The sequence below is a fragment of the Scyliorhinus torazame genome, chromosome 16 (assembly GCF_047496885.1).
Source record: "Scyliorhinus torazame isolate Kashiwa2021f chromosome 16, sScyTor2.1, whole genome shotgun sequence".
Classification (NCBI taxonomy): Eukaryota; Metazoa; Chordata; class Chondrichthyes; order Carcharhiniformes; family Scyliorhinidae; genus Scyliorhinus; species Scyliorhinus torazame.
The window spans coordinates 44,624,970-44,769,148 of NC_092722.1; the positions used below are offsets into that span (position 1 = coordinate 44,624,970).

General features: G+C 49.3%; 1 protein-coding gene across 5 annotated transcripts; it reads right to left on the reverse strand.

The window, feature by feature from the left end:
- Positions 1–313: 313 nt before the first annotated feature.
- Positions 314–85,616, reverse strand: LOC140392788 (N-acetyllactosaminide alpha-1,3-galactosyltransferase-like). Of its 5 annotated transcripts, XM_072478423.1 has the most exons (6): positions 85,358–85,613; positions 65,984–66,097; positions 40,980–41,063; positions 23,914–24,009; positions 10,112–10,249; positions 314–3,944 (listed from the first exon to the last, which is right to left on the reverse strand). In XM_072478423.1, exons 3-6 carry the CDS (start codon positions 40,997–40,999, stop codon positions 3,242–3,244), a joined length of 957 nt encoding a protein of 318 aa, XP_072334524.1. In that variant the 5' UTR covers positions 41,000–41,063; positions 65,984–66,097; positions 85,358–85,613; the 3' UTR covers positions 314–3,241. The 5 variants fall into 5 exon arrangements, with proteins under 5 accessions (XP_072334524.1, XP_072334522.1, XP_072334526.1 ...); XM_072478421.1 differs by lacking the exon at positions 65,984–66,097 and having other exon boundaries at positions 85,358–85,614; XM_072478425.1 differs by lacking the exon at positions 40,980–41,063 and having other exon boundaries at positions 85,358–85,614.
- Between the last annotated feature and the right edge of the window lie 58,563 nt (positions 85,617–144,179).

Below are 144,179 nucleotides of genomic sequence, written 5' to 3' on the forward strand. Positions count from 1 at the left end.
TCTGGCTATCCATTGAAAAATGTTACTGAGAATCCGATTGTAATCCTCATCACACCCAGCTGAAATTCTCAGGATATCAAATTGCCTTGAAGGGAGGCCTGTTTTTTCTACCAGGCTATTAACTGTTACCTGTAAAATACCAATGTCTTTATATTTCTGGCATTGCTGAACCATTGCCCGTCTGAGATTTTCTACCAGTATTATAATATTCACAGTCCAGCATTATAATCCTGACCATTGCGAGCCCGTTTCTGACACCACTGTAATATTTGGTCTGAGAGTCACTCACTACCCAAAAAAGGGAATCAAGATCTCAAGTGGCGTAAATAACTTTATTAAAAACAATAGTTTAGATACGAGCTAAATCGACAATAGACATATAACTCTCAACACATGAGAACAGTTTACCAGTCCAGAATTAGACAGATGGAGCAAAGTGAACTCAACTGGCAGTGACAGTCTCTTCTGCTCTGTCTTCTTGACCCAAGCTAGGTCAAAGACAGCAGGAAACCACCTCCTTTTTACCTTGTCTGACATACCTTCCCCTTGAGTGCCTGTTTATATACCCTCCCTGTGGAGTGCCTGTTTATATACCCTACATTTAAGGGACTCAACCTTCCCAAATTCCAGCCCCCAGCCCATGAGATCATCCTTCTGCTTATCTCTTGAGAGCACATTCAATCTTATCAGGAAAGGATTGTGCCAGGACCTGCGTGAGAGTCATGTCTTTAAGTAGATGACAGCCCTTACAAAACAAATCTATCTCAAGGGCAAGATCACTATCAGGGAAATCACCAGGGCAAGAGAGCACTTGCATGATAGAGAGACCACAAGAACCAAAGAATCACAGCATACCTTTTTTTTTCTAAAAACAAATTCCATTTCTAGTAATTCTACTGTATTCACGGAACTATCATTTTTTAGTGTGGAAGAGGTAAGTGTTATCCAGCATTGCTTGTGGGCCAGGAGGAAGAGTGCTACCCCCAGTCCAACCAATGTGCTTGCCTCCTCATGTTTGAACTCTCCACCAACAATTTCGATTCATTTTGCACTTTTAACCAAGGCACTGATAACATGAGGGTTACCAATCAATTTTTAACATAAGAGCCAAAATAGGGGATGTCAAGATAGAAGACGTGATGGGCCAAATGATCTCTTGCCGTGCTATAAAAACTCTATGACCAACTTTTCGGTCAATGTATTGGGTTTTAAGGAGTGTCTTAAAAAAAGAAGGGTGAAGAGAGGAAGAGAGGCTTGGGGGGGGGGGGGGGGGGGGGGCAGCGGTGCCCACTTCTTCTGCCAACCTCAACTCCCATCATTCCCCCCCCCCCCACCACCCTCTCCTGTGACATACTGCTCAGCTCTCTGGGCCTACCTGCTCCTTGGCTGTAGCTTCTTCCGATGGGAAAGTCAAACCTGTCAATCAGACTGGATTCTGGGCAGGGGATCTACTGGAAATTGGAAATGCATGCCATCAAGCTCAGAGAGACACCTTTCCCCTCCACACGCCTGGTTTGAAAAACCCACCCCAGTAAACATGGAAATATAGAAAATAGCAATATTCAGCTCCTCGAGCCTGCTTTCCCATTCATTATGGTCCTGGCTGATCATCCAAATCAGTAACCTGTTCCTGCTTTCCCCCCATATCCTTTGATCCCTTTAGCCCCAAGTGTTATATCTTGAAAATATACAAAGTATTGGTCGCAACTGCTTTCTGTTGCAGAGAATTCCACAGGCTCCCCACTCTCTGGGTGAAGAAACTTCTTATCTCAGTCCTAAATGCTTTACTCCATATCCTCCCCCAGCCATCAGGAACATCTTTCCTGCATTTACCGTCTAGTCCTGCTAGAATTTTATAAGTTTCTATGAAATCCACCCCCCCAACCCTTCATTCTTCTAAACTCCAGCAAATATAATCCTAACCGACTCCATCTCTCCTCATACATCAGTCTCGCCATCCCAGGAATCAGTCTGGCAAACCTTTGCTGCACTGCCTCTACAGCAAGAACATCCAATAAAGACACCAAAACTGCACACAATATTCCAGGTGTGGTCTCACCAAGGCCCTGTATAATTGCAGCAAGACATCTGTTTCAGTACTGGAATCCTCTCGCTATGAAGGCCACATACCATTTACCTTTCACCGCCTGCTGCATACTTACCTTCTGTGAAGGTGTACAAGGACGCCCAGGTCTCGTTGCGCATTCCCCTCTCTCAATCTATAGTCATTCAGATAATAACCTGCCTTCCTGTTTTTGCTACCAAACCTCACATTTATCCAAATTATCCTGGCATTTGCCATTCATTTGCCCACTCACTCAACTTGTCCAAATCACACTGAAGTATCTCCGCACCACTCTCTCAGCTCACCCTCCCACACAGCTTTATGTCATCCACAAATTTGGAGATGTTACATTTAGTTCCCTATCTAAATCATTAATATATATTGTGAATAGACCAGAGATTGGGGCAAAATGACTAGCCAGGTGAGGGAAAGAAGGGTGGAAATAATCAAAAATTATTCAAAAACAAAAACCTTGGGCAGAAATAAAAATTTATTCATCTCTTGAGCCAAATATATGGTATTCGCCATCCTCCAAATATAGAGTTATTTGTACACCACAGTCAATGATATTGAAATAGCGTAGGCAGTTTATCCCCGAAGGTCAGTGCTGGCCTCAATGGCCTGTGTAAACATAATTCACAAAACAAGTTTAAAAGGCTGCATATACTTCATCGAATCCCCTCACTTTTAATCCAGACACTTCATTTATATTAGTTTGCTCGACTCGAAGTCAGGGTTTAAAAAACATTCTTTCACACAACACTGATTTTTTTTTTCTTTAAAAATTTTTTTTTAGAGTACCCAATTATTTGTTTTTTCCATTAAGGGGCAATTTAGCATGGCCAATTCACCTAGCCTGCACATCCTTGGGTTGTGGGGGTGAAACCCACGCAGACATGGGGAGAATGTGCAAACTCCACACGGACAGTGCTAAGCACTGTGCCACATGCTGCCCTCACACAACACTGATGATCTGAGTTTGTGTGTGGTGGTGGTGGTGGGGTAGGGCGGGGGGGGGGGGGGGGGGGTAGGGGGGTAGAGGATTAAGGCACAGTGCGCAATCTGCTATGCCACACACCTAACCCAGTTGTACCTGTTTGGGAGTGAAGAAGAATGGGAAAATACACCTCACTTCAAGGGACATAGTGTTAAAATCAATAGAAAATTTCTAAATGCTTAGTTGGTTTGTCGACTGATGTCGTACTGCTTCTTAGCCCACAACAGTCTGATCACACGGATGTCTCTTCGCCATCCAATCATCGGGTCCCAGCAGTATTCTGGCGAGAGAACTTTGGTGGGCTTGTGCAACCAGAAATACTTGTTGAGGTGGCTCTCATCATGCCAAACAGCCTCCACATTCTCCTGCTTGTCCTGCGTGATGCCCCGGTCGCAGGTCTCGGTCAGGTTCTGGACCCTCTGCCAAATCCCACCAAACACGGCGGCATGATAGTAGTAGTCCCCCTCAGATTCCAGGTAAGCTGCAGAGAGGGGGTTATGGTCGTAGGTGTACATGAACTTTGGCCGTCTGTAGAACCAGGCGTGCAGGAGAGCCACCGACTCGCTCAATGTCTCCGTGCCAAAGCGGCCTTGGAATCTCTGATCCACGTCAAAGCAGAACACGTAGTTGGCTTCGTGCTTGACATGGTCCTCAATCAGTCTGCTGATTTTCCTCATACGGAACATAGAAATGTCTTGCCATCGCTTATGCCTTTCAACTTGGAACTCCTTGACCTTTCGTCTTGCTCTCGGCCTTAGCCTCAGCCTCAGCCTTTCAAGCTTCAGCAGGTCATCAACAAATACATAGTAGATAACCGGGAACCCCGGCATGAAGTATTCATCAGCGGATACCAGGAAATTCTCCAAATACATGTCCAGATACCTGAAATATGCAAACAAATGCATTCTCTCAGAAACAGTTGCCACACAAACACACCCACACACTATTCCTCCCCGCAATTTTCCAACTCAGTTTAACCTTTCCTCCAGGTGCTAGCTCATTTTGGAGGGCATAACTCCTGATCTTGGTGCACAAGCTCGTGTTAATATGTGAGGAATAATGCAGCCATCAACCCAGGCACTAGATATTTTAATACTGGGGCTGCAAGATCCTCTCAAGATCAGAGTTCACTGCCGGAAGCACTCTCGCAAAGGCATATTTTTGGTCAAATCAGTGTGTTCCAATTTTCCATTAACCAGGAAGCCTACCCAACAGTCACCCTGAGTGAATGTATTTTTAACACATATCTGTGGACAAGGAGCAAGCTGGCACTCTATGCTCAGTTTATTAAAATGGCACCTAATACTCTCATTACTATGACAACTGAAAGTGCATCTTAAACCTACCCTACATATTTTCCTACTCTAGCATTGTAAAGAAGACACATCCAAATTATGGTCCTTCAATGACAAGTGAACCCTACACAACCCCCCCCCCCCCCCCAAAATATCCGACCCACGCCCATCCCCTGCATCTACACATACGGCTAGATTTAACATAGCGCCATGATCCATACAACTACCATCCCCACCAACACAAACTAAAAAGTCGACCGAGAAGCCTCTCCCATAATCCCGACAACTGCCCTGCAGCAATTCATCACTGGAGAAGCATACGGTAAGACTTCTACCCTCCGTCGGTAGGAAGTCCCACTTTAAGATGGCAGGCAGCTCTAGTCCCAGCAATGACACCAGGGCTGATGACCACTGTTGGGTTTACAGGCAGTCCCACAGTTCTGAGAAGCCTATCGGCAAGTCCAGGGCCGGAGACTCGCCGAATCCTGCAAACCTTGCCCCGGTGAGGAGGACAAGGTTCTCTGGGTTTAAAAGGCTTGGGTGGAGAATGACCTGAGGGGAAGTGCCTCCAATGGGTTCAGGGAGGTTTGTCCCTTATCAGCTGAAGTTGCCGAGCTCATTTGGATCTCATCCTGCTGTGGGTAAAATACCAGCATGAGTGGATGAATTCCTTAAGAAGCCATTAATTGGCCACTCAGTAGGCCCAAGGTCAGGCGGGATGCTCAATGCCTCCACCAACCTGCATAGAATTTCAGACAAGTTGTGGGCAGGCAATAAGAGGTGGGAAGGCGACTTGATGGTGGTAGTGCAAAATCCAGCCCACAGATGAGCTTGTTCTGAAACTTTGGAAAAGGTAGTTTAGTGCTCCCTAAAGCCTAAATCAGAAAGCCAAGTCGGCTGTGTCAGCAGCTCGACAGGAACAAAACAGCAAAAACTGGAGGTTATGGGCAGGATTTTCCAAACTGCCCATTTGGGACCAGAAATTCCCACCAGACCTTTTAATGGTCCACAGCGGGTGGGATTGGAAAATTTACCCCCATGTTTTCCCCGATATGACCCGTACCGGATATTTGGTGTTCTCAACAGGCTCTACACTCTGAAGGGTACCATAACTCTGCTCAATCTCGCCCCCTCACACTCCAACGTTAACTTTCTAATACCCCAATAAAGGAGAGGTGGTGACATAGCGGTAATGTTACTAGGCTAGTAATCCAGGGGCCCAGGCTTATGCTCTGCGAACATGGGCTCAAACCTAGGCACAGCAGCTGGGGGGAATTTAAATTCAAATAATTAACAAATTCAATTAATAGAAAAAAAAATCTGGAATTGAAAGCTCGTCTCCGTAATCGTGACCATGATACCACTACCGAATACCATAAAAACCCATCTGGCTCAGTCATGTCTTTTAGGGAAGGAAATCTGCCATTTTTACCGGGTCTGGCCTACATGTGACTCCAGACACCCACAGCAATGTGGCTGACTCTTAACTGCCCTCTGAAATGGCCTAGGAAACTACTCAGGTGCAGCAATTAGTGACAGGCAGAAAATGCTGGCCTTGCCAGCAAGTCCTACAGCCCATGAATTAATATAAAACACTGTAGCCCTGTTTTTGAGTTGTACTCTCAGCTGAGAACCCAAGATCATTAATCCTCTCGTGTCTCCTGTCATTTGCGCCAGCGTGTCCCAGACATTTCTCACCTTTTGCAAGGTATGAAGTTCCTTCTTGTGTCTGACTTAGCTTTATATTTGACTGGTTTAAATTTGACATATGGTATTGGGAACATATTTACATAATATTCACAATTTACCTCAACAAACCCATAGTTATTTTATATACCAGCCAACGTTTTTTTAAAAAAAATGTCCATTTTTCTCCCAAGCAGCTGGCCAAAGCTTTACAGAGGTGGAATATTTCCTCCCTCGTATTTAGCTTTACCCATTTTTGAAGGAAAACCGGACATCAGAGGCCTTGGTCACAGGCAGCCCAGTTAGTCTTACTAGAACGTGATTTACTACCTGGCAAAGTTCCATTCCTATAAGGAATTACATTACCATGGAAGGTTTCAACGTTGCTGAAAGGCATCGGCTTGTTTAGTTTGGCAGTCAGGCATTCGTGTCACAAAAAGAAACTTAGAACTCTGCTGATTTGTCCTGGATTGCGCTTATTCTGATTATTGGAGGGGGAGGGGGGGGGGGGGGGGATTGCTGCAAATGGTTCAGATTTCTAGAAATACCACTGTGCATGGAAACAATTTTCCAAAAATAAGGTTCTCCTGAGAGCCTCTTTTCAGAACACTCCAGGCTCTTGGCAAAAGTTGAGACGATTTATATTGTGCTCACTCCAAATTCATTCTTGCACAAAGGGAGTTCTGAAAAGCATGTGTGATGCAGAAACCCAGTTGAATTGGTAGATTTGAAAACCCTGGGCAGATTTTCAGAGGTAAATTAATAAACAAGTATCTTGTTCAACATGCCAAGTTTCTCACAGGACAGTAAGCATCTCTTCAGTAAGAGCTTCATTTTCATTGCAGCTGCCAGTTAATGCAATGCCACTGAACCTGGCACTTCAGGGGTATGTAAAGGAACAGGCTTTAAAAGAATATTAAGAGGTAGCATTGCCGCATTCTGCTTCAATAACATCTCAACTAACCCCACCAAAAGCAGATAGGAATGTGAGACTTGAGCATGAGTAGTTCTTCGATCCTGCTCCACCATTTAATAGTGCCTAGTCCAGCTGTGTCTCAACTCTGTCTGTGCCCGGGGCAGCATGGTGGCGCAGTGGGTTAGCCCTGATGCCTCACGGCGCCGAGGTCCCAGGTTTGATCCCGGCTCTGGGTCACTGTCTGTGTGGAGTTTGCACATTCTCCCCGTGTTTGCGTGGGTTTCGCCCCCACAACCCAAAGATGTGCAGGGGAGGTGGATTGGCCACGCTAAATTGCCCCTTAATTGGAAAAAAATGAATTGGGATTTATTTATTTTTAAAAGAATTAAAAAAAAACTCTGTCTGTGCCCCTTGACTCCTTTGTCTATCAAAATCTGTCTATCTCTGCCTTGAATAAATTCAGTGACCCAGCGTTGCACTGCTTTGGGGAGAAGAGAATGCCACACACTAACCACCCTTTGAGAGAAAAGAATTTGCCTCCTTTATGTCTTAAAACAGTAGACCCCTTATTCTTAAACTGTGTCCCCTGGTTCTGGTCTCCCCCACAAGAGGAAACATCCACCTGGTATCCACCCTATCAAATCCCCTCAGGAGATATATGATTCAATGGCATCACCTCTTATTTTTCTAAACTCCAATGGATATAGGTCCAACCTTTCTTCACAAGAGAAGCCCTCATCCCAAGGATGAGTCGAGTAAATCTTCTCTGAACTGCTTTGAATGAAATTCTATATATACTTTCAAATAAGGAGATCAAAGCTCTACACAGTATTCCAGATGTGGTCTCACCGAGGCCCTGTACAGCTGCAGTAAAACTTCCCCTACTTTTATATTCCATTCCCCTTGCAATAAATGGCTGCATTTCATTTGCCTTCCAAATCACTTGCAGTACCTGCATACTAACATTTTTGTGATTCATGTATCAGGACACCCAGATCCCTCTGTACCACTGAGTTCCATAATCTCTCTCCATTTAAATAGTAATTCATTGTAGTGATAAATGGTGATTCATTGGTCAATCATTTCAGTTGCTCTTTGTCAGACTTTGTCAGGTGCAGACCGATGGCTATGTTTGACTACAAGAGGACACTTCAATAAAGGAAGAACTTTGTTGGATTTGTAGACCTCGATTCTTCCCGAGGAATGTGAACGGCACAACACAAATGCAACTGGTTTTCTTCTTCAGCTTGCTATCCTGAGGTTAGAGTTCTGGCCTGTTACTCTCTGACAGTAGCGCCTACCGTACAGATTTATTTCAGCCTTTGCTTTCCCAACATTCCAAACCGTTCGTGCCTTCACTTGGAATGTCATACATGAAGTCCACTCATTTGCACTTCCTTGTACATGGCTGTATCCTACTGAAAATGCATTGTACCCTCTCTAAAGCTTCAATATGCTCCCTATTGTGTAGAGCCCAATATAGCAAACAGTACTCTAATTGAAATATCATTAATGTGGTAGTGCGGCCATTTAAGGGGCTGTTTTTGACTGACCACGAGACCGACTCAGGGCCAATCACGTGAATCCCGGCCAATAGGGAATTTGTGCGATGCCCTGAGAGCAGGACCCAGGACCAAAGTCTGGTTATATTGTGTTCTGTGCCTGTATTATTACCAGCTTTTGTCCTTCATCAATAAACCCCTTGGCCGGTGGAGGAATCCTCTAGCCAACACCCCTACTGGGGTGTTGTCTCGAGCCGACCCACAATTGACATTTTATGTAGCCTCATAGCTTTCAGAACTCTTTACCCCTTGGAATTCTAAGTTGTATAAAATTAATACAAAATTAAACAACTTCAGGTGCTGTCTTAAATGTCCTGTGAATGCCTCTTGCTCAGAATGCAAAATCTTCTCTTCCAAAGAGTCAAAGTGAGAACTATAGACATTACAGCAGAGGAGATGATGTATATGTGACAATGCTAGGTCCATTAATAATAAGTCTGTAAGCAATCCATCTTGTGCAATAGGTCATACAGATCACCAAAGGTCCCAAATTCAAATCTGAATCCATCTACCCAAATCCCACTTGTCTGTCTTTGCCTCACTTCCCATCAAGTTCTTATTTTCAAATACTCATCCCATTTCTTTTTCCAGATTCAGGCAAATTTAGAAAACAAGCAGCATAGAGGAACATCACCGTTGTGCTCAGGCTGAAATATAATTGTGGCCTTAATTGCTATCTCAGCTGACAGTGGGGAACTTCCAGCCTTATAGAAGAGGCCATTCGGCCCATCGAGTCTGCACCGACTCACTTAAGCCCTCACTTCCACCCTATCCCCGTAACCCAATAACCCCTCCTAACCTTTTTGGTCATTGGGCAATTTTTCATAGCCAACCCACCTAACCTGCATGTCTTTGGAGTGACAGAGGAAACCAGAGCACCCAGAGGAAACCCACGCAGACACGGGGAGAATGTGCAGACTCCGCACAGACAATGACCCAGCTATCCACTGGTGCTACCGTGCTGCCCATTATGATGAGTAGACTGTGCAGGTGGTTTGGTCAGTAAGGGTCGAATTATATATCGTTAGCCTGTTCAAACATTTGGCAATTAAGTCAAAATTTGAAACCAGAATGTAGCTGACGTTGGAGACACTCTGCAGGTCAAGCTGCGATTCTGGAAAGAGAAGAGACGGAGTCAGTGGGTAGGATTCTCCGTACAACCCCGATGCGTATTTCGCTGCAGCGAAGGCAACACGCCATTGGCCGGTGGAGGAATCCTCTAGCCAATAGGGTTTCCTGTTGAATGCACCTCTCGCCGTCGGGAAACCCACGGTAGGGGTGCACCATCGGTGGGACCAGAGGATCCCACCGGTGTGAGTGGCTGAAAGATTCTGACCGGTATTTCAGAGTTTAATGTTTTGGGTTAATGATGGTCATCAGAAAATTGAAACTCGTATTTTGCTGTACTGAAGTCTGCCCAGTGAAATAAATGGGGTGGGTTCCCCTGCACAGGATCTTCATTATAACCAGGTCTCCTTTTACTAGCAGCTATTCGGTAAGATAAAAGGGCTGAGACTGTAAAAAAAAATCTCACAGCGGATGTGGAGTTCGATAATGACACTCTGCACTGCATAAATTGCACCAACATACTTGCCAACTGCAAAGACCGTGAGACCAATCACGATATTTTTTTTCTTGTACATCGCATCATACTGCTCAGGGTTGAAGGTTCCATCCCAAATGATTGGGGCTTTCCAATTTGTACAAGTCTGCACATCAGTTCTGCTCCTAAAGAGAAAATAAAAACACCTGTGAGGAAGACCATTCTCCTTCCCCAGTTCTTGCCTCAAATGTCGCATGCTGGAGTATGGCTTGCCCTGGCTACCTCCATCCAACTGTCCCACGTTCATCAAATGATTGCTGGTAGGATAATTGAATGTGAAAGGCATCCGAGCCAGGCCAAATTTTAATATATCAGCACTTTCTGGCAGAGCTAAGAGCACAGCTATCAGGAACCATCCCACTTTGAGGCACACTTCTGGTTGTGCAGCTCGCTTCCTAGAATTACACTGCATTGAACAATCTTGAAATAGCCCATTCAGCTCAACTGGTTTGTACTGGTGTTTGTACTCCACATGAGTTTACAGCAATTCCATCCATTTCCTCTCAGCCTTTCAGGATATCTTACCCTTTACTCTCATATTGATCCAACTTCCTTTATTTAAAAAATATAAATACTTCTATTAAAAGCTTTTTCAGTAGAACATAACATAATACAAAAACAGATGCTTCAAGTAACGATATAGAAGAACACAATCAATGAACAAGAAGATATCCAATCTTCCCCTCAATATTGAAATTATCTACTTGGAAAATTCAGAATAAACAATAAGAAAATGGGTCTAGTTATGTTGACCAAATGGAATGTGCGATGAGGAAAGCTGTTGGTGTGAAAGACAACCCAGAATTTACAAGTAAAAAGAAAAATATTCTGGAAGGTTTTCTGCACACCTCTTAAGCTAATTAAACATGATTAAGTAGTGGGTGTTGCATATTTTATATCTCGGGTCAATGCAGAGATGACATTACTTTTTACGTGTGCAGGTTCTTGGTTTAGGCTTTTATACAATGATATAAAATTTTTACTTTCTTAAGTTCATAACTTATAGTAGCTTCCATGCTTTATGCTTATCTTTAGTCAACATCACAACTTAACCAATCAAGTACAGTGAGCATAGATCAGGTACCAGACTGTCACAGTCAAACAGAACAACTGAACACTACCATAGCCGTATTTGCCCTTTATGGACAAAAGAGTTTGAAGGGACGAAAAAATTGTTTAAGCATTAAGAGGACATTAAGCTTCTTCAAGGTGGCATTAATAATGGAGATAGGGGTATTCCGTTGGTAATCAGCAGATGGTGTGAGGTCAAAAATATTAATAGATAAAGGACAATGGAAAAGCCATTAAAAGTCAAGAGCTGTGGGTTAGATTTAGAAGCGACCAGATAATTGAAGAATTGAAAGTGTCACGATTTTCTTTGGTCTGAATAACTTGAAGGAGAGGTTGACATTATAGAATTTAAAGGAAGTTTTTTTAATATAAACTTAGAGTACCCAATTATTTTTTTTCCCCAATTAAGGGGCAATTTAGCGTGACCAATCCACCTAACCTGCACATCTTTGGGGTGTGGGGGTGAAACCCACGTAGGAGAATGTGCAAACTCCACACAGACAGTGACCCGGGGCCGGGATCGAACCCGGGTCCTCAGCGACATAGGCAGCAGTGCTAACCACTGTGCTACATGCCGCCCAAATTTAAAGGAAGTTAATGAATGTGGAGTGTGATTAGCAACAATACAGTAGATAGGGTTGAATCAGGGAAGGATATTATTGAAATTAAGGAACAGAGAAGGGGAGATTCAGATTCTTGGGCTACTCTCAGGTTCTACACGGGTGATCTGTTGTTAAACTAGTGTTGCTCTGTTTCTCGGTCAATATGGTCGCCTTCCTTAATCCTAATTATGTTTGCTTTAGAGTCGCCAGGTATCTCTCGATACCGCCACAAGGTTCAAACCCGAAAACTGATCAAAGAGCCAATACACCAGTTAGTTAGTTCAAAGTCAATGTCTGGGTATATTCCTTTTTCCTGTAGAGGACAGGTCCTTATGTACGAATATATGTAGCTTCTAGCAAATGCAAGAGAGCCACACCGCAAGCCCGGTGGCAATCTTAAATTGGCTTAAAGTGCAATTCTGCGTCCAATTCTTAACACACTTAGCATTCTTTAAATGCTGTCCAATTAGGAAACCACATCTTAAATTAGACATTGAAAGTTGTTGATACCAATACAATGATCTACAAATTTAGGGTTTGGATTCCGCATGATCTCCTCGATGAAGCAATGATCAACATCATGATCATACATCGGAAAAGGAATGCATCCTCATAATCGCTGTCTACAAAGCATCCTGGGCGTCATTCTCCGACCCCCCAGAGGGTCGGAGAATGCCCGTTGGCCGCCGTGAATCCCGCCCCCGCCGAAGTCTCCGAAGGGAGAAAAGTTGGCGGGGCGTTAATGGCGCCGCTGCCGCGGAGAATGTCACGGGTCTGCGCAAGGCAGCCGATTGTCGGCCTGCCGATATTCTCCCTTCCGGATGGGCCGAAGTCCCGTCGACGTGATGACCGTTCACGTCGACGTGAATCAAACCTCCTTTTCATCGGCGTGACCCAGTGCTCCAGGCTCACGCCGACCAGCGAGGAGGTGAGTGACGGCCTGGGGGGTTGGCTCTGGGCAGGAAATGGCGTGGCCGCAGACTGATTGCGTGAGGAGAGGTGTGTCTCGGCTTGTGTGTGTGTGTGTGCGGCTGGGGGGGGGTGGTTAGAGTAGGCTGGGCTCCGGGGGAGTGCCGGGAGGGGGTCCGTGCTGGGGTGGAGGTTGTGGAGGGGGTCCGTGCTGGGGTGGAGGTTGGGGGTTGGAGGGGGTCCGTGCCGGGGTGGAGGTTGGGGGGGGGGGGGTCCGTGCTGGGGTGGAGGTTGGGGAGGGGGTCCGTGCTGGGGTGGAGGTTGGGGGTTGGAGGGGGTCCGTGCCGGGGTGGAGGTTGGGGGGGGGGTCAGTGCTGGGGTGGAGGTTGGGGGTTGGAGGGGGTCCGTGCCGGGGTGGAGGTTGGGGGGGGGTCCGTACTGGGGTGGAGGTTGGGGAGGGGGTCCGTGCTGGGGTGGAGGTTGGGGAGGGGGTCCATGCTGGGGTGGAGGTTGGGGTTTGGAGGGGGTCCGTGCCGGGGTGGAGGTTGGGGGGGGGGGTCCGTGCTGGGGTGGTGGTTGGGGGTTGGAGGGGGTCCGTGCCGGGGTGGAGGTTGGGGGGGGGTCCGTGCTGGGGTGGAGGCTGTGGAGGGGGTCCGTGCTGGGGTTGAGGTTGGGGGTTGGAGGGGGTCCGTGCCGGGGTGGAGGTTGGGGGGGGGGTCCGTGCTGGGGTGGAGGTTGGGGGTTGGAGGGGGTCCATGCCGGGGTGGAGGTTGGGGGGGGGGGGGGTCCGTGCTGGGGTGGAGGTTGGGGAGGGGGTCCGTGCTGGGGTGGAGGTTGGGGAGGGGGTCCGTGCTGGGGTGGAGGTTGGGGTTTGGAGGGGGTCCGTGCCGGGGTGGAGGTGGGGGGGGGGGGTCCGTGCTGGGGTGGAGGTTGGGGGTTGGAGGGGGTCCGTGCCGGGGTGGAGGTTGGGGGGGGGGGTCCGTGCTGGGGTGGAGGTTGGGGGGGGGGGGTCCGTGCTGGGGTGGAGGTTGGGGAGGGGGTCCGTGCCGAGGAGGGTGATGGGAGGGCAAATGAGTTGGTCCACCTGGCCAGGTGCCAGCCTCCAACAGTTGGACCCATGCGGTCCATGCCACCTGGCTGGGGGGAGGAGGGGAAATGGGCAATGATGATATGTCGTCGTTCCCCTCCCCCCCCAACCAGGCCGTCATGTTTTCAGATCATCCAGCGATGTTGGCCGCCGTGGTGGCAGCCGCTCATGTCTTTGCTGCCCTGGATGAGGAGGAGGAGGAGGAGGAGGAGCGTGCCAGAGAGGCGGCGCAGGCTGCCGCAGAGGGGCAGGCGGCAGCCACCCAGGCTGGAGGGACACCTGACCGACAGGATGAGGAGGGGGAGGAGGACGTCGCGGCCCCACGGCAACGGAGGCACCCGAGGGCGCCCCGTGTGAACCGGCCCCGCCAGTCATACCAGGACCTTACGGACCGGGAATGCAGGAGGAGACTCCGGATGAGCCGGGAAACCGTGGCACACATCTGCCACCTGCTGGCACACCTGTCACCGCGTGGCACTGGCGGGGCTCACCCTCTCCCCGTGTCCGTCAAGGTTACGGTGGCCCTGAACTTTTATGCAACGGGGTCATTCCAGGCACTGAGTGGGGACCTGTCCGGCATATCGCAGACATCGGTGCACCGGTGCATCCGGGCAGTGACAGATGCCCTTTATGCCATGGCGCACCGCTACATCCGCTTCCCCGTGGACCGGGCCAGCCAAGATGCCCGGGCCGTGGGCTTCTCTGCCGTGGCCGGGTTCCCCATGGTCCAGGGCGCGATCGATGGGATGCACGTCGCCGTGTGGCCACCTGCAGATAACAGGGCCGTGTTCACTAATAGGAATACTAATAGGAAGGGGACCTATTCGATGAACGTACAGGTGGTCTGCGACCACCGCATGATGATCCTGCACGTCTGCACCCGTCACCCAGGCAGTGTACATGACTCATTCGTGTTGTCGCGGTCATCCATCCCCGGCATGTACGAGGGACGCCATCCCCGGCTGAGGGGCTGGTTGCTGGGCGACAGGGGCTACCCATTGCGATCGTGGCTGATGACGCCTATACGGAGGCCACGCAATGAGGCGGAGAACCGCTACAATGATGCCCATGTAGGGGCGATGTGCCGCAGGCAGAGGAGGGCGGAGTGGAGGAGCAGCAGGAAGAGGCACAGTCCTCCCCAGATGAGGGGGATGGGGGCAATGGTCAGGGCAGACGGGGTAGACACAGGCGGGTGGCTGTCCACCGTTACCGGCTGGCCCAGCGGGCACGGGACAGACTGATAGCCGCCCGCTTCACTGACTAGATGGGCGTGGGAATCGGGTAGTATGGCCACAGACCGCACACCATGGCAACAGCCGACCACCCACACCCCCCACCCATCCACCCACCCAGCACCCTCACCCCCCTCCCCAACCCCACACACCCCACCCGCATGCACCCCCCCCCCCCCCCCCATTGCCGATCCACCGGCGGCACAACGGGCCGGGCTCACCCAGTTGCGGGTGGACGCGTGTCTATCGCAGGCCATGGAGGATGATGACAACCCGCCCTGCGGTGAGCTCCTGGCTCTACATCGTTGGACTATGTCTGACCCATGGCCACAGTACCACCATCCACCCGGACCATCCCTGCATGCGGCTGTGACATTGCAGCGCACGGTCCCGTCCTCTGCCCGGGGGATGTTGATGGCGGCCCAGGGGGAAGGGGGAAAACTCACCTCGGGCTGAGGTGAGACCACCCCTCACACACACACTTGCGCTCAACGTACATGACACGCCCGCACACTTTGGACAGAGCACAAAGGCAGCTTCGGTAGGTGTAACATTGACTTTAATAACCAAAGGAGTTCATGCACGTGCCCTAGCCCCTAAAACTCATCTGTGCCCTGCACCCATGCCAACTTACTCAGTGTCTAATTGTTTGGCCTTACGGGCCCTTTGACTACGTCTACCTGGTTCCCCAGTCGGTACAGCAGAACTGGAGGTGGACTCCTGTGATTCCTGCCCTCTGACACTGGATCCCTTTGGCGGCCGTTTCCTGGGGCGTCCTGGCCTAGATGGGCCAGGCTGCGGCCCGGGCGACTGGGATGGCGAGCTGCCAGCCTGTCCTGCCCGTTGCCCACCCGATGCACCTGGGACGGAAGGGGGGGGGGGGGGGGAGTCCGAGGTGTCGCGGTGTACCGGGACCTCCCCTACAGAGGGAGCCGGGACGGACCACACCACCTCCTCCTCCCTCGGGGTGCCCGATGGCCCCCAGGCCTCTACATGGGTGGGGGATGCGAACGGACTGGCCATCCGACGCCCCCCCGACATCTGGCGCTGCCAGTCCTGGAGGCCCGTGCTGGTATCGACAGGGGTCTGCAGGTTTGCAGCCATGGAGCCCAGGGTGTTGTCAAACCCTGTCTGTGACAGTGCGACGCCGGCTCGCACATGGCCACTGGCGCCGATGCCCTCAGCGATGGCCTGCTGAGACTGGGCCATGGCCTGCAGAGACTGGGCCATGGCCTGCAGAGACTGGGCTATGGCCTGCTGAGACTGGGCCATGGCCTGCTGAGACTGGGCTATGGCGTTGAGCGCCTCTGCCATCTGGCACTGGCTCATGGCCTCCTGTGAGAGGGCAGCCATTTCCTGGGCCACAGACGCCGCCTGCACGGAAGGCCCCAGGCCTCGCAAACCGTTCCCCATGTCTGACACCGTCGCACCCATTGCCTCCACCGCGGACGCCACCCGTGCGGTGTCAGCCTGGGTGGCACGCATGACCGGGACCACTCCCAGCTCCTGGACACGGGTGGACCCCTCCACCTGCGACCGCAGCCGCCGCAAGCCACCCGTCACCCTCTTCGCTCGTCTCCGGGTCGGTGGTTGCATCGGATCTATGTGTGGGTGTGGTAACTGCAGGAACCCGGGATCCATCTGGGCGGCAGATGTTCGCTTGGCCTGGGCTGCCCTCCGACCGCCCGGTCCCTCTGCTGCTCCTACCTCCACCTGCTGTACCGGGACGGCTGTGTTGTGCGCACCAGTGAGTGTACCAGACGCCTCATCACTAAAGTGCCCAACCGTAGTGAGTGTTTCTGCGATGGTGGAGGGTGTTGGTGACAGCAGTGGCGTTGTGTCGTGCTCTTCGTCCCACTCTGACTCCATGGCACTTTGGGGTGGGGGTTCGTCTCCACCCATCCACTCTGAGTCACTGTCCGGTATTTCGTCTTCCCGGGTAGGGGTGTCCTGGGTAGTGCTGTCCCGGGTAGGGGTGTCCTGGGTAGTGCTGTCCCGGGTAGTGCTGTCCCGGGTAGGGGTGTCCTGGGTAGTGCTGTCCCGGGTAGGGGTGTCCTGGATAGTGGTGTCCTGGGTCGTGGTGTCCTGGGTAGTGGTGTCCTGGGTAGTGGTGTCCTGGCTCGGATGTGACGGGGGCCTGTGGCTGCCCCCCTCATCGCTGGGTGGTCGCTCCCGCACGTGACGGGGGTGTCGTCTCCCTGTTGCTCCAGGTCTCTCCGTCTCCCGTGGTGTGCGAGGGGCATCCTGCGGGCGTCGCATGCTGGAGGGTCCGGGTCTCTCCGTCTCCCATGGTCTCCGAGGGGCATCCTGCGGGCGTCGCATGCTGGAGGGTCCGGGTCTCTCCGTCTTCCGTGGTCTCCGAGGGGCATCCTGCGGGCGTCGCATGCTGGAGGGTCCGGGTCCCTCCGTCTCCCGTGGTCTCCGAGGGGCATCCTGCGGGCGTCGCATGCTGGAGGGTGCGGGTCTCTCCATCTCCTGTGGTCTCCGAGGGGCATCCTGCGGGCGGTGTGCATCTGCGGGGATGGGTGCCTGGACGTTTGGTCCTGCGATACACAATGAAGCATGCATGGTTAGACATCAGGCAGTGATCAGGTGATACGGGGAGGGGGATATAGGGGAGGGGGGATATGGGGACAGGCTGTCGGTGGCTCACTTGCTGGTGGGCCCCCGACCTCTATATCAGCAACCTCCCGGTCCTCAGGTCCGCCAGCCAGTTCCAGGGCCCTTTCCTCGTGTACGGTCAGTGGCCTCTCATCAGCAGGCCCTCCTCCAGTCCTCACATGCTCCCTATTGTTGTGTGCGCGCTTCTCCTGTGGGCGGGGGGGTGGTGGCAGGGGTAAAAGGCAACAGTGTTAGGCAGGTATATGAATGCACGCCATCGGTTGCGCGTGCATTGCAGAGGTTAAGGTTAGGGCTGGATTCACTTGGGGATATGGGGGATATGGGGGAGGGGGGATATGGGGAGGGGGGGATATGGGGGATATGGGGGAGGGGGGATATGGGGGAGGGGGGATATGGGGGAGGGGGGATATGGGGGAGGGGGGATATGGGGGATATGGGGGAGGGGGGATATGGGGGAGGGGGGATATGGGGGATATGCGGGAGGGGGGATATGGGGGAGGGGGGATATGGGGGAGGGGGATATGGGGGAGGGGGGGTTATGGGGGATATGGGGGAGGTGAGATATGGGGGAGGGGGGATATGGGGGAGGGGGGATGGGGGAGGGGGGATATGGGGGAGGGGGGATATGGGGGAGGGGGGATATGGGGGAGGGGGGATATGGGGGAGGTGGGATATGGGGGAGGGGGGATATGGGGGAGGGGGGATATGGGGGAGGGGGGATATGGGGGAGGGGGGATATGGGGGAGGGGGGATATGGGGGAGGGGGGATATGGGGGATATGGGGATATGGGGGATATGGGGGAGGGGGGATATGGGGAGGGGGGATATGGGGGAGGGGGGATATGGGGGATATGGGGGAGGGGGGATATGGGGAGGGGGGGATATGGGGGAGGCTCACCCTGTCTGCTCTGACGAGGTCGTTCACCTTCTTGTGGCACTGGGTGCCTGTCCATGGTGTCAGGGCCACAGCGGTGACGGCCTCTGCCACTTCCCTCCACAGACGCCGGCTGTGGCGTGGGGCAACTCTGCGGCCGTGCCCAGGATACAGGGCATCCCTCCTCTACTCCACCGCGTCCAGGAGCGCCTCCACATCGCGTGACTCGAACCTCGGGGCTGAGCGACGGCCAGCCATCCAGTCGGGTGTTGCGGTCGGGTGTTCCGGTCGGTTGGGGGGGGAGCTGCGCGGCCTTATGAGCCGTCACGCTGTGCAGCGCGTATTACGCTGCACGGCGTGAACCACTGCGCAAGCGCGGATCCCGTTACGTCGCTGCTAGCCCATTTCGGGCCGGAGACTATCGTCCCATTTTAATGACGTGACGCAAGTGGGATTTGCGCCGTTTTTTGCGCCGATCGGCGGACTTTCCGCCGATAACGGAGAATTTCGCCCCCTGTGTTCCACATTTGTTGTCATCCAACAGGTTTAAGTGTTGGTATCAAGCAACTGCTTAATCTGTTGGTTGGATTCACATCAATTGCGTATATTCACTTGTTGAAGCATACTTTTTCTTTACCTAGTCATTTTGTGATTTATTGTGTTTTTACTCAGATATTCTCATTGTTTGAGGGCAACGGCTTAAGAATGGTCAAGGGCACGCAAACGTTATGATTGATCTTAAGATCGGCTGATATCTTTCTAGTCAGAGTGTGGGTTGGATCACTGTGTGCTAAATTGGGTCTGAACAGATTGTTCAAATGGTTTCCCCTCTGACTTTCTATCAGAGATACATATGTGAATGTTCCCGTGTTAGATGCAGGTTAGTGCTTCCTGTTCTCCAGTAGAATATCTACATTCAGCTTCTGACAAAGCGCTTGTTGTGCGAGTGATTGGTCATTCACTTCCTTCATTATACAGAGAGAGTACCAGCTCCTATCCCATTTCCTGTCACATTGATGCACCATCAATTACGCACTAGGCAAGTTGTAGGAAACAAAGTAATGGTTTTAATACTCTAAGATGTAGCCTGTCTGCTGCTGAACCCAGACTGGAGATAAGGCACAGATCAGTCAACTATATACAACACCCAGTGGGGCAGAGTCATGGAAGAACAAAGAACAATATATAACGCAGTGAGTAACAATGGAACAAACAGTGACAGAGAATATATACAGCGCTGTAACAGCGGAACAACAATAACAGTGGTTCACCACACACATCTATCGTGACAGAGGTTTCTGCATGTGGGGTGAAATGCGCAAGGACTGGCAGCGATGCAGAGGTGCTGCCTTTGCCTTTAAGATGTCAAACACGGTTAGTTGTGCACTTGTCCATTTTGCACAGTAGTTTTTGAAGAGGCCCCATGGTCTCTCCTCACTTAGGACCAAATTGTTAGTGCTGAGGGACGATGCCAGTGCTGAGGGACGATGCCAACTCTTTGATGTTAATCAGGATTGGAAGCACATGAATGGCTTTGACATTCTCATGTGTAGGCTTTACCCTAGTTAACACCACTCTGTACCCTAAAAAGGTCAATCTCGGGGGCCACGATGCATATTTGTCCGTGTCGAATGCCAAATTGCGTTGTGCGAGACGAGTGGGAGCACTGCTGATAATCACTGATCATGTTCCCCTTTGTCCCTTCCATGGGCAAACAGCATTATCTAGTAGGTTGTGAATCTACTCAACATCTGACAAAATTGACTAATCAATCTTCTGGAATGCGCTAGATGACGAACCTGGTCCATAGAGCATTCTGTGCTACTGAAACACACCTTTGTGAGTAACAAAAGCTGTACAAAGCTGGCTTTGCTCCAGTAGGGGTATTTGAAGATGCTACAAGACTTTGCCGTTCTGAAATTATGCTGATAATTCTTGGATTGTAGGAAGTGGATGTTCATCTAGAATGACTGCTTTGTTCTTGTTTTAAACTGTTTTTCGTTTTATACAAAACAAAGATGAAAGTGAACGTACACAGAAACTGTATACATCGGTTACAATTCTATGAGGTACTGGGGGCAGCACGATAGCACAGTGGTTAGCACAGTTGCTTCAAAGCTCCAGGGTCCCAGGTTAGATTCCTGGCTGGGTCACTGTCTGTGCGGAGTCTGCACATTCTCCCCGTGTCTATGTGGGTTTCCTCCGGGTGTTCCGGTTTCCTTTAACAATCCAAAGATGTGCAGGTTAGGTGGATTGGCCATGATAAATTGTCATTAGGTTAGGTGGGGTTACTGATTGACGGGGATAGGGTGGAGATGTCGGCTTAAGTGGGATGCTCTTTCCAAGAGCCGGTGCAGACTCGATGGGCCGAATGGTCTCCTTCTGCACCGTAAATTCTATGATTCTATGATTCCGTTCAACTCTGGCGAAGGTCTTTTCCGCATGCATGGAGATAATCACGTCTAGTATTCTCACCCTGGATGGGGTCATCACCTGATGTTCGACGTTAGCTGCCTATCCTTAACAAAAGCCATCTGGTCCTTTGCAACCACCTCTGGTACACAGTTCTCCAGTTGCCTTGCTAGGATTTTGGCCAGTATTTTTGTGTTTACATTGAGCAGCGAAATGGGCCATTCGGTTTACTTTCTGGGTATCAGCGAGATTGAGGCTCATCTCGGCATAGGCAGCAGGGTGTCCTTTGCCAGCAAGTCAGTGAACATCTCCTGCAGGTGCGGGGCCAGTGCCATCACAGTTTGTTGTACAAGTCCGCCAGAAATCCATCAGGTCCTGCCTCCTTCCCCACCTGCATGGAATTGATGCTCTCCAGGACTTCTCCCAGTTCTAATGGTGCTTCCAGCCCCAATTTCATATCTTCCCCAACAACTGGCATGTCTAGTCCATCGAGGAGTTGCTTTAACCCCAAGTCCACTTCGGGGGCTCGGAGGTGTACAGCACCCGGTAGAAGGCCTCAAATGCGTTGTTCACCTTTTCCGGCCCCGCTACTAGTTTGCCCCTGCTGACTCTGATCTGGGCTATTTCCCTCATGGCTGCCTGCTTTCTCAGCTGGTGAGCCAGCAGGCGGCTGGCTTTGTCTCCGTGCTCGTACAGAGTCCCCTGTGCATGGCGGAATTTTTCTCATGGAGAGCAGGGCAAAGTCCATTTGTAGTTTTTTCTCCTCAGCCAGGAGCTCTACAGTCAGGGCCACGGAGAATTGCCGGTTTACTTCCAATATGAAGTTGAGTAGCTGTTGCCTAGCTGCCCTCTCTTCCCTGTCTTTTCATGCTTTGTATGCAATAATTTCATCCTTGATCACAGCCTTCAGCTCCTCCCAGAGTGTGGAGGGTGAGACCTCTCCATTCCGGTTGTCTGTCCCATCCAGTCCTTCCTCACCTGTAGATGGCCCTTCTTCCTCAGGCAAGTCTCCTTGAGGAAGACTATTTTGGCTTTCATACCTTTCAGGTGGGTGAAGACTCTGGATCTTTTCACTGGGCCGTTAAGTCCCCCGATGTTCCAGATGACTATCCTGATGGGGAATTTTGTCCCCCCACTCCTACGGGATCAACCATACTTACCTTATGGATGCGCCTCTGCACTCTGGGGTTTCGTTTTGTTAGGGGGCCATCCAAAGTGGCCATGGCCACCGTACTCACCGTGAGGCCGGGCCTCTGCGCTCTGGGGTTTCCCTTTGTCCAAGGGCCATCCAACATGTCCGCCAACTATGTGTGCACAATGTGGGTGAGCCCCTGCACTCCGGGGTTTCCCTTTCTTCAGGGACTCTCCAAAGTGGCTGCTTGTGGTGCCATTGTGTTCCAAGGGGCCACGTATGGCCTGTTGTAGCCAGCTGAGAACCATTACCATCCTTGTCCCTATGCTTCACCTATGATCCTTTCCCTGTCTTCTCCCCTCCTCCTATTATTGTCCCTCCGCGCTACTCTCCTTCCCCCATTAACCTCCCTAGCTGTCCCCCCACTTGTACTATTTACCACCCCCCCCCCCCAGGCCTCTTCCTCTGTAGGAGATGCACCACAGCCCACCCTCACTCATACCTCCTGGCGCTAGCTTTCCCACTAGTGTGGTGGACCCCACCTGCGGTCGATTCTGAGCCTACCCTTCGCCTGCTATATGGTTTCCCCTCTTGTTATCCTCCTCACCCTCTCCTGTGTGCCGCTGCCCTTGTTCCTTCCTTTCGAAGTTTTGGTTCCCGTATTCAGAGCGATGCAGTGTCTCTCAGGTTAATTCAGTCCCTTTGGGCGATCCTTTCACCGCTGTCTTTGCTGCTGTTTATTGAAAAGGGTTTATCCCATAAGGGACTTTTGGCCATGTAAAATGGGAACGTTTGTGTGGCACAATGGAACCATGAGCACTTCCAAAACCTGAATGATCAAGCCATAAACTCGAAGAGCGTCTGCCGTAGGAATGAGCAAAACCTGTCTAACATAATGATGGTAGACTTTGTCGCTCAATGTAAATACTCACACAACACTGATGAGGTGCAGCACGGGGATGAAAATGACCTAGCTCTTTACTTTTTGTGATGGTGTACCCTTAATGGATTTCTCTCTTGGGAAGACTCCTACAGATATTAAATCAATGAAATCCTCTGCTTTGTAAAGTGATTCCAATTGAAGCACGAGTTATACTTTTTCCCTCAAGCTGGACATGTTGTAGTGAATGGGTGGATGCCTCTACAATTTGCGCATGTATTTGAAGATACCAGACCTTGATGAGCTCTCTAGCAGGATATATATCGATCAATCATCATACTTTTCTTTGGCCCAATGTATTTTTCAAGAGTACTTACCGTATAAAACATAGACATGTCAACTGTGATCTGCTCGAATGTTCGCTAGCCTTCTGCTTCAAGACACAAATATGACTTCTTGCAAGTAGCTGATACATCTGGACTGTCCATCCCTGTAGTGAGCAAGTCGGACTTTTGCCCTGAAATGTATCAATCTCCATGATGGGTAGATCTCCCAGCAAAGGAAAGAAAGATTCTGAAGCTGGTAAATTTTCGCCATCATCCACACCTTGGAGATCTGCAGAGATGATACACCAGCTTGTGTGTGTGCAGGACCTTCTAAAACTTTTGCTTTCATGTTTCTGGCTTTCAATTTAGTTTCATTCTCTCATTCACCACATCCAAGCTTGGCTAACAGCACAGAGAGCAGAATAGTCCACAGAAAGATATAATAAAACATGAAACAATTGAACACTGCAGGGATCAATTAAGTGAAGAATTGTTGGGACCCAGTGAGCTATACCCAGTGTGAGTTGGTGCTTTCAAGCAACGGGAGAGTAACGTATTTGAGAACATTTCTGTTTAATACAATGTAAACAGCAAACAGAACCTAAATGGTTTAACGATGAACCAGAGTTTTAAAAAAAGTACCAATAATCCAGGTAATTATCCACATGGTTTCCAGGTTTTGATTTAAATCCTTTAGGATAATGGCACACATCCATGGGAATAAGTCCTTCCATAAATCTGAAAGCAGATGATTGAATACAGAGTTAGGATTAAATTGTTGGAGTAACTGATCATTAGATGTGGCTGAAATATTTGAAAGCTACGTCGCAGATGGACCACTTTCCTAGCCGAGCTCCTGCAGTGCAGCTAATAACATGCGCTTGTTTGCTATTTCTAGCAAATGCAAGGCCCTGCCCAAGAGTTGTGCCCTGCTCACAAAATCTAACTGGACCGGTCTATTAGTTTCCGCTCGATTAGAACCAAATTGATTTCAGAAAGTGCCAGGTGAATTACTAAGTTAGCCAATCTTTTCTGATATATACTCCCAGAGAAGGAACGTCTGTCCATCAAACTACTCATGGGACAACTGACCCTAACCAATTAAACATTTTATCAGGAGTGTTGACCATTTGGGGCAGTGAGTAGGGTCCCCTGGGTGCAACCAGTGATTTGCCTCCAAACATTACTGCAACTTTAGTCTGAGCTAACAACAGCTTTACATCAATGCCAAAGTTCCGTGACTAATCCACCTTAAATAGCACCCCAAGTCAATTTTTCTCTCGCTCAGTCACTCTTACTTTTAGGTCTGTTTCTCCTGCCCTTTATGTGTATCCTCCCCTCTTCCCACTTTCAGTTCCATTTCCCTTAATTGTTTCTTACTTTAGTTTGACCTCGTCTCACTCGCTTGCTTGCTGCTTCTGCGACTGAGGGTACCGAGAGGCAGTAGCCTTGGGACTCGAGGGAGTTGCCAAGTTACAGGAAGCAGCAGCTGGCATAGCCTCTGGCTACTGTATCCGGTGCACTGGCATGGGATGTTAATGGTGCTGCTGTTGTGGGGTTATGAAAGTCCCTTGGCTAGAAGCTACCTGATACACGACAATTAGGAAGTAGTATTGGCATCTTCAGATTCCACTTTTGCTCGCTGATCTACATTTACTCCATCCATCGGACAGTAGTTCTATTTTAAAATTATCACTTCAAAAAAAAAAAAACCTGCAAAACCTCCTCTAGCTCCACAACCAACCCAATCAATTTTACTGTACCCAATCCTGGCCTCTTGTGCATCATTGATTTTAACTGTCCCACCGTTGCCAGCTGTGCCTTCAGCTGCAGAGGCCAAAGGTTCTGGAATTACTCCCTTTTTGATAATAGTTTAAGGGGTTTTGTAGAGGGCGAACTAACGTTTGTGAACTGTTTAAGTTAGCCACTTTTAACATGGTCAGATGGAATTTCTGTTGGTCAGATGGAATTAATAGCCAAGATAGCTGGGCAACAAGAAAGCAGTTATTTTTGAAGAAACAAACTTGTTCTATTGTTTTATGATGGCGCACCATTGAGTTTCGAGCTGGAGCTGTCTTGATGGCGACAATAAAATTATATATTTGCTTTTAAATCCATTTCAAGGAATATCTAAAATTAACCTGATACTATGTTTAAATAAACCATGCATTGCTTTGATTGATCTGTACCAGACAGGAAAACTTTATTCACTGATAATATTATGATAGGAAGCAGTTTTAACTGTTGATTTTAAGCAGCTTTAGTGTGCTTGGGTTAAGATGTGTTGACGGGAGAATGGGGCTTTATTTATGGGTTCCCGGTATTTGGAAGGAAATGTGCATTTCTCTGTGATGGAATGTAAACTTCTGGAGTCTACGACTCAAAGCAGGGGTTGTTGCAAAGGTGGGGAGACACAAGATAATTGGCATCCTTTAGCCAATAGGATGAGTTAATTGGGAAAATCTCAAAAATAGGAAAGTGGAGGGGGAGACTGAGGGAGTTGAGAAATCGTAATCCTTATTAGCACAGTGATACCATGGTTTCTGGAGTATGACTCTTAATTCAACATCACTTCAAAGACAGGGGATGAGATTTTCCACCACCCCACCATGGCATGATTTCTGACAGTGCAGGTGGCTTGCCACTGGCTGGCAGCAGGATCTTCTGGTCCAGCCAGCATCAATGCTTTTTTGTGCCACTCATCAGCCACACTGCCATAACCCGCCACATGGGGATCGCCATCGGCAGGACTGGAAAATCCCACCGGTAAGAAGGGCCGGAAAAACCAGCCCCAAAAAGAGAGACATCAGTTGCGCTGACAACACCAAAAGCTCCTGGGATCTTGAGAGATGAGAAACCTCAAAGTTGCCGTTACTGTTTCTTGTTAAGTATATGCAAAATCTTGCTTCATAAATACAGATTATTCGTACCTTATAGGACAAGTACCATTGAGGGCCCTAGAGTTAGAAATTAAAAATTTGAATCTTGGAGTTTGTTTTAATTACAAAAAGGTTTTATAGCTCAAAATCCTAAACCTTGCATCCCTAAACAAGTCCGTTGCTATCTCCTGCAACATATTCCGTAACACCCCGTTTGACCAGGCTTTTGGTCTTCTATCCTAACATTTTCTTATCCGGCTTGTGATTACATTTTATTTGATCATGCTCAGGGTACCCTGGGATCTTTTCCCACACGGTTATAGATGTGAGCTTGCTGCTTCAGGGTGAGCTATCTGTCATGCCATTTCTGCTTCCAATTGCAGAATAAGTCATTTGACGCGAATATTTTTTGGGGGCAGTTTGCCCAACTTTATTTAACCACATTTACAAATCTGTTGCATTTCACCATTAACTATGTAGCAGACAGGCAATATTTTCAATGTGCCATTTCAGTCTTCCCCAATATTTAGTTGGGAGAACATTTCTGCTCATCCAGCGCTGACTATTGGGCAAGCGATCGGACAATTTAAAGACAGTGGAGGGGTTGAGAGGGGTGGGGGTGAGGCAGAGCTGGGTATCGTCAGTGCACACATGGAACCCTAAAGCTGTGTTTTCACATGACATTGCTGAGCAGTAGCATATAGGTGAAAATATGAGGTCAAAGATAGATCCCTGCAAGAAACTCAAGTGTTGACAATGGGCAAGTGGGAAGAGAAGCCATTGCAAGTCATTCTTATGTTATGGTTGAACAAGAGTAGAACCACAAGTGCAATCCCACCGATGCGGCCATCGGAGGAGAGACATTGGAGAAGGAGGATGGCGTGGTCAACCAAGTCAAGGGCCACAGAGATACCAAATTGAGATTGACAATGGTCATAGAATGTCATTCACACATCATGCAAACTTAAGCACTTGACCATGAACACGCCTGGTGAGTAATTCAATTTAAAAGCAACTCGGCAGCAAAGCTTTTACTTAAGCAGGACAATGTGAGTTTATTTCACATTATTGCTCTGGATATTACCCAAGGACAAACACATAAGTGTACAAATGATTAGTTACAAATGAAGATACAAAATGTATACTTATAAATATGAAATAAGTTTTGTCCATATTCGGTGCAAACCTGTTTAGTTAAAGATGACATGTTTTAGTTGTATAAAGTGAAGGTCTTGAGGTTAGGGGCTTTTCACAGTAACTTCATTGCAGTGTTAATGTAAGCCTACTTGTGACAATAAAGATTATTATTATAGAGTTGTCTCTGTAGCTATCATGGCTTCCGACTGTTGCTTTAACAGGTGAGCTTAGCTGGTGGAATCAGGCTTATAGGTAAGAGAGAATATTCTTTGTGCTGGATTCTTCCGCCCCACCTGCCGCAAGAATGCCACGGGTGAGACGCCAACAATGGAAGAATCCGGGCGAACATGGCCGGAGAATCCTGCAGTTTGTTTTGGTTTGTGTAGGCGTAACACTTTTAAATGCCCAGTTACTTACAGCAAAACATTAGCTGTTTCTGGATGTTTCTCTTCTTCAAGATGGATCTCAAACTACAGTTTGAATTTTCCTGCTTTATCTGTAGCAGAGAGCAAAATTGTTCACTGTATCATGTGATCCAGACAAAATGTCAAGTCATTTTCCAAATAAGGCATGTGGTAATCCCAAAGTCTTCTCATCATCTGCAGTGTTCAAAAAGGCCAAAGTTTTTCACACCTTCAGACAAAGCCATCATCTGTTTGGAGGTTCATGGAATTTCAAAAGTATTTTCATCCCTGGGTATATCTGCTTGCACGTCTTCTGGAAGCTTGAAAAATTGAAGTTGCAAAATCAGGTGACCTATGGCAGCCACCTTGAAGATCAACAGTGTCCCTTTTAAAGAGGATGTACAGGTTTTAAGGACGTGCAATGTTCTCATATCAGTTCCACATGACATGACTTTGACAAGGGCGTTCAGTACAGTGTTAGGGCCTGATTGGAGAGATTGAAATATGGAATTCTGGGAAAGGCGGCCACAGATTTGGAAGCTAGGGGTGGAGAGTACAAGGGAGGTTGGAGATGTGGAGGTGGCTTACAAGAAGGTTTTATTTGAGCCGAGGGGTGATAATGGTAAATTTGAAGGCGAGGGGGAACGTACCCAAGGTGATAGAACCCGTATCACCATCAGTCAACATGGGACCTAGGAGGGAGAAGTTGGGTGATTAGCAATTTGGTGTAAATAGAGGATCGAGTGAGCAGGAAGTGGGTCTCATGGACAAGATGAACTTGGGAGTGGGAACGACTGAAATAGGGAGAAACTAGAGAAAGTCAAGGACTGGACGGTGGCGGGAGCTTTAGAGGAAGTTGAGTTGGCCAGATGGCTAGCATGTGGATAAGACAACATTGCCCCAGTTCAATCCCTTAAGTTAAAAAAAACATGGCCTTTTACCATGCTTTGATGAACAATCGCCAATGAGCTGCTTTTGGATAGAGAATGAGAAGTGAGCAATAAAGGCTGTTTTATATATTTTCCTAAATTTTTCTTCAGAACCAGTTCAAGATGATAGAATTTGGCACAACTTTATGAAATAATAATCAGCCTCACAGATTTTAATAGGCAGTAACTGGTTGAAATGTGGCGTTCGAGGTGGGGAGCTTTGTGACAGATCTGGAAGGGAGGTTCGTGATGGTGAGTGGGAAATGGAGGTCCTGGTAAACGTTTTACGCCCCAAATTGGGATGATGTAGATTTCATTGGATTGGATTTGATTTGTTTATTGTCACGTGTACCGAGGTACAGTGAAAAGTATTTCTCTGCGAGCAGCTCAACAGATCATTAAGTACATGAGAAGAAAAGGGAATAAAAGAAAATACATAATAGGGCAACACAACATATACAATGTAACTACATAAGCACTGGCATCGGATGAAGCATGCAGGGTGTAGTGTTAATGAAATCAGTCCATAAGAGGGTCATTTAGGAGTCTGGTGACAGTGGGGAAGAAGCTGTTTTTGAGTCTGTTCGTGCGTGTTTTCAGACTTCTGTATCTCCTGCCCGATGGAAGAAGTTGGAAGAGTGAGTAAGCCGGGTGGGAGGGATCTTTGATTATACTGCCCGCTTTCCCCAGGCAGCGGGAGGTGTAGATGGAGTCAATGGATGGGAGGCAGGTTTGTGTGATGGACTGGGCGGTGTTCATGACTCTCTGAAGTTTCTTGCGGTCCTGGGCCGAGCAGTTGCCATACCAGGCTGTGATGTAGCCTGATAGGATGCTTTCTATGGTGCATCTGTAAAAGTTGGTAAGAGTCAATGTGGACATGCCGAATTTCCTTAGTTTCCTGAGGAAGTATAGGCGCTGTTGTGCTTTCTTGGTGGTAGCGTCGACGTGGGTGGACCAGGACAGATTTTTGGAGATGTGCACCCCTAGGAATTTGAAACTGCTAACCATCTCCACCTCGGCCCCGTTGATGCTGACAGGGGTGTGTACAGTACTTTGCTTCCTGAAGTCAATTACCAGCTCTTTAGTTTTGCTGGCATTGAGGGAGAGATTGTTGTCGCTACATCACTCCACTAGGTTCTCTATCTCCCTCCTGTATTCGGACTCATCGTTATTCGAGATCCGGCCCACTATGGTCGTATCGTCAGCAAACTTGTAGATGGAGTTGGAACCAAGTTTTGCCACGCAGTCGTGTGTGTACAGGGAGTAGAGTAGGGGGCTAAGTACGCAGCCTTGCGGGGCGCCGGTGTTGAGGACTATTGTGGAGGAGGTGTTGTTGTTCATTCTTACTGATTGTGGTCTGTTGGTCAGAAAATCGAGAATTCACCATGAGGCAGGTGCTGGGGAAGATTCCTGATCTGGACTCGCACCAGTTGATCCTGGAGGGGATCAAGTAGCACAAGTGGATAGCACTGTGGCTTCACAGCGCCAGGGTCCCAGGTTTGATTCCCCGCTGGGTCACTGTCTGTGCAGAGTCTGCACGTTCTCCCTGTGTCTGCGTGGGTTTCTTCCGGGTGTTCCGGTTTCCTCCCACAGTTCAAAGACGTGCATTGGCCATGCTAAATGGCCCTTAGTGTCCAAAAAAGGTAGAAGTGAGGGCTTAAGTGGGTCGGTGCAGACTTGATGGGCCCAATGGCCTCCTTCTGCACTGTATGTTCTATGTTCTAATACAGTTTTAGAACCAAGCTTGGGCCGGTTGAGCCCGGGTTGGGAAAGGTGTTGGCAGTAGCAAAGGACCTGAAGGGCTTTACGGAGTGTATGGGAAGTGTAGACCCATCGAGGTTTGGGAGGCCGAGGGTGAGTGAATTTTCATATTTTTTCCATGCTGCTTCGGGTGTACTCCCAGATTGACTTTTTTTGTGGTGGACAGGGCATTATTGGCGGGGCTGGTCGATTGGGAGATTGTGATCTCTGGCCACACGCAGCACTGGGTGGATTTGAGAGTGGACCAGGGTGGGGGTGGGGTGGGGGATGGCAGCACCCGCAGTAGAGGCTGGATGTGGGATTGTTGGCGGATGAGGTAGTGTGCACGTAGGGCAGCCAGCCGGGGGAATTTGGAGCTCAATGGCACGATGGGAGGTCATGGAAGCACTCAAGACGGTAGTTCAGGGAGGGGAGTTTATCTCAATTGGGGCACATAGGGAGGAGACGGAATGGGCAGAGATGGCAATGTTGGTGGAAGAGGTCCTGAGGGTGGACAGGAGGTATTCGGAGGCTCCGGAGGCGGGACTGCTGAAGAAGAGACAAGAGGCCCCAGATGGAGTTCAGATTGGTGTCCATGGGGAAGGCGGTGGGGCAGTTGTGGAGGGCCAGTAAATGAGTACGGTGAGAAGGCGGGTAGGACGCTGTCCCACCAGCCGAGGAAGCAGGAAGTGGGGAGGGAGATTGGTAGAGTAAAGGACGAGACGGGAAATGTGGTGTTTGACCCGGTGGGGGTGAATGGGATGGTTCAGGCTTTTTACAGGAGATTTTATGAGTCGGAGCCTCCGGCCCAGGGGAGGGGAAGGAAGAGATGCAGCGGTTCCTGGATGGGTTGGAGTTTCCCAGGGTGAACGAGGAGTTGGTTGGGAGATCGGGTTCAGAGAGGGGATGCAGAGTATGGGGTTGATGCAGGCAGGGAAGGCCTTAAGCCCGGATGGGTTCCCGGTGGAGTTTTATGAAAAGGTTTTGGGGGGGGACCTGGGGCTACTGCTGGTGAGGGCATACAATGATGCTAAGGAGAGGGAGGAACCCCCCCTACACTATCCCAGGCAACCATCTCTCTGATATTGAAAAAGGACAAGGATCCGGGGCAGTGTGGATTGTACCGTCCGATATTGCTATTGAATGTGAATGCCAAGTTGCTGGGGATGGTTTTGGCTTTGTAAATTGAGGACTGCGTCCCGGGGGCGATAGGTGAGGACCAAACGGGGCTTGTGAAAGGGAAACAGTTGTCGGCAAATGTGAGAAGGCTGCTTAATGTGATTATAATGCCTCCGGAGGGCCAAGAGGTGGAGATGGGCGCAGAGAAGGCGTTCGACTGGGTGGAGTGGGAATATCTGTGGGAGGTGCTGTGGCGGTTCGGTTTCAGGCAGGGGTGTGTGGACTGGGTCCAGTTGCTGTACAAGGCACTGATCGCAGATGTGCGGACGAACCAGGTGAGTTCAGGATATTTCGGCCTGCATCGAAGGACGAGGCAGGGTGCCCGTTTTCTTCATTGCTTTTTGCTTTGGTTATAGAGCCATTTTCGGACCATTGGGAGTACTGTGGGGATTTTTGGAGGACTTTGGCTGGTTCTCCAAGTGCAAGTTGAGCATGGGAACGAGCGAGGTGTTCCCGATTGAGACCAGGGGGTGTTGCCGTTTAAGGTAGTCAGGCCGAGTTTTAGATACGTGCACAGTCAGATGACGCGGGGCTGGGTGCAGCTGCACAAGTTAAATTTGACTCAGGTGGTGAAGCAGATGAAGGGGGACTTCAAGGAGGTGGGATCTGCTGCCACTGTCGTTGGCGGGATGGGTGCAGATAGTGAAGATGCTGCTGCTGCAAAGTTTCCTGCTCATATGTCCAAACCACCCAATCTTCGTTCCAAAGTTGTTCTTTAAAATGGTTAACTGATCTCTGGGTTTGTATGGGTGGGGAACATCCTGTGGGTCAAAAAGGGCTTTTTTGAAGTGGGGATGAGGAAGGGGGAGGTTGGCTTTGCTGAATATAGTGAACTACTACTGGGCAACGAACAGCGCCCTGGTAGGGAAATGGGTAGTGGGGGAGAGGCCGGCACAGGGGCCGCTTTTTGTAGGGGAGCGATCTTAAGGGCATTGTTAACATCACATCTGCTGTTCTTGCCAGCCAGGTACTCTGTGAGCCCAGTGGTGGTGTCGGCCATGAGGATATGGGGGCAGCGAGGCAGCATTTGGGACTGGAGGGTGCCTCGGTGTGGATACCAATCTGTGACAATCATAGGTTTGCACCGTGTGGGTTAGATGCACCGTGTGGGTTAGATGCAAAGTTTCGGGGGTGGCAGCAGGCAGGGATTGAGCGATTTGGAGGAAATTGTGAAATTGGAGGATCTGGAGGAAGTGTATGCATTACCCAGGGGAACGGTTTCAGCTATCTGCATTTTGGGATTTTGTGAAGAGAGAGGTTACCGCCCTTGGGGGTTGCAAGACAAGGTACTGTCGAAGGGGGAGATGGGATGGGGAAGATGTCCCGAGGTCTACAAGGAGCTGATGGACTGGGAGTGGGCCCCGGTGGGGGATATAAATCATAAATGGGAGGAGCAGGGAGGGGAGGTGGAGGCTGAGATGTGGGCTGAGGCCCTGCAGGGGGTGACTGCGTCCTTGACATGGGCGAGGCTAAGCCTCATTTAATTTAAAGTAATTCACAGGGCACAGATGATGGTTGCGTGGATGAGTAGGTTTCTCGAAGGGTTGGAGGACAGGTGCGGGCGGTGTACAGGAAGGCCTGCAAATCACGTCCACATGTTTTGGGCATATCCAAAGCTGCAGGGGTTTGTGGATGCAATGTCCGAGGTGTTGGGGGTGAAGGTGGCCTTGACTCGAGACAGCGATATTTGGGGTGTCGGAAGACCTCGGACATTTTGGGGGGGGGGGGGGGCGGGGTAGGCCAATGTCTTGGCCTTTGCCTTCCTGATTACCTGGAGACGAATATTGCTTCGATGGAGGGTCTCAGAGCCACCGAATGCAGGGCTGTGGGTGAGCGAACTGGCAGAATTCCTGAGGCTGGAGAAGGTCAAGTTCGTCCTGAGGGGGGGTCGGTTAATGGGTTTGCTCCGAGGCGGAAGCCGTTCTTTGACTTCTTTAAGGAGGATTGAGGTGTCAGCAAAAGGGGAGGGTGGGGGAGGGGGTGGAAGTGGGCGTTGGTTATTTATAATGTATAATTTTGCTTCTGCCTCGGTTTGTTTTTATGAAAATGCCTGACTAAAATTTTTTTATTTTTTTTTAAAAGGGAGTATGTGAGACTAAGTCCCATAAAGGGCTAAAAGTGATGTCACAGAATTAAGTGACACAGTCGTGCAATCAATGAAAGACTAGGAGAAAGCAGCATGGAAGGAAAGAAGCTCGTGTGCGGAGTGCTTGCAGCTGGCATTCTTCGGGAGTTATTGAAAAGTACTCAGCCCAGCAACACAATAATATAGGGGTCATACTTAGAATATGGCATCTCATCCATCCCAGGCACAACACGACAAAGAATGTTTTCGAATAAATGTAATGGACAGATTTTTAATCAGTAAGGGAATCAAGAATTATGGGGATAAGGCAGCAAAGTGTGGAGTTGAGGATTATCATATTACATCAGTCATGATCTCATTGAATGGCGGAGCAAATTCGATGGGCCGAATGGCCTACCTCTGCTCCTACGTCTTATGGATACCGGAGCGTGGCATAACACATTGGGGTTACGATAACATAATTGAGCTGAAGTATGGAGACACTGATATCAGATGAAGTTGCTGAGATCCACCCCATAGTTCGGCAGCGAAATGCCAGCCCCAACTCTGTTGCAACAGAACACAGAGCAGTTTACAAAAGGAGAACAGTGGGAGCCACGAGTCTCTGTTCAGACAAAACGTTCTCTGCTCAGACAAAACGTTCTCTGCTCCTGGAAACCCATGCTTCAGCCGCCTAGTCATTCTGAGCATTTCAGTGGTTCAAAGTCTCGGCAGAAATATAGGCTGGGACTTTGCGCTCCCGTTTGCATCAGGCGGGAGTGACATCGGGAGTGCAAACTCTCACCAGTGGTCCAAAACTCATCATGCTTCGGCTGGATGTCCCGCCGTGATTGTCCCCACATCCTCCCACCAGCGAGTGATTCCCGATGTTCTCAGCATCTTTTTACCTCTTGCCACCATTTGTTATTGTGGGTCGGAGTAGTTTCAATAGTGTGATGAATGTAGAAATTGTTAGATATTATATTTCATATTTGTGGCAATAACATTATTAAAATCGCTGGTTTAAAATACATACAGGCAGTTTGTCTACTAAAGCTGTAATAAATCCGTAAAAGGGGAGATAATCAGTGTTTCTAAGCATTTACTTGTTTACATATAGATGGTTAATGGGATCTTGTTTTGATCGCTGGAAATGTCCTCGGGTGTAGGTAATTTACGAGGAAGTGGTGATTACTCCTATCTAAGCAGGTTAAGAGACAACTTAGTGGGATACAGATGATGTAATTAATGGGAGCAGCCAGGTCTGTCTGTAGTTTTGCAGTCTGCTCAAAAGATTTTAAATTGAACAGCGGTTTGCCATAGGATTCTAATTTCCTTTTAGATTTTTGAACAAAAATTCCAATTGAGGAGCAATTTTAGCATGGCCAATCCACCTACCCTGCACATCTTCGGGCTGTGGAGAGGAGACCCATGCAGACACAGGGAGAATGTGCAAACTCCACACGGACAGTGACCTGGAGCCGGTATCGTACCCTGGTCCTCTGCGCCGTGAGGCAGCAGTGCTAACCATTGCACCACTGTGCCACCCCATAGGATTCTAATCTGACGAGACAGAAGGATTTTCAGGTTGTTCCTGAAAGGGTCAGCATAGATAAGCAAGTAACCCTGATTGTTAACTTTATTTAAAAGTAGCATTTGAACTGTATAGGTCTGCTTAATTGAAATATAGTGGCACATGTAGATAGTAAGTTAAAATTTTCCTTTTATTTAAGAACTGTTAATTGTAAAGCAATTTTTATTATGTTAATGTTAATTCTGTGTTTAAATTAAAGTTTGTTTTAATATAAAAGACATCTATTGGTCAGAGTTATCATTCCTGGGGTGAAGTATCCTTTCCTCACAGTTTTACCAATTGAAAACTGTTTGGGGTTTCTCGTCCAGTTTCCTCTCAATAATTGGGAGCTCCTTATTGGGTTTAAAAGGTATAATTCCTTGTTTGGCTTGGGATTATCAAATTTAAAGACAGCCAGTGTGAAGGGCTGGTACTTTGTTCCAGGTATTGACACTCTTGTCAGTTTAAATAGGGAGTGACAGGTGAAATAGCTCCTTCAAGAGTTTCCTGGGTGTGGAAGAGGTCACTCTGGGTGGACTACAAAGGGTGGTTAAAACAAAGCTTTTCGATTTGGTGGACAAGCTGCAGTTGGCTTTACCTGAAGGGGTGAGGAAGGTGGAGATAATTCAAGCGATACCTCAGCATGTGAATTTATCAGAGACACAGTTTGAATAATTGGAATTAGCTAAAATTCAATGACAAATTGAATTGGGCAGCACGGTAGCACAAGTGGATAGCACGGTGGCTTCACAGCGCCAGGGCCCCAGGTTCGATTCCCTGCTGAGTCACTGTCTGTGCGGAGTCTGCACGTTCTCCCCGTGTCTACATGGGTTTCCTCTGGGTGCTCCATCTCCTCCCACAGTCCAAAGATGTGCAGGTTAGGTGGATTGGCCATGATAAATTGCCCTTCAAAAACGTTTGGTGGGGTTATTGGGTTACGGGCTTAGGGTGGAAGTGAGGGCTTAAGTGGGTCGGTGCAGACTCGATGGGCCGAATGGCCTCCTTCTGCACTGTATGTTCTATGTTCTAAATGAAACAGTTGCAACATGATAAGAAATGAGGCAGCTTAGAAATTTCACAGAAATTTCATAGAATTTACAGTGCAGAAGGAGGCCATTTGGCCTACTGAGTCTGCACCAGCTCTTGGAAAGAGCACCCTACCAAGCCCACCCCCCCACCCCTATCCCCATAACACAAAAACCCCACTGAACAACTGAGGGCAATTTTGGACATCAAGGGCAATTTAGCATGAGCAATCCACCTAACCTGCACATCTTTGGACTGTGGGAGGAAACCCACGCAGACACGGGGAGAACGTGCAGACTCCGCACTGACAGTGACCCAAGCCGGAAATCGAACCTGGGACACTGGAGCTGTGAAGCAATTGTGCTTACCACTATGCTACCATGCTGCCCAAATTGGAATTAAAAGGAAAAGTTAGAGAGTGGCAATGGCAGAAAGAAAGAGGGAAAAAAGGAGAGAGAGAGAGAGAGGCAATGACAGAAGCAAAAGAAAAAAAAGATAATTTGCCCATCAGAAAATGGAATTACAAAAAGATCAACTTGAAAGGTTACAGTTAAATTCAGAGGTAAATTGAGAAAAGTCTAGAGGGTGGAGTTATCCCCCTCAACTAGCCAAAAGCATAGTGGGGATATGTTTAAATATATTCAAGCACTGCCAAGGTTTGACGATAAAGATGTGGAAGCCTTTTGTTTTAAATCTCATTTGAGAAAGTAGCTAAACAATTGATTGGCTAAAACCCTCTGGGTAGTGTTGGTATTTAGGTTGTTCCTGAAAGAGTCTCTCTCCGATAAGCAAGTAACCTTGATTGTTAACTTCATTTATAGAACTGGCACTTGAACTGTATTGGGTTACTTAATTCGTAAACAGTGGCATGCGTAGATCGTAAGTTGTTTTTCCTTTTATTTAAGAACTGTTAACTGCTAGTTGTAAAGCTATTTCTTTGATGTTAATGTGGTTAATTCTGTGTTTAAATTAAAGTTTGTTTTAACATAACTGATACCTATTGGGCAGAGCCCGGGGGTGAAGTATCCTTTCCTCACAGTTTTGCAAATTGCAAATTGTTTGGGGGTTCTCATCCAATATCCTAACAAAAGTTGGGGTCTGGTCCGGTCTCCTAACAATAACTCCTGAAAACTGTAAGCAAAAAAATAAGTTTTATAACATATTTAAGGTTCTGAGAACACACTTTTCTTTTCAAGCAGAAAAGTGACTTCATCGTTAGTGCTGTGACAAATGCAGAATTTTAGATATATTGGATTATAAACATTTGGAAAGTTAAGGGTTAAAAGCCTGGGTTAGAGAGTATTGACTACAGTAGTTATGCTTTAAAATAATCTTGTTTTGCAAAACTAGAAAGCTTTTAGGAGCCATAGGTGAAATATTGACCATCGTAAAAGCCGAGGCTGATATACTGTTGTATGACAAAGGGGAGTTAATGGGTTTTCAGCCTGGGGAGTTTTTTGTTTTCAGCTTGGGAAATTATGTCATTGCTGGTGGAGCTACGGTATTCAGAAATTTTGAGAAAGCCTTTGAGTTGAGTTCTGATTTAGCTAACAATGAGTCCATAAGTAAGGTCTTTTGCTCTCACTGCGGGATAGTTAAAAAAAAGATAAATAGTATTTAAAGCAGTCCGGACTTGTCTGAGGACAAAGCAAGGCTGAAGCCAGCCAGTTGAAAAAGCTTTTTAAAGACATCCAGCCAGAGTCTACAGGCGTTCTAACAGGAGTTAAATCTGTTCCGGAAAGCAAGAATTACTCTGTGCCATTGGGATGTAGAATAGATTAAGAGTTGTATGTTTTTTTCTTTCTTGTTGTTTAATCGGGAAGAGAGATAGTAATTAAGGGCATTGTATTTACTGTCTTAAGTAGTATTGTTTAAGGAGTAATTATAAGCTATTTTCGGGTGAGATGTTAAATACTTTAATATTGTGTTAATAATAAATTTTTGTTTTAAAATACAAAATCCCTATTTCTTTGTCCAATCACTCCTGGTGCAATGTATTCTTCCCGCACAGTCTTACAAAATAAACTAAATATTGGGGTTTTGGTCTAGTATTCTAGTCACTGTGGGGTCTGGTGCGGGAACGTAATAGTGCCAATGGAGGAAGAGATATGTAAAAACAATTTATGAAATGAGTAAAAAGAAAATGATAATCATAGGAGATTTCAGGTACTCCAAAATAGACTGGCAAGAGGGTATCTGGAAAGGGGAAGAGGGAATGTTTCTTTTAGAGTTTATTCAGGACACGTTCCTGACACCGTACTTAAGAAACCCACTGTCTAATCTAGGAATGGGAAATAAACTCGAGTAAGCAAGCGAAGAAAGCATCGGGGAATACCTTTGGTTCAGATAATAATGATGAAATAGGTATGTGAAACAAAGACCAAATTAGATTGTATAAATGATACTGTACAGTTAACATCCACAATGCTGCCTTTGTGCCCTTAGCAAATTTAGATGTGTGGCTTTCTAGGTGAGCAGAGGGCCCAACCCAGATGGCACAAATGTTACTTGCCACTTATCAGCCCAAGCCTGAAAGTTACCCAGGTCTTGCTGCATATGGACACGGACTGCTTCAGTACCCGAGGAGTTGCGAATGGTACTGAACATTGTTCACTGATAATTGCACTTCACCCCTTCTGACCTTATGATGGAGGGAAGGTCATTGGTGAGGCAGCTGAACATGGTTGGGCCTCAGATACACTGCTCTGGGGAACGCATGCAGCTTCACGGGATTGAGATTAGTTGCCTCCAATAACACAAACCATCTTCCTTTGCGCTAGGTATGACTCCAATTGGGGGATAGATAACATGGGCAGGATTTTGAGTGGGGTCAAATATGAATTCCCAGTCCACACTGCACCTGAAGCAATGACCCGGTAATAATTTTGCCTGAATTGGCAATTACTGGCTAGAGGGAACGTTGATCATCCAATTAAGAACAATGGGCAGACCCTCAAAAGGTGGGGGTATCAATAAGATGCCCTCCAGCACATTAGGAGATTAATCTTACCATTGCAGGTGGAGAAGATAGTAGAGTAGCTCATCTTGAGGCAACCTCTCAGCACCTCTAAAACATCTGTATTAAAAAAATGGCCACAGCTGTTGCCAGGTAGATTTCAAAGTGTGCCTGGAGTGCTGGCACCCTGGTCTGCTGCCAAGAGGCTGCCACGGAGCTGGCATGTTCCCAATGCCACTGATAACTGGCTTTTTACTCACCCAAACTGGCTATTCACCACAAGAAAGAGGACAGCCGTTCTTCCCCGAATCCTACCTTGGCGTGATGGCAGCAAACTGGGGCCAAATTATGCCCCGCCTGCTCACCTCCATCCCTGCCCCCATGAGGGGGAGAAAATTCAGCCCCATATCTCTGCAGTTGGTACCAGGAGTCCGGGAAGTCATGTTACCGACCTGGTGCAAGGGTAATCTTGGGGTAACTGAAGAGGAACGTGGGAAGAGGGAAATAGTAAACTCAGTTACCATGATCCATATTTGGACCAACAACACAGGGGGGGGAACGATCCTACGAAGGGAATATCAGAGGTTAGGAGTTAAATTTTAAAAAGAACAGACTTAGTGAGTGCCAATCTCAGGATTAATCCGAGTCATGTGTTAACTGGCATTGGGACAGACAGATAAATGTGTGGCTGAAAAACTGGCGGGAAGTAAAGGTGTGAGTATTCTGGATGCTGCTGTTCATGTATATTTCAGAGTAGATGCACACAAATGATTCTCTTATCTGTGCTCTTACCCATTGCTCTGGAATCCACCATGCCATATTAAAAGGCAATATTACACAATTGGAAAAGGTCTGTGATGTATATGGAGTACTGGACTGTCTGAAGTCAAGGTCAGGCTCGTTCTTTGGAGAGACATGCCTTCAATTAACATTAACAAATTAGTCAAGCGCAATCCAATATGTCTTTATACCCCTTTCACCTCCGGAGTGGGAGAAAAAAAGCTCCGAATCAATGGTGACTTTGCAGCATGCCCCTTAACTCCAGTTGTGACATTAGCTCCGTGATGTTGCGGCTCAGTGATCAGTAGATGCCCACAGTCCTACTTTGGCCCACGCTAACGACTGCCGTTTTCCTGCTCACTGCTGATCTGAAATGCTTTGTATGTTAACATTACAGCATAACAACCACAGCACAAAGAACAGTATCAAGCAGCAGGACAGGCATCTGGGCTATTCACAGACTTCTCCATATCTAATTTATTACCGTCTTTCTGCAGTAGATTTCTTGCAACTCGTCATACTGGAAGGCCAATGAGTTTCAGGTGGACCAAAGGGTGTCAGTCTCCAGTTTACAGAATGATTCAATTGCTGCATGATCCACAATAACCATTTGCTTGCTTACCTAATTGGCCATTATATCAATTATCTAATTTACTGTGGAGAACACCGTAGCTGACACCAGTCCATACCCACATGAATACATTCCATAAGACACGAATTAGGCCATTCGGCCCATCAAGTCTGCTCCGCCATTCAATCATGGCTGATATATTTCTCAGTCCCATTCTGCTGCCTTCTTTCCATAGCCTCTGATCCCCTTTCAGGACACATCATTCAATCAATGATTAGGAAGAGGAAACACCCACCCAACAGGTGGTCCGCAATGATTTTCACGGAAGGTGGCACCGGAAGATTTAGGCCAAAGTTGCACTAACCCAGGAATGTCAAGGCCCAGGAACAGCACCTCTACATACCGCCACCCAGGCTGAAAATCAAAGTTGCCTTGTAACTCCGCGGGCAGAGAAAGAGGAACAGCCTACCTGAAGAAAGCGAGGCCCATCACAGAATAGATGACGATGATTGCGAGGATTAGCGAGACACATTTATGTTTCGTCACAAAGTACCTGAATAAATAAAACAGCCAGAGAGTCAGACGCCCAGCTGAATCATAGAATGTCACTGCACTGGAATGGATCCTTCACCCCATCCAGTCACCACTGCTGCTTTTCTTCACAAGCCACACTGGTCTAAATCTAATCACTTCAGGTATTGTTTAATATTCCACCTTTGAAATCAACCCAATTCCCTTTAAGAGAATGACATTTCTGCTTCATCACTCATTTTGCTGCAAGAATTCCACTCTCCATAGAAAGTTGCTTCTTCTGACCTTACCCTTCACCATTATCTTAATCCCCCCACCCCGTTCTTTCTCATCTGACTATTGGATGAACAAGAATGGATCATTCCTAATGTTCTTTTTATAAATTTAAGAGAACCCAATTCACCTACCTGCACATCTTTGGGTTGTGGGGGTGAAACCCACGCAAGCAGGGGGAGAATGTGCAAACTCCACACGGACAGTAACCCAGGGTCGAGATCGAACCTGGGACCTCGGCGCCGTGAGGCAGCAGTGCTAACCGCTGCATCACCATGCTGCCTGATTATTCCCAATGTTAATCCTTCAGAATATTGAAGGCCTCTTCTTATCAGAAATCTAATGTCGCTTAGTACATTTCAGATGTTTCGCCGCTGGTAACATCCTTTTAAAACCAACAGAACAGGTGCAGTGAATGATTTATATCTTTTTTTGACCAGAGAAGAAAAAAGGACCCAAAATAAATTTACAGGCAGCAACTTCCTCAGAGCCGTCCCAGCACGAATGTGACTTCAGCAGATATGTGATGGAAACCCTGTCTGTGTGGGGAAAGGAGTTTCCTCTGAACTTGTAACTTTGTGTTCAAGGCGAGCGACATTAAGACCAGGCGAGAGGCATTAAGGCCAGGAAATGAAACATGTTCCACTGACGGCCCTCACTACAGCCCATATTAGTTATAGAACAGGTTAGATTCAGCTTTTCCATTCCCTAAAGTACTAATATCAGGCAGCCAAACAGGGTGTAAAGCTGACAGGGTTCCGAAAACAGGCTGCGAGGCAGACTCGTTTCTAAAATGGGACTTGTGAGAATGGAGAGGCTCAAAGGTTCATGGTGCCATTGGTAGATGTTCAGTACTACCTCAAAGCAGCTACACTGCCTCAATGTAGCAATTTTACGATTTTCAGATATCTTATAGCCTCTCTAAACAAGACTAGAATTTAACCTAGAGCTTTCACAGAATCATAGAATCTACAGTGCAGGAGGCCGTTCGGCCCCAGAGTCTGCACAGGCGTTTGGAAAGAGCACCCCATCTAAGCCCACACCTCCACCCTATTCCAGTAACCCAGTAACCCCACCCAACCTTTTTTGGACACTAAGGGCAATTTAGCATGGCCAATCCACCTAACCCGCACATCTTTGGGCCATGAGAGGAAACCGGAGCACCCGGAGGAAACCCACGCAGACACGGGAAGAACGTGCAGACTCCGCACAGACAGCGACCCAAGCAGGGAATTGAAGCTGGGACTCTGGAGCTGTGAAGCAACTGTGCTAACCACTGTGTTTCTTGCTGCCCACTGTGCTACCGTGCTGCCCACATGCTGTGAGGAACTAGAAATTGGACTGAGGCGAGACGATTAAAAAAAATTTCCCATCTCTAGTTGCCGTCGAGTGTCAGGCTTTCTTGAAACACTACGGCGAAGGAGCTTCCCCAATCCTTTTAGGCACAATATTCTAGGAGTCTGACCCAGCTCTGATGCAACAAGAACAGTTACGTCTAATTAAGGATGGCGAGATATTTGGGTGGGGAAGTTGCAAGCAATGGCGTTCCCATAACTCTGCTGCTTTTGGCCCTCCTTGGTGCCAGAGGCCACAGGTCTGAAAGATGCTGCTCAAGAGGCCTCGGTGAGTTGGTAGAGTGCATCCTGGAGTTAACACACACACACACTGTAGACCCTGTGCATTGCTGAAGGAGGATGTGGATTAAGCCACATGAATAGGATGCTGATCAAACAGACTGCTTTGCCCGGAATTGACCCATCCAGGCAAGTGAACAATATTCTATCACTCTCCTGACTGGGGTCGTGTAGGGTGATGAGAAGTCTTGAAAGTCAAGAGTAGAGTGTCTTGTCACAGAATACCCAGATGCTGATCTCCTGTAGCTGATTTGCTTTTGAGGTATTGGCCCCCAGACTGTTGATGAATGAGGATTCGACAATGGTAATGGCACTGATTGTCAAAAGGAGGTGGTTAAACAAGTACCTGACACTGTGCTACAAGTGTTCCGTGTCACTGATCAGCCTAAGCATGGATGTCTTTCATGTCTTGAACAACTGAGGAACTGTGAATCGAGATGAACATCATCAGTGAACAGCCTCACTTCTAGCCTTACTATGGAAGGAAGGTAGCTTTCGAGGCAGCAAACAATAGTTGGGCCGCGGACACAGCCCACTGAACCCCTGCAGAAATATTCTCGGTTATAGATGATTGATCTTCTTTGGGCCAGAGACACTAGAAAGACTTCCCCATTCACCACTCTCTTCAGTTATAGTAGGGCACATTGGCATGACACTTGGCTGAACATTGCCTTGCTGTCAAAGGTAATCATTCTGGGCTCGCTACCTGCCATGCAACTCAGTTGTAACAATATTTGGGGCTGAGACATACTGGTGGAACTTCCACTGAGCATCAATGAGCAGGTTATTGTTGGGTAAGTAAGTGCCGCTTGATAGCACTGTCAACGTCTTTCATCACTTTTATGATGGTGGCAAGTAAATGGATGGGCCGATAATTGGCTGAATGCGAATGACCTTTTTGTGAACAGGGCGCACCCTGAACAGTTTCCATGCGCAAGTAGCTGCAATCAGTGTTGGAGATGGACATGAACAGGTTGGCTGAGAATGGAGGAGGCTGTCTCTGGAGTAAATGTGGATAGCACTACAAAACCAGGATTTTAATCGAGGTGCATACAGCCTTCAGCTGTTTCTCAGTATCTTACATAGAATAAACTAAAGTGGTTCAAAACTTGGGAGGTGGTGGTAGGGTGGGATCACCCACTTAGCACATCTGGCTAAAGATGGCTGCAAACACCTTGGCATGTGGTGGGTTCCATCATCAATGAGAACAGGGATATTTGTGAAGTCTCCTCCTCCTGTTAGCTTTTCAGTTGAGAACCATTGCTTACAACAGGACGTGGCAAGGCCACACAACTTTGACCTGCTGCAATTTCTTTCAACTAGTGCTCTTATGTAGGTTTGGTTTATCTGAAAATGTAGCATAAAATTGCTCAGACTGATTTACTCTAAAGATTTGACAGTATTGTTAACAGGTAAGGAAAGTTGCAACCTCTTCACACAACATGCTGCTAGTTAAGTTGAAAGCTCCTCAAAACAAAGTCTGCTGGTCAGAAGATTTACATCCTGGCTATCTATTCATTAGCAAATGCTCTCTTTTAAAAAAATATTTTTATTCTCCTCCTTTTCCCCAAATTTACACCCACCACCAATAAACAATAATCAGTAACGAATGCAATGTTAATCCCCATATCAACAACAATCACATCCTCCCACCAAACCCCCAAACAGCAGCCCGCATGTTAACATAAACAAATAACAAAAAGGAATCAGGAATCACCCATAGTCACCATTAATACATAGAGTCCCCCTCCCCCCAAATGTTCGATGTAATCCAATTTTCAAAAGTGCATAATGAATGATGCCCATGAATTGTAGAACCCCTCCATCCTTCCCCTCAGATCAAATTTGACTTTCTCAAGAGTCAAGAATTCCAGCAGGTCCCCCCGCCACGCCAGGGCAGAGTGTGCAGAGGTTGATCTCCATCCCAACAGGATCCTACTTCGGGCGATCAACGAGGCAAAGACTACTACATCTGTCTCCGCACCCGTTTCCAATTCCACCTGGTCCGACACCCTGAATATGGCCTCCCGAGGACCAGGGTCCAGGTTAACGTGCACCACTTTAGAGATTACCCTCAACACCTCCTTCCAGTAATCCTCCAGCTTTGGACAGGACCAACGCCTCCCCCCCCCCCCCAACATTCACACACATCTTCAAAGAGGCGACTCATCCTTGCCCTTGTGAGGTGCGCTCTATATACCACCTTCAGCTGTATCAGCCCCAACCTCGCGCACGAGGTGGAGGCATTCACTCTCCGCACCACCTCACACCAGAACCCCTCCTCCATATCCTCTCCCAACTCTTCCTCCCACTTTGCTTTGATGCCTTCTAGCGGTGCATCCCAATATAGCCCTGTAAACCGTCCACACTAACCCCTTCTCCAGTCTCCCTGTCGTCAGCACCTCCTCCAGCAATGTGGAGGCCGGGTCCACAGGGAAGCTCTGTATCTCCTTTTTGGCGAAGTCTCGAACCTGCATGTATCTAAATATTTCCCCCTGCTCCAGCCCATACTTCGTTCCCAGCTCCTTCAATCCTGCAAACTGACCTCCAAGAAACAAATCTTTTAGTGTCCTAATTCCTTTCTCCTCCCATCTCCGAAAATTTCCATCCCACTTCTCTGGCTCAAATCTGTGGTTCCCTCGAAGCGGCATTTCCCTGACCCTGCCCCCAACCTGAAGTGCTGGCGAAACTGCCTCCAAATTCTCAAAGAAGCTATTACTACCAGACTCCCTGAGTAGAACATAGAATACCGTGCAGAAGGAGGACATTCTGCCCATCGAGTCTGCACCAACCTACTTAAGCCCTCACTTCCATCCTATCCCCGTAACCCAATAACCCGTCCTAACCATTTTGGTCACTAAGGGCAATTTATCATGGCCAATCTACCTAACCTGCACATCTTTGGACTGTGGGAGGAAACCGGAGCACCCGGAAGAAACCCACACAGACACGGGGAGAACGTGCAAACTCCGCACAGACAGTGATCCAGCGGGGAATGAACCTGGGAACAAGGTGCTGTGAAGCCACAGTGCTATCCACTTGTGCTACCATATTTCGGGACCGTCGGGAGCGGCGCTGTTGCTAGAGCCTTCAATCCCAACCCCTTTCACAAACTCTCCTCCATTGTGACCCACTGGGAGTCAACCCCTCTGACCCAGCTTCGTACCTTCCCCACATAGCAAATGCTCTCTTAAAGCATTTTCACAACAGAGGGTGGGCGAGATGACGTTCCTCATTTCTCAAAGGAGGGATCTGTAGTCACCAGGATTCCCAGACCCCAGTTGGGTTCAGAGTGGCTGAACTGTATATGGATTCCTCAGATCAAGGCGAGTAAAGTGCAGGACCAGTGCAAGGACTTCCAAGAGGAAGTTACCAGTCAAGCAGCGAGAAACACAGTCAGTGCTTGAACACCAGCCTCTCACCTAGACAGTGCTGCAGATAGACAGTTTCATTCTTTGAGTGCTTCCCAGCCTGCCAGTTTTGCGTAAGGAGTACACCAAGCTTGTGCTCTCACCTGGTCAATTCTGGCGAGTTCCACGCAGTTCAAGAAACTCGTGTAATGGTTGTTAAATCCAGAATGCTGGATACGTCCCAAGTCAACAGGAGATTTAAATATCATAATTAAATACTTACTTAAACATTCTGCTTGTCTGTGAATCCACCTGGGTTAAACCCGGGAGTGGGCATGGTCATGTTGGGTCTATGAGCAGGTGCTTTAACCTCTTTCCCTGTTGCACCTTGCCTCATCTCTTGGGGTTAACATCCTGCCCATTGAACCAATAGGCTAAAACCCTTAGAACTGCTCAAGTGGAGGGTTTGCCAGCCGGTTTTAAAAGAGCAAATGAGAAGATAGTCAAAATGTATTGACGACATTCAAACTCCAACGTTTAACTTTCCAAGAAAGACTAAAGCAGACCAATGAGCGCTATCACCTCTCACTTTACACTGATAAAGCAGCTTTTCTCCTTCCCACCCCTTGTCAAAAGCTAGTCGAAGGGTTTATTTCAAACAAATGACCAGTCCATTGATAAGAATTGAGAAAACCAACAGCTGGTTTGTCATGATATTCAAACACACACATCATGATAGACACACCAACAGACAAATCAGAACACACAACACCACAACCAATCACAGAAAGATATAAAAGCACAGACACGACCCCCGGTGGTCAGTATTAGCTGCAGAGGAGAACCAGGACACATCTGTTACCAAACACACTCAGGGAGACAGCACGTGCAGAGTATCCAGAACGAACTGTATTATAAGAGTTATAATAAAATAGAGTTGTACCACATACAACTGTGTTGGCTCATCTGTGCACCAGAGCACCCAACACCACATGGTACAGGAGTGGATCGATACCTGCCGGCATACCTCCGTGTACACAGACAACCAGCAGTGCCCAGGCAAAATGATAGAGCTCCCGGTTCCGCAGCCGCTCCAGTGCCACGGCGATCTCCGCGAAAACTGGCGGCGATTCCGGCAAGTGTTCGAATTGTTCCTGGTGGCAGCTGAACTCCAAGACCTGGATGATAGCGAAAAAATTGAATTTCTCCTCACCATCGCCGGTGCAAGGGCAAGAGAAATATTCACAAGGTTCAGGTTCTTCAGGAGGCAGCAAAGGTACGATTACCAGGCAGTCCTGGACAAATTCTCCAAGTACTATGAAGAAAACGCAATCCAATCGGCAAGTAAAGGTAAGAAAAGCGGCAGTACTCACCTCGTGGCCGGGATCCCGGAGCCCGAATTCCCAGAGGCCGAAATCCCGGGCCTGAGAGAGGGCTGGGTCGAGGTCGGCGGCCATCTTGCTAAAGGTATCACGCTAGCACAGTTGCGCGAGCAGTGCGCAGAACCGGAAGTTTCGTTTGCGCATGCGCGAGATGCTGCGCATGCGCAGTCAAGAAAACGGCCATCGGTAAAGGAACAGCGATCTGTGCATGCGCAGTCGCTTCCTACGTGCTACATACCGAGCGTCAGGATGTCAGAGGCCCCAGACCGCACCAATTTAAAGGGGAAACGTCCCAAATCCAATTTAAAAGGGAAACGTCCCAAATCAAAAAAACAAAAATCTGTTAAAGCTGTAAAACAACCTTCCCTCACCTGGAATGACAGCACATTGCCGCAAATTGACCCAGGAGATGAATTTGACCTCCGAAGAACCCTCCGACAAGCAGTTACCTACGCACAAGCCGATGATTCCGACCTCGAATACTTCGATGATGATCTTTACAGTGTTTCCGGACCTCGCGAGCCCAATGATAGCTCCGTGGTCCTATACGACTATGACTCGGACGAACCTTTCGTGTTGCACATTGGCGGCCCCCACATTGAATCCGACGCAGATGCGGATTCATTTTTCGGGTTTGAAGATCTTCAACCCAGCAGATATGACATCCCAACTTATCAGTGCCGGATGATGCTGCAGCCTGACATTAACAGACAGGGAGCGGTGCAAGCACACAGGAGAGTGCCCTGCTGCCACACAGAGCATGGTCCACATCCCGCTCAGCGTTCCCGACTCTATGAAAGAAGACATGCAAGACTCCAGAGCACAGTCCTTGCATGAACCAGAAGTGACTCCAGAGTCACAAGCCTCCACAGAGAGCTCGTGGAAAGACTCCACAATTGCAGAAACGCAAGACTCCAGCGCGCAGTCCTTGCATGAACAAGAAGTGACTCCACAGTCACAAGCCTCCACAGCAAGCTCGTGGACAGACTCCACAATTGCAGAAACGCAAGACTCCAGAGCGCAGTCCTTGCACGAACAAGAAGTGACTCCAGTGTCACAAGCCTCCACAGCAAGCCCGTGGACAGACTCCACAATTGCAGAAACGCAAGACTCCAGAGCGCAGTCCTTGCACGAACAAGACGTGACTCCAGTGTCACAAGCCTCCACAGAGAGCTCGTGGACAGCCTCCACGATAGAAGAAACGCTTGACTCCGATGCGCAGTCCTTGCAGGAACAAGACCATGAGGGTCTAGCAACCTCTCCTGACCAACCAGCGGCAGATGATGCAAGTCTGCCATGCTCACGTGAACAGCACGAAGGCTATGACAGCCTACCATGCTCCACTGCACAGCAGCATGACCATGACGGTCTCTCATGCTACAATGAAGGGCACAGCGCTGATGACTGTTCAAGCCCAACTGACAAGCCAAATGAATCTCCTCTTCCAAGCCCGAAGGAAAAAGGTTCATGCGCTGACCTTCAGAATCATTGTAGCCGAACAGAGATTAATAATGCTGCACGGTCACAGAAGGATACTGAGGATTTGCTAAAGAAATTACCTGTATGTTTAACCACACTAACCCCAGTGATTAAGCAGTTATGTATGGGGAGTATAATGTGGGCAATTGAGAACAGTAAAAGAGAGACTGTGACCATGCCAGTCCCAGCAAAATCAGACCCAGAGACCATGAAGGCATGTACATTAGACAAAGATACATATGAGGTACCTGAGAAGAAAAGTGAAACGGAATGTTCTTTGGAAAATAGTACAATGTCGACAGAAACATTGGATCCTATATTCGAGACCATACATATGGGAGAATTTGGGGGTAATAAACAAGGTTCTGCAATGTCTGGGGGAAGATTTAAAATTCCAAAGAAGAAAAGCCCAAATGAAGGACAACTTCAAGACAATGACAGTCCACCGACATGGTGTGCACCACCAGATGAAAACTCTGACAATTTACCCAACCCTAGTGAACAGCAAGCTGCTAATGAGGATCTATCCACGGGATGTGAGACGAGTGACGACAGCATCCCACTTCCCATGCGAAAGGTGCAAGGTGACAGACCTCACCTAGTGCGTACTGAGGCACTCGACGATCACGGTGGGACCACTGATGACTGCGGTGGCAGCGCACCGCTTCCACCCTCGATGGCTCGAGCCTCTCCACTGGTCGGTGCATTCCTGCATGTTCCGACTCCAGAAGTGCAGCTTCAGGGAATCTCGGCTGCCTCCAGTGAACCTGTTGGGACTCCGGACGGGGAGCATCGACGGAAGACAGACCGGACTCCAGATGGGGAGCAGCCAAGCGCCGACTCTGATTCGCGCACGCCAGACCTTGCTCCGGACGGGCGGTGTCGCGGCCTCGGTGATGGCACGCTCAGGGTGACGGCGGATGCCACGGCGACAGGGAATGGATCGCGTGGCAGTCCCACTGGGTCGGCAGTGGCGACCAGCACCGGCGGTCCAAGACGGACACACCAATTCGCGCCATCGCCAGACGTTGATGCGAGCAACAATTCTCTCTCCAAGGCGACATGCTACGACGTTTCTCTGCGGAGTCGCCCTTCCGGCACAGCAGGTGGCCGGAACCAGCGTGCACGGTCTCGGCCAACTTCCACATCTGGCACAGTCATCGCCTTGCATGATATTAGTGATGGTGCTTCTTCGATGGCAACGACCCATCGGCTACAAGATGCCGTCCACCACAAACATAAAAAGAAAAAAGACTCCACCTTGTTCCTGGCATGCAGGGCGGATGGATTGGGGCGTAGGCGCAATCAGCGAGCTTTGCGCCGCCTTCCACGCTCGCAACTGAACCGTACGCACACGCCGGATCCTCCACTGGTTCCCAAGGATGACTTCGTGGAGATGCCACGGATCATGCCCCTTCCATCGCCACCCGTGACCAGGCCACAGCAGCTAAAATCCTCCCCATGCAGAAGATAAGGCTGTTTCTGGGACCTTGCCGCCTGTCAAATCCAGAGCAAACTTTATTGAAGCAGACAAGTATTTTCTCCCTTTTGAGTTGGCATGCCAGTCGAAATGTCCCCGCATAGTCAGCACATCATCTGACTGTTTACAGAAATTAATTGATAGAATTATAGAGACAATATGTGGTTGTTCTCAAGGACCACAAACCGACGAAGGTGTTCAGTTGCAGATAATTAAGGCCTTACTAACTACAGTAACATCTCAGCACATAGAAATACACGAAGGAACTGTGTTACAGGCTGTTAGAACGCGCCACAATATACACCTGGCCAGCAAAAAAACTTAGTAAACCAAACCACAGCCAAGGCAACACTAACAAAGATGTTGAATGTTATATTTGCACGAATGAAAAACCAAGCACTGCACGAAGTACAACAAATGGAAAAGTAGAGACTTCGGCAACAGCATCACCTCCAACAGTCCAAGGTGATCCAGTGTGAACCCAGATCTCCACAGCTGAACCGGCTTGAGGACCAGCCTATTCTTGAGGCGGTCACCCATTAGACTGGACTTATAACGCTGGTCATACGTTCAAAAAGTCAAACACTTCTGTATTATAACCTGTTGTTGTTTATCGTTCCAGATATCGTCTGACCGGACCACTGTTCAAATTGTTTTTTTTTCTCGCATTCATGTTTTGTTATGGTACAACCTTGTTAGTGTGACGCACCCGACATCGCCCCATGTAAATAGTTACGTCATATACACACGCTGTACACAACACACACACACACACTCTTAGATGCACTCACGACACGATCATATTTATAACCACGTAGGCACATATCTTTGTAAAAAGGGGGAATGTCATGATATTCAAACACACACATCACGATAGACACACCAACAGACAAATCAGAACACACAACACCACAACCAATCACAGAAAGATATAAAAGCACAAACACGACACCGTGTGGTCAGTATTGGCTGGAGACAAGGACAAGGACAGACCTGCTACACGACACACTCAGGGAGACAGCACGTACAGAGTATCCAGAACGAACTGTATACAAGAGTTAAAATAAAATAGAGTTGTACCACATACAACTGTGCTGGCTCATCTGTGCACCAGAGCACCCAACACCACATGGTTAACACATGGTGATTTGAACTTGCTTTCACATCAACTAAAATGGCAGATTAAACCAAATAAGGGCATTTTGAACCTCCCCGACATATTTAAATAGTACACCACGAGATTGGGATGCCAATCTGATTGGTCTTCTTGTTAAAGGAAGGAGTGGCTTGATTGAATCATAGGAATCCCGAGGGGACTGGACAGGGTGGATGTGCAAAGGATGTTTCCTCTCGTAGGAGAGTCTAGAACTAGGGGATCACTGTTTAAAAATATGGGCTTGACCATTTAAGACAGAGTTGAGCAGAAATGTTTTCTCTGTGGGTCATGAGACTTTGGAACTCTTCCTCAATAGGCAGTGGAGGCAGAATCTTTGAATATTTTTAAGGCAGAGATTGATAGATTCTTGATTACGTGTTGCAATTAACAAATCACATCATAGTTCGATATTATAGCTCACATGGTTTCATAGAATCCCTACAGTACAGAAGGAGGCTATTCAGCCCATTGAGTTTCCACGGACCCTTCGAAAGAGTACTATACTCATGTCCGCTCCCCCGTTCACCCCGCTCTATCCCCATAACTTGATCTACCCATCCCTGGACACCAAGGGGCAATTTAGCTTGGCCAATCCACCTAACCTGCACATCTTTGGACTATGGGAGGAAAATGGTGCACCCGGAGGAATCCCACAGACATGGGGTAAACATACAAACTCCACAGATAGCCACCCAAGGCCTGAATTGAGCCTGAGTCCCTGGTGCTGTGAGGCAGCAGTGCTAACCGTGTCACCCAGAGGTTTAAAGGTTAGCTGGGAGCTACAGACCTGTAAGGAGTAATACACTTACTGAGGTTGTGTTGACAGGAGCTTCAGACATGGAATGACCAACACAACTAACGAGGTCACACTGATTAAGCACATCAGACAATCCAGCTTTAATCATGGAACTGAGTCCAATGATAGGTATAGCAATCTAAGTATGCAAGCACAGCCATGGGGAGGCCAGGCAAGAGCTCTGTAATCCAAGGCAACAGATAAAAATTAGGATGATAAGATGGTGGTTGCAGATCGATAACTTGAGATAAAGTAAAAAGGTAGTCTGTGCTGAAAACACACTCTGCCATCTCCATTCTTGTAGATATTGATAACCCAATAATGTAATAATGGAAGGGATTCACATGTGTAACTTGCAAATAAATGAGAACTCATTCTGGCGAAAGACCGTGTGGATTCTCCCAACACTGGTGCAATAAAGATCGATTGAGCACTGCTTCAGAGGTTCCTCAAAGTTATTGGAACTCCCAATGGAGAAGGGGTTACCAGAGTAAGCAGGAAAATGGAGTAGGGGTTAAAAATCAGCCACAATCCTACTGAATGGTGGAACAGGCTTGAAGGGCCGAATGGCCTACTCCTGCTCCAAATCCGTATGTTCATGAGAGTGGGCAAGTTCCTGGCTTCATTTCTTTGAAAATTTAAAGTACCCAATTCTTTTTTCTCCAAATTAAGGGTCAATTTAGCATGGCCAATCCACCAACCCTGCACATCTTTGGGTTTGTGAGGTGAGACCCACGGGGAGAATGTGCAAACTCCACACAGATAGTGACCAGAGATCGAACCTGGGGCCTCGGCGACGCGAGTTGTCAGTGCTAACCACTGCGCCAAAAGGGCCACTGATTGCTGAGTAAGCAGAAAGGACAGAATTCCAATAGAACTGCTCAAGCACAGAAAGTCCCACTTCCACATATTCATGACCTTCTCTTCCTTCCCTATTGGAAGGTGGGATGCATTCCATAGGGCATGCATGAAGCAAAAACAAACAAACAACGTAATTGCAAAAGCAAAGTTGCCAAAAGAGATTATAGAAATGATCGAGGCCAGCTTAAAAAACTCCATTCTGCTGTGGACAAGGAGTATATCCAGAAGCACAGTGTGGTTCGCCTGCTGGCAGATCTACGGTGAGCATGGTCTTCTCCATTCACCAGTTACAAGAGAAGTGTAAGGAAGAGGATATACCTTACTTTTTAGGTCCCACATAGGCATTCAACATCAGCAGGGCAGGATTCTACAAGGTTGAGGAAAACTGGTTGCCCAAAAGGTCCTTTGTCTCATCCAGTTATTCCACAACATGAACTATACAGAACTGTTTGACTGCACCACGTTGAACAGTATCAGGGTTAAGAATGGGGTGATACAGGGCTGTGCCCTGCATCCCACTTTGTTTGGTATCTTCTTCTCCATGCTCCTGACCTCGCCATCCCGCAGATAAAAAAAAGTTTTACCTTGGCCGGAATTTTCCAGCCCCTCACACTGGTGGTACCTTCAGGTCCCATTGATGTGAAGGGCTGGAAAACTCCTGCTCTGCATACTACAGATCTACAATACTACAATCGCTCCAGGCTAAAAGCAAATACAGAAATCTGATCACACTGATGAGGCCATGTGAGTTACTCACACGGAAACACAAGCTAAAAAAAGCTCATGGATCCTTGATGCAGAACTTGGGCTCTGGTCTACTTACAAAACATGCATGGAGTAATAATCAAGCTGACTCTTAGGTTCTTCCCCGAGATGGATGGCAAGTGCGAATAGTGCCAAGGAGGCCTGGGCGCGCCGTGTTCTGGTCTTGCCCCAGACTTGATGGTTTTTTTTTTTATTCGTTCCTGGGACGTGGCATCGAAGGCTTTGTCAGCATTTATTGCCCATCCCTAATTGCCCTTAAAGAGACAGTTAAGAGTCAACCACATTGTGGTGGATCTGGAGTCACATGTAGGCCAGACCAGACAAGGGTGGCAGAATTCCTTGCCTAAAGGATATTAGTGAACCAGGCGAGCTTTTACAACAACCGACAATAGTTTCATGGTCATCATTACACTTTTTTAGATTCCAGATTTTTATTGCATTCAAATGTAACCATCTGCAGAGGCAGGATTTGAACTTTGGTCCCCAGAGCATTACTCTTGGTATTTGGTTTACCAGTCCAGTGACAATGCCACTACGCCACCACCTCCTTCGAGGTATTGGACAGCCTTTTTTGAGGCAATGTCCAAAGTGGTGGGGGTGAGGGTGGAGCCATGCCCAAGAGTGGCAGTCTTCAGGATATCAGAACAGCCAGATCTCTTCATGGCGTGGGAGGGGCTGACGCCCTTGCCTTTGCCTCCCTGATCTCCCGCCGGCGAATCCTGCTCGGCTGGCGGTCAGAAGCACCACCCAAAGCTGCAGACTGACTGTCCGACCTATTGGAATTTCTCCAATAGGAGAAAATTAAATTTGCCACCCGAGGGTCGGAGGAGGGCTTCCACAAAACGTGGGAGCCATTCACTCGGTTGTTCCAAGATCTGTTTGTATCCAACAACTAAGAAGTCAAAGAACAGGACTGCCGGTGATGGGGTCGTGCTGAGAAGTCGCACATCAGGTTGCTCTCCTCCCGCGAACCTGCAAAATAGGCACTTTTTGATCAAAAACGCCCATAAACTATATAAATCATCCCCACACCACTAACAAAACGGAGAAAGACGGAAAGATGGCGAACAACAGCTAGTCCAGAAGACAAGTGGAGACCAGGAGTGGAAACGCCTGGACAAACAACAATCGGCTGAACCGACCGATACACGAGGCGGCGAAACTCGGACTTCGCCAGAACGAGAGGAACTGACCCGCCGCACGAGAAGCCCCCGCACACCACGGGATGGGTGGAGGATGTTCCTCTCAAGAGAGAGTTGAAGGAACACCAAGAGGAAACAAAATCGGGGACACAAGCTGCGGTGAAGGATGCGGTGTCTGAAGCTCTGGTGAACATGCAGGTGGCCATGGACAAAGCCGGAAAATGACTGGAGACACAGGAGGCAACGATTAAAGATCTGGAGAGGGCTGCCATGGACTAGAGCGACTGGATCGTCACCCTGGAAAAGGAGATGGCAAGGCTGGTCACGACACAAGTCAACCTGAGAGGAAAGGTTGAGGATCAGGAGAACTGGTAGAGGAGGCAGAACCTGCGAATCGTGGGCCTACTTGAGGGGATCGAAGGTAGGAACCCCACAGACTATGTGGCCCAAATGGTGGGCAACCTGGTGGGAAGGGACAGCTTCCCCAACACACCAGAAAATCGACAGAGCATACTGGTCGCTTCGACCAAAGTCCAAAATTGGGGAACAACCGAGGGCGATAATTGCTAAAATGCATCGGTACCAGGACTGGGTAAGAATCCTGAGCTGGGCCAGGCAGTCCAAAAACTGCAGCTGGGAAGGTCACAAGATCCGGACCTGTCCAAGCACCGGGCCAAATTTAACAAGGTGAAGACTGCGCTGTCCAATAACGGTGAGAGATTCGGAATGCGTACCCAGCCAAGCTCTGGGTCATGCATCAAGACAGGGAACACTTTTTCATAGTCCTGCGGAAGCAGACAGGTTTGTCGCAGAGAACGGACTGGAGAAGCGGCAGCAGGGGCAGCGATTAAAAGCCCGCAGAATGAGACTCTCTTACAATGTAATGTTTTAACAAATAAAGTTCTCTCCCTTTTACAGTCTAAATCCCCAGAGCGCAGGGGCCCGACCTCAAGGGGAGAAGAGTGACCGTGCCATTTTGGATGGTCCCCTAACAAAGGGGTCCCATAGGAATGGGGGGGTGGGGGAGGGGGGCAGGGGATTCCCCATCAGAATGGTCACCTGGAATATCAGGAGACTTAACGTCCTAATGAAAAGATCCAGAGCCTTCATCCACCTGAAAACCCTGAGGGCTACCGTAATCTTCCTCCAAGAGACACACCTGAGGGAGAAGCGAGGGCTGGGTGGGACAGACCTACCATTCCTGCTATGGGACGAAGGCCGGGGGTGGGTTGCCAATTTGCTAAATAAGAGGGTGATCTTCACGGCGGCAAAGTTGGTTATGGACCCAGGGGACGGTACGTCATGGTCAGCGGGGTGTCCTAGACTGGCCACCGGTAGTCCTCATTAACGTGTATGCTCCCAACTGGGTCGACATGGAGTTTCTAAACTTGACCATGGCGGAAACCCCAACATAGACACGCACCAACTGATCATAGGAGGACTTTAACTGTATACAGGACCCACGAACAGACAGGTGAAGACCAAAACAGGAAAGACCTCCAACATGGCACAGATGGGGCGGAGGGCCCACCCAGGGGAGAAGGAGATCTCCTTCTCCCAAATACATAATGTCTATTCACGGATTGACTTCTTTGTTGTGTGGAAATTGGTGCTTCGGGTTGGTCAGGGCGGAATACTCCGCAGTCGTAATCTCCAACCACACTCCACGTTACATGGATGTGAGCTTGGAGACGGGCCGTACCCAACGCCCCCAATGGAGGTTGGACATAGCCCTCTTGGCCCACAAGACTTTTTGAGAGAAAATATCACAGGCGTTAGATGAGGATATTACTAATAACGAGAACAGGGAGGTCTCACCCTCCACGTTCTGGGAGGCGCTGAAGGCTGTGATCAGGGGTGAGGTTATCGCTTGTAAAGCACAAAGAGATAGAGAAGAGAGGGCGGCGAGAAACAGCTAGTCGACTCCATACTGGAAGTAGACCGGCGATACTCCAAGGCCCTGACCGTAGAATTCTTGGTGGAGACGATAAAGTTACAAATGGACTTTGACCTGCTCTCCACGAGGAAAGCAGTGCACCAACTCCTGTACGAGCACGGAAACAAGGGGGGGGGGTGGAACGGGACAGAAAACAGCGTCTTGAAGCACCACTAGAACTGGGAGAAGGCATGGAGAGTATTAGCTCCATGTAGGCAGGGAAGGTGCCAGAACCAGACGGTTTCCCGGCGGACTTCTACAAAAGAATCGTGACAGCACTGGCCCCGCACCTGCTGGAGGACTGGGTAACAGAGGATCAAACGGGGAGAGAACATCAGAGGTGATCATCTCCCTGGACGCAGAAAAAGCCTTCGACAGAGTCAAATGGAAGTACTGGAGGTACCGGAACTGTTCAGGCTAGGAACAGGGTTCACCATCTGGGTTAAACCCCTGTACTTCGCTCCCACGGTGAGTGTATGGACAAATACCACCAGCTCCAAGTACTTCCAGCTGCATAGAGGCACAAGGCAGGGATGCCCATATCCCCACTGCTGTTCACCCGCGATCGAACTATTCGTGGTTAGGGCGGTAAAGAATTGGTAAGGGATCCGGAGAGGAAACAGAGAGCACAGAGACTCGCTCTATGCGGATGACCTGCCCCTCTACATCTCGGACCCGTGACGCAGCATGGCAGGAATCATGGCATGGCGCTCTTGAAAGAGTTTGGGACCTACTCGGGCTACAAACTTAACTTGAGCAAAAGTGGGATCTTCCCGGTGAAACCGTAAAGGGGAGGGGCAGAGCTGGTGGGGCTGCCATTTAAACAGGCCCATCACAAATTCCATTACCTGGGGATCCAAATCGCTCATGAATGGCCAGGGATCCACAAGTGGAACTGACCAGCCTGACGGAGGAAATTAAGGAGGACCTGCAGAGATGGAATACACTGCCGCTCTCCCTGGCGGGGACTCTCACTGGCGGGGAGGGTGCCGACGATCAAAATGAACGTACTGTCCAGGGTTTCTCTTCATGTTTAGATCCAGCCCGACCTACATCCCCATGGCCTTTTTCAACTCATGAGTCAAACTGATGGCATTTGTATGGGGGCGGGGGTAGAAATGCAAGGATTCCAAAGAGTGCTAGAGAACGAGATCCATGGGTGGCCTAATCCTTCCTTTTAAAAAAAAATATATATATTTATTAAAGTTTTTCAACAAAACAAGTTTTTTTCCCCTTACAAACAATAACCCCCCCAACCCCCGTAACAAAATAGCACAAAATCGCCCTGAGCAAGGTATATACATGGTAAGATGATATATTTACATAGCTTTATACACTGGCTCTCGCCCATTCGTGCCAGTTTCCCCCACCCTCCATGTTATCCCACGCTCCTCCGTCCCCTCAAGCAATCTCTCGTTCCCCCCCCCCCCGCCCCCCCCCCCAGGGTTGCTGCTGCTGCTGACTGACCTTCCTCTAACGCTCCGCGAGGCAGTCTAGGAACGGTTGCCACCGCCTGTAGAACCCCTGCGCAGACCCCCTTAAGGCAAACTTAATCCTCTCCAACTTTATGAACCCAGTCATGTCGTTTGTCCAGGCCACCACGCTAGGGGGCTTCGCCTCCTTCCACATTAGCAAGATCCTACGCCGGGCTACCAGGGACGCAAAGGCCAGAATGCCGGCCTCTTTCGCCTCCTGCACTCCCGGCTCATCCACTACTCCAAATATTGCTAGCCCCCAGCTTGGCTTGACCCGGACTTTCACCACCTGAGATATTGCTCCCGCCACTGCTCTCCAGAACCCCTCCAGTGCCGGACATGTCCAGAACATGTGGTCATGGTTCACCGGGCTCCCTGAACATCTTCCGCATCTGTCCTCCACCCCAAAGAACCTACTCAACCTCGCCCCCGTCAGGTGCGCTCTGTGAACCACCTTAAATTGTATATAGGCTGAGCCTGGCACATGAGGAGGAGGAATTAACCCTACCCAGGGCGTCAGCCCACAAACCTTCCTCGATCTCCTCCCCCAGCTCCTCCTCCCATTTACCCTTCAACTCTTCTGCTAGCGCTTCCCCCTCTTCTTTCATCTCTTGGTGTATTGCCGAAACCTTGCCCTCCCCGACCCATACACCTGAGATCACCCTATCTTGAATTTCCTGTGTCGGGAGCAGCGGGAATTCCCTGACCTGTCGCCTCACAAAGGCCCTCACCTGCATATATCTAAATGCATTTCCCGGGGGTAGCTCAAACTTCTCCTCCAGTGCCCCTAGGCTCGCAAATGTCCCGTCGATGAACAGGTCCCCCATTCTTCTAATCCCCGCCCGGTGCCAGCCCTGGAACCCCCCGTCCACCTTCCCCAGGACAAACCGGTGGTTACCCCTGATCGGGGACCACACCGAGGCTCCCACTGCACCCCTATGCCGTCTCCACTGGCCCCTGATCCTTAACGTTGCCGCCACCACCGGGCTCGTGGTGTACTTTGATGGCGAGAGCGGCAGCAGTGCCGTCACCAGCGCCCCCAAGCTCGTTCCTTTGCAGGACGCCTTCTCCATCCTCTTCCATGCCACCCCCTCTCCCTCCATAACCCACTTACGGATCATCGCCACGTTTGCTACCCAGTAGTAGCTCCCTAGGTTTGGCAGCGCCAGCCCTCCTCGGTCCCTACTGCGCTCCAGGAACCCTCTCCTTACCCTCGGGGTTTTGTTCGCCCACACAAACCCCATAATACTCCTACCTACTCTCTTGAAAAAGCCCTTGGTGATCACGGTGGGAAGGCACTGAAACACAAACAAAAACCTCGGAAGGACCACCATTTTGACCGACTGCACTCTACCGGCCAACGAGAGCGGCAACATGTCCCATCTTTTGAAGTCCACCTCCATTTGGTCCACCAACCTCGTCAGATTCAATTTGTGTAGGGCCCCCCAACGCCTGGCTATCTGGATCCCCAGATACCGAAAACTCCCCACCGCCCTCCTCAGCGGTAGGTCCCCTATCCCTCTTTCTTGGTCCCCTGCCTGTAGTACAAAAAGCTCGCTCTTCCCTACATTGAGCTTATAGCCCGAGAACTCCCCAAACTCCCGCAAAGTCTGCATGACCTCCACCATCCCCTCCATTGGGTCCGCCACGTACATAAGCAGGTTGTCCGCATATAGCGACACCCGATGCTCTTCTCCCCCGCGGACCATCCCCCTCCATTTATTAGACTCCCTCAGTGATATGGCCAAGGGTTCGATCGCCAATGCAAACAACAGGGGGGACAGAGGGCACCCCTGCCTCGTTCCTCGGTACAGCCGAAAGTAATCCGACCTCCGCCGGTTCGTCACCACACTTGCCACCGGAGCGCTGTAAAGGAGCTTAACCCAGCTAATAAACCCTCCCCCGAACCCAAACCTACGCAACACCTCCCAGAGGTACTCCCACTCTACTCGGTCAAAGGCCTCTTCCGCGTCCATGGCTGCCACTATCTCCGCCTCTCCCTCCTCCGATGGCATCATTATCCCCGCCGCACATTCGTATTTAATTGCCGGCCCTTTACAAATCCCGTCTGGTCCTCATGTATCACCCCCAGGACACAGTCCTCAATCCTCGTGGCCAGCACTTTTGCCAGTAGCTTAGCGTCCACATTGAGGAGCGAAATCGGCCTGTACGATCCACATTACAGTGGGTCCTTGTCTCACTTCAGAATCAAGGAAATTGTTGCCTCCGACATTGTCGGGGGCAGGGTCCCCTCCTCGCTTGCCTCATTGAAGGTCCCCACTAGTAGCGGGGCCAACAGGTCCGCATACTTTCTATAGAACTCCACCGGGAACCCGTCCGGCCCCAGGGCCTTCCCCGCCTGCATGCTCCCAAAACCCTTACGCAGCTCCTCCAACCCGATTGGCGCCCCCAAACCAGCCACCTCTTGCTCCTCCACCCTCGGGAACCGCAGTTGGTCCAGGAATCTTCTCATCCCCTCTTCCCCCCCTGGGGGCTGGGATCTATGCAGCTCTTCGTAGAAGGCCTTGAATACCTTGTTTATTTCCATTGCACTCTGGGTCATGGCTCCCCCACCATCTTTGACTCCCCGTATTTCCCTCGCCGCTGCCCTCTTACGGAGCTGGTGTGCCAGCATCCGACTGGCCTTTTCCCCGCACTCGTAGGTCGCCCCCTGCGCCTTCCTCCACTGTGCCTCCGCCTTCCCCGTGGTCAACAGGTCAAACTCCGTCTGGAGCTGTCGCCTTTCCCCAAGTAATCTTTCCTCCGGGGCCTCTGCGTATCTCCTGTCCACTCGCAAAATCTCCCCCACTAACCTCTCCCTTTCCCTGCCCTCTGTCTTCTCCCTATGAGCCCTGATGGAGATTAGCTCTCCCCTGATCACCGCCTTCAACGCCTCCAATACCACCCCCACTCGCACCTCCCCGTTGTCGTTGGCCTCCAAGTACCTTTCAATACACCCCCTTACCTTCCCACACACCACCTCATCTGCCAGCAGTCCCACATCCAACCGCCACAGCGGGCGTTGGTCCCTCTCCTCTCCCAGCCCCATTTCCACCCAGTGCGGGGCATGGTCCGAAACGGCTATGGACGAATTCTCTGTCCCCTCCACCCTCGGGATGAGCGCCCTGCCCAGCACAAATAAGTCTATCCGGGAGTATGCCTTGTGCACGTGGGAAAAGAAAGAAAATTCCCTGGCCTGCGGTCTTGCAAACCTCCATGGGTCCACTCTCCCCATCTGGTCCATAAACCCCGAGCATCCTGGCCGCCGCCGGCCTCTTTCCCGTCCTTGATTTGGAGCGGTCTAGTGCTGGATCCAACACTGTATTAAAGTCCCCTCCCATTATCAGTCCTCCTACCTCCAGGTCCGGGATGCGCCCCAACATGCGCTTCATGAATCCAGCATCATCCCAGTTCGGGGCGTATACATTTACCAACACCACCTACATCCCTTGCAACCTACCACTCACCATCATGTATCTCCCTCCATTGTCCGCTACGATAGTCTTGGCCTCAAATGACACATGCTTTCCCACCAGAATTGCCACCCCTCTATTTTTCGCATCCAGTCCCGAGTGAAATACCTGTCCTACCCATCCCCTTCTTAACCTAACCTGGTCCGCCCCCTTCAGGTGTGTCTCTTGGAGCATGGCCATGTCCGCCTTCAGTCCCTTCAAGTGCGCGAACACTCGAGCCCTCTTCACCGGTCCGTTCAGGCCCCCCCCCCCCCCCCCGCCGACTAGCCATCTCCTTTTCTGGGCCAGTCCCATGTCCGCGTCTCCCTGACCCTCCAGGCCCCCAACCAGGGGACCTCCGTCCCGGCCACCTCTTGTGTGTCCCATTCCCTTTCGGCCAGTGCAGCAGCAACCCTGTTTCCCCCCCCCTTCCCTCCCCCCCGCTAGATCCCAGTCTAGCTTTTTTGCTCCCCCCATATCACTCCCGTAAGTCAGCTGATGCCTGCTGACCCTGGCTTCCCCCGCCATCCCTTTGACCCCCCCAGTGTAGGAATCTCCCCATCAGTAGACGTTCCTACGTTCCCCCTCCCACCTTTCTTCCCGCGCGCGGGAGAAAAACCCCGCGCTTTCCAGAGCCTGCCCCGCCCCCCGACGCAGCTTCTGCTGCGGCCTGGTCTCTCGTCCCCAGCCCATATAACATTCCCTGCGCGTGCTTGCCCCCCTATATACAACCGCCATCATACTTCAACCCTTAAATACCCCCCACCCTCAATTAGAGTCCAACATTTCAGTTAATATAAAGTTCCACGCCTCTTTGGGCGTTTCGAAGTAGTGGCGTTGGCCATTATGTGTAACCCACAGTCGCGCTGGCTGCAACATTCCAAATTTCACTCCTTTCCGGTGCAGCACCGCTTTGGCCCGGTTGAAACCCGCTCTCCGCTTAGCGACCTCCGTGCTCCAGTCCGGGTATATTCTGATCTCAGCGTTGTCCCACTTGCTGCTCCGTTCCTTCTTGGCCCATTTCAGGACCCTCTCTCTGTCTGTGAACCGGTGAAATCTCACCACCATCGCCCTTGGCGGCTCGATTGCCTTGGGCTTCCTCGCCAGCACCCTGTGCGCCCCTTCCAGCTCCAGCAACCCCGGGGGGCCTCCGCGCCCATCAGCGCCCCGATCATTGTGCCCGCATATGCCGCGGCGTCGGCCCCCTCCACTCCTTCAGGGAGACCCAGGATCCGCAGATTCTTTCTCCTCGACCTGTTCTCCAGGTCTTCGAGTCTTCCCGCCCACCTCTTGTGTAGCGCCTCGTGCTGCTCCACTCTCACCGCCAGGCCCAAGAGCTCGTCCTCGTTCTGGCTGACTCTTTTCTCTACCTCCTGGATCTTAATCTCGTGGGCCTTCTGGGTGATCCAGAGTCCTTCAATTGCCGAAAGCATAGGCGCCAGCATCTCCTTGCGCATCTCCTCGCGCTGCTCTTCGCGCTGCTCTTCGAAGCAGCGCTTGATGAACTCCTGCAGCTCCCCTTTGTCCCTGGCTGCCGCCATTTTGTTTTTTTTACCCTGCTTCTCCCGTTGCTCCAGTGCCACTCTTCTGGCCGTTGCACTTCGGGTCTGTTTCATAGGCATTGGAGGGGGACCTTCTCTTCCCTTCCCCACGGGTTTTTGTCGAAAAAAGTTCAGTTGGGGCTCCTCTAGCGAGCTCGAATGTCTGTGGTAGCGGGAGCTGCCGACTCGTGCAGCTTAGCTCCGCATCGCCGCACCCGGAAGCCGGCCTAATTCTTCCTAACCTGCAATATTACCACTGGGCAGCGACCGCAGTGAGAGTGAAGGGGTGGATAAAGGAGCCAGAAAGAGTGGGTGCTTATGGAGGAAGGTTCCTGCAGAAGGACCTGCCTCCGGGCCCGAGCACTGGCGGCATTCCCATTCTCACCTAACAAGTATTCAATGAGCCCAGTGGTGGTAACAACACTCCGGTCATGGAACCAACTGTGACAACATTTTGGGCTAACTGAGATGTCCGACAAAGCCCCCATCTGCCACAACCACAGATTCACACCGGCGACTATGGACACCACCTTCAAAAGATGGAGACTACATAGATCAACATAGAATTTACAGTGCAGAAGGAGGCCATTCGGCCCATCGAGACTGCACCGGCTCTTGGAAAGAGCACCCTTCCCAAGGTCAACACCTCCACCCGACCTCCATAACCCAGTAACCCCACCCAACACTAAGGGCACTTTTGGACACTAAAGGCAATTTATCATGGCCAATCCACCTAACCTGCACATCTTTGGACTGTGGGAGGAAACCGGAGCACCCGGAGGAAACCCACGCAGACACGGGGAGGATGTGCAGACTCCGCACAGACAGTGACCCAAGCCAGAATCGAACTTGGGACCCTGGAGCTGTGAAGCAATTGTGCTAACCACAATGCTACCGTGCTGCCGGGGCGGGCCACTGACAGTGAGGGATTTCTACACCAACAACAGGTTAACAAGGCTTGAAGAGCTGACAGAAAGATTCCAGCAGACGGGGGAAAGGAACTTGGGTAACTACAACTCAAAAACTTCTACGAAGGGAAACAAGGATGTGCCCACGACCACCACGACAATCACTGCTAGAAGACCTGTTGAATACGCACATCTTGGGAAATTGCGGTGACATGTACGGGTGAGTGCTAAGGGGGGCCAACACACAACTGGACGAGACAAGAGAAGTGGGAAGAGGACCTGGGGTTTGAAATAGGGTGGGGACTCTGGAGCGAAGCACTGCACAGGGTCAACTCTACCTCCACACGTGTAATGCAGTTAAAAGTTGTACACAGAGTCCACTGATCCAGAACCCGAATGAGGTTCTTCCCGGAGGTGGAGGAAAGATCCGAACGGCTCAAGGAGGCCCAGTCAACCACGCCGACATGTTCTGGTCGTGTCCCAGACTCGCTGTATTCTGGGCAGCCTTCTGTTTGTTCATATTTATTTTGGATACCAAACAATAAAAATCATTTAAAATAAAAAGTCAAAGAACAGGAGAGGGTAGCCACCACACAGCAAAGAAGGGGGAGTGGGGAGGGAGTCATGGAACCCAACCTTGCCCAACAAAGGAAGCATGAGAAACAGTGTCACACCAACATAACAGGGTATAAGTACAGATGAGAGAAGAAGGCAAAATAAATGACTCAGTTTAGGGGGCAGGGGAGAGCAGGGGAAGTTGCCAGAACCAAAAACATAATGGGAATCGAAAAACAGGAAATCGTACCCATCACTGTAAATAATGCAAGAAGAACGACAATGTATGTATGTAAATAATTAAAACAGACATGTGTAAATATGTTTCTTTACCCTCGAGTCTCCTCCTGTTTGTCCACGTTTATCCTTGTTTTGTATACCACAAAAAACTCAATAAAAACATTTAAAAAAGATCATGCTAACTCCTAGGATTAACATACTAGTTTATAATACCTATGTTCTCAGAATCTGCTCGTATGGCTAGGGAGCCTGGACAGTTTGACAGCTACCAAGAAACTTCAACAACTTTCATCTTGCTGTTTGCGCCACACTCCAGGCACATTATTGAAGGACAAAAATAACAGATATTGCAGTCCTCTCACAAAGGCCAAACAGTCCCGTTTATGTTGGCGCTCATCAGATGGACACGGCTTGGGAATGCTCGCGGAATGGCAGATGGTCGCACACTTAACCATTTTCTGTGGTACATTCCAGCCACCTGAAATTGAAGTGCTGCTGAGCTACATTTTTCACTCACCCTACCACACCTGCCAAGAGCTGTCGCCCGAGTTACACACGGTTCTGAAATTTTGCTTGCAGTCGTTTCAATAACGTACGGAAATGTGCAACCGATAAGTTTAAGCATGGCGACCTATGAATAGAATGGTATTCCATTAGTCAGAAGTGGAGTGTAAAGAGGTCTGAGATATTTAGAATGTTCAAGTACTGCCAGAGCAGCAGATTAAAAATGTCAATCAAACCTAACTATTCTCTTAATCTCCCCCATCCAGATTCTCCTCCTCACCTCCCCACCCAGGTTAATTTGGCAATTGTCTTAAATGATGCTGAGGACAAGGTGGTTTAGGGCGAGAAATCCAAACTCGTGGTTGGGGCTGAAGTCGAGAGGCCCACATCCTGGGAAATCAACCTTCCTGAAATCATTGTATCTCCCCCCGCCAGGTGAGTACACTGCCAATTATTGAGTGACGGATGTACAGTTTATTGCAATCAGATGAGGAACTTCGGCCATCTGAATTTCATTGTCTGTTCTTGGAGGACAGATATTAATAGATGTGACAAGAGGGGTCGGGGTGGTCTGGATGGGGTGGATAAGAAGAAACTGTCCCCAATGGCAGACCAGGATGGACACCAATTTAAAAAAGGTAATTGGCAAAAGACGCAGTAGTGCCGCAATGCAGCAAGTATTTAGAATCCGGAATGCTGGATGTGTGATGGAGGCAGATTCAATTGAATTATTCGCTGAAGAGAGAATTTTGCAGGCTAGGGGTGGATGGAGAAAAGTGGGTGAGTAGGACTAGACAAGTTGAGGCAGCACAGATACGACAGGCAGAGCGGGCTTCTTCTGCACCGCAACAGTCACGACCAATTCAAAAGGAGGTTATATTTATACTGTGCAAGTGCCCTGGTCTGTGTAAGCTCTCTTCATCGACAGTCATGCTGCAGAGGTAATTATGATGAATAACAGTTCTGAACAGCCATCAAGCAGACCACAACAACAAGAGACTCTAGCTGGTATTATTTCCTACCTTACAACAATGATGACACTTCAAAAAAAAAAAAAAAGTATTTTTGGTTGGTTGCGGACCACTTGTTAACCTGAAATCTAAGCCTTGGACTCAATACGTTTAAAATGAAAGCCATCGTCACTGTTTCTGATAACATATCTTTTGTTTTAATGCAGGCTATATATAGCCTGATGGGTGATTGAGTACATACACATTACTTAGGTCTGATATTGTTGAGCAAGAGGTTGGCCCACCTTTATTTCAGTCCATATTTATGAACAGTCTTTCATTGAGGTTAATTCGTTCAACACTAGGCGTGTGAAATACTGAATGTTTTTTGAGCGTGTCAGGAGATGCAAGGTGGTCACTGCAGATTAAGCTACAAGGCCGACCAAATCTTAAGAGGTTCCAAATCTGTTCAGGGGGATCAAACTCATCTGCTTGGAAGATACAGGTTAAAATCGACATCAGTTGTGAATTTGAGGCCTCTTCAAAAGCAACTTGCCAGTATGGAAAGGTTTCTCAGATCAGAGCTGTTGAGGAGTTGATGGGACCAAAGATAATTTCCGAGAGTTTCTTCATCTCCATAGTAGCAAGACAGAGGGGTGCACGTCTGCTTAAAAAGATCCAAAGAATGACTTTAAAAAGGACGGAGAGTCAAGAGAATATTTTGGTTTTAGCAAACAGTCTAAAGCACTTACTCTGCGGATTTAACTTGCATATATAACTTGTATATATAACCTTCTCAGAATGAATGTGGTTGGTTTAGCACGAGCATCACTGTCTGTCAGTTTGGTGCTTTTCACTGACTGGATAGGTGCACAGTGGGACCCTCACATTGTCAGTGTTAAGCTCAAGTGACATGAAGGTGAAATGATTAAATCTTGCTGAATGCTTTCCAATCACTTCATTATTTAAAAAGTTAATTCACGGCACACACGGTGCCTAGGTTAGCAGTTAACACTCATCCCCCATTGCCCAAGAAAAGCGGCAGTAAGCTACCTGTTTAAACCGCTGTAGTCCATGATGGGAATGTTAGGGAACGAGTTTCAGTACTTTGACCTAGTGACAATGAAGGAACAGTGATATAGTTCCAAGCCAAGATGAAATGTGACGTGGAAATTTGCAGGTGGTGATGTTCCCATGTTCCTGTTCCCCTTGATCTTTTAGGTGGTAGAGCTCACAGTTTGGAAGATGCCATCAAAGAAACTTTAGGGAGTTGAGCAGTGCATTTCGCAGCTTGTACAAATTGAACCAAACTGCGCCGGGGATATTTAAGAAGACCTCAGTGTGCTTTTACCGCGTTTTACATGAAGGTACGTCTTAATGGTGCAGTTCTGTAACAACAGCGCTGTCCTAACATTGTATTGTTTCCAGAGATTGCTGCATTTTAAAATGCTAACTACCACTTCTGAATGATCCAAGGTAGCACAGCAGTTAGCACTATAGCTTCACAGCGCCAGGGTCCCAAGTTAATTCCCAGCTTGGGTCACTGTCTGTGCGGAGTCTGCACCTTCTTCCCGTGTCTGCGTGGGTTTCCTCCGGGTGCTCCGGTTTCCTCCCACAAGTCCCCAAAGAAGTGCTGTTAGGTGAATTGGACATTCTGAATTCTCCCTCTGTGTACCTGAACAGGCGCCGGAATGTGGTGACTAGGGGCTTTTCACAGTAACTTCATTGCAGTGCTAATGTAAGCCTACTTGTGATAATAAAGATTATTATTACTGCCTTAACTGTAGAATCAAAAGATGTACAACTCGCTACAAAAAACACCAGTTTTTCAGGTAATCATTTGAGTCAGAAAGAATCATTGTGTTTCAGAATAATTATGCATTTATACAAGATTGCTTGTGTATATTACCCAGCGGAACATATTTCAAAACTAAGTGGCGGATCAGTTTATCATCCATCTCCATGGGCCATTAGACTGCAAGTGGCATATATAAGATACATCAGACAGCGCAACATTCCACTGACATCAAAAAACATCCAAAACAACAACTTGCACTTCTCCAGTCTCCATAAACCTAGCAATACAAATGTGTTAAGAGGTGCATTTATGTAGCACCTTCACAGTCTCAGGGTGTTCCCAAAGCACTTGGCAAATAACAGTACCACTCACAAAGGGAGGGAGAGAAAAAAAGTGAAAATTACAAAGCAGTTAGCCTGACATCAGTAGCGGGGAAGATGCTCAGGTCTATTATAAAAGGCGTGATAACAACATTTAGAAAGCATCAACAGGATTGAAAGGTAAATCATGCTCAAAAAATCTACTGCAGTTTTTAAAGTATGGAACGAGTAGAGTAATAAGGGAGAACCAGTGGATGTGGTGCATTTGGACTTTCAGATGGTGTTTGATGAGGTGCCTCATAAGAGGTTAGTGGGCATGTGGGATGGGGGTAATGGCTTGGATCGAGAATTGGTTGACTGACAGGAAACAGAGAGTGAAAATAAATGGGTCCTTTTCCAAGTGACAGGCAGTGGCTAGTGTGGTACCGCAGGGATCAGTACTTGGGCCTCAGCTGTTCACACTACATATAAATTACCTGAATGAGGGAACCAAATGTAACATTTCCAAGTTTACTGACAGCACAAAACTGGGTGGAATTGTGAGGAGGATGCAAGGAGGCTTCAAGGTGATTTAGCAGAGTTGAGTGAGTGGGCAAAGACATGGCAGATGCAGCACAATGTGCTAAATGTGAAGTTATGCACTTTGGTGTGAAAAGCAGAAAGGAAGAGAACAGAAAGGAAGAGTAATTTAAATATATTGGGAAGCATGGATGTACAAAGGGATCTGGGTGTTCTTGTACACCAGTCAATGAATGTCGAGAGGCAAGAGCAGCAAGCAATTAGGACGGTAAATGGGGTTTATGGATCAGATGGGGGGAGTGGACCCATGGCGGTTTGCAAGGCCGCAGGCCAGGGAATTTTCTTTCTTCTCCCATGTACACAAAGCCTACTCCCGGATAGATTTCTTTGTTCTGGGTAGGGCGCTCATCCCAAGGGTGGAGGGGACGGAGTATTCGGCTTTTGCCGTTTCGGACCATGCCCCGCACTGGGTGGAACTGGAGCTGGGAGAGGAGAGGGACCAACGCCCGTTGTGGCGGCTGGATGTGGGACTGCTGGCGGACGAGGTGGTGTGTGGGAAGGTGAGGGGGTGTATCGAAAGGTACTTGGAGGCCAACGACAACGGGGAGGTGCGGGTGGGGGTGGTATGGGAGGCGTTGAAGGCGGTGATCAGGGGAGAGCTAATTTCCATTAGGGCTCATAGGGAGAAGACAGAGGGTACGGAAAGGGAGAGGTTAGTGGGGGAGATTTTGAGAGTGGACAGGAGATACGCAGAGGCCCCGGAGGAAAGATTACTTGGGGAAAGACGACGGCTCCAGACGGAGTTTGACCTGTTGACCACAGGGAAGGCGGAGACACAGTGGAGGAAAGCGCAGGGGGCGACCTACGAGTATGGGGAAAAGGCTAGTCGGATGCTGGCACACCAGCTCCGTAAGAGGATGGCAGCGAGGGAAATAGGGGGTGTCAAAGATGGAAGGGGAGCCACGGTTCGGAGTGCGACGAAAATAAATGAGGTATTCAAGGTCTTTTATGAAGAGCTGTACAGATCCCAGCCCCCAGCGGGGGAAGTGGGGATGAGACGATTCCTAGATCAGCTGAGATTCCCGAGGGTGGAGGAGCAAGAGGTGGCTGGTTTGGGGGCACCAATTGGGTTGGAGGAGCTGAGCAAGGGTTTGGAGAGCATGCAGGCGGGGAAGGCCCCGGGACCGGACGGATTCCCGGTGGAGTTCTACAGGAAGTACGCAGACCTGTTGGCCCCGCTACTGGTGAGGACCTTTAATGAGGCAAGAGAGGAGGGGACCCTGTCCCCGACAATGTCGGAAGCGACAATTTCTTTGATCCTAAAGCGGGACAAGGACCCACTGCAATGTTGATCGTACAGGCCGATCTCGCTCCTCAATGTGGATGCAAAGTTGCTGGCAAAAGTGCTGGCCACGAGGATCGAGGACTGTGTCCCGGGGGTGATCCACGAGGACCAGACGGGATTTGTAAAGGGCAGGCAACTAAACACCAATGTGCGGCGGCTCTTAAACGTGATAATGATGCCATCGGAGGAGGGAGAGGCGGAGATAGTGGCAGCTATGGACACGGAGAAGGCCTTTGACCAAGTAGAGTGGGCGTACCTCTGGGAGGTGCTGCGTAGGTTTGGGTTCGGGGTAGGGTTTATCAATTGGGTTAAGCTCCTTTACAGAGCCCCGATGGCGAGTGTAGTGACGAACCGGCGGAGGTCGGAGTACTACCCTTGAAGTCCATGCTCAGTCGATCAAAGGGCCCCGAGGCCTTCTACCTTGTCTGGCCGGTAGAAGTGCGGTTTGCACTCCGCACAGATCTGACAGGCCCTGGTCATGGCCTTGACCTCCTTGGTTGAGTAAGGTAGGTTGCGGGACTTGATAAAGTGGATGAGCCGGGTAACCCCCGGGTGGAAGAGGTCATTGTGGATGGCTTGCAGGCGGTCCTCCTGCACGTTGGCGCACGTACCGTGGGACAGGGCATCTGGGGGCTCGTTGAGCTCCCCGGACGATACTTGATATCGTACGTGTAGGTGGAGAGTTCGATTCTCCACCTCAAAATGTTATTGTTTTTTATTTTGCCCCGTTGCGTTTATCGAACATATAGGCGACCGACCGTTGGTCGGTGACGAGGGTGAACCTCCTACCGGCTAGGTATTGCCTCCAGTGCCATACAGCCTCCACAATGGCTTGTGCCTCCTTCTCGACTGCAGAGTGTCGAACCTCGGAGGCGGTGAGGGTTCGAGAGAAGAACGCTACTGGTCTGCCTGCCTGATTGAGGGTAGCAGCCAGGGCGATGTCTGACGCATCGCTCTTGAAGTAGGCCATTTTCCAAGACCATATTTTTATCTCATCTCATCAAACATTCTTCATTTATTGGACTGTTTTATTGGACTGATTGGCACCGTTTATAATATAATATGCCCACAATGCAGAAGGGGACACTCGGATGGACATTCGTTTAAATCCCCTTCTGCACTGATGGAAGACACTTGTTCTGCCCAGCAATAACATGAAGCTGCATCTTAAAACGGCCCCATGGCCAGGAGATCGGGATATCTGCGAGTCAAGACCCTGGCAGTGGGATATATGGCACAAATGTATTGCAAAGACTTATGAAAGAATGAAATAATATATTAATAAAATGGCCAAGGCAGGCAAAGAAACCAGAATAGGAGGAATAAAAGAAATGTATAGATTAGATTAGCGTCCCCCACACACACAGCAGGACAAAGATGACATTAACGCCTCATCTAGCAAACACAGAAACAAAAGCATAGCACAGCCACAGACATCGGAGGTCGATTTAGTTAAGGAGGCACATCAGGGAGATAATGGGAAACATTAAAGAAGGGAAGGACACTCGGAACAAGCACAGATAATCTCATCAACACGAACACACTCCATACAGATGCAAATTGACAAAGATGCATATTCTCAGTTTAAACCTGTCTGAGAGATCTAAATCAAAACTACCCTTTAACTATTATGTATGAGCAAATGTTCCCGCTTGAATTTGGATTCCTATAAAAATCCAGAGCGAATGTCCAATTGTTGAGATCAACGTGGGCCAAGCCACTGTTTCTGAGCTGGCTGCGTGGGTCTCCCTGAAGGCTTCAGTAATTGTACAATAAAGAACAAGGCTTTGAACCTTGCCTTGAGACTCGGCCTCTTGACTGCACTGGTACAAGGGATTTTTCCCTACAACACTCTCTACCTGGAAGGGGATAGTTTCGTCCACCGCGCGCATAGCGGCCTTGATGATATCGGCCTTGATGCGGTTGAAGGCCAATCGAGCCTCAGCCGAGGGGGGAAATATGGTGGTCTTTATGAGTGGGTGGGCTTTGTCCGCATATTTGGGGACCCACTGGGCGTAGTAGGAGAAGAGCCCCAAGCACCGTTTGAGGGCCTCGAGGCTGCGGGGGAGGGGAAGTTCCTTTAGGGGGCGCATGCAGTCGGGGTTGGGACCTAGGACCCCGTTTTCCACGACATAGCCGAGGATGGCTAGCCGGGTTGTGTGGGAAACGCATTTTTCCTCATTATAGGTCAGGTTAAGGACTCGGGCGGTCTGGAGGAACTTTGAGGTTTGCGTCATGGTCCTGCTGGTCATGGCCGCAGATGGTGACATTGTCCAAGTACGGGTATGTAGCCCACAAACCGTACGGGTACACCATTTGATCCATCGCCCTTTGAAAGACGGAGACCCCATTTATGACGCCGAAGGGGACCCTGAGGAAGTGGAAGAGCCGGTCGGCTGCTTCAAAGGCAGTATTGGGGCGGTCTTTTGGTCGGATGGGGAGCTGGTGGTAGGCGGAATTGAGGTCGTCTGTGGAAAATACTCGGTATTGGCCGATCCGATTGACCATTTCTGCTATGCGAGGAAGGGGATACGCATCAAGCTGCGCGAAGCGTTTTATGGTCTGGCTATAATCCACGACCATCCGTTTCTTAGCCCCGGACCGGACTACCACCACTTGTGCTCTCCAAGGGCTGTTGCTAGCCTCGTTGACCCCCTCTCCCAGTAAATGCTGGACCTCTGACTTGATAAAAGTCATGTCTTGGGCACTGTACCGCCGGCTCCTGGTGGCAACGGGCTTACAGTCGGGAGTGAGGTTCGCGAATAGCGAGGGGGCTGCGACTTTCAGTGTCGCAAGGCTGCATACCGTGAGGGGGGGCAAGCGTCCGCCGAACTTCAGTGTCAGGCTTTGGTGGCTGCACTGGAAATCCAGTCCGAGCAGCAGGGGGCGCGCAGAGGTGGGGAAGGATATAAAATTTGAAACGGGTGTACTCGGCGTCCTGGATCGAGAGATCCGCGATACAGTGCCCCTTGATTTGTACCAAGTGGGACCCGGATGCGAGGTCTATGGTTTGGGACGCGGGATGGGTGCGCAAGGAGCAGCGCCTTACCGTTTCTGGATGGATAAAGCTCTCTCTGCTGCCAGAGTCGAAGAGGCATGCCTTGTCGCGCCCGTTGACTTGGACCTTCATCATCGAGTTTTGCAGATGTTTCGGCCGAGTTTGGTCGAGGGTGATCGCTCCCACTCGCGGGTAGTCCGAGTCCTCAGCCGAGTCAGACTCGTAAAATGGCCGCTGCCGTCGGTTGCACATGTCGGGTCGAGAAGATGGCCATCGACAAGATGGCCGCTCCCATGATTCGCACGAGGCTGATGACGTGTCAGAAAGGGGCATGTCAGGTTGCATTGCTAGGCCTGCGGGCCTGAGAGCCTGATTTTCGGGCCTGCTGTTCTTTGTTCTTCTGGCCCCTGGGCCTGGCCAGGCAGACACTCGCAAAATGCCCCTTCTTCCCGCAGTCGCTGCAGACTGCGGAGTGGGCTGGGAAGCGTGGGCGTGGATGCTGGCCATGCCCGCAGAAGTAGCACGGTGTGCCCCCAGGATGAGCGGGTCGCCGCGCGGCGCAGGCCCGCAACGTGGCTGAGTCTGAGGAAGGCTTGCAGAGTCCGCGGCGTACGTACCCAAATTATGTCGGGCCACCTCCAGCGAGGAGGCGAGCGTTAGCGTGTCCTGGAGGTCTTTTGCCCAGTTTTCGAGCAGCCGCTGCCGGATGTAGGTCGAGCGGATGCCGGACACGAAAGCGTCTCGGATGTGCAGGTTCATATGGACTTCCCCTGTCACATCCTGGTGGTCACAGTCCCTGGCAAGCGCAGGGAGTTTTTCGACGGATTCGTCTCACGATTCCCCCGAGCGCTGCCATCAGGTAGAGAGCAGATGCCTGGTGTGTACCTCATTGATGGGTGTGACGAACCGCTTGCGGAGTAGCTCGACCGCCTCTTCAAGAGTCGTCACCTTTTCGAGCGTGGCGGAGATTCTGTGACTCACCCGGGCGTGGAGTAGGCGCAGCTTGCGTGGCCCCAGGATGGGAGTCTCTGAGGAGTCCAGGTAGGCCTCGAAGCATCGGAGCCAGCATTTAACAATTTCCTTTGCCTCCGGTGTCCGTGCTTCCAGGTTGAGTTTCTCTGGTTTTAGGCCTGCGTCCGTCCTGATGTCGTTTAGCTTCTTAAATTGTGATACCCTCAATAACAACGCTTAGAGTGTAAACGGTAAAGAAGGCTTTAATAAGCTAAGAACTAGCCTGGTGCCGAGACGTGTGCTATCAGTGGTACCGCCCACAAGGCTCCCAGGTGGGCGGAGTCCCCCAGGGTTCCAAGCCCGATCTTAAAGGGGACATCACCAACCGTTCATCACAGTAATGGAAGGGGTGGGGGCGGCGTGGAAGAGGCTAGAGAAGGCGTCCTGTGTGGGCACGAGTCGGATGGCGCTGGTGACGGCACCGTTGCTGCTCCCGCCGACAAGGTACACCATGAGTCCAGTGGTGGTGGCGACTCTGAAGATTTGGGGGCAGTGGAGGCGTCATAGGGGTGAGGTGGGGGCCTCGGTTTGGTCCCCGATTCGAGAGAACCATCGGTTCATCCCGGGAAGGATGGATGGGGGGTTTCTGAGCTGGCATCGGGCAGGGATTAAAAGAATGGGAGACCTGTTCATTGATGGGATGTTTGCGAGCCTAGGGGCGCTGGAGGAGAAGTTTGGGCTACCCCCGGGAAACGCTTTCAGGTACATGCAAGTGAGGGCATTCGTGAGGCGGCAGGTGATGGAATTCCTGCTGCTTCCAGCACGCAGGATTCAGGACAGGGTGATCTCGGGGGTTTGGATTAGAGAAGGCAAGGTCTCGGCGATTTATCAGGAGCTGCAAGAAGAGGAGGAGACCTCGGTGGAGGAGCTAAAGGGCAAATGGGAGGAGGAGCTCGGGGAGGAGATAGATGAGGGTCTGTGGGCTGATGCCCTGAGTAGGGTTAATTCTTCCTCCTCTTGCGCCAGGCTCAGCCTGATACAGTTTAAAGTTGTTCATTGAGCGCATATGACAGGGGCGAGGTTGAGTAGGTTCTTTGGGGTGGAGGACAGATGTGTGAGGTGCTCGGGAAGCCCGGCGAATCACGCCCATATGTTCTGGACGTGCCCGGCACTGGATGGGTTTTGGAGGGGCATTGCGAGGACTATGTCCAAGGTGGTGAACGCCCGGGTCAAGCCGAGCTGGGGGGTAGCATTATTTGGGGTAATCGGACGAGCCGTGAATGCAGGAGGCGAAAGAGGCCAGTATTCTGGCCTTTGCGTCCCTGGTAGCCCGGCGAAGGATTTTGTTACTATGGAAAGATGCAAAAGCCCCCTCGTGTGGAAGCTTGGATCAATGACATGGCAGGGTTCATCAAGCTGGAGAGGATAAAGTTTGCCTCACGAGGGTCTGTGCAAGGGTTCTTCAGGCGGTGGCAACCGTTCCTAGATTTTCCCGCGGAGCGTTAGGAGGAGGTCAGCAGCAGCAGCAACCTGGGGGGAGGGAGGGGGGTGTTGCTAACTTTTGGTTGGTTCAATTGGCTCTGTTTTATAACCTTTGCTCTAGAGTCGCCAGGTATCTTTATGATACTGCCATGAGGTTCAAGTTCAAGTAATGATCAATAACTCAACACACCAATTATTAAGATTCAAATCAAAACACATTTATTATACACAGTAAATCACTACTCATGCATAAACTCTATTTTCTAGGCTATTTCTATCACTAACAGGCCTATACTTGCTTCGGACTGGCCCACCAGGTCAGGGGAACAAATGGCTTTTTGTTCAGGTCCTGAGTCGGCAGGATTCAAAAGCTGGTATGGACTTGTAGCTCGGAGCGCCTATCTCGTAGCGAGAGTTGACTTGAGACTTACTTGCTTGGCGGCCGCTGGACAGTTCACTCTCGGGGTTTGCTTTGCGTTGCTGAGTGACCCTGTCAAGAAGAACGATTTGAACTTGGGGGCTTTACTTTATAGTCCCCAGGGGCTTCCCGCCCTTCGGGGCGGACCCCGTACCTGATTCCAAGTGATTGGACTACTTTCCGATCACTTGGATCGATTTCTCCAATACTGGAGTTGTGCCCTGATCGCTGGGTGGTCCCCAAGTGTTCGCTGGCCTTCCTTTGTCTTAGCTCCTGCTGGCGCCGAGGAGTCTGGCTTGGCTTTGTTTACCTTAGCTGTTGCCATTGTGCCTGGCAATCGCACATTACTATGCAGATGGCTGCTGGTTTCGGTGCTGTCTGGTTGTTTTGCAGGTTCCAATATACATGATTTCTGTATTTGCTAGTCTTTGCCTGTGTTGGCTGAATTTCCCTTCAGCCTTTGCGGTTCTCCATTTTAAGTCGGGAAGTGGCCAACTCAGGTGGCTACAGGGGGCGGGTTTCTTTTGGGGTGGCGTTTGAGTTAGGGTGGGGTGGTTCCCTATTTGTGTTTTTATTGTTATATGGGGGGTTATGGTTGTTTGGGGAAATTCTATGTATAATTCTTGTGGGTTGTGTTCTTATGTTCTTGTTTCTTTTTTCTGTGGGGGGGGGGGGGTTTGTTGAAAATCTGTTGAAAATTTTAATAAAGATATATATTTTTTTTGAAAAAGAATATGGAGGCAACCGTCTCTGCCATGATATCGGAGGCATTTGAGCACATGGCCATCCACATGGAGAGTCATACAACACAGACCAATGAGTGGATGCAGGCACACTACAATTCAGTTGCATAGAATTGGGTGGCACGGTGGTTATCGCTGCTACCTCACAGCGCTAGCGACCTGGGGAAATTCCAACCTTGAGTGACGGTGTGTGTGGAGTTGTCTGTGTGGAGTTTGTACACTCTCATGTCTGCGTGGGTTATGGAGGATCGCTGCAGAGTCGATGGACGAAATGGCCTCCTCTCGCACTGTAGTTCTATGGAATTACTGCAACATGGCTCTCCTTTGTAATTTAGTGTTAGAGTACTGTTGTTTATCATCACAGCAAATGAACAGATTTATAACAAAATCATCAGGTCCAGGAGACTGCATTTTCTGTGCAGTACTTGCAAAAAATGCAAAAGTAAAGAATTCTCCAAACACAATCCACAATGTACTACTTGGAGAATTCCACTGAATGTTGCTGTACAGGGCTCCACCACCCCACAGTGACAAAAAAAACCTCAAATTCCAAAGGGCAGCTGGTGATAAAATTGATCAGCCATGATTATAATGAATGGGGCTAGAAGGACTGAATGGCCTCCTCCTGCACCTGTTTTCTATGTTTCTCAAATCAGAGGTGGTCAAGAGGCTAGAAGTTGAGGAGTGCAGATATTGGAGGGTAATTTGTGAGGCTAGAAGAAATTAAAGGTAAGGAGGGACAAGGCAACGATGAAAACCTAAAACAGGGATGAAATTTTTGTTTCAGAGAGAGATTCATAAGAGTCCAAGAATGCCAAGTCATGCCCAGTGTTGTGTTCTGCTTCTTCATGTGGCATAAGTTGCTTCCTTGATGTGCACTCTGACAAAGGAAGATTCAGACTTGGAGATAGGTTTAACACATTTATTGAACAGTTAACAATTCTCCTACTTGAGTTCGACTCTCCTGCTAATCTAACTATAGTAACTCGATCTAACTAATCAGTCTGCTCTAATCCATGCAGTGGTTACATTAACCCCTTGTGTATTTAGTGATGCATATCACCACACCCAGTACAGCCACGTCACATTCTGACCCTCTAACTAATTTTATATTTTAAAGATTGGATTAAAAGGCTGGAAAAGATAGCCGCCAAAGGTCACCTGACTTCTTTTGTGGATGAGAACCCACTAGCCGATCTCAAGGGGTAACAAAAGAATAATCCAGACACGTGAGTCAATGTTCTTCCCTGAAACCAATCAAAAAGGGTATTATCTGATTCGACTGATCATTCTGAAACAAAGACACGGACTGTCTTAAGTTGTGGAGAGGTGTTAACCCACCACACACGATGCAAGTTGGGAGAAGCCACATGAAGGCAGCCATATTGCGTTTTGTCTGTTTTAAGGATCAGCTAGACGCCGTTTGCAGTTACTTCCACCAAAGGCCAGCCTGTGAACCAGACTCGAAACAAGCCATTCGTCAGACATCGGGCAGCCAGAGTACACAACCTGTTCCAGTTACAGATCATCTGACACCCAACCTCTTACGAATCAAACAAGAAAACGCACAACGTGCTCTGGTTGCTCCTTCAATTGTAAAATATCAAAACCAGGCCCACCACATTCGGGACCAGAGCTCGTAAAACAGAGACTGAATAACTGTAATATGTTAAAAGTGCATGATCTTAATCTATACCCAATCTACATGCAAGTGTTTGTCTAAGAATGTGTGTGTCGAATGTTGCAGCAAGTGCGAAAAAATAGCCCTCTTTTCAGAACTCACAAAGGTTTGCTGAACAATTTAATTGGAACGCACACCTCAAGGGTCACAATTAAAATCATAGAATCTTTACAATGCAGAAGGAGACCACTTGGCCCATCAAGTCTGCACCAACCCTCCCAAAGAGCACTCCACTCCAGGTCCCCTTCCCCATAAGACCATAAGACATAGGAGCGGAAGGCCATTCGGCCCATCGAGTCCACTCCACCATTCAATCATGGCTGATTTCAACTCCATTTACCCACTCTCTCTCCATAGCCCTTAATTCCTTGAGAAATCAAGAATTTATCAACTTCTTTCTTAAAGACACTCAACGTCCTGGCCTCCACCGCCCTCTGTGGCAATGAATTCCACAGACCCACCACTCTCTGGCTGAAGAAATTTCTCCTCATCTCTGTTCTAAAGTGACTCCCTTTTATTCTAAGGCTGTGGCCCCAGGTCCTAGTCTCCCCTGCTAATGGAAACAACTTCCCTACGTCCACCCTAAGCCATTCATTATCTTGTAAGTTTCTCTTAGATCTCCCCTCAACCTCCGAAACTCCAATGAAAATAATCCCAGGATCCTCAGACGTTCATCGTATGTTAGGCCTACCATTCCTGGGATCATCCGTGTGAATCTCCGCTGGACCCGCTCCAGTGCCAGTATGTCCTTCCTGAGGTTTGGGGCCCAAAATTGTTCACAGTATTCTAAATGGGGCCTAACTAATGCTTTATAAAGCTTCAGAAATACATCCCTGCTTTTATATTCCAAGCCTCTTGAGATAAATGACAACATTGCATTTGCTTTCTTAATTACGGACTCAACCTGCAAGTTTACCTTTAGAGAATCCTGGACTAGGACTCCCAAGTCCCTTTGCACTTCAGCATTATGAATTTTGTCACCGTTTAGAAAATAGTCCATGCCTCTATTCTTTTTTCCAAAGTGAATAGGGTATAGATTAAGATCATGCACTTTTAACATATTACAGTTATTCACTTGCCCACGTTGAATTTCATCAGCCATTTCTTGGGCCACTCTCCTAAACTGTCTAAATCTTTCTGCAGCCTCCCCACCTCCTCCATACTACCTGCCCCTCCACCTACCTTTGTATCATCGGCAAACTTAGACAGAATGCCCCCATGCCCGTCATCTAGATCGTTAATATATAAAGAGAACAGCTGTGGCCCCAACACTGAACCCTGCGGGACACCATTCGTCACCGGTTGCCATTCCGAAAAAGAACCTTTTATCCCAACTCTCTGCCTGCCATCAACCACACCCCTGTAACTTCACCAGCACTAAGGGGCAATATAGCATGGCCAATCCACCTAACAGGCACATCTTTGGATTGTGGGAGGAAACTGGAGCACCCGGAGGAAACCCACAGAATGTGCAAATTCCACACAGACAAGTCACCCAAAGCCGGAATTGAACACGGGGTCCCTGGCACTGTGAGGCAGCAGAGCCAACCACTATGCCACCTATTTCCACTTGAAACACAGTGATCACAGGCAGTACGTGAGCATCTACATTCTGTCCTAGACAATAAGTGCAGGCTCCTGCAGTAACACATTAAAAAAAATGAATTTACGGGGTGTGGGTGTAGCTAGTTAGGCCAGCATTTCTTGTCTATCCCTATTTGCCCTTAAGAAGGTAGGGGTGAGTTGCCTTCTTGAAACGCTGTAATCCCGGAGATTAGTGGTCGCGGGTTTGGAAGGCGCTGTCTAAGGAACCTTACTGCAGTGCATCTTGTAGATGGTACACACAGCTGTCACTGTTTGTCAGTGATGGAAGGTTTGAATGTTTGTGGAAGGGGGAGCAATCAAGTGGGTGATTGTCTTGGAAGGTGTCGAGCTTAAGTGTTGTTGGAGCTGCACTCACATAGGGATGTGGAGAGTATTCCATTACACTCCTGACTTGTGCCTTGTAGATGGGGGTGTCAGGAGGTGAGTTATTCGCCATAGGATACCTAGCCTTTAACCTGCCCTGGTAGCCACAGTATAAAAATGGCTAGTCCAGTTCGATTTCTGACCAATGTAAACCTGCAGGATGTTGATTGTGGGGGATTCAGTGATGTTAATACCACTGAATGTCAAGGGGCGATGGTCAGATCCTCTCTTGTAGGAGGTGGTCATTGCCTGGCACTTGTGTGGTGTGAATGCAACTTGCCGCTTGTCAGCTCACAGCCTGGATATTGTCCAGGTAACACTGCATTTGGACATGGACTGCTTCATTATCTGAGAAGTTGCGAATGGTGCTGAACATTGTGCAGTCATCCACAAACACCCCCACTTCTGACCTTATGATGGAAGGAAGGTCATTGATGAAGCAGCTGAAGATAGTTGTGCTTAGGGCTATGAAAAGAAACACTGCATAATATAACAGTTAACTTAGTTTATCAAGCACGTGTTCTTGTTAAGTTTGATCAAAGACTTCTACTGCCGTGATTCATTTGCCAAGTTTAAGTTTGTTTATGGTTTTCAAATGCTTTCGTTGCTCATCAAAAAACAAACAATCCTATACATGTGCAGGCTAGCTAAAGGTATTCAACCCCAAAATGTTTTTTTTGTTGCATAAAAGCTATCCCCAGATATAATCAAGAGTTCAGGCTCACTCATCAGTGAACACAATTCGCACTGCTCAAGTGAATCTAGGTTAAGTACAGCCACTCAAAAAAGAACCTTCAAAAGAGAGGTCCCTGCCCCCCCCCACCCCAAAAGGGGGAGACCCGGACGATACACTCCCCCTCCCCACAACTTGAAGAGGGATGGAAGACATTCCTAACCAAGGGGCTGACCACGATAAAGGACAGATCAAAGGTGGTGGTCAGGGTGGCAATGGCGGTGGCAATGGCGGAGGCAATGGCGCCATGCCGATGGCACTTGATGGGATGGGGATGAAGCTGGAGGCTCAGGGAAGAACAATCCAAGAGCTCGAAATGGCATTGACCGACCAGAGCGACAGAATCGTTGCCCTGGGGCCAAAATAAAAAGGTTCGTGGTGACCTCAGGGAGCCTGAAGGGGAAGGTCAAGGACCAAGAGAACTGGTCCAGGTGACAGAATATTTGAATTGTGGGACTGCCAAAGGGGATCGAGGGGAGGGACCCGACTGACTATGTGGTCCAGTTGGTGGGTAACATGGTTGGAAGGGACAGCTTCTCCAAACCACTGGATAGCGACAACAGTTTTCCACCAGCCATGCTAGACACCGCCTTTAAGAGGTGGAGACATGACGGGGACACTGATGGTTAGGGACTTCTACACGGGATAGACTTGCAACCTAGAAGAGCTGACGGAGAGACTGGAACTACAGAATGGACAGGAACTCTGACATTTACAAATCAAAAACTTTCTCCGCAAGGAGACGACGAGGTACCCTAGGGTCCCAAGAGACACAATGTTGGAGGAGTTACAGGTTGTGGAGTCTGGGAAAGGGGGATTGCGGAGACATAAATGGATGACTTTTAGAAAAGGATAGGCTCCCTCCTGGACAGAACAAGGGAGAAATAGAGAGATAAGGACAGAAGTAGAGTGGGGACTCAAAAGAAGCATTGAACAGGGCCAACTCCACCTCTCCTCCTGCGCAAGGTTAAGCCTCATGCAGATACAAGTGGTGCACAGAGCACACCTGACAAGAACCGGAATGGGCATGTTCTTCCTGGAGGTGGAGGATAAATGTGAATGGTGCCAGTGAGGCCACACACACATGTTCTGGGCCTGCCCAGACTTGTCGGGTTCTGGACAGCCTTCTTTGAGGCAATGTCCAAGGTTGTGGGGGTAGAACCATGCCCGAGAGTGGCAGTCTTCAGGTATCGGACCAACCAGAACTTCATATGAAGAAAGAGCGCTGATGCCCTTGCTTCCCTAATCACCCACCGGAGAATTCTGTCAGTTGGCGATCACCAGCACCACCCACAGCTGCAGACTGGCTGGCAGGCCTATCAGAATCCTCCAGCTGGAGAAGATCAAGTACATCATCCGAGGGTCTGAAGAAGGCTTCCACAGAGCGTGGGGGCCATTCACCGGCCTGTTCCAAGACCGGTTAAAAGCCAACAACTGATAGAACGGGGGTGGGGGCGGAAGCAGGGGAGGGGGGGGTGGGATGCACGGGAACAACTAGGACCACAGAAAATAGACAGGAACAAGAGGGTGGAGCAGGGGAAAAGACATCGAAGGAAACACCAATGTGGAGCCCAGAGACCGACACGGGGACAAAAGGGCTCAATACAAAGCCACAAGCATAAGACAAACATCAAACAAACCACCTGAAAGTAAGAGAACAAAGAAAAGTACAGCACAGGACAGGCCCTTCAGCCCTCCAAGCCCATACTGACCATGCTGCCCGACTGAACTACAATCTTCTACACTTCTTGGGTCCGTATCCCTCTATTCCCATCCTATTCATTTATTTGTCAAGATGCCCCTTAAATGTCACTATCGACCCTGCTTCCACCACCTCCTCCGGTAGCGAGTTGCAGGCACCCACTACCCTCTTGTGTAAAAAAACTTGCCTCGTACATCTCCTCTAAACCTTGCCCCTCGCACCTTAAACCTATGCCCCCTAGTAATTGACCCCTCGACCCTGGGGAAAAGCCTCTGACTATCCACTCTGTCTATGCCCCTCATAATTTTGTAGACCTCTATCAGGTCGCCCCTCAACCTCCGTTCCAGTAAGAACAAACTAAGTTTATTCAACCACTCCTCATAGCTAATGCCCTCCATCCGTGGTAAATCTAAGAGTTAAGAATAAGACTCGGAAACAGCAGAAAAAGGGAAGTAGGGGTGTAAAAGGGATGCAGGGGTGAAAATTGTAACCATCTCATCAATTTCTTGTACAGTGTAAAAATGCAAACTTTAATAAAAAAATATTTTTTTTAAAAAGAAAAGCCGTCAAAGCTCATGTAGAAAATCAAGATCATCCCAAATCCGATATCTGGCCCACACTAAATTCAGGAGAGAAGGGACGCAACGCAATGCCGGGGGGAGTGGCAATGTCCAGGGGGGGGGGGGGGGGGGGGAGAGTGGCAATGTCCAGGGGGGGGGGGGGGGGGGGAGAGTGGCAATGTCCAGGGGGGGGGGGGGGGGCTGAAATACTTTGCATCGCCCGGGGGCCAGCCGTTGAAGCAGGTGAGGCTCCATTACTCCAGGACGCCCATCAGGTGGCTGACAAGCTGTTGCTCATACTCACTGTGGGGAATAGACAACAACAAAAAAACGAATGAATGAACACTTGAGGTTTTGGGGGTTACTGAAAAGCGTGCCGTCATAAAAAAAGGGGAGCTTTCAAGCTATTTTAAAAACTTACACAGATATATAATCAAGTAATTCTCAGTCACGGTAATGGAACCCAACAAAACCAGCGAAGCCGGTGCCGCAAAATTCTTGTCAAACTGCTCAGTTGCGCGCAACATTAAAAATGCTACTGGCGTCAGGGCTGCGGTTTACTTGGGTCGTAAGAACTGGAATTACAATCTCCAAGCGGCTTCCAAATCAACGGAGCGCGGTTTTCTCAGCGGGAGGAGCTTCTTGTTCTCCTCCAAAAATGTGATAAATTGCATTGATAAGCCCAAAATCTTCAAGAGTGTCACAAACAGCGAGTTTGAGCAAACTGCACACACACACACGAAGTGGGGAAAACTGTCCTCCTGCCCGAAATGCGATGGTCGCTCACACATTCCTCTCACTAAAAAACAACCCAAGTAGATGTGTGTACGGGACCAACACCGAAAGAAGTGAATCTTCACTCCTCCCGACTGAAGCTCTTTCACCTCACGCCCGCCAATTAATCCGACCCTTCAGAGCGCACGCCAGGTTTACCAGTAAAATTGTCCACCTCCGCTTGCTCTCTGGCCAAAGGAAAACAAAGTTACGCAACGCCTTTGAAGAAAAACAATGCGGACCCTGCAGAAAATCCATCGGCAACAAAACTCATTTCGATGAATTTTTTCTTTTTCTTTTAAGTGCAGAGTCCCTCCCTCACATTTCCAGCAGAATAATCTTCAAGGCACACTGACAGAGAAATAAAATCAGACTGACATGCACACGGTTAACACCACTCCTCATCCCACAGAGAGAACGATGTAAGTGAGGGGAGGTCACTCACCTCCCGTAGGACAGCCACCTTGGTGCCATCTTGAGGGAAGATTCGAACGACACCCTGGAGACGGTTCTACCCTCCCGGCCTGTTGCCTCCACAGTTAGGCGTGTCTCTCAGCTCAACTTTCTCCCTCCCCAGTGCCACCTCTCGGGTTGAGGATGAAGGCAGAGAGAGAGGAGAACCTCTTACTGGGCTGCCTGCGAGCTGTGTGATGTCAGACGGAGGGAGGCCTCACAGAGATTGAGTGAATCGCAAGAGCGAACAGATATGTATTGCTTGTTCCAAGAAATGACCTTTTACGGAATTGCCATGCAGTGAAGTTATATTTTCTGGGGAAAAAAGTAGAAAAATGCAGTCCTCGTGATTGAAATGGAAGTTTGACAACCCCCCCCCCCTAACCACTCCACCCATCCCCCCCCTCCTAACCACTCCACCCATCCCCCCCCTCTAACCACTCCACCCATCCCCCCCAACCACTCCACCCATCCCTCCCTAACCACTCCATCCATCCCCCCTAACCACCACTCCCCCCACCCCCCCACTCCACTCCCAAACAGCCATTGAAATGACTTAAGTTCTACTCATAAAGGTTCACTTGTTTTATCGCCACCAAATTGTCCGAATGTCTCGTCCGTTCCTGTCAAATTCAAAAGGTGAGGGTTTAAGCTCCACTCCAGGCCTTAAACACACCTTTTCCACTGCCTCCCTGTCCCCAGCCGTGACTTAAGTAGTTGTCCTAAGGCGATAAGGCCGGGTACCTGTTGCTCTTCCAGTGCACAGGGTTGTCCACGACCCCTGGCGAGGGATGCAGACTGGCCTTCCAAGGTCCAGGGCTACTTGCAGAAGGATGCACTGAGGCTGAGGTGGGTGTGCCATGGAAGCCAAACGAGGAAAGATCATTGCCGAAGGCCATTCGGTCGTCAGGTGTAGGTGCGCCAGCTCAGGCGTAGGCCGAATATTGACTCTGTTGCTTTATATTTGCTTACGGGTTTTGGCCTCAATGATGGGATCTCCGCTTAACCAACAACTTTTGTTGGGCCCCAGGTTTTGCCCATTGGAACCTGCGTGTAGTTATCTGCATATCTGCAGGTATGCAAGGGGTTAACATCTAAGTGAGTGCTATATAACCACTAGATGGCAGCACCAAATATATGGCTATAAGCTACACTCAGAGTTCCCACCTCTTCGTATCAGGAGTAACTAGTGAACAGAATGTTAGAGATATAGCTTAGTGAGCAGGTGTAGTTAAACATTATTTATGCTTAATCTTATTTATCTAATCTTCAGTTATAGTTGTAGAAGAGTGAACAAATTCATACTTAATTGATAATCGTTACTGAATAAACAGTATTTGCTTTATTTGAAGACTTTGAGTGTTACTGAACATCAAGCATACGACCATTCTGGCAGTAAGCAAATGAGTAACAAGATATTACTATACGTAATATAACACAGCTGACATACTGTTCGTCTTTAGCATGGATTTAGCATGTCTGTTAAAGGTGTTGGCCTCCTTCTACTTAGGCATCTTTGAGTAGTTATCTTATTTCTTCCAGATCGCTTGGAGGGAGCATCTTGTTTGTCTTCTACTTTCTTTCATTCAACAAGTGGTTTCATGTCAGCCTTGAGGTATGGATTGGGGTGACAATAAGGCACAGTTTGGCTCTTCCTTTGTCTCTCTGCATTTTGTGACGGTTCTCTTGAGCATCTGGATGTTCCGATATGTGGGGTATGAAAGAACTCATGTACTGAATAAAGCCAAGACAAATTCTCAAATGTTTCTTGTTTCTTGGAGCTTCCATCTCCAAGATAGATGCCTGTGACTTTTTTAGGACTCAGCTTCACTCTGTCAGATGTGTACACTGTTCTGAAGAACTGGCATCCTGTCACCATCACAATTAATTTCCCTGCATTTAGTTTGAACCCAGATATCCTGGTTCCCCCCACAGCTTAATGTGCATGACTGTCATGATCTTTTTCACCTACATCAGAGATCAGGTTATCATAAGCTATGCTGCCTTCTCCTTTACATCTCCTGTTTGCCTCATCTATCTTCTGCTGTAACACATCCTGGCTCACTTTGAGGCCAAAAGGCAGATGCAGGAATTTGTACCAGCCAACAGGTTTGTTGAATATTGTCAATGGCGAAGAGTCCCATTCCGGTAGCCATTTCTAGCAATGCGTTTGCTGAGAACGTTTGCCTCTGCCGGTGCTGGTGTGATCTCTTCCAGTGTTGAAATGAGATAGTGATCTTTTTGCACTAGCCAAATCCTTAGCTGCTCATCTAGCTTCTCTCTCACCATGATGACATTTACCCAACCTATAGGTGTTGTGACTCTGTTGGCCATCTTCTTCTCTTCCACCATTTGGGGCTCCCTTTAAAGATTTCCTTTTCGTTCTCTTGGTACTTCATGTGGGGGATGAGTTATTGGTTTCATCACTGAATTAACGGGAGAGGTTTTCTGTTTCTCGGTGGTGGGAGATGCCCACCATTGGCCGGCGGCAGGATCTTCTGGTCCCGCCACTGTCAATGAGATTTCCCATTGAATCCGCCCCATGCCGCTAGGAAACCAGTGGCGCTGCCGGCAAAACGGGGGATCTCGCCATCGGAGAATCCAGCCCCATTATCTCTGCAAGCTGCAAAGCACATTATCTCCCCAGGGACTTTCCCAGTCAAATCACAGTCCATTAGCACAGAGTGAAAAACATATTCCTTTGTCAATTTCACCTTCTGGCTGCTAAAAGCACCCACGCCCTGCAAAACTGAATTCTTTTATAAAAAAAACATGATCACTGCAGTCAAATGCACTCTAACCCCATGCTTATAACCCTTAAATTGCCTAATACGTAGAATCCAATATTCCCAAAATCGCCCAGTCATCACACCTCTCCCCTTAATAAATGAACCAGCAATGTAAACAGATGGCTTCATTTTTCTAAAATGCTTTTAACGTTAAACATTTCTTAAGATTATATATAACTTATACTTTATACAATATATAATTTAACTTTTTTTTTTTTTTTTAAATTTTTATTAAAGTTTTTTAACACAATTTTTCACCCTTACAAACAATAACTCCCCCCCCCTCCCCCGCCGTAACAAAATAACAAGAAATTGCACAGAGCAAGATATATACATGGTAAAATTATATGTTTACATAGCTTTGTACACTGGCTCTCTCCCTCACGTGCCAGTTTCCCCAACCCTTCATGTTATCTCTTGCTCATCCGCCCTCCCAGGCAATCCCCCATTCCCCCCCCCCTTCCCAGGACCCCCCCCCCCCCCCCACCACCCTAGGTTGCTGCTGCTGCTGACCGACCTTCCTCTAACGCTCCGCGAGATAGTCTAGGAACGGTTGCCACCGCCTGTAGAACCCCTGCGCAGACTCAAAGCAAACTTAATCCTCTCCAGCTTTATGAACCCAGCCATGTCGTTTATCCAGGCCTCCACGCTGGGGGGCTTCGCCTCCTTCCACATTAGCAAGATCCTTCGCTGGGCTACTAGGGACGCAAAGGCCAGAATGCCGGCCTCTTTCGCCTCCTGCACTCCCGGCTCGTCCACTGCTCCAAATATTGCTAGCCCCCAGCTTGGCTTGACCCGGACTTTCACCACCTGAGATATTGCTCCCGCCACTCCTCTCCAGAACCCCTCCAGTGCCGGGCATGACCAAAACATATGGACATGGTTCGCCGGGCTCCCTGAGCACCTTCCACATCTGTCCTCCACCCCAAAGAACCTACTCAACCTCGCCCCCGTCAAGTGCGCTCTGTGAACCACCTTAAATTGTATCAGGCTGAGCCTGGCACATGAGGAGGAGGAATTAACCCTACCTAGGGCATCAGCCCACAGACCTTCCTCGATCTCCTCCCCCAGCTCCTCCTCCCATTTACCCTTCAGCTCCTCTACCAGCGCTTCCCCCTCTTCTTTCATCTCCTGGTGCATTGCCGACACCTTGCCCTCCCCAACCCATACACCCGAGATCACCCTGTCTTGAATTTCTTGTGCCGGGAGCAACGGGAGTTCCCTCACGTGTGGCCTCACAAAGGCCCTCACCTGCATATATCTAAAGGCATTTCCCGGGGGTATCTCAAACTTCTCCTCCAGTGCCCCTAGGCTCGCAAACGTCCCGTCAATCAACAGGTCCCCCATTCTTCTAATCCCCGCCCGATGCCAGATCTGAAACCCCCTGTCCATCTTCCCCGGGACAAACCGGTGGTTACCCCTGATCGGGGACCACACCAAGGCTCCCATTGCACCCCTGTGCCGTCTCCACTGGCCCCAGATCCTTAGCGTTGCCGCCACCACCGGGCTCGTGATGTACCTTGTCGGCGAGAGCGGCAGCGGTGCCATCACCAACGCCCCCAGGCTCGTTCCTTTACAGGACGCCATCTCCATCCTCTTCCATGCCGCCCCCTCTCTCTCCATCACCCACTTGCAGATCATCGCCATATTTGCTGCCCAGTAGTAGCTCCCTAGGTTTGGCAGCGCCAACCCTCCTCGGTCCCTACTGCGTTCCAGGAACCCTCTCCTTACCCTCGGGATCCTATTCGCCCACACAAACCCCATTATACTCCTACCTACTCTCTTAAAAAAGGCCTTCGTGATCACGATGGGAAGGCACTGAAACACAAACAGTAATTTTACATTTTTAGACAGACAAACATCAACATGAATATAGTTCATTTTAGTCTTCTCACATGTTACAATCATGCTAAAGCATCAGTCCAGACCAATAAAAATATTTTAATATTTTTCCTTGAGTTTTCCTTACACTTAAATGACCCCCTATTGGATCCTCATGTGCAACCCACAAATCCTCCTTTCTATAGCCCGCCGGTAATATCACTTGATGAACTTCTGCTTGTTTCTCATCTGCTTGAATATGTAAAGGTCTCCATTCACTCATTAATACATTACTTCTAATGTAATAACACTCTGATATACATTCACATTCCATTTCCATATATGCTTTCTGATAGAACTGTTTTATCTCTGAATCTTTCTGTTGTAATTCAACCAACTTGATTCAACTAGATACCCGCTTTCTCCACCACCTGCTCATGTTCTTTACCAACCATCTAATCAAGCAGGTTTTCTGACAACTGAATCACAGGCTGGTATTGGGTGTCACAGATAACCGTGGGTGTTTCTCTCCTGCAGGTGTTGAAACCACAACCCAGAAGGCTCGCTCTGGGGCAGCTTTGCAAGAGAGAGAGAACAAGTCTCACTGTTTATACCTAACCAGTGGGATTGCCCTTATGCCACACCAGTTACCTTGACTGCCACCTACACCTGTGCGAGTCTCTCTCCTGTGAAATGTCACCCGTAAGTGCCCCACTAGTGTAGCTTCACACGAGAGAGAGAAAGGGGGACCACTGTTTATTCTTAACCAGTAGCCTCTCTTGAGTGAGCATGTTTGAAGTGCTCAGATTCCTTTTGGATCCTCGACTACGGAATTATGTTCTGGCAATTATTGTGATCAACGAGAGAGGACAGTGATAGAAAGGTGAGACTACAACAATGGTAGATTTGAAATTAAATAATTTATTCAAGAGAATTAGGTCCTTCCCAACTCAGACTATAACACAAACACCAGTTATAAAAATACCATGTATAAAGCAAGAGACTAAACTGCATATTGAAAATTCTTACTTTTACACAAATTTACTTATACTCCCGCAAACATGTATATATCCACTCACCCACCCTAAGCTCAACAATCTACACTAATTGGGAATTTCTGTGTGCTGAGGGAGTATACTCTCCGTTCTCAGGAAGAATAGTTAAACTGACACGGATGTCTCTGGTTCTTCCTCAAATCTGGCTGGTCCGTGTGGCTGCTGGGTTGTGAGTCTGGTGTCCCTCCAGTCTTCGTGGTCTGCTTGCAGCAAGTCAAGAGTGCGGTAAGCTGGACAGAGAGAGGGCCCCTGTGTCCCGTATTTTTAAGGGCAAAAACCTGAATGGAGCTGACTGACCCCTCCCACAGGGATATGATCAGTGTCCCCACAAAAGGTTTCATATTGTAACTTGATAATGTGCCCGGAGACTGCTGATCTCTTGAACATGGTTTAGGTAGATGCTAGGAACAACTTTAATCATTTTACCATTAGGGTATGCGGTGAATGGAACTACTGTTAATTCACCAGTGCACTGTGATATCATGTTACTGCTGTATCGTGTTACGTTATGTGATTAACCCTGTGGGCTCCGCCTCTGGGCCATTGTACGGCTTCACCCACAGGGGGATATGTCGGGGCATGTACGGGCTCGCCCATGGCTCCACCCCTTACAGGAAGTATAAAGGCACCTGACCTGCAGGGCCGCATTCATTGTTGTACCGGTCACAGGCAGGCTCAGTTGTAAGCTGATTAAAACCACGGTTTACTTCTCAACGTGTCTCTCAGTGAATTGATGGTCGCATCAATTTAATCATCTTAAAATACTACTATGGAATCAGCCCTCAAACCTGATACACTGGAACTCGATCCACAGGCCGCGGAGGCGAGAGAAATGTTTTCGCGCTGGCTTCGATGCTTCAAGGCCTATCTCGGCGCGTCGTCTACGCCATCCGTCACGGACGAACAGAAACTGAGTCTTCTCCACGCATGGGTGCGCCATCATATTTCTGTGCAGCTCGACGGCGCCGCTTCCTATACAGAGGCCCTCGCACGACTCGAATGCATATATGTACGGCCTGTGAACGAGGTCTACGCGCGACACATCTTCACCACTCGCTGCCAGCGCCCCGGGGAGTCACTAGATGACTACCTAGGCGACCTCAAAGCCCTCGCGCGCAACTGTAACTACCAGGACGTTATGGCCCCTCAGCATATGGAGCTCGCTATCCGAGACGTTTACGTGGCGGGGGTCCAATCGAACTATGTAAGACAGCGCCTGCTCGAAAAAGGGGCCCAGGACCTGGAGGACACAGTAAAACTAGTTCCCTCTATGGAGGTCGCGTTTCAGAGCCTTACTGCGTTCCCCGCCGACCACGCGACCCCCTCGTGAGCCCCCGACCAGAGACTACCCCAGGCTTGTGCCGCGCGGCCGCCTGCCCATCATGGGGGGCTGTCCTGCTATTTTTGCAGCCAGTCCCAACACCCCCGACAGCACTGCCCGGCCCGCAACGCAAACTGCAGCAGCTGCGGGCGAAAAGGACACTTCGCCAAGGTCTGCCTGGCCAGGTCTAAAAACTCGAACTCACAGACCCGATCCACAGACCCACAGAGACCCCGCAAAGTGGCAGCGTGTCTGCCGACTCCGCCTCCGCACAACACGTGCGATCCATGGAGGCCGCCATCTTGGACGCCATTGTCCTCACCGCCCGTCACACTTGACCAACGGGGGCTGCCATCTTGGCTGGCATCTGCTACACCGCCCAAGATGTGTGAACGACATGGACAGCAGCCATCGCGGGGCCGCCCCAGCGCCGCCGCCTACCCCCAGCTTAGCGCGGTCACCCTGGAGCAGTCGCGACCGAAGCACCTCCGGAGCTCCATGATGGCCGTCCGGGTAAACGGGTACAAGACATCTTGCCTTTTCGACTCCAGGAGCACAGAGAGCTTCATTTACCCGGACATGGTAAGACGTTGTTCGCTCCCAATATTCCTGACGCGACAAACTATCTCCCTCGCCTCTGGGTCGCACTCGGTGCAAATCCAACGGTGCACTACTGCAACCCTAGCGATCCAGGGCGCTGAGTACGCTAATTTTAAACTATATGTGCTCCCAGACCTCTGCGCTCCTCTCCTCCTTAGGGCTCGATTTTCAGCGCAACCTCAGGAGCCTAACTCTTAAATTCAGAGGGCACCTGCCCCCGCTCACCATATGCAGTCTCGCGACCTTAAAAACCGACCCTCCCCCACTCTTTGCGACCTCACCGCCAATTGTAAGCCAATAGCCACCAGGAGCAGGTGGTATAGTATGCAGGACAGGACGTTTATTAGGTCCGAGGTCCAGCATCTCTTGCGGGATGGGGTCAGAGAAGCCAGCAATAGCCCCTGGAGAGTTCAGGTGGTGGTCGTCAAGACCGGGGAAAAGTTCCAGATGGTGGTTGATTACAGCCAGACCATTAACCGCTTTACGCAACTCGATGCATACCCCCTTCCCCGGATTGCAGACATGGTAAATCAGATCGCTCATTACCGCGTGTTCTCTACGGTAGATCTGAAGTCTGCATATCACCAGCTCCCAATCCACCCGGAGGACCGCCACTACACGGCGTTTGAGGCAGATAGCCGCCTTTTCCATTTCCTCCGGGTCCCCTTTGGTGTCACAAATGGGGTTTCGGTGTTCCAACGAGCAATGGACCGAATGGTGGACCAGTACAGGCTGCGGGCCACGTTTCCGTACTTGGACAACGTCACTATCTGCGGCCATGATCAGCAGGACCACGACGCCAACCTCCACCAATTTCTCCAAACCGCCCAAAAACTCAACCTCACCTACAACAAGGAGAAATGCGTTTTCCAGGCTAGCCATCCTCGGCTACGTCGTGGAAAACGGGGTCCTCGGGCCCGACCCTGACCGTATGCGTCCCCTCCTCCAATTCCCTCTCCCTCACTGCCCCAAGGCCCTTAAGAGGTGCCTTGGATTTGTCTCCTATTACGCCCAGTGGGTCCCCCAGTATGCGGACAAAGCCCGCCCACTATTAAAGGCCACCATTTTTCCACTGGCAGCCGAGGCTCGGCAGGCCTTCAACTGCACCAAGGCGGACATCGCCAAAGCTGCAATGCGTGCGGTGGACGAGTCCGCCCCCTTCCAGGTGGAGAGCGATGCCTCAGAGGTCGCTCTCGCTGCCACTCTCAACCAAGCAGGCAGACCGGTAGCGTTCTTTTCCCGCACCCTCACCACCTCTGAAATTCGACACTCCTCGGTCGAAAAAGAAGCTATCCACGATGACCTCTGCCACCCAGGGGTCACCCGGCTCGCCCACTACATCAAGGCCCGCAACCTGCCCTACTCCATTGAGGAGGTCAAAGCTGTAACCAGAGACTGCCAAATCTGTGCGGAGTGTAAACCGCACTTCTATCGACCAGATAAGGCCCACCTGGTAAAGGCGTCGCGGCCCTTTGAACACCTTAGTGTCGATTTCAAAGGGCCCCTCCCCTCCAATAATCGCAACACGTACTTCCTGAACATCATGGACGAGTTCTCCCGTTTTCCGTTTGCCATTCCCTGCCCCGATATGACCACTCCCACAGTCATCAAAGCCCTGCATAGTGTCTTCACCCTGTTCGGTTTCCCCAGCTATGTCCACAGTGACAGGGGCTCGTCGTTCATGAGCGACAAACTGCGTCAGTAGCTACTCAGTAAGGGCATTGCCTCGAGCAGGACTACCAGCTATAACCCCAGAGGAAACGGGCAGGTGGAGAGGGAGAACGCGACGGTCTGGAAGACCGTCCTACTGACCCTACGGTCCAGGAATCTCCTGGTTTCTCACTGGCAGGAGGTCCTCCCCGATGCGCTCCACTCTATTAGGTCCCTCCTTTGCACGGCCACAAACCAGGCCCCTCATGACTGCTTGTTTGTTTTCCCGAGGGGAGCTACCTCAGGGGCCTCGCTTCCGCCCTGGCTGATGACACCGGGTCCAATCCTCCTCCGAAAACATGTTCGCAGCCATAAGACCGACCCCCTGGTAGAGAGGGTCCAGCTCCTGCACTTCAACCCACACAATGCGTATATCAGACACCCCGATGGCCAGCAGGATACCGTCTCCCTCCGGGGCCTGGCGCCCGCAGGCTCCGACACCACGACCACTACTGCATCCCCCACACTAGGTCCCGTCCAACCTCCCATGTTCAGCGCCCCTACCCCGATATGGTTCCCGCGCTCCCTTTCACCCGCCGCACCGGTCCACAGGAATGAAGCTCCGGAAGAGCCGCTCCAGGTGTCCACGCCTGTGCCTGCTCCGGGCCAGCTCCACAGCCACCCGAGACGGCTGCAACACCAGTGCTTCGGCGGTCGCAACGTACGATCCGGGCACCAGACCGACTGAATCTGTAAACCCGTCACCCCCGCCGGACTTCATTTTTTAAACAGGGGGTGAATGTGGTGAATCGAACTACTGTTAATTCACCAGTGCATTGTGATATCATGTTACTGCTGTATCGTGTTGCGTTATGTGTTTAACCCTGTGGGCTCCACCTATGGGCCATTGTACAGCTTCACCCACAGGGGGATATGTCGGGGCATGTACGGGCTCGCCCATGGCTCCACCCCTCACAGGAAGTATAAAGGCAGCTGACCTGCAGGGCCGCATTCATTGTTGTACCGGTCACAGGCAGGCTCAGTTGTAAGCTGATTAAAACCACGGTTTACTTCTCAACATGTCTCTCAGTGAATTGATGGTCGCATCAGGGTAATGTGATTTTGTCTGGCAAGGGCAACAACTGATTTACATTCCATTGTTTCTCTTGGAGTAAGTTCTGGCCGTTTAATCTTCCCGCATAATTTTCCTGTTGTTCCTGTCATGATTTATGGGCCAGCTTGTTCTGAGACGACTGTTCAGGATATATATTCTGCTGTCTGCCTGCAGACATGGCCTGTACAACTTATCCTTTTTAAATGGAATATATCCTTTTCTAACTTTGTCCAGTTCATTTTTGTTCCGCTGATGAGTTGCTGTAACTTACAGATGCCCCTTTGATACAATCAGATCCCGATCAGACTATCACCCAGAGACGGTATGCAACTCCATCAGCCTCAGAAATTGTGTTCCCAATGACCCCTTATTTCTAAACTAAAATAACACAAACGAGACAACAAAAAACACTTCCTTTAACAGAAGAAACTATATACATGTGGGACAGATTTCATGACAGCAGCTGTAATCATGTAGGCTGATTCTGTGTGATTCGATTGATCATTCTCCGATGCTTTGCTGTCTCCCTCAGCCGTTTAAACCTGCAATTTGCTCTTAACAGGTATATCACAATCAACAATTGACAGATTACTAGTGCATGCGAGACGATTCGGATCCAGGCTGGGATCACGACCCTCATCTCCAAATCCCACCAGTCTGATGTTTTGATGTTCTCGATATCTGTCGCGATATCTTCGGTCTTCTGCTCTAGAGTGTAGAAGTGCTTCTGCGACAGCTCAACTGCAGCCAGCAGTTCCGTGAGCCTCTCCTTTAAAGGGGGAATAGAGGAAGGTTCTGGGATGGGTACTATTCGTGCCACATGAATGTCCGCCCTGGGTTTAAAACAGACACTGCTGTGTGATATCGGGCACCACTGCTGTGGTCCGTGTTGATACCGCTGGGCATTGGTGGTGACACAGTAAGTCCCACCCCCTATGTATGCCACCTGTGGAGGGACATGGCTGGCGGCCATTGCTTCTATGGTGCAGTTTATAGGCTCTGCCCCAGCAGTCCTGAACCCACACTGAGGTCTAGCATAGGCGTTCATGTGCTGGGGCCACAAGATAACTTGTGCTCCCCTGCTCCGACAACTGGAAAGGTCGGTGCCTGTCACAGTGTGCTCCCACACTATAACATATGGCAGGACCTTTCTGTGACAAACATGTACTCCCCCACAAATAACTCCCACATTCTCAACCCGGTAGAGGGGTGCTGGCTGTGTTGATGCTCCCATCACTGGGAGCACCCCCATGATTGTGTGGTTGGATTTTCCACAATCAACTGGCACTGGGTACTGTGGTATTGGAGGTATTACGGTACCTTGATAGGCTGGAGCACCATTGGTGGAAACTGTATGCTTTCTATTGGTTAGGATGTATGATAGCTCCGCCCTGCTAGGCGGAGTATAAGAGCCCGTGCCACCCCAGCAGGCTTCATTCTGTACCTGAGCTGCTAGGGGAAACATCTAGCTTATTAAAGCCTTCAGTTGGACTACAACCTCGCTTTAGTGGTCATTGATCGTGCATCAATTTAATAAGCTAGGTTTTTAAAAAAATGAAAGGATGGAGCTCCAAATCAAGCCAGAGTGTCTGCAACTCAGCCCCCACGCAGCGAACTCAGGGCAATCTTCAAGCACTGGCTGGCGTGCTTTAAAGGGTATCTCGGGACGGCCGAAAACACACCCACGGGAGAGCAGAAAATGCAAGTCCTGCACTCAAGGGTGAGCCCGGAGATTTACACCCTCATCGAGGAAGTGGAAGACTTTGATGCAGCAATAGAGCTGCTAAAAGGACATTATATTCGCCCGGTAAACCAGGTCTATTCCCGGCAGCTGCTTGCAACAAGGCGACAAATCCCTGGGGAATCGCTGGAAGAATTCTACCGTGCACGCCTGGTGTTGGGGAGAAACTGCAGCTGCCCGCAAGTTTCGATGAGCGAACACACTGAACTCTTAGTCCCGGACGCTTTCGTGGCAGGTATGCTATCCTTACAAATCCGCCAGCGACTGCGAGAAAAAGACACTCTGGATCTCAAGGAGGCACGGGCCCTTGCAGGCTCCCTGGATGTGGCCTCCATGAAGGCCCACGCTTACGTTCCCAACCGCGTGGCAGCCCCCTGGGCAGCGTGGAACCCCTCCGCAGCCGACCCCGAGACATCCCCCATCCCCCCACAAGCCTGCGCTGCAAGGCGGCCTGGCAACCCCGGGGGGCCCCGCTGCTACTTTTGCGGGCAGGCCAAGCACCCCCGGCAGCGCTGCCCGGCCTGCGCATCCCCTGCAAGGGATGCGGCAAAAAGGGCCATTTCGTGGGGGTATGTCAGCCCCGTGCGGTTGCCGCGGTCTCCGGCGACGAATGTGGACCGCCACCACAAACTTCTCCACAGTCCCCGTGCGGCCAGCGGTCACCGCCATCTTCCTATTCCAGGGCCATATGCGGACCCCGGTCGCTGCCATCTTGTCCCGCGGATGCCACATTAGAGGGATGGGCTCCGCCATTTTGTGCACCCCCAGCCATGTGCGACCAATGGGAGCCGCCATCTTGCATGAACCCCCAGGACCCCAGCTCGGCTGACCACACAATGCCCGAAGAGAACTCTCAACTGCTGCGATTAGCCTTGGTGACCCTGGATCAGTCCCGGCCTCGAACACTCTCAACTGCTACAACGACCGTATTCATCAATGGGCACGAGACGTCCTGCCTAATCGACTCTGGGAGCACGGAGAGCTTCATCCACCCCGACACGGTAAGGCGCTGTTCTCTCCTCATCCACCCCGTTAATCAAAATATCTCCCTGGCCTCCGGTACACACTCAGTGGAGATAAAGGGGTTTTGTGTAGCAAACCTCACAGTCCAGGGAAGGGAGTTCAAAAATTTCCGTCTATACGTCCTTCCCCACCTCTGCGTGGCTACACTCCTGGGTTTAGCCTTCCAGTGTAACCTTCAAAGTCTGACCTTCAAATTCGGCGGCCTTATACCCCCCCTCACTGTCTGCGGCCTCGCGACCCTTAAGGTCGACCTGCCTTCCCTGTTTGCGAACCTCACCCCGGATTGCAATTCCGTTGCCACCAGGAGCAGACGGTACAGTGCCCAGGATCGGATCTTTATTAGGTCAGAGGTCCAAAGGCTACTAAGGGAAGGAGTCATTGAAGCCAGTAACAGACCCTGGAGAGCTCAAGTAGTGGTGGTAAAGACCGGGGAGAAGCATAGGATGGTCATCGACTACAGTCAGACCATCAACAGGTTTATGCAGCTGGATGCGTACCCTCTCCCCCGCATATCCGACCTGGTAAACAGGTTCGCACATTATAAGATCTTCTCCACGGTGGATCTCAAGTCCGCCTACCACCAGCTCCCCATCTGCACTAGTGACCGCAAATACACTGCCTTTGAGGCAGATGGGCGGCTCTATCACTTCTTAAGGGTTCCCTTCGGTGTCACCAACGGGGTCTCGGTCTTCCAGCGTGAGATGGACCGAATGGTTGACCGGTACGGTTTACGGGCAACATTCCCCTATCTCGATAATGTCACCATCTGCGGCCACGACCAGCAGGACCACGACACCAACCTCCGAAAATTCCTCCAGACCGCAAAGATCCTTAACCTTACATACAACAAGGATAAATGCGTGTTTAGCACCGACCGCCTAGCCATCCTCGGCTACGTAGTGCAAAATGGAGTTATAGGCCCCGACCCTGAACGCATGCGCCCCCTTATGGAGTTCCCCCTCCCTCACTGCTCCAAGGCCCTGAAGCGCTGCCAAGGGTTTTTCAGTTACTACGCCCAGTGGGTCCCCAACTATGCGGACAAGGCACGTCCCCTGATCTAATCTACAGCTTTTCCCCTGTCGATAGAGGCCCGCCAGACCTTCAGCCGCATCAAAGCAGACATTGCAAAGGCCACGATGCACGCCATCGACGAGTCCCTCCCTTTCCAGGTCGAGAGCAATGTGTCTGACGTAGCTCTGGCGGCCACCCTCAACCAAGCGGGCAGACCAGTGGCCTTCTTCTCACGTACCCTCCATGCTTCCGAAATCCACCACCCCTCAGTCGAAAAGGATGCTCAGGCCATAGTAGAAGCTGTGCGACATTGGAGGTATTACCTGGCCGGCAGGAGATTCACCCTCCTCACTGACCAACGGTCGGTTGCTTTCATGTTTGATAATGCACAGCGGAGCAAGATTAAAAAACGACAAGATCTTGCGGTGGAGGATCGAACTCTCCACCTACAACTACGAGATCTTGTACCATCCCGGAAAGCTAAATTAGCCTCCTGACGCCCTGTCCCGCGGCACATGTGCCAACGCACAAGTGGACCGCTTCCAAGCCCTCCACGAGGACCTCTGCCACCCGGGGGTCACTCGCTTTTTCCATTTTGTCAAGACCCGCAACCTGCCCTACTCCATCGAGGAGGTCAGGACAGCCACCAGGGACTGCCAATCTGCCGGCCAGAGAAAGCACACCTGATAAAGGCTTCCCAACCCTTTGAACGCCTCAGCATGGACTTCAAAGGCCCCCTCCCCTCCACCGACGACAACACGTACTTCCTGAACGTGATTGATGAGTACTCTCGGTTCCCATTCGCCATCCCTTGCCCCGACATGACCGCAAACACCGTCATCAAGGCCCTCCATAGCATCTTTGCACTGTTTGAGTTCCCCTCTTACATACATAGTGATAGGGGGTCCTCCTTTAAGAGCAACGAACTGCGTCAATTCCTGCTCAGCAAGGGCATTGCCTCGAGCAGGATGACGAGTTACAACCCCCGGGGTAACGGACAGGTAGAGAGGGAGAACGGAACGGTCTGGAAGACCGTCCTACTGGCCCTACGGTCCAGGAACCTCCCAGTCTCCCGCTGGCAGGAAGTCCTCACGGATGCCCTCCACTCCATCCGGTCACTGCTTTGTACCACCACCAACCAGACATCTCACGAACGTCTCCTTGTCTTCCCCAGGAAGTCCTCCTCTGGGACCTCGCTCCCGACCTGGCTGGCAGCACCCGAACCCATCCTGCTCCGAAAACATGTGCGGGCGCACAAGTCAGACCCGTTGGTCGACAGGGTCCATCTGCTCCATGCTAACCCCCAGTACGCCTACGTGGCGTACCCAGACGGCCGACAAGATACGGTCTCCCTACGAGACCTGGCACCCGCCAGAGCACCACGCACACCCCAGCCACCAGTCCCACTCTCCCCTCCACCGGGGCACCTTACAGGAGGATCGGTCCTTCCGGCAGCCCCGTCTAGGCCCCCCCCCACCCACCAACGCACCCCGCAGGCGTTCCCTTCCCAGGTCAACCGTTTTCCCCACCACCGCCGTCTAGGGGTGTCGAAGCTGCCATGGAGATCGAAGCCACGCTCCCGGAGTCACAGACGCCCGAGCCTCTACCGGAGTCACCACCGAAGCTCCGACGATCGCAGAGGATGACCAGGGCCCCCGATCGACTGATTGCTTCATTTTAAATTGTAAACTGTAAACTGTAAATTTAAATAATCAATTGTAAATAGCTATCAGAATTGTAAATAGTTACAAAACACTGTTCGGAGGATTTACGGTACCTCCATAACTAATTCTACCACGTTGCCATGTTTGTAGTATCAGGCCACCACCCCCGCCGGACTCCTTTTTAAAAGGGGGTGAATGTGGTATTAGAGGTATTACTGTACCTGATAGGCTGGAGCATCATTGGTGGAAACTGTATGCTTTCTATTGGTTAGGATGTATGGTAGTGCCGCCCTGCTAGGCGGGGTATAAGAGCCTGTGCCACCCCAGCAGCCTTCATTCTGTACCTGAGCTGCTGGGGGAAACATCTAGCTTACATAGAACATAGAACGATACAGCGCAGTACAGGCCCTTCGGCCCACTATGTTGCACCGAAACAAAAGCCATCTAACCTACACTATGCCATTATCATCCATATGCTTATCCAATAAACTTTTAAATGCCCTCAATGTTGGCGAGTTCACTACTGTTGCAGGTATTATTATTAATGCCTTCAGTTGGACTACAACCTCGCTTTAGTGGTCATTGATCGTGCATCAGGTACGTCTTGGAGGCTACACAAAGCTGGCAGGGACTCAAGGTGCTGTTGTAAGGGTGTCATGCTGTTAGGTGCTGGTTGCTGATCCATGATGCGACCTAACCTCTTAAATCCTCCAGATTGTTCCGCCCCTCCCCCAGCAACCAAGCTCCATATAGCCCACACACCTCATGCTGTGCAGCCTGATCGGATGCATTCCGATCTTCTCTAATGAGTGCACCACTTGAATAAAGCTGACTTCAGCCAAGGTGTACACAATGATATGCTAATACGAATGTCTTGGGCCATTTCCTAAAACAAAGGGACAATCGATACTGCTTTCCTGCTGCTACCTGCAACCTGTAAAACCTCTTTAACTATAACCATGTGTTCATGGATAGTCCGTGTGGACTATGGTGCTGGAGGCAAGTAACTCCCTCCTACATCCTGTACCTCCACCCGGACCCAAGGTCGTCCGCATGGATCATATTCCAGTGGGAAGATAAGTGGGCTGTTTCAAGGACAGTCATAAGAGTCTCGGGGATATGGTCACTGGTGTGCTCTGGCCTGTTGCCATAGCTACCCGTCCGGGTTGTGTGCTCTTAGCTTGTATGAAGGACATCAAACCTGTAATTGAAAACATCCCTAATCCTGATTCCCCTGTCGGTGGAGTTGGGGTTATTACTGTAGGAGCCTTCTCCTCAAACTGCTTGTTCGAGCACCTGCAGTCTCTCTTGTAGTGACCAGGCTTCCCACACCCAGTGCATAGTGGCTGCTTATCGGGGACTCGGCTGCCCACCTGTTTCCATTCCCTTCTCCCCGGGGTGTGGTTCAATTTCATGTACCTTTCCTCTGGGGGGCTTCTCCCCTTCTACTTTTCCATTGCGGTATGCTAGAGTGAGCTTCCTGATCACCTCGTTCTCCCTAAGATTAGGGGCTTGGGGGTCGAACCAATTTTCAGCTTTAGCTCTAATTCTGGGTAAACAGTTGGCCACCAATGTTTTCAGCCAGCGGGCTGTTCTCCCGTAGACATTTTTTCTGTCAAGGGCAGCTCCGCAAGCTCCCTCATAAATTGTCCACAGTCGGTCTGCGAATCTGTCTGGGGACTCCCCTACCTGCTTTGTCTCCCACACCCTTACAAACGGGCTACCCCGATTGAGCCCCACAGCCTCTAAAACAGCAGCCTGAGCTGCCGCCACTGTCGCAGGTCTTCCCCCTTCCCGTGAGGCCACTGCTTTACAGAGATAGGCATCCAGGCTCATCAGCAATAGCCTCACCCTTTCAGTTTCATCACAGTCATTTATGTCGCCTGCCTGCTACGCCTCCATAAAGTGTATGGAGGGGTCGCCTGTTCTGGTTAACTTTGGTATGTGGGTCACCATTTCCCGTAGGGCATGCATCCGATGGGGAATTATGATATCATTCTCCAGTGGTCCCCTATCTGCCTGTCCCACTGGGGCACCATACTTGCGCTGCCTTACCGGGCACATCTGTCCCATGTGGAGCTGTTTGCCCCCCTTGTTCCCCTAGCTCCGGCTCCCCTACTGATGGATCTCTGTGTCTATTCGGAACCCTGGATATCTGTTATCCCTTCTCAGTTCCCAAATAACGGAGGTCAAGTCTGTGCTTTTTGACAAAGTCCACTTGTACTTTATTTGTCAGCTGTGCCATTGGCAAACGTATTTTCAATACAAAATTTAGAAAGTTTCCAACTAGCCCTGCTAATCAGATTGATTGTCTTTAGCGAATACAGTAGTTGAGTTTCATTCAATTACAGATCGTAGTGATTCTTCAAATCATAATACACAGGATAAAATAACTAAGTAATTTAAACAAAAGAAAGATGACGATCAGCAAAAGCAAGCAGCAAAGGAAATCGGTTTCAGAAATATAGATGGGGTGATCCTGGGATGAGTTTTTCCATCCCGGTAAGTGATTCTTAAGGAGCTTATTATCTTAAAGTCTAGCCTTCTTTTTACTTCTGATTGGCTTTAACTAATTTATAATTTACTCAATTCGGCCAAAATGTCTGTCCATCAATTTAAGAGATATATGTATTTAAATGTATTGGTGCAAATTTCCCGTTCCATCGCTTGCCAATTTTCCAAATTATCCACACCTTCATCGAACATTAATTAGATGAACACAGTTTTCATTAAGACATTATCACCTTAAACTGGCTGTCACCATAGAAACGGGACTACCCGTACTGGGACAGCAGCACAGTTCTTACAATACAATGGGACCTTTTAGCTAGTTGACGTCACTGATCTTGCAGATGTGAAACCTCAGTTTAAGAAAGAAATTGAAGTGTATGATCTGGATTAACCCTTAGAGGATTCCCAGCTATTGTTACACTCAAGTAATACTTAATATGATTGTAGTTAATTATTCTTAATGAGTTCTCATTTAACCCTTTTACCTTTACCATCTTCCTTTACTCTCATGGTTATAACTGTTGCTAACTTTGGCTGGCTCTTAATTTGTTGCCCGTTGGGTCTTTACTGAATTTGCTCTGTTTCTATAACCTTTGCTCTAGAGTCGCCAGGTAGCTTTATGATACCGCCACACGAGGTTCAAGTTCAAGTACTGATCAATAACTCAACACACCAATTAGTAAGATTCAAATCAAAACACATTTATTATACACAGTAAATCACTACTCATGCATAAATTCTACTTTCTAGACTATTCTCTATCACTAAAAGGCCTATACTTAGCTTCGGAATTGGCCCACCACGTCAGGGGAACAAATGGCCTTTCGTTCGATCTGAGTCTGCAGGATTCAAAAGCTGGTATGGACTGGTAGCTAGGAGCACCTATATCGTAGCGTGCGTTGACTGGAGACTTACTTGGCTAATGCAGCAGCTTAGACAGTTCACTCTCAAGGGTTGATTCGAGTTGCTGGGTGACCCTGCCAAGAAGGCCGATTTGAACTTGGGGGCTTTACTTTATAGTCCCCAGGGGCTTCGCACCGTTTGGGGCGGACCCGTACCGGGTTCCAAGTGATTGGTCTACGTTCCGATCACTTGGATCGATTTATCCAATACTGGAGTTGTTCCCTGTTCGCTCGGCGGTCCCTGAGTGTCCGTTGGCCTTCCTTTGTCTTGGCTCCTGCTGGCGCCGAGTAGTCTGGCTTGGCCTTATTCACCTTAAATGTTTCAATTGTTCCCGGGGATCGCTCATTAGTATGCAGATGTCTGTGAGTTTCAATGCTGTCTGGGCTTTTGCAAGTTCTAATACACAGGATTCCTGCACTTGCTAGTTTTTGCCTGTGTTGGCTGAATTTCCCTGTAGTCTTTGCGGACCTCCATTTTAAGTCAGGAAGTGGCCAACCCAGGTGGCTACATAACTGACTAGAAAAGTCAATTTCTATCACCTACCATGATCATCAGCTCCGGGTGTGCTACACATGGCGGGGACACCAACAACTGAGGGTCCTCTCCTGACCCTCCTTGGACCTGTCCTTCCCTGGACACTCCGAACCCCACCTGCTGACCCGGACACATTACCAGCGCCTCAGGTAGCGGTCTAACCCCCTTGCCCCTGGGTTATCATCTGCTGTCTGAAGCCTTTCATCTCCGGTCTTCGTGGTCTGCTCACAGCAAGTGAAGATTGTTGCCAATTATATCGGGTTTGAATGGTTTCCTGGTTTTTGTATTCATTTCCTCTATGTATAAAGCAGAGGGTTTCTTATGATTTATTAACTGCTTTGCGAACCTGTTCTACCACCATCACAGATTTGTTTAGAAATACCCTCAGGGCTTTCTATTCTTGCACCCCATTTAAAATCGTACCAATCAGCTTGTTTTCTCACTCACCTCATTCTGTGATTCTTGGATTTATTTATTTAGAGATGATCTTTCTACTCACTTAATTGTATTTATCTTATTGCATGCATTGATCAGATATCCTATGCCATTTCAGAAATGCAGCTGCCTAAGGGACTTAAAGGTAAACCACCCACTTCGGCAACCTATTTTCTAGAGGAATGGAAGATGTTTTTAAGAGATACCCATGATCAGTCATTCACCAAGATCTTTGAGCTGTGAAGCCACATTGCAGTTTTAAAAACCTGCTCAAATGTGCAACCGAGACAAGGGTTGTTAAAAGCAAGTGTACAGAGGGGCACAGCAGACAAAGAGAAAGTAACGATTGAATCTAATTTTGTCATATACCTTTAATGGATAGCTGCATGCCATCACTGGAAGGAATGTGTGTCATGTGACCCAGTCTCAGTCTCACTTTTGTCCATGAGCACAACACAGCACACACAGCTATGTTGCTGATAATAATAATCTTTATTGTCACAAGTAGGCTTGCATTAACACTGCAATGAAGTTACTGTGAAAATCCCCTAGTCGCCACATTCCGGCACCTGTTTGGGTACACAGAGGGAGAATTCAGAATGTCCAAATTGCCTAACAGTACGTCTTTTGGGACTTGTGGGAGGAAACTGGAGCACCCGGAGGACACCCACGCAGACACGGGGAGTACTTGCAGACACCGCACAGACAATGACCCAAGCCGGGAATCAAACCTGGGACCCTGGAGCTGTGAAACAACAGTGCTACCCACTGTGCTACCATGCTACCCTCTGATGACTTCAAGTTTTCTGCCTATGTATAAATGTTCCCATGTGCCTTATCTAAATAAGTAAATGCACAACGTGTTTACCAAATTCCTTATGAGTGATTGGTGCCCATATCATAACGACAACGTGACACATATCGGGTCTGGTGAGAAAGAAACAGGTTTGTGAGGGAGAGTGGATTTCTAACAGAAGGTGTGGAGATAGAAAATAATGCAATGCATTCCACAACTTGAACAGGCAAATGCTGGCTGAACCTAACCTTTGCCTTGCTATTGAAATGAGGACAGAAGGTAGAAGGAATTTTGAACATCCAGTATCCTGATGCTTCCTGATCTGTATGGAACTGTACTCTGCAGCCTCAACTTTGATCTAAACTCTGCTGCCAAAATTGATCTCGGCTGTGTGACAACAGCAAGAGAGTTGTTACAACGTTTGGTTGTTAGGTCAAAATCTGTCGGACAAAATTAATTTTCACCTCATATTTTTCTGCATCGACTTTCATCTCCTTTATATCTGCCCATTCTCCCAGCTTGTCGATGTTCTCCTGATGTTTCCTCATTGCTAACAGCACTTCCCAACTTTGTGTCATCTCCATTTTGGGAACTATGCCCTCTTTCTCCAACTCAGAATTGTGAATCTAGATCCAGAGGCTATAGCACTGAGTAGCCATATGGGGAACAGCCATATGACACCAGGGCCACTCTATCTTATGTTAACGTGAAACAAATATTGCACCTGACTAAGAGATGGAAGCATCTGGCTTAACCTCCTGGCTCCCCAGAGTTGGATTTGATGGAGTGGGGGGGGGGGGGGGGGGGGGAGGGGGGGGGTCCCTAAAGATGCACTGGCAAATCCCTCTCAGATATTTCCAGGAAAGGTTTACGTGGCAATTGTCCAGGAGCACTACCTGTCCCTGGACAATTGCACAGTGCTGGGTACCATCTGACAAAGTGGTTTGAATCGCTAACTTCGGATGCCAGTGTTATGCTAATAGTTACTCTGAAAGAGTTAGAAGAAATAAAACACTTCTAACTTCAGATAACTATTTTAAATACCCAGACCTAGCCCAGCAAAGGGCACCCCCACACTCCAGAGCCCCACCCTCCGACTAATCACTCCCCACCCCCCCACTGAGTGTTCCCGACCCCTCCCCGACTACTCCACCATGGGATTTCCCCATCGCATGGGAATCCACCTCCAACCCATGGGCCCGACTCTAAATCCCCTCCCTTGCCCTGACCCCCCCAATGTCTGGCATCTTACTCCCGTGACCTGTACCCCCATTCGACACGACCCGACCTCCACAGGCATCCAACTACCAATTACATCCGACTCCCGACCCAACCCGAGCGAACACAAAACCGCACCATTGACCCGACTCAATGCCCCCGCACCAAACGGGCCACCACAACACCCTCCCCCAACAGCACCCCCTCCTAACCCACCCCCTAACCTAACCCGATTGCCCCCCCCCAAGATGACCCCAACCACTGCCCCGATACAACCCTCCCAACCAGACCCACTTACCACCTCCCTGACCTTTTAATTTCATGGGGCCCTTTAAAGCCATCTGTTTTATGACAGTCAGTACAAGTTTCATCACACTGTGGCCTTCAGGGACTCTGTCATTGCAGACTCGAAGCAGCTCCAGCCAGTGAAGGCTTGAACTAAGTTTTCCGGAGCAAATAAGTGTGCTATAAACTCTTGTAATTCCAGTGGGACCATCACTTTCTGACACTAATTAGAAGTTAAGCCCAATGCCACAATTGGGTCTCTTCTGCCTTAAGCTCTGCAAATATCATGCCATTTGTGTTCAGGAACTGAGTTTTATGCAGTCTGCTTTGTCCAGGCCCTCATGATGCTCCATAATCTGTTACCAGGAACACAATGCACTTTTGAAGCCTAAGACCTTCTTATCCTTGAACTCCAGCAAAACTACAACAATTCACTTACTACCAGGAGGGTTGTCAACCCTCCAGAACTGACCGTGAATCTCCAGGATTTGAAGATCAATCTCCAGGATACTGCTCTGTGCAACCCTGAGGAAAGTTAATCAGGGACATTTTTTTAAATTGTTTCTCTGTCATTTTCTTTTAACATTTCTCTTTACCAGACATAAAAATATTGAAAATGAGGGGGGGAAAGCTGTTTGGCTGAGGTGGATAATGAGTCTTTTGGCCTTTCAGTTGGTGTAGGAATGGTAAGAGGTCTTACAACACCAGGTTAAAGTCCAACAAGTTTTGAATCACTAGCTTTCGGAGCACAACCCCTTCGTCACCTGAGGAGGGAGCTGCGCTCTGAAAGCTAGTGATTCGAAACAAACCTGTCTTTAACCTGGTGTTGTAAGACTTCTTACTGTGCCCACCCCAGTCCAATGTCGGCATCTCCATGTCTTGGTGTAGGAAAGCAGTGTTTCTCAAGGATGAAGTGTTGGTTGCCTAATGGCTGGAGCCTGGGGGAGAGTCATGTGTTTGAAAGTTTTCGGTACTATTTCCTATTGTCTCCTCTCTGATTAGCCCTCTACGGTGTCAATTACCTGGTGGACCAACCTCCTGAATAAAGTTTGCTTCTGCGACTTTGCTTATTTCTTTCCAATAAAAACAAATGTTTTCTGATATCTTCCTTGCTCAATAATTTATCAGAGGGGAAAAATGCCACCATGCTCTCATAACTGATACCATGAGCTCGTCATCTCCGACTTGCTTCATTGGTGCAAGATCCTCATTGAATCAGACCCTTATCAATGACTTGTACAGGCCACCTGATGGGTGATGTTATTTCTCTCTCTGGTTACCTGGAATGAGTTACTTTACTTTTAAAACAAAGGACAGAGTGGTGAAGTTACTGATAATTAATAAAGAAGATTACAAAGTAGGTAGTAAGTTATTTAGGATATGCGTAGAATATAGGTGAGGATCGTTTTGGTGTCTGCTTTATTTGAGATAAGGCAGCATGTGATGTCCGGGAACATGGATTAATCGATCCAGATATCTAATTGCTCTCTCAATACCAGTATGTTCATTAGAACCTCATTAAAACATGCGCTTATCGATGTGTTTTTGTTCAGAGATCTGCTTTTTGTTGTTTCCTGTCAGTGCTTAATGTAAGTCAATTAAAAATGCAGAATGTGGTTTTGTTCAGAGATCTGCTTCGCCATAGTACATTTTTGTTTTTTCCTGTCAGTGCTTAATGTAAGTCAATTAAAAATACAGAAAATGTTTGCAAAAATTACAAAGTTACAGAAATTGCACAAAGTCTATATAAAATGCATATAAAATCAATGCTTGAAAGTGATTAGAACATAGAACATAGAACAGTACAGCACAGTACAGACCCTTCGGCCCACGATGTTGTGCTGACCATTTATCCTAATCTAAGATCAACCTAAAAAACACCCCTTCAATTTACTGCTGTCCATGTGCCTGTCCAAGAGTCGCTTCAGTGTCCCTAATGACTCTGACTCCACCACCTCTGCTGGCAGTGCATTCCATGCACCCACCACTCTCTGTGTAAAGACCCTACCTCTGACATCTCCCCTATAGCTTCCTCCAATCACCTTAACATTATGTCCCCTCGTGACAGCCATTTCTGCCCTGGGGAAAAGTCTCTGGCTATCCACTCTCCATGCCTCTCATCGCCTCGTACACCTCTATCAAGTGACCTCTCTTCCTTCTTCGCTCCAGTGAGAAAAGCTCTGGGTCCCTCAACCTTTCTTCATAAGACATGCCCTCAAGTCCAGGCAGCATCCTGGTAAAGCTCCTCTGCACCCTCTCCAAAGCATCCCCATCCTTCCTCTAATGAGGCGACCTGAACTGGACACAATATTGCAAGTGTGGTCTAACTAGGGTTTTATAAAGCTGCAGCAAAACCTCGCAGCTCTTAAATTCAATCTCCCTGTTAATAAAAGCCAACACACCATACGCCTTCTTAACAACCCGATCACCCTGGGTGGCAACTTAGAGGGACCTATGTACGTGGACCCCAAGATCCCCAAGCCCACTTCCAAGAGGGCTTGGATTCATTATTAGGTGATTAGTCCTGTGAAGAATTAGGTCTAGTGCAGTTGCTATACAGCATCCACAAAAGGATTGGATCAACACTCTGATGATTCTGAGAACATTACCATTCACCTACAAGATACAACTGAAAGAGGATGCAAAACCTGTGATACAGGCACCAAGAAGAGTACCTGCACTCTTTCGGAATCGCCTCAACAAGGAGGTAGACAGAATGGCAAAATTAAAAGTAATCAGAAAAATAGAACATAGAACGATACAGCGCAGTACAGGCCCTTCGGCCCACGATGTTGCACCGAAACAAAAGCCATCTAACCTACACTATGCCATTATCATCCATATGCTTATCCAATAAACTTTTAAATGCCCTCAGAAGAGACCACCGACTTGGTAAACTCCATGGTCTGTGTGAAGAAAAGGAATGCCAATATTCGCAAATGCATGGATTCTAAAGATCTTAACAAGACTATCAAAAAAGCACATAACCAAATACCAAAGCATGAGAAAATATCAGTTGAGATGGCTGGTGCACAATTCTTTTAAGAAACTTGATGCATCTCAGGGTTTCTGGCAACTATAGCTAGAGGAACAAAGTACAAAATACTGCACTTTCAATACACCATTTGGACGGTACTGCTTTCTGAGAATGCCGTTTGGCATAATTTCGGCATCAGAAATTATTCACTGTGCCATGGAGCACATAATCAAAGGCATTGAAGGTGTACATGTGTATGTGGATGATATCATCGTTTGAGGCTCAACCATAGAACAGCACAACACGAGGTTGCTTAAAGTTCTAATGAGCGTCCGGAGAAATGGGCTCAACAAGCAAAAGTGTCAATTTGGATTAACTAAACTCACATTCCTCAGTGACAAGCTCTCATCGCATGGCATTGAACCTGACCCGGACAAAATCCAAGCAATTCTCAACATGCCAAAACCACACAACAAGAAAGCCATCTTAAGAGTGAGGGTGTGATCAATTTTACAGGGAAATTCATTCCAAACCTGTCGGCAAAAACAACACATCTACGTGATCTCCTGCACAAGACAACGGATTTCACTTGGACTGAGCAACATGAGCAAGAGTCGAAGAAGCTCAAGACTTCATTAATCACCACGCCAGTTCTCACATTTTTTGACCTATCTAAGCAGATTAAAGTGTCAACAGACGTGTCCAAAGATGATCTGGGAGCAGTTCTGCAACTCGAGCATGGCGATTGGAAACCAGTCACGTATGCATCACAATCCATGATGACAACAGAGCAGAGGTATGTTCAAATTGAAAAAGAATGCTTGGGTTTAGTTGTAGGCTTGGAGAAATTCCACAATTACGTCTATGGGCTTCTCAGTTGAGACAGATCACCATGCTTTGGTTATCATCAAAACAGATCTCAACCTGATGTCTCAGTGCAGTCAGAGGCTGAAGATGAAGTTACAACGCTCTGACTTCAATCTCATGTACACGCCAGGCAAATATTTGTTCTTAGCAGATGCATTATCGAGAACGGCGATGCAAAGTATTGGTGGTGAGATTACTGAGGATGAAGATCTGCATGTCAATCTTATTTCCATACTACTACCAGTATCATATGTGAAACTACGTGAGGTCCAATAATAATAATAATCTTTATTGTCACAAGTAGGCTTACTTTAACACTGCAATGAAGTTACTGTGAAAAAAACCCTAGTCGCCAGATCCCGGCACCTGTTCGGGTACTCTGACAGAGAATTCAGAATGTCCAAATTACCTAACAGCACATCTTTCGGGACTTGTGGGAGGAAACCGGAGCACCCGGAGGAAACCCATGCAGACAGGGAGAACGTGCAGACTACGCACAGACAGTGACCCAAGCCGGGAATTGAACCTGGGACCCTGGCGCTGTGAAGCAACAGTGCTAACCACTGTGCTACCGTGCCACCCCAAGAAGTGACCAGAAAGGATCAAGCTCTTGAAGAGGTTATGAGGAACATCAACTCACACTGGCACAGAGTTCAATGTATGGAGTTCTACATTAAAAGATCTGAACTCAGTATCATTAATGGAATGGTACTTTGTTTGAACACTATAGTCGTACCTCAATCTCTTCGCAAGGATGTACTAAAGATACACAAAGGACATCTTGGGATTGAAAAATGTAAAGGGAGAGCTCATGGCTCTGTTTACTGGCCAGGTATAAACCAGGATATTGACAGGATGGTCAGTTGTTGTGACACATGCCAGACGCATCGTTGCAAGCAAATAAGAGAACCTATGCAAATATCTGATTTACCTAGAGCACCATGGCCGAAAGCAGCGAGGGATCTCGTTCACCTATGAGGGAAAGATTACTTAATAATCATAGACTATTTTTCAAACTATCCTGAAATTGCTCGACCGTCAAGCATAATGGCAAATAGTGTAATACTGCATACCAAGTCAATTTTTGCCAGACATGGAATTCTGCAAGTCGTCATGAGTGGCAACGGTTCTTGTTTTAGCTGTAAAGAGTGGCAACACTTCGCAGTCAAGTATGATTTTAATCACATCACGTCGAGTCTGTTGTACACTCAAGCCAATGGAAAAGTCAAAAAAGGTGTACATATTGTTTAGCAATTGCTGAAGAAAGCAATGGGGTCAGCCAATCTGATCCATATCTCGCACTACTGATTTATAGAGCGTCACCATTGACACGTGGTAGATCGCCAGCCGAGTTACTCATGACTGGAAGGTTGCGTAATACACTTCCATACTTGGCAAAGAAGGAGGAGAATGCAGTGGTGCTGCAGAAATGGCCCCTTCTGCACTGTAGGGAGTCCATGATTCTATGATTTTCTAAGATTCGATATTTACTTGCAGCGGTGGGAGAACCAGTTTGAGATAGGTTTTCCTGCTTCTTGCTGTGGAACCCATTTGTCCTTATCAGGAACCCAGAGGGAGCACGGGCGGCACATGGCACAGTGGTTAGCACTGCTGCCTCACAGTGCCAGGGACACAGGTTTGATTTCGACCTTGGGTGACTGTGTGGAGTTTGTACGTTCTTCCCGTGACTGCATGGGTTTCCTCCGGGTGCTCCAGTTTCCTCCAAACAGTCCACAGATGTGTAGGTTAGGTGGATTGGCCATGATAAATTGCCACTAGATGGGGTTACAGGCATAATTAATCCCCCTTAATTAATTCCCCCTTAATTATACATGATGGCGTGGATTCTCCATTTTGGAGACTAAGTTTTCACGCTGCAACTGAACCATTACCAGTCCCCGCTGATATTTGGAGTGTTGGCCATGCGCTATTCTGGTTCCTTGGCCAAGCAAATTTATGCATGGTGGGGAGCCCATCTGATTCCAATGGAGGACCGCTATCGGGCCAACATCTGGCACTCGACTTTGTTCAGCTGCTCCTCTGTTCTGCTGTTCAAGTCAATCTTCATAACTTTGTATTGCTGAAGGGTTAGGTGCTCCTTTTGCATTTGACCTTGATGGGTAATCAGCTGTGTCAACTGTTTATTCTCTTGCTCAGCTCTTGCCTTTTCATTCTGCACTTTAGTGCATTTGTTTGTCACTACTGATAGAGCCAATGCAGATTTTATCCAAAGTAATATTCAACACCTTTTTTAACTGCTCACATTTTTTCATTGATTAATCAAAGAGTCTTTAGTTCCTTTCCTGCCTGCTAGTATGCCTGGCCAAATTTATGGTTGGTTTCTTCAAACTCCCTCTTCAATTTCCTAACAATGGTATTCAGTGTCATTATTTCCTTCTTGTGCTTTAGTGGAGATATGCACTGAGCCTGCACACAATTCAAGTTTTACTTGAAGCATTCTTCACAACATTCAATATTTTTGTTTCTTTCAAAGACTTTCTTTATCATTCTGACCTCTCAGGAATATGGTTGTTCAAGATCTGAACAGTTTGGTTCATTGAGGACTTCAGTTTATCATCTTCAAAAGGTGTTCAAAGGTACATACTGTAGCCACTTAAAATGGCCAACTCCCGATTCAAAATGGTGAACGGCAAAGGCTGATGGGAAAGTCAGCCAACAGGACAAAAACGAGCAGCTGCAGGTTGGCCGTGTATTTACCTCTGGAAAGGCCAGACAAGATCGATGCCAGCAATCATCAGCATAACAAAACACCAGCCATCTGCATATTAATGAGCAATCCCCGGGAACAATAAGCAACATTTAGACACATAAAGCAAAACCAGACTCTTCGGCGCCAGCAGAAGCCTACACAAAAGGAGGTGAACGACCACCTCAGGACCGCCCATCGATCAGGGAACCGCTCCGGCATTGGAGAAAATCGAACCAAGTGATTGGGGAAAAGTCCAATCACTTGGGACCAGGTACAGGGTCCGCCCCGAAAGGCGGGAAGCCCCTGGGGACTATAAGAATTGAGCCCCAAGTTCAAGTCGCTCTCTTCTTCTTCGGCTCGCTTCCAGCTCTTCCAACTCTCGTCACTCTTCAGCATCCGATCGAACCTGTAAGTCTTACTTCAACGCTCGCTACGAGATAGGCGCTCCTAGGTATCAATCTGTACCAACTTCGAATCCCACAGGCTCAGAACCCGAACGAAAGGCCATTTGTTTCCCTGACCTGGTGGGCCAGCTCCAAGTTAAGTATAGGCCTGTTAGTTGTAGAAGTAGCTTAGACGTAGAATTTGTGCATGAGTAGTGATTACTGTGTATAATAAATGTGCTTCGATTTAAATCTTACTAATCGGTGTGTTGGACTATTGATCATTACTCGGACGTGAACCACGCAGCGGTATCATAAAGATACCTGGCGACTCAAGAGCAAAGGTAATAAAACAGAGCAATTGAACTAAGGCAAAATTAGCAACAATACCCTGCATGAATCTTGTGTTTCAAGTCTTCCAATTCAGCTTTGATGTGATCATTTTCAAATCTTATTTCTGCCTTTTCTTTTTTTTTTAAATTTAGAGTACCCAATTAATATTTTCCAATGAAGGGGTAATTTAGCATGGCCAGTCCACCTAGCCTGCACATCTTTGAGTTGTGGGAGCGAAACACATGCAAACATGGGGAGAATGTGCAAACGCCACTTGGACAGTGACCTAGAGCCGGGATCGAACCCGGCACCTCAGCGCCATGAGGCAGCAGTGCTAACCACTGTGCCACCATGCTGCTCCTTTCTGCCTTTTCTTTCTCTTTATCCTTCATTTAGGTTTCTCGGTTAGTGAGCTCTGTTTTTCATGAATTCTTAATTCATTACAATTCTGTAATCTTGCTGATTATGGCTTCATTATCTGCGTGTTGATTGAAATGCTCTACTACTTTACCTTTAATCTGAGCCAAGTGGCCACCTGTTATTGCAGTTTGAGTAACACATTGGTCTGATCAAAACAATCCATGTTTAAGTTTTATGGCTGCTTCCCAGGCTTATTTTTCTTCTGCATTAAACTCTTCAGCTTTGCACTTCATTGCGGACATGGTCTATGTTTTGTTTTACCCATACATTAAAATACTTGTCAAAGACTTTGATATCTCTCAAAGCTGGCTGAGGATTTATCAATGCCTTGCATTAGGATTGCCTCATCAGCAATTTCACCAAATGAGTATAAAAACTCATCAGCATAGACTTCCTCTGATCCTGATGTACTGCTATCATCCACAAATGTTCTTGTTCATGATACTCAATATTGCTGCTTTGTTAAAGAGTCATCCAGACTCAAAATGTTAGCGCCCTTCTCTTTCCACAGATGCTGTCAGACCTGCTGAGATTGTGCAGTACCTTTTGTTTTTGTTTCAAATGCCAGCATCCTCAGTAATTTGCTTTTATCTTTTATGCCCAATATTATGTCTGGTTTGGGCCTTGCATAAGCTCAAGTCGGTCCAGTAGGTTCAATTTACCATTCGTGCCTGTTTCCCATAGGAGAGGAGTACAGCTTCCTTTTTCCTCTCGTCCAAGATGATGCTGCCATAACCATTCATTCAATGCTTCTTCCTTTGCGGCAATTGTGGGCGCAGTTCTTTTTAGTGATCAATTCTTCAGGAAATCAGGTTTGGGCCAGGCATTTTTGAGGAAAGTTCATCCCATTTTATTAATAATAATAATAACAATCTTTATTAGTGTCACTAGTAGACTTACATTAACACTACAATGAAGTGGCTGTGAAAAGCCCCTAGTCGCCACATTCCGGCGCCTGTTTGGGTACACAGAGGGAGAATTCAGAATGTCCAATTAATAATAATAATAATAATAATCGCTTATTGTTACAAGTAGGCTTTGACGAAGTTACTGTGAAAAGCCCCTCGTCGCCACATTCCGGCGTCTGTTCGGGAAGGCCGGTACAGGAATTGAACCCCCGCTGCTGGTCTGGTTCTGCATTACAAGCCAACTGTTTAGCCCACTGTGCTAAACCAGCCCCCAAACAGCACGCCTTTTGGGTCTTGTGGGAGGAAACCGGAGCACCTGGAAGAAACTCACGGAGACACGGGGAGAACGTCCAGACGCCACACAGAGTGACCCAAGCCGGGAATCGAACCAGGGATCCTGGCGCCATGAAGCAACAGTGCTAACCACTGTGTTGCCGTGCATGAACGGATTGGTCAACATACAAATCTATTTTTGTAATGATACACATACAAACAGTTAAACCAAATGAGTCTGATGAATGTCACTGTGAGTGTTTAGCCATTGTGGAATAAAGCAACTTACAACCTGAAACAAACAAAGGTCTGTCTCATGCTAATCCAATGGGAATTCAAATAGGTTAAAGGCTAAAAGTGATTTAGACAACGAGATCCATTCCAATTTCATTGTTATCTTCCTTAAGTTAGGGGCTCGTGGGTTCAAGCCCCACTTTGAAAAGTTCAGTAAGGGCAGCACGGTGGTGCAGTGGTTAGCACTGCTGCCTCCGACGCCGAGGTCCCAGGTTCGATTCCGGCCCTGGGTCACTGTCCGTGTGGAGTTTCCACATTCTCCCTGTATCTGTGTGGATTTCACCCCCACAACCCAAAGATGTGTAGGGTAGGTGGATTGGCCACGCTAAATTGCCCCTTAATTGGAAAACGGAATTGGGTACTCTAAATTTATTTTTAAAAAGAAGAGTTCAGTATATATTCTAAGTCAACACACCAGTGTAGTACTGAGAGATTGCTGCACTCGTCAATGGTCCCATCCTTTTGGTGAAGCGTTAAATACTATTTTCCCTCTCAGGCAAGATGGTAAGGATCCCATGGCACTGTTTTAAAAAGAGAAAGGGAATTCTGTTGTACTGTACAGGATTGAGCCGTCAAGCAGAACAACCAAAACAAAGCTAGGTCTGGCCTTATGTTTCATTGCTAATTGTGGGACGATGTTGACAGCAGATTTATCCTGCATTGCATCAGCGGGTGCATGTCAAAGTACTTCACTGGCTGTGAAAAAAATTGTTGCTGCTTCAGATTGTGAAAAAATATTATTAGAAATGCAGCTGCTTTATTTCTTTAGCTCTTCTAGATACCATACCCCAGTTAGCAGATACAGGAAGTGGGACTCAACTTTAATCCACAGAATCACTACAGTGCAGAAGGAGGCTATTCGGCCTACTGAGTCTGCACTGACCCTTCGAAAGAGCAATCTACATTGGCCCATTCCCCCCACCTTAACCCCACCTAATCTTCAAATGTTTTGACATGAACGGGTAATTTAGCATGGTTAATCCACCAAACCTCCACCATGGTTAATCCACCAAACATCAGCTCCATACTCCCAGAATACCTTGATCCATTGCAATTCACGTACCGGCACAACCAGTCCACAGCACACGGCATCTCCCTGGCCCTACACTCATCCCTGGAACATTTCGACAACAAGGACTCCTACGTCAGCTATTCATTGACTACAGCTCTGCCTTTAACACCATAATCCCAGCCAAACTCATATCAAAGCTCCAAAACCTAGGACCTGGCTCCTCTTTCTGCAACTGGATCCTTGACTTCCTGACCTCTGCAACTGGATTCTCGACTTCCAGACCCATTGACCACAATCAATAAAGATAAACAACAACACCTCCTCCACGATAATCCTCAATATCAGGGCACCGCAAGGCTTCGTACTTAGCCCCCTAGTAAACTCCGTATACACACACACCACTGTGTGGCAAAATATGGCTCCAACGCCATCTACAAGTTTGTTGATGACACAACAGTAATAGGTCAGATCTCGAACAACGATGTATCAGAGTACAGGAGGGAGATAGAAAACCTAATGGGGTGGTGTTAGACAACAATCTCTGCCTCAATGTCATTAAAACTAAAGAGCTGGTCATTGACTTCAGGAAGCAAAGTATTGTACACGTCCCTGTCTGCATCGTTGGTGCCGAGATGGAGATCGTTGACAGCTTCAAATTCCTAGGTGTGCACATCAATAACAATCTATCCTGGTCCACCCATGTTGACGCTACAACCAAGAAAGTACAACAGCGCCTATTGGATTGGATTTGTTTATTGTCACGTGTACCGAGGTACAGTGAAAAGTATTTTTCTGCGAGCAGCTCAACAGATCATTAAGTACATGAGAAGAAAAGGGAATAAAAGAAAATACATAATAGGGCAACACAACATATACAATGTAACTACATAAGCACTGGCATCGGATGAAGCATACAGGGTGTACTGTTAATGAAATCAGTCCATAAGAGGGTCATTTAGGAGTCTGGTGACAGTGGGGAAGAAGCTGTTTTTGAGTCTGTTCGTGTGTGTTCTCAGACTTCTGTATCTCCTGCCCGATGGAAGAAGTTGGAAGAGTGAGTAAGCCGGGTGGGAGGGATCTTTGATTATACTGCCCGCTTTCCCCAGGCAGGGGGAGGTGTAGATGGAGTCAATGGATGGGAGGCAGGTTCGTGTGATGGACTGGGCGGTGTTCATGACTCTCTGAAGTTTCTTGCGGTCCTGGGCCGAGCAGTTGCCATACCAGGCTGTGATGCAGCCTGATAGGATGCTTTCTATGGTGCATCTGTAAAAGTTGGTAAGAGTCAATGTGGACATGCCGAATTTCCTGAGGAAGTATAGGTGCTGTTGTGCTTTCTTGGTGGTAGCGCGACGTGGGTGGACCAGGACAGATTTTTGGAGATGTGCACCCCTAGGAATTTGAAACTGCTAACCATCTCCACCTCGGCCCCGTTGATGCTGACAGGGGTGTGTACAGTACTTTGCTTCCTGAAGTCAATTACCAGCTCTTTAGTTTTGCTGGCATTGAAGGAGAGATTGTTGTCGCTACACCACTCCACTAGGTTCTCTATCTCCCTCCTGTATTCGGACTCATCGTTATTCGAGATCCGGCCCACAATGGTCGTATCGTCAGCAAACTTGTAGATTGAGTTGGAACCAAGTTTTGCCACGCAGTCGTGTGTGTACAGGGAGTAGAGTAGGGGGCTAAGTACGCAGCCTGGCGGGGTGCCGGTGTTGAGGACTATTGTGGAGGAGGTGTTGATATTCATTCTTACTGATTGTGGTCTGTTGGTCAGAAAATCGAGGATCCAGTTGCAGAGTGGGGAGCCAAGTCCTAGGTTTTGGAGCTTTGATATGAGCTTGGCTGGGATTATGGTGTTGAAGGCGGAGCTGCAGTCAATAAATAGGAGTCTAATGTAGGAGTCCTTGTTTTCGAGATGCTCTAGGGATGAGTGTAGGGCCAGGGAAATGGTGTCTGATGTGGACCGGTTGCAGCGGTATGCGAATTGCAGTGGATCAAGGCGTTCTGGGAGTATGGAGGTGATGCGTTTCGTGATCAACCTCTCGAAGCACTTCATTACGACTTCATTACTATACTTCCTTAGGAAACTAAGGGAATTCAGCATGTCCACATTGACTCTTACCAATTTTTACAGATGCACTGTCGAAAGCATCCTATCTGGCTGCATCACAACCTGGTGTGGCAACTCCTCGGCCCAAGACCGTAAGAAACTACAGAGAGTCGTGAACACAGCCCAGTCCATCACGTGAACGTGCTTCTCATCCATTAACTCTGTCTCACCTCCCGCTGCCTTGGGAAAGCGGGCAGCATAATCAATGACCCCTCCCACCCGGGTTATTCACTCTTCCAACTTCTTCCGTCGGGCAGGAGGTACAAAAGTCGGAGAACATGCACGAACAGATTGAAAAACAGCTTCTTCCCCGCTGTTACCAGACTCCTAAACGACCCTTTTATGGACTGATTTGATTTCATCACACATTTTCTCTACTCAGTAGTACTGCACTCCATATGCTCACCTGTTGCCAGTGCCTATGCATTTACATTGTGTATTTATGTGTGTCCTATGTTTTTTTTCATGTATGGAATGATGTGTCTGGACTGTACACAGAACAATACTTTTCACTGTACCTCGGTACACATGACAATAAAACCAATTCAAATCCAAACCTGCACATCTTTGGACTGTGGGAGGAAACCGGAGCATTCATAGGAAACCCACGCAGATACAGGGAGAAAGTGCGAACTCCACACAGACAGTGACCCAGCCTGGAATCGAACCTAGGTCCCTGGTGCTCTGCGGCAGCATTGTTAACCACTTGTATTATAACCAAGCATATAAATTAGCTGATCTCCCAGTTGCTGGTCATGGATCAGCCAGGATCTGAAGTATGATTATGACATTTAGCTGTTCATAATTAAAGGTAGATTGATGTAACGTGGATGAATTTAAGGAGATAAACGAGGGAGAAAGAAATAGATGGTTAATTTGATAAAGAGAAGTCCTGACAGCAGGACTGGAAGATCATCTCACTTGCTGCATGCCACCTTTAATAGACATGAATCTGAACACACATGTTTCTCATCTGTTGAATTCTTAATTCTAATCATACAATTTAATCCGGTGAAGTTGTGTTTTAGTCAGCAGAAATGAAATGCCAATATATTAAAAATAGCTTCCTGCCAGCAGAATAGAGGACCCCTTAATCTAGCGTCAACTTAATCGGCAACGAGCTGTGGGAGGAGATCGAGGAGGGGCTGTGGGCAGATGCCCTAAGCAGGGTAAACTCGTCGTCCTCGTGTGCCAGGCTAAGCCTGATTCAGTTTAAGGTATTACACAGGGCGCATATGACTGGAGCACGGCTCAGTAAATTTTTTGGGGTGGAGGATAGGTGTGCGAGGTGCTCGAGAAGCCCAGCGAATCATACCCATATGTTTTGGTCATGCCCGGCACTACAGGGGTTTTGGATGGGGGTGACAAAGGTGCTTTCAAAAGTAGTGGGGGTCCGGGTCGAACCAAGCTGGGGGTTGGCTATATTTGGGGTTGCACAAGAGCCGGGAGTGCAGGAGACGAGAGAGGCCGATGTTTTGGCCTTTGCGTCCCTACTAGCCCGGCGCAGGATATTGCTAATGTGGAAAGAAGCCAAGCCCCCGGGGGTGGAGACCTGGATAAATGACATGGCAGGGTTTATAAAGCTAGAGCGGATTAAGTTTGTTCTAAGGGGGTCGGCTCAAGGGTTCACCAGGCGGTGGCAACCGTTCGTCGAATACCTCGCAGAAAGATAGATGGAATGGAAAAAAGAAGGCAGCAGCAGCAGCCCAGGATGGGGGGGGTGGGGGAGGGGAGGGGGGGGGAGGGGGGAGGGGGGGGAGGGGGGGGTGGGGGGGAGGGGGGGAGGAGGAACCAGAAGGACTCTCAGGGTTGTTAATATATACTGTATAATATGTATAGGTCGTTGCTACAGATAATTATATATTGGACTGTTAAATTATATTTTTGGAGAGTGTTACTTGTGATCAGGCAGTTGCCAATTAGGGCCAGTTTTCATTTTTGTTATTTATTATTTATTCATTTTCTGTTTATAAATTAGGTCATTGTTATTTGTGTTGTTATAATATTGTGTAAAGGGTGCACAATGTACTGTGTTGGTTGACCAAAAATTTTCAATAAAATATTTTATTAAAAAAAACTTAATCGGCAACTTTCATTTTGTCAAGAAGCTGATATTTCTCCTCCAGCTCAATTAAGTGCCCCCTGCCTGCCTCATTTCCCACTCCTGAGAGCCTGACCAAAGTTTGCCCAATGTTAAATTGGGGGGAGCGGCTTAAATGGGATAAATACTGACACAAAGGCAATTGGGCCAGTAATCCTGTTTCTTTGGTGTCTGGGTGGCACAGTGGTTAGCACTGCTGCCTAACCGGGGACCCAGGTTCAATTCTGGCCTTGGGTGACCGTCTGTGTGGAATTTGCACGTTCCCCCCGTGTCTGCACGGGTTTCCACTGGGTGCTCCGATCTCCTCCCACAGTCCAAAGATATGCTCATTAGGTGCATTGGCCATGCTAAAATTGCCCCTCAGTGTCCAAACATGTGCAGGTTAGGGCGGGGGAGACGGCCTAGGTAGGGTGCTCTTTCAGAGAGTTGGTGCAGACTAGATGGGCCGAATGGCCACCTTCTGCACTGTATTCTATGGTTCTTATAATTTTTGAGAGAAGTTTTGCCGCATAATGTAACAACTGTACTAGGGACACAGTAAATAGGAACAAGGGAGAGAGTATGTATAATATATAGAAAGTAGAAGGATGTCCTCGGTTACTTCACAGAAGGGTGATTAGACAAAAATTATTCAATACTTTGGCAGGGAAATATGATTGGACAGATTCAAACACGGCTCCGAGTGTGATTTAACGGAAACATTTCGAAGGGTAATTTTGGGCACGATTGCAGGGTGTTTCCTAACGATGGAATTGGCCCGATCCCGGCCCACATTTAACGGCACTTTGGGCCAGAAAAAGCTGACCCTCTGTGCCATGGTGTCCCCCAGGGCCCTACGGGCACCATCAGGGAAGAGGGTGACTTGGGGGGACAACCCAGGGTCTGCCACCAAGGAGACAACAGCGGTCATCAGTTCTTCCGAATCCCCCCTCCTGACACTGGCGCATCTCAAGGACAGCGTGCAGAACAGGGTGGCATGGTGATGCTTATGGCACTGGTAAGTCGGCTGGGGCCCTCCGGCACAAGGCCCTTCAGGGGACATCCAGCAAGAGCATCAAAGGCCACAGGAATCGCAAAAATAACCCTGAACCTTGGAATAAGATAGCAGTACCAGTTCTTTGCTGTGAACATGGACTACAGTAAACTGAGGAAGGATTGAACAGACTTCTAAATGCAGACCATCTTTGAAACATGATGCGTAATAAGGTCTATAATTACTAATGTTACCTGTCTATCAGTTTTAGTGCACATTTTGGAATTAAATATAATGTCCTTTATTTGTGTGTATGTATGAAACGTTGATGTGAATAAATCTGGATGCATTACCAGAAAAATCAAGGACAATTCCTCATTTGCAATAGCATTCAGCTGTGCAGCTAGAGGCTGCTCACATTCAAAGGGGGTTAAAGTGACCGCCAGTATATAAACCAGAGTAGGGCTCTGTCCTGGAAGTGTTTGGGAGAACGGACGGGCTGCAGCTGTGGTTGTCCCTCTTATGAGTCTCCACAATTATTAAAAATAGCTTGAAGGCCTCACAGACACAAGGCCCTTCACCACCCCTCCCCCCCCCCCCAGCCCAGGGATGAACATGACCTGGATCGCTTCAGCCCCCAACCAAACCCAACCCCCTGTGGGGTACCCGAGAGCACAGCTCCGGTGCCCTTGAGCTGCATGCTGGAAAATGGAAATAGCTACTCACCTCAGTTGCGCTCAGCAGCCATTGCGCCAGCTTTCACACTTTTAAAAAGGAATATCAAACGACGGCGGCATGATTTCCTGCCGGGGAGCAGGTGATTTCCCGGGAGGCCACAGCATTCGACTTCAACCTCGCTAATGAGGTGGAAATGAATGCAAATGAGGGTTAATGATATGCACGCCATATTTGGGAGTGATCCAGAACTCGCGATCAGGAGCGGGCAAATTGCAAAAAAGTTTGTGCTCGGCGTGAATCTCAATTTCAGCCTTTCCTGCTAGGAGTAGACCATTCAACCCTTCCAGCCTGCTCTGTCATTCAATAAGATCGTGGTTTATCTGGTTTCAATCTCAACTCCATTTTGTCATCTGCCCGCCATAACCCTTGACCCTCAGATCCATCTAACTTTGCCTTGAATAAATTCAATGACACACGCAGCCTCCATTGCTTTATGGGGAAGACAATTCTTTTTACTAATAACCCTCCGAGAAATAACCCCCAGCACTGTCTTAAATGGCAAACCCCTTATTCATAAACTGTGTCCCCTGGTTCTAGTCTTTCCCACAAGTAAAAAAATCCTCCTGGTATTGACCCTATCACACTCCCTCAGGATTTTATGTTTCAATAAGACCCTCTTTCATTCTTCTAATCTCCAATGTCTATAGGCCCAACTTGCTCAGCCTTTCTTCATAAGATAAGCCCATCATCACAGGAATGAGTCGAGTAAACTTTCTCTGAACTGCTTCTGATGCAATTTTTTTTTCAAATGCGGAGACCAGGGGCGAAATTCTCCGGAAACGGCGCGATGTCCGCCGACTGGCGCTCAAAACGGCGCAAATCAGACGGGCATCGCGCCGCCCCAAAGGTACGGAATGCTCCGCATCTTTGGGGGCCAAGCCCCAACATTGAGGGGCTAGGCCGACGCCGGAGGGATTTCCGCCGCTGACAGCTTCCCACGCATGCGCTGTGGAGGGAGTCTCTTCTGCCTCCGCCATGGTGGAGACCGCGGCGGAGGCGGAAGGGAAAGAGTGCCCCCACGGCACAGGCCCGCCCGCGGATCGGTGGGCCCCGATCGCGGGCCAGGCCACCGTGGGGGCACCCCCCGGGGCCAGATAGCCCCGCGCCCCCCCCCAGGACCCCGGAGCCCGCCCGCGCCACCTTGTCCTGCCGGTAAGGTAGGTGGTTTAATTTACACCGGCGGGACAGGCATTTTAGCGGCGGGACTTCGGCCCATCCGGGCCAGAGAATCGCGCGGGGGGGCCCGCCAACCGGCGCGGCGCGCTTCCCGCCCCCGCCGAATCTCCGGTGCCGGAGACTTCGGCAACCAGCGGGGGCGGGATTCACGGGGGTCGGAGAATTTCGCCCCAGAACTGAACACTGCACTCCGGATGTGGGCCAGAATTCTCCGGACGTTTGCTGGCAGTGGGATTCTCTGGTCCCCGCTCCTGGGTTCCCAACGGTAAGGTGTGGCTTCAATGGGTATTTTCAATATAGGTAAGAGAGGCAAGAATAGACATTGGACCACTGGCAAATGAGGCTGGAGAAGTAGTAAAAGGAAACAAAGAAATGGCAGAGGAACCGAATAGTTACTTTGCATCAGTCTTCACTGATGGAAGACACCAGTGGGATACCAGAACGTAAGGAGAATCAGGAGGCAGAGGTGTGTGTAGTGGCCATCACAAAGGAGACTGTTCTGGGGAAACTGAGAGATCTGAAGGTGGATAAATCACCTGGACCGGATGCTCTACACCCCAGGGTTCTTAAGGAGATAGCTGAAGAGATTGTGGAGGCATTAGTGGTGATCTTTCAGGAAACACTGGAGGCAGGGAAAGTCCAAGAGGACTGGAAAATGGCTAATGTCACACCACTGTTTAAGAAGGGAGGGAGGCAGAAGACAGGAAATTATAGGCCAGTTAGCCTGACTTTGGCCATTGGTAAGATTTTAGAGTCCATTATTAAAGATTAGATTGCAGAGTACTTGGAAGTGCATGATAAAATAGGACTGAGTCAGCACGGCTTTGTCAAGGGGAGATCATGTCTGACGAATCTGCTAGAGTGCTTTGAGGAGGTAACAAGGAATTTAGACAAAGGAGAACCAGTGGATGTGATTTATTTAGATTTCCAGAAAGCCCTTGACAAGGTGCTGTATAGGAGGCTGTTCAATAAATTAAGATCCCATGGTGTTAAGGATAAGAAACAGGCATGGATAGAGGATTGGCTGACTGGCAGAAGGAAGAGAGTAGGGGTAAAAGAGTATTTTTCAGGATGGCCGGTGACTAGTGATGTGCCTCAGAGGTCCGTGCTGGGACCACAACTTTTCACAATATACATCGATGATCTGGAAGAAGGAACTGGAGGCACTGTTGCTACAAAGATATGCAGAGGGACAGGTAGTTTTGAGGAAGCAGGGGGCTGCAGAAGGAGTTGGACAGGCTAGGTAGGAGAGTGGGCAAAGAAGTGGCAGATGGAATACAATGTGGAAAAGTGTGAGGTTATGCACTTTGGAAGGAAGAATGGAGACATAGACTATATTCTAAACCGGGAAATGCTTAGGAAATCAGAAGCACAAAGGGACTTGGGAGTCCTTGTTCACGATTCTCTTAAGGTTAACATGCAGGTTCAGTCGGCAGAAAGGCAAACGCAATGTTAGCATTCATGTCAAGAGGGCTAGAATGCAAGACCAGTGATGTATTTCTGAGGCGGTATAAGGCTCTGGCCAGACCCCATTTGGAATATTGTGAGCAGTTTTGGGCCCCATATCTAAGGAAGGCTGGCCTTGGAAAGGGTCCAGAGCAGGTTCACAACAATGATCTCTGGAATGAAGAGATTGGAGAGAGCAGCGGTGAGGACTCTGGGTCTGTCCTCATTGGAGTTTAGAAGGATGAGGGGGGGTCTTATTGAAACTTACAGGATACAGCAAGGCCTGGATTGAGTGGATGTGGAGAGGATGTTTCCACTGGTATGAAAAACTAGAACCAGAGGACACCAGCTCAGATTAAAGGGACGATCCTTTAAAACTGCGATAAGGAGGAATTTCTTCAGCCAGAGGGTGGTGAATCTGTGGAACTCTTTGCCGCAGAAGGCTGTGGAGGCCAAATCACTGAGTGTCTTTAAGACAGAGATAGATAGGTTCTTGATTAATAAGGGGATCAGGGGTTATGGGGAGAAGGCAGGAGAATGGGGATGAAAAAAGTATCAGCCATATTTGAATGGCGGAGCAGACTTGATGGGCCTAGTGGTCTAATCCTGCTCCAAGCCTTATGGTTTTATGGTAATCCCATTGACAGCGACGGAAACCGAGAAACCACTGCCAGCCAACGGCACCTCTCGCCGCCGAGAAATTGGAGGTTTGGAAAGCTGACACCTATCCTGGTGCTTTACTGCTTTTGTTCTCAGCCAGCCTGTCATGTAAATGGTGTGAATTCCAAAGCTCTGAGATCTCTTCACAGATTGTGGAGGGTTTGTGAGTCGATGATATAAATAGAACATTTTCTAGTGAGTAAATGTTGTTCACTTTTTTAACAGCAGCATTAGTAAGAGCCTGCTTTAGGGAGGAAAGTTCTGAGATTGATTTTTTTCAATTGCCACAATTAACCAGGCTTGTGGTTTCTATGGAGACGAGGCAGGGAAGGAATTATTTGATTTTCTAGTTGCGAAGTTGGTGTACAGTACTTTAAGCAGGCCGCTGCTTTGACCTAACTACCTGCTTGTGGTTAATGAGCAACATATTTCAGGATGAGCTAAACAGAGAAAAACAGATCCCCCGTGTAGCATGAATAGTCAGAGGTCTGAGGATCAGATCAGTATTCTGTTAAAGTCGGTGCAAAAGACATTTGCCCGGAACGTAGATTTGCAGGAAGGGAAATTACAGGCTGGAATTTTAGGTCGTACCCGCCCCGAGACTGGAAATTCCCGCCCGAGGGCAAAGGACATTGAAATGGCTCCCGTCCCATCCGTGCCGATTCTTGCATCTGTTGGTTCCCGTGTTAAAGTCACATCATTGCTCATTATTTTTTGTGGTGGGAAAGGCTTTGCTGGCTGGAGTCAAGGGGTCGGAACACTCTGCAATTGCAGTGTCAGATCACGCTCCACATTGGGTGGATGTGGTGCTGGAGAAGGGGGGAGTGCAGAGACCGGGGTGGAAACTGGATGTGGGGCTTTTGGGGAACCAAGTGTTCTGTGAGAAAATTGAAAAGGTAATTAAGGAATATGTAGGTTTCAATTGTACGGGTGAGGCGTCGAAGGCAGTCGTCTGGGAGGCTCTAAAGGCGGTGGTGAGGTAATTTCGTTTAAGGCCAGGGTGGACAAAGAGAAGAGGTTGGAGCGGCAGAGGGTAATATGCAGAAGATGAAGACCCAGCGAAGCTGGAAAAGAGGAAGGAACTATAGGCGAGCTGCGACCGATTGTCCACCAGGAAGGCGGTGCGCCAACTGAGACGAGCAAGGGGTGCAGTTTATGAACATGGAGATATGTTCGCAGGTCAGTTCCGGAGGGAGGCAGCGGCAAGGGAAATTTTTCAGGTGAGGCTGATTAACAAGGTTTTTGAGGAGTTTTATGAAAGGTTGTACAAGTCAGAGCCAGCCGGGGGAGACCGTGAGATGCTGGAATTTCTAGATGGGTTGGAGTACTCGGGGCTAGGGGAGGGGGACAGGGCTAGATTAGAAGGAGCAATAGTGGAGCAGGAGGTAAAGGATGCGATTGGGAGGATGCAGTCGGGGAAGGTGGCAGGTCCGGATGGGTTTCCGGTGGAATATTATAAAAAATTCAAGGATAGGCTGGCACCCCTGATGGTGGGGATGTTTGAAGATGCGATAGGGAAGGGGGTGTTGCTGCAAACATTGGGGCAGGCATCGATTTCCCTGTTGCTAAAAAAAGATAAGGATCTGACGGAGTGTGGGTCGTACCGGCCCATATCACATCTGAATGTGGACACAAAAGTGTTGGCGAAGGTACTGGCGGGTAGGCTGGAGGAGTGCCTCCCGAAGGTGATAGGGGAGGATCAGACGGGGTTTGTGAAAGGGAGGCAGCTGTTTTCGAACATTAGGAGGGTTTTGAACGTCGTTATGGCACCGGCGGAAGGGAAGGAAACAGAGGTGGTTGTGGCATTGGACGCCGAGAAGGCATTTGATCGGGTAGAATGGGGGTACCCGATGGCAGTGCTGGAGCGGTTTGGGATTGGACCAAGATTTGTGAACTGGTTAAAGCTATTATATAAGGAGCCGAAGGCGAGTGTCCGCACAAATAATATCAGTTCGAGATATTTCTCTCTCCACCGTGGGACGAGGCAGGGATGTCCTATGTCCCCCCTGCTGTTTGCACTTGCGATTGAGCCGTTGGCCATCGCATTGAGAAGTTCAGGAGCATGGAAAGGAATAGTGCGGGGGGGGATAGAGCATAGGGTGTCCTTATATGCCCGACGACTTGCTGCTGTATGTGTCGGAACAGAGTGCGTCGATAGGAGGAATATTGGAGCTACTGCGGATATTTGAGTTTTTCTCGGGGTACAAGCTGAACCTCGACAAGAGTGAGTATTTTGTGGTGTCTCGGCCGGGGGTGGGGGCAGGGGTGGGGGGGCTGCCATTCCGTAGGTCAGGGACTCACTTTAGGTTTCTGGGGGTGCAGGTGGCCCGGGAGTGGGGGAGGCTTCGCAGGTACATCACTAGTTTGGTGGGGAGAGTGAAAGCCGATCTGGCAAGGTGGGATGGCCTTCCTCTGTCACTGGCGGGTCGGGTACAGGCGGTTAAAATGAATGTGTTGCCGCGATTCCTGTTTATTTTTCAATGCCTACCGATTTTCCTGCCAAAGTCTTTTTTCCGGGAGATTGAGGGAAGGATTACTTCGTTCATATGGGGAGGGAAGGTGGCCAGAGTGAGGAAGGTGCTGCTACAGAGGGGAAGGCAGGGAGGGGTTTTGGGTCTCCCGAACCTGTTGTACTACTACTGGGCGGCTAATGTGGAGAAGGTGCGGAGCTGGGTCAGAGGGGTTGATTCCCAGTAGGTCAGAATGGAGGAGAGTTTGTGCAGGGGGTTGGGGCTGAAAGCACTAGCAACAGCGCCGCTCCCGATAGCTCCGGGGAAATACTCAGGGAGTCCGGTAATAATAGCTTCATTGAGAATCTAGAGGCAGTTTCGGCAACACTTCGGGTTGGGTTTAGGGTCAAGGGAAATGCCGATTCGGGGGAACCACAGATTTGAGCCAGGGAGGTGGGATAGAAATTTTCGGAAATGGGGGGGGATGAAGACGCTAAAAGATTTGTTTCTTCGGGGTCGGTTTGCAGGATTGAGAGAGCTGGAAGCGAAGTATGGGCTGGAGCAGGGAGAAGTGTTTAGGTACATGCAGGTTCAGGATTTTGCCATGAAGGAGATACAGAGCTTCCCAGAGGAACCAGCCTCCACATTGCTGGAGGAGGTGCTGACGACAAGGGGACTGGAGAAGGGGGCAGTGTCAGCGGTGTATGGAGCTATTTTGGAAGAGGATAAGGCACCACTGGAAGGGATCAAAGCAAAGTGGGAGGAAGAGCTGGGAGAGGTTATAGAGGAGGGGGTCTGGTGTGAGGTGCTCCGGAGAGTGAATGCCTCCACCTCATGTGCGAGGTTGGGGCTGATACAGCTGAAGATGGTATATAGAGCGCACCTCATGAGGGTGAGGATGTGCCGATTTATTTGAAGGAGTAGAGGATGTATGTGAGCGTTGTGGGGGGGGGGGCTAATCACATTCATATGTTTTGGTCCTGTCCAAAGCTAGGGGAGTACTGGAAGGAGGTGTTTAGGGTCATTTCCAAGATGGTGCTTGTGAAACTGGACCCGGGTCCCCGGGAGGCCATATTCGGGGTGTCGGACCAGCCAGGGTTGGAAAGGGGTGCGGAGGCAGATATCATAGCCTTTGCCTCGTTGATCGCCTGAAGGTGGCTCCTGCTGGGATGGAGAGCAGCCTCTCCACCCTGTGCCCTGGCGTGGCGGGGGAACCTGTTGGAATACTTGACCCTTGAGAAGGTGAAGTTCGAACTGAGGGGAAGCTCAGAGGGGTTCTACAAGTCATGGGCACTATTTATTGTGCACTTTCAAGAACTGGATAACATCGAACATTAGTTGGGGTGGGGGGGGGGGGGTGGTGGGAGGGAGGGGGGCTGTGTAGATTAAGGGTGACTATGGGTCATCCCTGATTACTTTTTGTCATTTGTTTATGTGGACATGCGGGCTGATATTTGGGGGTTGGTGGGAGGATGGGAGTCTTGTTACTGTTATGGGGATTGACATCTGTTGCTGATTATTGTTTATTGTTGATGGGTGTAAATGCGGGAGAATGTGAAAAAGGAGAATAAAAATATTTTTTAAAAAACAAAAAACTTTATATATGATCGAACAGTTCAGCTTTAAAATCATTATTAAAATGCAGGAATGAATGATACTGTGAGTTATATTCTTTAAGGATATTGTAGAAGCCAGGCTTGATCAACCTTTTCGCTTGTTGGGGTGGCCGCATTTTTAGTTTTTGATCCTCACTCAAAGGCCGCTGAGCGAATTTTGGCACCTCTGTAAGGTTTGGCACAGCATTAAACATGAATTTTAAAGAAACAGCATTAAAGTAACACATTGATAATTTAAAAAGGGTAATTGCTAAAAATGACCATTAAAAAGCGCCAACCATCAGGGTTAACCTATAACATGTTTTTTGCTTAAGATGCAGAGCTGGGGAGATGCAAACTAAGCCCCAAGTCCTGGACAGAGCTAACGAGTTAGGTTTAACTAACACTGACCTGATGTTCACCTCTTGTGGCGCACACTCCCTGGCTTCGGTGGAATTCATAAAAAAGTGAGGGTTGGAGGCATATTGCCTTCCAGCCTGGGTTTTTCTCCTCTCCTGGCCTGCTCTGTGGATACGTTTTTGGGGAGAGAGGAGGAGGATCGCAGATTGTGTGTGCGTCTGGCTCACTCCCAGTCTCAGGGTTCTCACTCTCACCCTTTCATTCCGCTAGACTCACCCATCCACACTCACTCACCCAGATTCACTCACTCACTCACTCAACCAGACCCACTTACACACACTCACTCACTCAGGCTCAGATCCACTCACTAATACAGACTCACTCTCACTCAGACTCACTCACTCACCCAGGGTTATTCGGTCACTCACTCACTCACTCACTCACTCAAACTTCACTCACACAGACTAACTCACTCACTCCCCATCCAGGCGCTTAAGGTTCGGACATCTTACCAAGGAGGTTTCCGGGTCACTAAAAAAGGATGCACTTACCCCCTCCGCCCTGTGTGGGACTGCAGCTTCCCTTGGCAGGCTGGAGGCACGTTGTTGCTGCTCCTCCTGGCCTCTCTGACCCGTTACGCCATCTTGAACCCTCTGCTCCTTTAGGGGGCTGGCACCTGCGGAGATGGGTGAGAGGAGAGCATAGCCAAAGGTGGAGAGCAGACGCTGCGAAAACAAAGAAAAGTCACTCATCCTCCTGCTGCTCCTCCAATCAGAAACATTCTCTCCTGCGGGGGGTCCTGCGAACCATGTCCATATGTTTTGGGCATGTCCAAGGCGGAGGGCTTTCTAGCAGCGGCTTGCTGACGTCATGTTAGAGGCATTAAAACTGAAGGTGGTTCCGAGTCCAGAGGTGGTGATCTTCAACGTGTCGGAAGACACGGAAGCCCAGGGGGTGAGAGAGGCCGACGTCCTGGTGGCCCGGAGACAGATCTTACTAGGGTAGAGGGACTCGGAGCCTCCGAAGTCGGGGGTGTGGGTTAGCGACATGGCGGGGTTTCTCAGACTCGAAGAAATTAAATTCACCTTGAAGGGTTCGTTGCAGGGGTTTGCTCGGAGGTGGCAGCCGTTCATCGACTTCTTCGAGAAAAATTAAGCTGTCAGCCGGGGAGAGGACGGGGAGGGGGCATGTGAGAGATGAGTAAGAATAGGAGAACCAACAGAGGGGTGGTTGGGGAAGGTAGTTGTGTAGGCCATGTTGGTTGGGGTCTATGCCCAGGGGGTTTGTTGGTTTCATTGTTGTGTTTTTGTTGAAATGTGATGTTTAAAATTATAAATGCCTCAATAAAATATTTTCTAAAAAAAAATGAAGAAACGTTCTCTGCTGAATTTGCTGCTGACTGTCTCATCAGTGGGAAATCATGGGAGAGAAACACCCCATGATTGGAGGAGCAGTTCGTGCAGAACCCTTCATTGAACTTACACGTAGTTTGAACACTGGCACTGCGGTCTGGGTACAGAAGCATGGGTGGTCGTGTTGCTGCCCGTGGGTTGGACAAGCATATGATGAGTAGAGTCCCTAAGGTGATATGTCCACCTGTGAAAACCTAGAACTGAGCCAACAGTAATATTTTTCATCTGCGTGTTGCCCCCTTGGGCCCGGAGAGAGCAGAGAGGGACGAACAGTTCCAATTGGTGGAAGGCTCAGGAACCAGAGGACAAAAGAGAAATAATGGTGACACGCAGAAATATGGGCCAGGATTCTCCGAAACCCCTCAGGGGGCCAGCACGGCGCCGGAGTGCTGCGCGCTGCTCCGTCACCGAAAGGTGGCCGTGCACTGCCGCCGCAGGTCCGCGCATATGCGCGATGGTCGTCTCCGCGCCGGCGCATGCGCGTGGTAGCCATTTCTGTGCCGGCGCCGAGCAACATGGCTGAGACCTGGAGCGGGCCCGCGCGGAAGGAGGTAGGCCCCCTCCAGATCCTAGGCGCCTGCCGATCGGTAGACCCCGATTGTGGGCCTGGATGCTGTGGAGGCCCACCGGAGTCTGATTCCCCCACCCCCCCCCCCCCCCCCACCAGGATGGCCACGCAGCCGTGGGTCCAAGCCCCCGCCAGGCGGTACCGGTTGGAACCACGCTGGTAGGACTTCGGCCAGTCAATCATGGAGAATTGCCGCAGGGACTTTTCAGCGGCCTCCGCCCGGCGCCGTGTCAACCCCGCGTGCGTGATTGGCGCCGATTCTCTGGTCACCGGAGAATCGCGTCCCGGCGTCGGAGCGGCGTGGTGGGAATGTCCCATGTCAGCGGCGATTCTCCGACCCAGCACGGGCCCAGAGAATCCCAGCCATGTTTCTTATGCAGCGAGTGGTTAGGATCTGGAACACACTGGCTGAGAGTGCTGTCCAAGCAGATTCAACTGAAGCCTTCAAGAGAGAATTGGACAATTAGGTAAAGAGAAAAGAAATTGCAGCGCTCTGGGGAAAAAGTGGGTGAGTGGGACGAGCTGAATTTCTCTTGCAGAGGGCCAGCACCAGCACAGGCTGAATGGACTCCTTCTGTACTCTAACCATTCTATGATTCTGAGATTGTAACTGCTCCCACATGGAATAATAAAATTATCAAATGATACAGAGTGGCCACTCGGTCCATTGTGCCTGCACTAGCTCTTGGGCAGAGCTATTGAATTAGCCCCGTTGCTTTGTTCATTCTCCATAACTCTATAACTTATTCCCCTTCATGTATTTATCCGATTTCAGTTTGGAAGTTAAGATTCAAACTGCTTCCACCGGACTTCTACACTGTCCATTCCAGATCATAGCAATTCAACTGATCCTGGCTATTACCTGCTGGAAGCAATTTATTTACTCTTATTGAAACACTTCATGATTTTGCACATTTGTATTAAATTTCCCACAAACCTGGGGCGAAATTCTCCCCCAACGGCGCGATGTATGCCGACTGGCGCCAAAGACGGCGCCAATCAGACGGGCATCACGCCGGCCCAAAGGTGCGGAATGCTCCGCATCTTTGGCGGCCTAGCCCCAACATTGAGGGGCTAGGCCGACGCCGGAGGGACTTCCGCCCCGCCAGCTGGCAGAAATGGCGTTTGTTGCCCCACCAGCTGGCACGGAAATGCGGCGCATGCGCGGGAGTGTCAGCGGCCGCTGAAAGTTTCCCGCACATGCGCAGTGGGGAGAGTCTCTTCCGCCTCCGCCATGGTGGAGACCGTGGCGGAGGCGGAAGGGAAAGAGTGCCCCCACGGCACAGGCCCGCCCGCGGATCGGTGGGTCCCGATCGCGGGCCAGGTCACCGTGGGGGCACCCCCCGGGGTCAGATCGCCCCGCGCCCCCCCCAGGACCCCGGAGCCCGCCCACGCCGCCTGGTCCCGCCGGTAAATACCAGGTTTGATTTACGTCGGCGGGACAGGCAATTTCTGGGCGGGACTTCGGCCCATCCGGGCCGGAGAATTGAACGGGGGGTCCCGCCAACCGGCGTGGCCTGATTCCCGCCCCATCTCCGGTACCAGAGACTTCGGCGGGGGCGGGATTCACGGCGGCCAACGGCCATTCTCCGACCCAGCGGGGGGTCGGAGAATGACGCCCAAGAAGTCCTGCATCCTTGGTACCATCCTATCCAGGCGAAATGTGGTGCTCAGAATTGAACACAGTGGCCAGAATTCTCCGCTCATTGGGATTCTCTTTTCCCGCTGGCAGCGCACCACTACCCATGGGTCTCCCTTCGGCTGGGGGCAGCTTCAATGGGAAACCCCATTGACAAGTGGTGAAAACATGTCTGGCCACCCTCAATCATTTATACTCCTAGATCTCTTTGTTCCTGCGCCCCCTTTAAAATTGCACCATTTAGTTTATACATGCCTCTCTTCATTCTTCCTGTGCATCCCTTTGCATTTAATTATCTGTGTTAAATATCACCTGCCCACTTCATCAGTTTGTCCATGCCCTTTTGAAGTCTGTTACTGTCCTCCTCATTGTTTACTACATTTCCAAGATTTGTGTCATCTGCAACCTTTGATATTATGTGCTATACATTGGAATCCAGATCATTAATATATATCAAAAAGGGCTGTATACTTACCCACCGGGCTGAAAAATATTGTTCACGCTCTCTGCTTTCTATTCCTGAGCTAGTTTGGAATCCATACTCTTTCATTGCTATGGGTTTCAATTTTGCAGCGCTTCACCAAACGGTTTATGAAAATCCATGTACATAATTTCAGAAAATCTTGTGGCAGTGGGTAGTGTCACTGCCTCTGAGGCAGAAGCTCTGGATTCGAGTCCCACCCCAGGACTTGTTGGCCAAGGACGGTGTATTCCTTATACAGTCAAACAGGTTGGGTATCACGCGCCAATGGCAGGTGGTATAAGTAAGTTTTAAAAGGGGTCTTTTGATCTTTTCAACCATTTCAATTAAGTGTTGTGCAGCCTAATACTGAAACTCAAATCGCCCTTTTAAATTGTTTGAATTGGACAGAAATATAACCATCAGGCAAAGGCTCAAACACCAAATCAATAAATAGTATCAAAGTTTATTGACTATAAGCAAGGCTTAGAAACTTATCAGCTAACTAATAGAGGCAGAATACAGGAAAGGTGTTTACTTGTCAATGAAAATCTACCAATTCTGCACTTTCAAATAGGTGATCAAGCCAAGAGAAGTGGACAATAACTTGAAACCCTTGCACCGACAGAGAAACAGTCGCCTCGGAGAAGCATTATACCTTCCTGGGATGGTGACTGACAGCGAATCTATCATCGAACCAGTACCGGCCACACTCAATACTCATCTGTCCATGAAGTTTATTTGAAACGATCTTCATGCCGATTGGAGGATGCTCAACTATCCCTGAAGATCCAAACTGGTTCTCCCATGCTCAATGGTACCCACAACCCCCCCCCCCTTTTTTTATATTCAAAAGATGTTCTAAGCGACTTCCGGGTGCGGCGATGACCAGCTGAGTCGCACGTTTCGGCAGCTCCCGGTGAAACGGACTTTTGGGCTCTTGATAGGAGCCCCAACGGCAATTTTGACGGCTAAAAACACTGTGTGGTAAACCAGAAGGGAATCCCCCCTGGATACGGATGGAAAAAGGAGGAGAAAGTTGCCGGATTGCAGTGGATCCTTTAGAACAGCAGCAAGGAAGGCAAGCAAAAACCAAGATGGCGTCGGAAGGTGGCAGTTTAACATGGGGCCCTGAACAACAAGAGTTCTTGAAATGCTGTGTGGAAGAGATCAAAAAGGAAATGAAGAAAGAGCTGTTGGCCCCGATACTACAGGCGATCGAAGGGCTAAAGGAGGAACAAAAGACCCAGGAGCGGGAGCTTCGGGTCGTGAAGGCAAAGGCAGCCGAGAATGAGGACAACATACAGGGCCTGGTGGTGAAGACGGAGACGCAGGAGGCACATCAGAAACGATGTGTGGAAAGGTTGGAGGCACTGGAAAACAACGCAAGGAGGAACAACCTGAGGATTCTTGGTCTTCCTGAAGGTGTGGAGGGAGCGGACGTCGGGGCATATGTGAGCACGATGCTGCACTCGTTAATGGGAGCGGAGGCCCCGGCGGGTCCGTTGGAGGTGGAGGGAGCATACCGAGTGATGGCGCGAGGACCGAGAGCAGGAGAAATTCCCAGAGCCATAGTGGTGAGATTCCTCCATTTTAAGGATAGAGAAATGGTCCTTAGATGGGCGAAGAAAACTCGGAGCAGTAAATGGGAGAACGCGGTGATCCGCGTTTATCAAGACTGGAGTGCGGAGGTGGCGAGAAGGAGGGCGAGCTTTAATCGGGCCAAGGCGGTGCTTCATAAAAAGAAGATAAAATTTGGAATGCTGCAACCGGCAAGACTGTGGGTCACATATCGAGGGAGGCACCACTACTTTGAGACGGCGGATGAAGCGTGGACTTTTATTGTGGAAGAAAAACTGGAATGAGTGGGTTATTAAAAAGAACGTTTGAACAAAGTGGTGGGGCGAATGTGGGGGGCAAAGAGGGGGGTTAAAAAGGGGGGAAAGAGGAGTTTTATGTACTAATCCTGCGATGTGGTAACTTTTCTCTCTCCCACAGGTGGTGATGGGGGGAGGAGGGGAGGTGGAGGAGATGGGGTGTTGGCCATTGGGGGCGGGGCCAAGGGAGAAGTGCGGGCTTGGTTCCCGCGCTATGATAATCATGGCGGGAATAGAGAAGCAGGAAGGAGGGTGCGTCGCACGGTGCGAGCCGAGGTCACGGGGGGAAGGCCAGAGTTTGCTGACTTCTGGGAGCAACATGGGGGGAGTAATTACGCTAGCGGGGGATCTAGTGGGGGGGGGGTGGGAGGGGGGAATTACTGGGTCGCTGCTGCTGGGGAGAGGGGGGAGCTGGTATGGGGGAGGATGGGCGGGGGGGCACCGCCTGGGGGAGATACAGCTGCGTGGGAACCGGGTGAGGAGCTGGAAAAAGGTGATGGCTAATCGACAAGGGGGGGGTGGTAGGAAGCCCCCCAACTCGGCTGATCACGTGGAACGTGAGAGGGCTGAACGGGCCGATAAAGAGGGCACGGGTACTCGCACACCTTAAGAAACTTAAGGCAGATGTGGTTATGTTACAGGAAACGCACCTGAAACTGATAGACCAGGTTAGGCTACGCAAAAGATGGGTGGGGCAGGTGTTCCATTCGGGGCTAGATGCGAAAAACAGGGGGGTGGCTATATTAGTGGGGAAGCGGGTAATGTTCGAGGCAAAGACTATAGTGGCGGATAACGGGGGCAGATACGTGATGGTGAGTGGCAGACTACAGGGGGAGACGGTGGTTTTGGTAAACGTATATGCCCTGAACTGGGATGATGCCAATTTTATGAGGCGGATGCTAGGACGCATTCCGGACCTAGAGATGGGAAAGCTGATAATGGGGGGAGATTTTAATACGGTGTTGGAACCAGGGCTGGATAGGTCGAAGTCCAGGACTGGAAGGAGGCCGGCAGCAGCCAAGGTACTTAAAGATTTTATGGAGCAGATGGGAGGTGTAGACCCGTGGAGATTTAGCAGACCTAGGAGTAAGGAGTTCTCGTTTTTCTCCTATGTCCATAAAGTCTACTCGCGAATAGACTTTTTTGTGCTGGGTAGGGCATTGATCCCGAAGGTGAGGGGAACGGAGTATACGGCTATCGCCATTTCGGATCACGCTCCACACTGGGTGGACTTGGAGATAGGGGAGGAAACAGGAGGGCGCCCACCCTGGAGAATGGACATGGGACTAATGGCAGATGAGGGGGTGTGTCTAAGGGTGAGGGGGTGCATTGAAAAGTACTTGGAACTCAATGATAATGGGGAGGTCCAGGTGGGAGTGGTCTGGGAGGCGTTGAAGGCGGTGGTTAGAGGGGAGCTGATATCAATAAGGGCACATAAAGGGAAGCAGGAGAGTAAGGAACGGGAGCGGTTGCTGCAAGAACTTTTGAGGGTGGACAGACAATATGCGGAAGCACCGGAGGAGGGACTGTACAGGGAAAGGCAAAGGCTACATGTAGAATTTGACTTGCTGACTACGGGCACTGCAGAGGCACAATGGAGGAAGGCACAGGGTGTACAGTACGAATATGGGGAGAAGGCGAGCAGGTTGCTGGCACACCAAATGAGGAAAAGGGGAGCAGCGAGGGAAATAGGGGGAGTGAGGGATGAGGAAGGAGAGATGGAGCGGGGAGCGGAGAGAGTGAATGGAGTGTTCAAGACATTTTATAAAAAATTATATGAAGCTCAACCCCCGGATGGGAGGGAGAGAATGATGGGCTTCTTGGATCGGCTGGAATTTCCCAAGGTGGAAGAGCAGGAAAGGGTGGGACTGGGAGCACAGATCGAGGTAGAAGAAGTGGTGAAAGGAATTAGGAGCATGCAGGCGGGAAAGGCCCCGGGACCGGATGGATTCCCAGTCGAATTCTATAGAAAATATGTGGACTTGCTCGCCCCGGTACTGACGAGGACCTTTAATGAGGCAAAGGAAAGGGGACAACTGCCCCCGACTATGTCTGAAGCAACGATATCGCTTCTCTTAAAGAAGGAAAAGGACCCGCTACAATGCGGGTCCTATAGACCTATTTCCCTCCTAAATGTAGATGCCAAGATCCTGGCCAAGGTAATGGCAATGAGAATAGAGGAATGTGTCCCGGGGGTGGTCCACGAGGACCAAACTGGGTTTGTGAAGGGGAGACAGCTGAACACGAATATACGGAGGTTGTTAGGGGTAATGATGATGGCCCCACCAGAGGGAGAAACGGAGATAGTAGTGGCGATGGATGCCGAGAAAGCATTTGATAGAGTGGAGTGGGATTATTTGTGGGAGGTGTTGAGGAGATTTGGTTTTGGAGAGGGGTATGTTAGATGGGTGCAGCTGTTGTATAGGGCCCCAGTGGCGAGCGTGGTCACGAATGGACGGGGATCTGCATATTTTCGGCTCCATAGAGGGACAAGGCAGGGATGCCCTCTGTCCCCATTATTGTTTGCACTGGCAATTGAGCCCCTGGCGATAGCGTTGAGGGGTTCCAAGAAGTGGAGGGTAGTACTTAGGGGAGGAGAATTGTATGCGGACGATTTGCTACTATACGTGGCAGACCCGGCGGAGGGGATGCCAGAAATAATGCGGATACTTGGGGAGTTTGGGGATTTTTCAGGGTATAAATTGAACATGGGGAAAAGTGAGTTGTTTGTGGTGCATCCAGGGGAGCAGAGTAGAGAAATAGAGGACCTACCGTTGAGGAAGGTAACAAGGGACTTTCGTTACCTGGGGATCCAGATAGCTAAGAATTGGGGCACATTGCATAGGTTAAATTTAACGCGGTTGGTGGAACAGATGGAGGAGGATTTCAAGAGATGGGATATGGTATCCCTGTCACTGGCAGGGAGGGTGCAGGCGGTTAAGATGGTGGTCCTCCCGAGATTCCTCTTTGTGTTTCAGTGCCTCCCGGTGGTGATCACGAAGGCTTTTTTTAAAAGGATTGAAAAGAGCATCATGGGTTTTGTCTGGGCCGGGAAGACCCCGAGAGTGAGGAAGGGATTCTTACAGCGTAGCAGGGATAGGGGGGGGGGCTGGCACTACCGAGCCTAAGTGAGTACTATTGGGCCGCTAATATTTCAATGGTGAGTAAGTGGATGGGAGAGGAGGAGGGAGCGGCGTGGAAGAGATTAGAGAGGGCGTCCTGTAGGGGGACTAGCCTACAGGCTATGGTGACAGCCCCATTGCCGTTCTCACCGAGGAACTACACCACAAGCCCGGTGGTGGTGGCTACACTGAAGATTTGGGGACAGTGGAGACGGCATAGGGGAAAGACTGGAGCTTTGGGGGGGTCCCCGATAAGAAACAACCATAGGTTTGCCCCGGGGGGAATGGATGGGGGATATGGAATGTGGCAAAGAGCAGGAATAACGCAACTGAAAGATCTGTTTGTGGATGGGAAGTTCGCGAGTCTGGGAGCGCTGACCGAGAAATATGGGTTGCCCCAAGGGAATGCATTCAGGTATATGCAACTGAGGGCTTTTGCGAGGCAACAGGTGAGGGAATTCCCGCAGCTCCCGACACAAGAGGTGCAGGACAGGGTGATCTCAAAGACATGGGTGGGGGATGGTAAGGTGTCAGATATATATAGGGAAATGAGGGACGAAGGGGAGACTATGGTAGATGAACTAAAAGGGAAATGGGAAGAAGAGCTGGGGGAGGAGATCGAGGAGGGGCTGTGGGCAGATGCCCTAAGCAGGGTAAACTCGTCGTCCTCGTGTGCCAGGCTAAGCCTGATTCAGTTTAAGGTATTACACAGGGCGCATATGACTGGAGCACGGCTCAGTAAATTTTTTGGGGTGGAGGATAGGTGTGCGAGGTGCTCGAGAAGCCCAGCGAATCATACCCATATGTTTTGGTCATGCCCGGCACTACAGGGGTTTTGGATGGGGGTGACAAAGGTGCTTTCAAAAGTAGTAGGAGTCCGGGTCGAACCAAGCTGGGGGTTGGCTATATTTGGGGTTGCACAAGAGCCGGGAGTGCAGGAGGCGAGAGAGGCTGATGTTTTGGCCTTTGCGTCCCTAGTAGCCCGGCGCAGGATATTGCTAATGTGGAAAGAAGCCAAGCCCCCGGGGGTGGAGACCTGGATAAATGACATGGCGGGGTTTATAAAGCTAGAGCGGATTAAGTTCGTTCTAAGGGGGTCGGCTCAAGGGTTCACCAGGCGGTGGCAACCGTTCGTCGAATACCTCGCAGAAAGATAGACGGAATGGAAAAAAGAAGGCAGCAGCAGCAGCCCGGGGGGGGGGGGGGGGGGGGGGGGGGGGGGGGGGGGGCGGGGGGGAGGAGGAACCAGAAGGACTCTCAGGGTTGTTAATATATACTGTATAGTATGTATAGGTCGTTGCTACAGATAATTATATATTGGACTGTTAAATTATATTTTTGGAGAGTGTTACTTGTGACAAGGCAGTTGCCAATTTTTGTTATTTATTATTTATTCATTTTTTGTTTATAAAATAGGTCATTGTTATTTGTGTTGTTATAATATTGTGTAAAGGCTGCACAATGTACTGTGTTGGTTGACTAAAAATTTTCAATAAAATATTTAATTAAAAAAAAAAGATGTTCTAAGCCAAGGAAATGGCTAATTGGCCTATAATTTGGCAACAATGTGATAAGACTTATCTGTTCCAGCTAATTATGCACATAAACCAAGGAATATACCTTCCTGCAAGTTATGTCTCTTATCTTGAGGTCTTTACAGGAGAACCAGTCATTAAGACACACTCACAAGGACAGTGGGTGTCCTGAGAGGGTGAGAGTCAAAGGCTTATGCGATTTCTCTCCCAGCTGTTACAGCACTTTAATTCTCCCACAATAAAAGCTAGTCGAGAAATACAGAAATATCCTTAAACTGATTCTGATTAACTAACAATTATTAGTTATTCAATTACCAGAGTAATTCCTGCTAATCAAATCATAGGAACAGAGGAATTAGGAGCAGAAGGTGGCAATTCAGCCCTTTGAGCTTGTTCCACCAATCAATCAGATCATGACTGATCGCTTCCTGGTCTCAAATTCACCTCCCCACCTGTTACTATATTCCTTTAACCTGTATATTGTATCAGAAATATATCTACCTCCTTCTTGCAACCATTTAATGACTCGGATTCCACCACACTGTGGGGAAGTGAGTTCCACAAATTCCCCACCCTCTGCGAGAAGTAATTTCTCCTCAGCTGTTGCTAGTCAGTGATTGCTTTGGAATATTGGTCTGGGTTAGTTTGTTGCATAAGGTTAATGACATCAAAATGGCTTCTTACCCCAGTGTTAGTGGCTCGGCAATGTCGGGGATGGGGGTGCCGTGGCTCGGGAGTGCCGGGGCCGGGAGTGCCGGAGACGGGAGTGCCGGGGACGGGAGTGCCGGGGATGGGGGTGCCATGGCTCAGCAATGTCGGGGATGGGGGTGCCGTGGCTCGGGAGTGCTGGAGACGGGACAAAATGGCATTTTGACCTTTCAGAAATCATAATAATAATTGCTTATTGTCACAAGTAGGCTTCAATGAAGTTATTGTGAAAAGCCCCTGTAGTGATCTCTGTATGTGCACGTCCATAAGGGGTTAATGTGTAATCAGTAGCACCACATGACCACTAGAGGGCCGGACCAACAGGGGTATAAAAGACTCTTCCCCCATCCCCGGCACCCCCATCCCGGCACTCCCATCTCCGGCACTCCCGAGCCACTGCACCCCCATCCCCAGCACTCCCGTCCCCGGCACTCCCGTCCCCGGCACCCCCGTCCCTGGCACTCCCGTCTCCGGCACTCCCGTCTCCGGCACTCCCGTCTCCGACACTCCCGTCCCCGGCACACCCGTCCCCGGCACTCCCATCCCCGGCACTCCTGTCCCCGGCACCCCCGTCCCCGGCACCCCCGTCCCCGGCACTCCCGAGCCATGGCACCCCCATCCCCGACATTGCTGAGCCATGGCACCCCCATCCCCGGCACTCCCGTCCTAGGCACTCCCGTCTCCGGCACTCCCATCTCCGACACTCCCGTCCCCGGCACACCCGTCCCCGGCACTCCCATCCCCGGCACTCCCGTCTCCGGCACTCCCGTCTCCGGCACTCCCGAGCCACAGCACCCCCATCCCCGACATTGCTGAGCCATGGCACCCCCATCCCCGGCACTCCCATCCCCGGCACTCCCGTCTCCGGCAATCCCGTCTCCGGCACTCCCAAGCCACGGCACCCCCATCCCCGACATTGCCGAGCCACGGCACTCCCATCCCTGGCACTCCCGTCCCCGGCACTCCCATCCAGGGCATCCCCGTCCCCGGCACCCCCGTCCCCGGCACCCCCGTCCCCGGCACCCCCGTCCCCGGCACTCCCGTCCCCGGCACTCCCGTCCCCGGCACTCCCATCCAGGGCACCCCCGTCCCCGCCACCCCCGTCCCCGGCACCCCCGGCACCGGCACCCCCGTCCCCGGCACTCCCGTCCCCGGCACTCCCGAGCCACGAGATCCCCCATCCTCGGCACCCCCATCCCTGGAACTCCCATCCCCGGAACTCCCGCCCCGGCACTC

Coding starts and splice junctions, on each gene's coding strand:
- LOC140392788 (XM_072478421.1), bottom strand. CDS start 85,386: ATGGCACCAAGGTGGCTGTCCTACGGGAG. Junction 41,064..85,357: donor AGGTGGCTGTCCTACGGGAG/GTGAGTGACCTC, acceptor TTATTTATTCAG/GTACTTTGTGACGAAACATA. Junction 3,945..10,111: donor ACGGTCTTTGCAGTTGGCAA/GTATGTTGGTGC, acceptor TGCATATTTCAG/GTATCTGGACATGTATTTGG.